At 47.1% G+C, this 125667-nt stretch overlaps 1 protein-coding gene, 1 long non-coding RNA gene and 1 pseudogene across 3 annotated transcripts; 1 reads left to right on the top strand and 2 right to left on the bottom strand.

The window, feature by feature from the left end:
* Positions 1–6130: 6130 nt before the first annotated feature.
* Positions 6131–67558, bottom strand: HK2 (hexokinase 2). 2 transcript variants are annotated; one of them, XM_045788376.2, is made up of 18 exons: positions 66803–67558; positions 48134–48296; positions 32720–32868; positions 27417–27536; positions 26679–26774; positions 25766–25865; positions 25265–25448; positions 22481–22636; positions 20916–21149; positions 19391–19695; positions 17726–17874; positions 17355–17474; positions 13837–13932; positions 13275–13374; positions 12995–13178; positions 11549–11704; positions 10153–10386; positions 6131–8381 (listed from the first exon to the last, which is right to left on the bottom strand). In XM_045788376.2, the coding sequence occupies exons 1-18, from the start codon at positions 66863–66865 to the stop codon at positions 8237–8239; spliced, it is 2754 nt and encodes a 917-aa protein (XP_045644332.1). In that variant the 5' UTR covers positions 66866–67558; the 3' UTR covers positions 6131–8236. The 2 variants fall into 2 exon arrangements, with proteins under 2 accessions (XP_045644332.1, XP_087719732.1); XM_087863606.1 differs by lacking the exon at positions 66803–67558 and adding an exon at positions 56424–56447.
* Positions 67559–76081: 8523 nt separating this feature from the next.
* LOC123786094 (uncharacterized) lies at positions 76082–89087 on the bottom strand. The gene is made up of 4 exons (XR_015725228.1): positions 87550–89087; positions 86396–86484; positions 77292–77376; positions 76082–76597 (listed from the first exon to the last, which is right to left on the bottom strand). It is a non-coding gene; the product is annotated as an uncharacterized LOC123786094 (long non-coding RNA).
* A 15435-nt stretch (positions 89088–104522) lies between these two features.
* On the top strand, positions 104523–104644 carry LOC123786181 (U2 spliceosomal RNA; annotated as a pseudogene).
* The last annotated feature ends 21023 nt before the right edge of the window (positions 104645–125667 follow it).

Here is a 125667-nt window from a genome sequence, read left to right as displayed (position 1 = left end):
AAGCTCAAAAACCAGGAAGGAAGAAGCATATAAGGGCAAACATTAACGAAGGGGAGAAGAAAAAAGAACAAAAATTAACAGAACTCATAAGCTAATTCTTTAAAAAGATTAATGAAATAAAATTCTGGCAAGACTGATCAAGAAAAGGGATGAGAAAGAGAAATTATACATTGAAATACACAAACATACCATGAAGGGGAGGACCAAGCACAGACACAACAAAAGTAAATAATGCAATAAGCTCTTTGAAGAAGTCTTGCTAAAATATCAAATGCACAGGGCGCCTAGGGGGCTCAGTCCGTTAAGCCCCTGACTCTTGATTTCAGCTCAGGTCATGATCTTAGGGTTGTGAGATCGTGCTCCGCGTCAGGCTCTGCACTCGGCATGGAGTCTACTCGAGATCCTTTCTCTCTCTCTCCCTCTGTCCTTTTCCCCTACTCAAGCTCTGTCTCTAAATAAATAAATGAAATCTTTTTTAAAAATATCAAATGTACATCTGATCAAGAGTTGAGATTACACAGGGGCACCTGGGTGGCTCAGTTGGTTAAGCGCCTGCCTTCAGCTCAGGTCATGATCCCAGGGTCCTGGGATCCAGTCCCACATCAGGCTCCCTGCTTCTCCCTGTGCCTCTGCCTGCTGCTCCCCCTGCTTGTGCGCACTCTCTCTCAAATAAGTAAATAAAATCTTAAAAAAAAAAAAAGAGTTGAGATTACACCACCAATTTACAGGAATTACGGAGAACAGAGAGTCAATCATGGGAAACTAGACAAATGACATGATTTCTTCAGAGGACAGGAAAACAGAGTGGAGGGAGCAGAAGGTTATGGAGACATGAGAAGATAGGTCAACTAAGCACAAGGCATAGACTTTGCTTTGATTCTGTTTTAAATTTTTAAAATGATATTTATTTATGAGACAACTGGAAATTTAAACGCTGATGGTTTCTTGATGTAGAGGAATTACTAGTTTCTGGGAGCAGGTGATGGCATTGAGGATAGGTTGAAAAAAAGAGAGTCTTTGTCTTTTGAAGACTCATATGGGAGCATCTGCGGTTGTGATGATACCGTGTCAGAGGTTTGCTTCCCATTAATGTGAGGGTATGAGCAGGGGCAGCAGGTGAAACCAGGTTGGCCAGGAGTTGATAACTATTGAAGAACAGGGAGCCAGTAATCCTGTCTACTTTTGGACGTGCTTGACATTTTCTAAAACAAAAGTTTTAAAGTATTACAGACAGGGGCACTTGTTGGGTGGCTCAGTCAGTTAAGCATTTGCCTTTGGCTCAGTTCATGATCCCAGGGTCCCAGGATGGAGCTCTTTATCGGGCTCCCTGCTCAGCAGGGAGTCTGCTTCTCCCTCTGCCCCTCCATCCACTTGTGCTCTCTCTCTCTCAAATAAATAAAATCTTCTTTAAAAAAATAAAGTGTTACGGACAAGTGTACCCTAAGCGATGTAACAATCTAGATGTTATTGGTGAATTTCTTGGGAAATATGAAGATATAGAATACTTGACTAGACCAATAAGCATAAAAGGAATTCAACTGGTAATCCCCAAAGCCCCAGCCAGCCCCAGATAGCTTCCCAGATGTGTTCCACCCGACTTTCCAGAGACAGATAATCTTTATCTCATCACAGATTGGTTCAGTAAATAAAAAAAGAGAGAAAACTGCCCAGACTTCTTTGTAAAATTAATGTAATCTTGATTCAAAACCAGATCAGGACAATACAAAGGGGAAAAAATGACAGGCCTATTTCACTTATGAATGAGAATGCAGAAAATAAGATAACTCAACTAATCCAACAATGATAAAAAAAGATACTCTATCCCAGCAATAAAAGATTTGCCAGCAAAGCATTGATATTATTCGTCACAGTAAAGACCAAAGGAGAAAAACCATGTATCTTTCTCAACAGATCCAGAAAAAGCATTTAACGTAGTACAACATCTATTTAAGGTTTTATAATTAAAAATCTTGGCAAAGTAGGAATAGGAAAAAAGTTCCTTAAATTGGTACCCAAAACCTACAGCAAACACTTTTCTTAATTGAGAAAATTTAGGCACATTCCTTTTAAGATTGGGAACGAGAAAAATAGGTACTATGACTGCTACTATGCAATGCTGGAGATCCTAACCCATGTGGTAAGAAAAGGAAAAGAAAGGTAGAGCAAATTAAAGGGAAAGATAAAACTTCAATTATTTATAAAATATATGATCATCTACATAGAAAAACCAACAGAATAAAGCCTGTCATCATTAATAATAAAATTGAGTAAGGTTATCAGAAACAAGATCAATTACACAAATTTCCAATGTGTCTTTACACCAGTGGTTCTCAACTAGGAGTGATGATTATACCTCCCAGGTAGGGTTGATAAATTTAACAAATAAAATTTAAAAGACCATCCGTTAAATCTGAATTTCAGATAAGCAATAAGTAATTATGTGGTCAAACATGTCCCATGCAGGGGCGCCTGGCTGGCTCAGTCATTAGCGTCTGCCTTAGGCTCAGGTCATGATCCCAGCGTTCTCGGATCGAGCCCCGCATCAGGCTCCCTGCTCGGCAGGAAGCCTGCTTCTTCCTCTCCCACTCCCCCTGCTTGTGTTCCCTCTCTTGCTGCCTCTCTTTCTGTCAAATAAATAAATAAAATCTTTAAAAGAAAAAAAAATGTCCCATGCAAAATTGCAGATAAACTACTAGATCAGTATTTATGTGACAAGCCCACCCCCAGAGGACATTTGGCAATGTCTGACGACATTCTGTCACAACTAGGGAAGGGCATGTTACTGGCGTCTTACGGGCATAAGCCAGGGATGCTGCTAACATCCTACCATGCATAGGACGGCCCTCACGATGAAGGATCATCCCGCCCCAAATGTCAATCGTGCCGAGGCTGAGACATTCTGGGATAACCAACCAGAAAATATTACAAATCAAGAACCATGCACAGCAAGTATAAACTGGGGATTAATTTAACAAAAGAATTCACAAAACCTCAATAGAGAAAACTTTGAAACTCTGAGAAAAGGCAGAAAAGATTACATGAATACACAGAGAGGTTCTAAATACAAAGATGTTCTGTGCTCTTATGAACACGCAAAATGTCAGTTTTACTCTGAAAATCGCTACGTTCGTTGTTACTTTAATCAAACTTCAAGCTGATTTTTCTTCAGAGATTTGGTAAACTTATTCTAAAATTTGCATGAAGGAATAATGGAGCACGACTAGTACAGTCGAGTCTGAAAAAGAAAAGAGGAGAGACTTGCTTTCCTAAATATTAAGGGACCCTAGGAAGTCGTAGTGTTAGAAAGTCAGTTACTGGCTCAAGGACAAACAAAAGAGATCAACGGGGCAGAAAGGAGCAGAGATGGACCCTTGCAAGCTTAACACACTTCAGAAACGCTACCACAAATCAGAGGGGAAGGGCAGACTAACCCACTCAAGGATGTGAAAAACCAAACCCAAACAAAACTGGACCCTACCTATTACACGGCAGTTGCACACCCACAGGGTTTTACATGAACCCTCTTAAGTAAAAAGTAAAACTCTACATAGCAGTAACAAAGCAATGCTAGCAGGCTGAGGATGAGAAAGGTCAGAAGTACAAGCTGTATGGGTGGGTTTGCTTACACCAAAAGAAAGGACTCCTAGTCAACAAAGGATGCTGTGGGCACAAATGACAGGCTGGGAGAAGACAGTCCTACCTAAGGCAACAACAGACCAATCTCAACATCAAACAGGGACTCTGGTAAATCAGCAAGGAAGAAGAACCCTGGTTAGCAAAGAATATGGACAGGCAGTGAACTGAAGACCTTAAAAGCCTAAGAAACATATACAGAGATGTTCACACTTCTTGTAGAGAAATGTAAATTGGAACAACCATACAATCCCACTTTAAGTTCGCACAGGAATAAAAATTAGGAAGCTGGATAATTCCAAGGGGTGCCAGAGACTCGCCGTTGGGGCTTTTGGGCATCCTTTCAGAAGAACCTGGCAATAGGGGGTCAGATTAAGCAAATGCGCAGTCTGTGATCCCGCTATCCTGCTTCTGCGCGCGAGCCCTGAGAGATCATCCAAAGATGATTAAGGGGACATGTGCAAAGACGCTCGCCGCAGCGATGTCCTCACGGCCAGAGCAGCGGAGCCATAAAGTCCGTGCATCACTGGGAGCCGGCTGGGAGCACGGTGCATGCGCACAGGGCGGGTTGTGCAGTATGGATTAGACGTACGCGCAGCGGCATCTATGGGTCTTTAAAAGCACCCTGCTTAATAGGAAAAAAAAAAAAAAGACTTTTAGCCAATAACATTTGTAAATTAAAAAGCATGCTGACCAAACAATATATGCTTCAGACACAGATAAGTTGTACGTCACATCAACACAATAACATGATCGCTGACCGTGAGTGGAGAATGGGAAGGAGAAATGAGCATAAAGGGGAAGAAGAAGATAAAAAGCAAGAAAGAGCCTTGCAAAGATCAGAAAATAAATACGCTGAACTGAGGAGTATGAGTACTTCAGCCTCTTGCACCTGGGGCCTAAAGAAAACAAAGTAACAAGGGGGAGAATGCGCAATGGACTTGACAGAAGGTGGAAAAGCTATTTTCCGGCTGCAAGTAACTTGGGTGCAGACTGTCCAACTGTTTGAAGGAAACGGTTTTCCTAGTGGTGAGGGACGCCTCCCACTCCAGAGGCGGCGTCCGGGGAGCTGGGCAGAGAGGCCTCGGGAGGGGAACCGGTGAGCAGCGGTGGGGGCTGCTGAGGGTTTCCCAGCGGCGGTGCCAGAATCCCAGAGGGGTGGGGGGGTCAGCTGAGGGGGTGCTGCGGCTGTTCCCACAGGTGGAGGCCTCATTTGTGCCCCCTGTCCAGCGAGGCGAAGGGGACATTCAGGGAAACACGGTAATCCTCGTATGTCGTATTTAATTTCTTAACAAAAACAGGATGATAGATATGTTGTGTAAGATTCTTTCAGCATGAAGCAGTGTGCTGTCAACACTTCCTAAGATGTTAAATGTTCTTCTAGAACACTCTCATGGGTTTACAGGGTCCGTGCAAGTTACTCATTGCTCAGGTCCAGGCCCCACCCTCCTCTGCTCTGTTCAGTCTCCCTCCCCAGCTGGTTCCCTGCCAGGTTCTGCGGAGGAGACACTGCAGAGAACTAGATGGGAGGGTTACTTCTAGCCACCCTTCCTCCCTTCTGTGCGGTTCCAGCTCCTGCACCCCTCCCCGGCTTTTGGACTCTGGTTCAGCCAGTGGGATGGAAAGGCTGGTTTTTGTTTCTGTTTGACATTGCTAATCTCTGGGTTGCTTCTCCACACTCTGGCTTCTCAGCTTTCACCACCCGTATAACCAAGCCCCTGTACTAAAATCTGAAATAACTGGCATGGATTGTCTTCCTGACTGGACTCCGATACAGGACGGGCAGACCCATTGGATGGTGCTCCTTTTTTTATTATAAATCATGGAACAGTTAATACCCTCAAAGGTGAATCTTGGGCTCAACTATGAGCGTTTCCTCTGCACAAATGTCTAGAAAACTACACAAAACGTGCTTTTGATGCATGTTGCCTGTCCCTCTCCCCCCCAAATGGTTGTACCAGCTTGTACTCCCAGAAGTGTAGGAGACACTTCCATAATCTCCTTGTCAAACAGGGCTGTGTCCACGGGGGTCAGTAGGATCTAGTGAGGAAGGGATTCCCGGGTTTGTATTTGGTTTATTGGAGAGAGGGGAAAGGTAAGGAGAGGACAGAGGTACATGCTTTTTAGATGTTCACGTAGGTAAGGGCTTTCCATCCTGAATGTGAGTCACATGCCTCCAGACACCAGCCAGAGCCCCTGAGGCCTCTGCTAACGGCTCAGCCAAACTCCCTCGACAGCAGCTCTTCTTCACTGATGCTTGAAAGCTAGGGGCTCAAAAATGGCCTAGGAAAGGTCATCTATCCTCCAGTTCCATTGGAACTGAGTTTCTGAGAAGAGAACTCTCTGGGGTCAAGACCAAGTCTTGGCCACATGCCTGTCCAGCAAGCCCATACAGTCAAAATCGAGATACTCATTCATTCTTCGGACCAGCCAGGAAGTACTAGTATGCCCCAAAGATGACGGCACTCTTAAAAATCCTCATGAAGCACACATTGGATATTTTGGAAAATGTTAAAATTTATTAATAGTTAACATCACATAGTTAATTCAACTAGCTCTTTATTATACATGACAACATCTTTACTAGACTGAGTGCTCGAAGATTTGAGATTCACTGTATTTACATCAGGCAAAGCAGCATCAGCAAGGAACTGTCACCTAACTGTGGGAACACAGACATTCAAAATGCATTTTCGTTTTTGGAAACCAACAACACACCTTGAATAGCCACACACACACACAGCTCTACTTAAAAAAAAAAAGGTGCAATTTCACAGACAGTGCCTAATTTTCAAGTTTAAAAGTTAAAATTCATCTCTACTTCTTGGGCATTCTTTAGTGATACGCACATCTAGGCGCTGTTCTCTCAGTACAAGGGTGACAAATGTGCAAAGCCGGGTGCTATAGAGTCCCTCTTTCCTTCCTTGTTGTGATCTTTGATTCCCACTCAAGAGTGTTCTAGGGCCATTCCCTCCTTACCGTGTAGTTGCCGTGTGTGGGTGTGCACATTTTAGGGAGGAAGTGGTGTTCGGATTCAGAACGAACTGCACTCCTGAAACGTAGAGCATGGAAGATTTTATGCCACCCCACTCCTACCACCCCCACTCACAGTTTGAAATAAATACTGTGTATATAAAAACAGCTCAGCCTAGAGAAGCCCTCGGACAACACTTCTTGGAAAAACATTTACAAAACAGACCAATTTTGCTAGGAGGGCACAAATCCGCCTTTAAAAGTGTTGTCCCTGAGGTTTCCTTCGTTTGATTGTTTCATTGTTTGGTTTTGGTTTGCTATTAACAGTGAGACAGAATTTTTTTAAGAAATGCTCTTGGTGGCTTCCTTTATCTCCTTAGAGAGCTTAAAGATACTACTGACTGCCCTAAGAACGACGATTCCCAAGCAATGCGTCTGTCTGAAAGGATTCCTGTTTGCTTTGGTTAAGAGCCCGTGTAATATTGCCCCAGGAAGGTCTAGACAGAGCAGCCAGTTGCTGTGGCTTCTGAGCCAAAGACCCAGCTTCACTCACTGTGCCCTCCTTCCACGTTTTCCAGTCTGCAGGCTAAAGAGGAGCCGGGAAGGAGCTACTTAGCCATTCACTCACCCTGAAGAGGCTTCCCTTCTCTCCCCGCAGGCGAATGAGGTATTTCTAGTAACCTGTCAGTATCTTCATCTTCCATCCTGTAACTACGTAGACTCATCTAGTACAAAGGCCAAGTCTGAAAAGACCCTGGGTATTTATTTACATAACACATTGACATATAAATACATTACATACAACCAATCATTACATACAGTGTCAAGATAAAGGAACAGATGTACTTCATGAACTAAATAAATTTCAAACATAAATTAAAATGAAAATAGAGTTGTTTCCACTTCTGGAGGAAAAATTTTAAAAACAGACCAAAAAGTCTCCTCTGCCCCAAAGGTCCACTGCTCACGGAGGACTCAGGAACCCACTCGGGGCCTTGGTGTTTCTTTCTCGGATTCAGGATGCTTTAATTCCAGGACAAGCATCCGCTGGAACCCACCAGGCTGTAAAGCAGGTTAAAGAGAGGCTGCCACGTGGCTATCCACGGATTTCCCCCCATTGCTGCCTCTCCTCCCACCCCTGCCCCTTCTGCCTGTGGGACAATCAGGCTGGAGTTAGTGGAGATCCCTCCAGATCTTAGGGGAGAAACAGTATCGGCCTCCGTGCTGGGGAGTGCTCTTCACCTAGAAATATCATGTTCAGGGTCCATGGTGAAGCCACCATTTATCTTTTCATTAGTGTCCCCATCCTGTAGGATTATTCAGGGACTTGGTATTTAGCCAGGGGGATTACTAAAGGTTAAAATTTGTCTTGAGTTTTAAAAAGAACCAGTAGGAATAGTTGTGACAAGCATGAACAAGTCCTTACTTCAAAACATATTTATCTCAGGAGGGCCAAGGCTCGGGCACTGAACTCAACAGTGAGTATCCGCAGAGACCACACCCAGTCCCACAGGCTCCTCTCTGCCAAGGAAAAGCCCAGGGGCCCATCTCTGACACAGGGGATGACATCTTATAATTTAAAGCAGGGAAGAGGGGGAGCCAGAGGAAGTCCCTTCCGATTCCAGGGACTCTATCGCTGGCCAGCCTCGCGGATGCGGCAGGCCACAGCAGTGATGAGAGCCGCCCCCTTCCCGCTGCCGTCCTCTGACTCCAGGAAGGACACGTCACATTTCGGAGCCAAGTCCTTCACCGTCTCATGCATGACTTTGGCAAAGCTGTGAACGTTGGGAGGAAGACACAGGAAAAAAAAACACCTTAGTCATGATTGATTTGTGTCCCCCAAGATAAGATCCTATGAAGTGATGCTGGAACCCCAGGAACTATTAAGACGAGCAAAAGGATGACAGCTACTGGGTACTAAACACTCACTGTGAATTGTGTATCAGAAAACCAAGGCTCCGAGCGGCTAGCAACATGCCCGGATTCTAGGTCACAGCAGGCAAGTGGGGAGCTGAGAGCCACCGGGAGGCAACTGTCTGAGATTCTCGAGGTTGTGCTCTTAAAACTCACCAGTGGAAGAGCGGTTCAAGGGTCATGGGCTCCACAGGTGTGACGTGCACAGCCTGTCCCTGAACTCTGGAAGGAAGACCAAGCCCCATGCACATGACACTTTATTTCCCAGGGGTACGGACTCTCCCAGACCCACATCTAATCCAAAACATCATTAAAGATGAAAGGAGCAGGCTCAGGGGGTTGCTGCTGGCACACTGTGATCGTAGAGCCTTTCAGTATGGGATTAGAGGAAGAGTCACCATGTCCCCCAACATAGCAGGGTCAGGATGCCCTGGTCATCTATGAAATAAGCCTCAGTGCTAGGGGCTTGTCTTCTGTCCCCCTCCCCACCCTCATCTGGGACCAAGACTCCCACTTATGAGGCACTGATCACCAAGAGAAGGGGCTTGGAACTACAAGTTCCTTTCCACTAACTGTGTGAACTCAGCTCCTCGAGAGAGTCATGGTGAGAGCGGGCAACATGTCAGTCGGGGGCTCTCTATGCTCACTCTGTCCCACCTCCTGCCCAGACCGGGGTAACAGCTCTGTTCTAACTTTGCTCCGAAGAGCTTCCAGGGAAAAAGGAGTGGGGCACTTCCTGAATTCAAAACGATTTACTCAAAACATATGCAAATGAGTGAAGAAGGGAGAGGAATAATGGTTGATGAGAGGAGAAGAAGAGAGATGGAGGGACAGGGAAAAGTGTAGAAAGAAAAGGGAATTCAGTGCTTCCACACTGGGGGAGTTCGAGGGACATGCTTTCTCTGAAGAGCCGGACGGCAGATGCGCTTTCAGCTTTGCAGGCCAACTACTCGCCATTGTAGAGTGAAAGCAGCCAGAGATGACACATCCATGAGTGCGCATGGCCACGTTCCAATAAAACTTTATTTACAAAAACAGTCGTGGCTCTAGTCCGCCAGCCCCCACGCCAGACTGTAGAAAATACCTCTCTGGAGTTCCAGCACACATTCCCAGAATGTTCACAGGAGCACTCTTTGTAACAGACAAAATCTAGAAATAAGCCAATACCCATTAGCAACACAATAAACTACAGTATACTCATTCAAAGGTATGCTCCACAGCCCTGAAAATTCGGGAACTCCAACTTCACACTTCAATGTGGATGCGTCTCAAAACTATACAAGCCAGTCCCGGAAGGAGAGATGCCGGAGGATTCCCCTGATGGCAGGTTCAAATGTAAGGAAAACGAAACAGTAGCAATGCAAACACAGATACACGGGGAGAGGCAGCTGGGGACTGAGTCCCCAGAGCACACCCCCTGGCAGGGGACCCCGAGTCCTCCAAGCTGGGTGGTCAAACACAGGCTTACTTCTGGTTATTAAACTTTAAAGTGTCTATGTTATATACACTCATTTGGAATGCCGGGTGGTTTGCTAGAAAATAAAAAGAGAGTGAGAGAGAGGGAGAGAAGGGAAAGCAAGGAAAGAAGAGATGGAGAGAGATAGGCAGGGAGAGGGGAGGTTAGGCACTCACTGGGGATGTAGCTTGTAGAGGGTCCCATCCACGCCCACGGTCACTTTGAGGGTGTCCAGCCCCCGGTTTTCTCGTATCTTGTCCACCACGGCGGCCATGCCCGCACCACAGAGCTGGGCCGCCCGCCGCGCCACCACGGTGCACACCTCTTTGACAATGATGCTGTCGTCACAGGTGCTCTCGAGCCCCAGGTGGCGCAGGATGGCGCGCACCTGCAGCAGGGCCAGGCAGTCACTGTGGGGGGGGGGGTACAGCGAGTGGTCAGTCACATACACGAGGGGCTGGTGGCCCACACGCCGGGTGGCTCCTGTTCTTGAACTCAGTCCAGGAACCCATGCTCATCCCACTGGACCCCACAGAGGCCCTCCTGAGTGTGACAGAAACGCTGAGAAACAGCTATTTCCACCTGGCCCAGGTGAGGCAGGGCACTGCTACCGACAACAGGTACTCAAGAAAACAGGACAGTCACTGTCTCGTTTTCCACTCATTTGGAAAGAAGAAAGGCACTGAGGATGCCCGTAGCTGGTATTTTTGGCTGCAAAGCTCTTTCCTACCCATCTCCTCCGTGTTGTTCACGGGTCAACAGGACAGGCAGCCCCTAGCTCCCAGCACAGATCCCTCTTCTATTTCTACGCCCCCTCCCAGGGTGGGCTGATGGCAACTCTTTATGAAACAAATGTGAATCGAATTGTAAGAAGAATATAAACCCTATTATACCAAGGGAACTCTCTTAGAACTCCAGAATCGGCTTCCTGCCCTCGAATGGACATGCAAACTCGAACAGACTCTCTTCACTGGTGCAGGTGCCCTGCCCCCCCCCCCGGGCCCCTCACCGCTTCCTGCTTTCCCACCCCCTGAGAGCAGTGCGCGGCAGTCATTGGTCAAGGGCTCTGCAAGTCCCCATTCTAATTTGGAGCCGACTTTGCTGCCATGATTGGACGGGAGGAGGGAGGTTTTGCTTTAACGAGCCACCGCGTAGCCTGATTTCTGCTTGCCTGGCATGACAGCCTCCCCTCGATCCTGCTTGTCCTGTCACCGCAGTTAAGACGCACACCCCCCCCCGCCAAGTGCTTTAATAGGCTTTAAGAGGCTACCTCCTCCATGTGTTTGATTTATATCTCGTGAACAGGTATCTTCCCACCTTTGGTAATGGGCCTATAACCCAACAATATTACTTTGCATGGACTCCCCACAGCTCAGCAGGATTTTTCATGCTTAAAATGCCAACTATCCATGTGTCACTTTAAATAAACAGTATAGGGATGAAGGTCTCTACAACCAAACTGACCTGTCTATAAGTCATACCCTGATCTTACCTGAGCTCCGGAAATCCTTCAGCTTGCTGCCCATGGGAGGGAGGACACGGTCCCACCCAACCCCGGGCCCAAATGCTCACCTCTCAATCTGAGACAGGAACTTGGTTTCAAAGATTCCTCTTGTCTTGAGCCGCTCTGAGATGCGGCCACGGAAGAGCAGCCCACGCTTGGTGAAATCGATGAGGATGTTACGGACAATCTCACCCAAGTACATGCCACTGATCATTTTCTCGAACCTGCAATGCAGATAATGTTCCCGGAGGTTACGTAGGAAGGTGAGATGCCCGGAACATTAGCAGGCAGAGGGCTTGCAGATCCCCCTGGGTGGGAAAGGAAGTGCTACTCCATTCACTTGGGCAGGATTCCTGGTGTCTGCACACAATGACCCTCAGCCTTTTGCAAACTGACCAGTGCCTGCCTGAGGCCCATGGGGATCCCTGGGATCATCCCAATTTCTGGGCTCATCACCTTCCAATGCTTACTCCCAACTCCTCAAGGAGGAAACCACACCCAAAGCCCACCTCCTAGAAAAGGGCAGGATGCTGAGTCTTAAGAATGAACTTCACCAGGCGTTCAGCAGGCTTTCTCTCCAAGCCGAGACATCATTAAACTCAAGTAACTAGTGCCAACTGGAGAACCCGTCTTGGCCACTAGAACTGAATGTGACTACTCAGAGGCTTGAGGGTCTTCTCGCCCTGCATAGTGCCTTTAAAGAAGTTGAGACCCCCAGTTTCAACCCAGACCCCCAGCGCCACTCCATCTTGTCTCACCCTTTGTTTCATTAATGACACCTGTCTGGCCCCTAGAAGCATTTCAGTCTGTGACCTCTACTCTGGACAAAAGTGTGTTCTGCAGAACTATGGCCCCTGACCATACCCAGTTAGGAAACGCTACACATCGTCCCAGTGGGAAGTGTGCTGGATCTTAACTACCATCCCGCAGCTCAGAGCCCCTCCCCGCCATCCTGGGGGCTTTGTGAGGCTGGGGCTGGCCATTGTCCAGTCCTGACAACTGAGGGTGCTACATACTGGATGGAGGAAGAGAAGCCTTCCTGTCTGCTTCCTGCTCCTCTCTGCCACGCCAGCTTCTTCACCCTACTATCAGCAGATGTCTACTGTTCCCCACTGTCCCAGACCTAGGTTTTAGCAGCCTCTCTCTCTCTCTCTCTCTCTCCTGTTCTCACAGGCGGGGGGGAAGGGAGGCTACTTCTAGCATTTCCTAGCTCTGTGTTCCTCGGTGTCCCCTTTTCATCCCTCTAAAACCAATGTGACTGATTCCTTATAGGAAATGCTCCTCAAAACACAACTATTTTGACTTGTTTTCCCAAATGAACTTTGAAGGCGTCACAGTCCAGCAGGGAGAACTTTCCAGATGCATCTGACAAGGAACCCTTTCCAAGAAAACTTCCCCTCTTCACATGTCAAAAATGAGTGTCCTGGGATTTGCTGTTGTCAAGGATCTGCTCACTCATCACCGTGTAGTTTTGGGGTACACGTACCAGGACCCACACGAACTGGGGTACCTACCTCTGTCTGCCAGGGTTGAGGGAAAGCTCATCCACAGCCACATCAAATTCCGTGCGGAAGTCATCGAGGCATCCGTTGTCCCCGAAGGCCCCCCACTCCATGTTGACACACATCCGGCCCTCTTCCCCCTCCACCAGCTCCACGTTCCGCATCTCCTCCATGTAGCAGGCGTTGCTGCCTGTGCCTGCCAACCGCAAACACGTCAGAGCCTCACCCTGCACCACCCTCCCTCCACCTGCACCTGTGGGTCACGACCCAGGAACGACAGCCGGGTCCTTACCAACGATGAGGCCAACTTCACAGTGAGGGTCTTCATAGCCACAGGTCATCATAGTCCCGACCGTGTCATTCACCACGGCAACCACGTCCAGGTCAAACTCCTGAGAGGGCAAAAGCAGAATCCCAGTCCACCAATGAGCCCCAACATTTTCCTGACACTTGCAAGGGAGATTTGTATGTATATAAAGTGTATTTTATACAGCATAGCTCATTCTGTCTTTTCATTCAGGTCCCCACTCAAACGTCACCTCCTCAGAGACGTTCCTGGTTGTGCAATTTAAGAGTGCCCTTCTCTAGCCCACTCACCCTGTCCTCACCTGACTTCCTTTTTCTTCCCAGCACGACAGCACCTGACATTAGCTCATGGGTTTGTTTATAGCACAGGGTGTGCTGTGGTCATTCTGGAATCCCCAGTGCCAGGAGCAGGGCTTGACACACAGGGGACACTCAATCATCACGGAAGGATCACGCTAATCTCCCCTTAGCCCATGCACCCGCACCCAACATTTGCCCACTTTGCGAACACTGGGCATTCCAGGCTTCATGCCGCGCGGCTGTCCCACCTCTCGCCGGTGGATGGCCTCCTTCAGCAGCGTGACCACGTCCTCTCCCTCGCAGCCCGATGCCTTGAAGCCTTTGGTCCACTTGAGGAGGATGCTCTAAAAACATCACACAGGAGCACAGAGGAGGACATCAGCGGAGGGCTCCCGCGTCACCCCGGCGGCCCGGCTGCGCCTCCAGTTCCCAACCTCACCACCAAGTCGTACGGTCCCCGTAATAACCACCCGTCTCTCCCACACGTGATGGAGCACCTACGAGGCACGCGTCCCGTCATTTAACCCCCACAGCAAACTGCTGACATCTTTACCATTATGATGCCCCTTTTCTAGGTAACTGCGGTGCTGGCGTGACCTGCCCAAGGCCTGAAGCTTGGAGGAGAGGGGCAGGACTCACCCCCAGGCCCGCCGATTCCACGGGCCCCTAAGTACCACAGCAGTGCCCCCGCCTGGGAGAAAAGTTCTATACACGGGTTTCTTTCACCAGGAAAAGCAGTTTGCTCTGTTCTGTCCTATATTTACATCAGAAGTCAGAGTATGTCTCTTAATTGTCAAACTCCAGTTGGGCATAACAAGTGCCCTGACGGTAGGTGGGTGACAGCTAGGCCTCACACCAGCCCAGGGAGGGAAGCGCTCTCATGTCCTCAGGGATGCCATAAGCCACTGTCTTTCGGCCCCCAGGGGAAGAGAGAGATACGTGGTGGTTTTACACGCGGGAGAATTGTTTCGTGTACTGTCCCCTGGTCCCCCGTTGCTGCTGCAGCCCAGCAGGAAACAAGCACCAAGGGCTCCTGGGCCCCTTCCTGAGAGGCCAGAATCCATAAGTGCTCACTATCCACCCACAGCCAGGTTTCTCCAGGCCTGGCCTGGCCTCGCCACGAGCTGGGCATTTTATGGCCCAGGTGGGTCTGGAATGACAAGTCAACCTGCATGTGTCACACTGTGCTCGGGTCCCAGGAGTTCTGGAAAAACAAGATATAATCCCAGCACTGTCCGGCTTTACACCCTAACAACGGTGAGCTCACCTCCGCCTAACGGTCTTGCTACAAATTAGCTTCACATCTCTAATGAAACTTTGTACTTTGGCACTTTCAAGTTTACAGAATGATCAGATGACATTATTTCAGGTGATCCTTACTAATAACACATGCAGAGGCCCCTGCCGCTGGGGAGACGTGCCCCGGGCCACCAGGTGGTAGAGGCAGCTTGAGGACTCTGGGCCTCGGCACCTCCTGATTTTCCACTCAATAGGATGATCTTAGCAGAGCAGAACCCGGCTTACAGACAGGCTGAATGACAGAGAGAACCCAGCTCCTGCTTTATCTGCTCCGAATTTTTACAATGCTAGACTATATACGTGGTCCCTACGGAGACTTAGAACATACAGAATGAAATCTAATATAATGACCTGGAATCTTACCATTCAGGTAAAAACAGTGAAGTGTTCTTGGGCCGCCTGATAAATACTTCAAGACAGATACATGTTGACATGAAAAGTAAGGTGTGTCTACTTAAAAATATTTCAGGAGGTAAAGCCTGGAAGTAAGTATACTGGAGTGCTATGTTCTCATCTTCTTATGAACTGAGGTTTTTACGGGTTTCTATATTGTAGAGACTATCTTTTTCTTAAAAAATTTGTGAGTCTTCCCATTGGTTTTTTTTCCCCCATCATTGAAATTTCTTCCAAAAAATACTAGCTGCTGATACGAGGCAGTGGAGGGCTCAGAATTTATTAACTATTTCCCAAGTGTTGAGCAATTGGCTTTGTTCATAATGTTTGCATTATGATAAGCAATGTTTCATTAAGTATCACATAAATATGTATCTGCATGTTCCCTTTGGTAAACTGACGCAAACGGAGAAGGCTTTGCAAGCCCAGTGCACGGACGCTGAGAAACATTATGTGTCGAGACAAAGGAATGAGAAAGGCTGGGAGAGGGAATCGGAGGAAGGTGGTCAAAGGTACCAGCTGCCAGTGATAAGGGAAGTGCGTGCTGTGGACGGAATGAAAACAGCGAACACTGCTGTGCAGTATATTTGAAAATTGTGAAAGAGTAGATCCTCAGAGTTCTCATTACAAGGAAAAGAAAACCACTTTTTTCTTCTTTTTCTTGTTTTGTCTCTACAGGAGATGACAGATGCTAACTAAACTTATGGCGAGCAGTTCACAGTATATGTAAGTCACATCACTGTGCTGGGCTCCTGCAACTTCTCCAGCGTGCATGCTCCCAGCTCGATAAAACTGGGAAACAACAGAGAAGCGAAAAGCAGCACTGCCCTAGGGACAGCAACACATTGGGAAATACTGCATCAGGCCAGGTTCTTCATTGCAGGACACACCAAAACCTCCACTGAACTGGTGCACGGGATGAATTCAGCTCGGAGGGAAGAAGAGGAAACACAAAACTCAGCTGAGCAACATGAAGGCCGCTGTTCCGGGACCCTGTGGCCAAGACCGAGCTCCCTGTACCTGGGACGTTTCCCACCTCCATGCTCTCCTGCACACAGCCAGGCCTGCCTGCCCTCCTTCCCCATCCACTCCCTCTTTGGACTTGGAAGGTGATCCAAGTCTCCTTCACGCTCTCCGGGCGTGTGCTCAGGTGACATCACACTGCGCATCCTCGGGCCTCCGGTACCCCATCGGTGCCCCGTTCCCACCGGCAGCTCATGCCTTCCTGCGCCTGCTTCCTCACCACCAGCACAGTTCGTGTGTGAGTCCCTAAAGCAGGAGCCGTGCCCTGTGTGCCCTGGCCACTCTGGCCACCGCACACGGTGCATTTGTGAGCACGTGTACGCTTCTAGAGGACTGACGGAGACAGAGGAACAACTGCTCAGACAACAGCATCCGAACATCTCGTGGGCCGACTGTCAACCTAGGACAAGCCCAGGCATGGTACTCAGCTCCCTCCATTCTCAACACACCACGTGCGGAGTATCTGAGCACACCAGCTCTTCACCACCTGCTCGCTCACGCAAGGCAAGAAGAAAAGGAACGAAAAGCAAAGCACGGGGCATCTAAACAACAGGAGATGAATGAAAATGTCCTGCAGAGCTGGTGAGCATCCCTGAGAACATGGGCTCAGATATCAGGAACTCGGGATTCAAATCTGGGCTTGGCCGCTCCCAAACCCTCTCATCTGGTGTGAGATACTTGCATCTCTGTACATTTTGTTTTCCTTTCTGCAAAATGGGTATACAAACACCTACCTACCTTATATGGTTGCTGTGAGGGTTAAATGAGGTAATACACATAGGAAGCCTGGCACAGAGCCTGGCATAAAGTGCTGTAAAAACGCTCACTGTTAATATTTTGATAAGCACCATCATCATCTTCCCAAAGATTGTGACCTACTTAACCTCCACCAGCTCCAACTGAATCACGCCCACCAACAGACCCCTCGTCACAACTGCTTATGAATGCCCTATCTTTTCCTTTTCTAAATTCAACTTTCTCCCTGCTCCAAACTCTGGCTGGGGCAGGGTCAGTAATGCCCACAGGCAAGCCCCGCAGGAGGCTCGGTTACCTCATCCAGGCTGTTCTGCTGGCAGGGGAAGGAGAAGGTGAAACCCAGGGGCAGGGACACGCCCTTCATGCCCATGTACTCAAGGAAGTCAGCGATGCACTGGACGATGTGGTCAAAGAGCTGTGGGGAGAAGTCAAGCTCTGAGGGAGGGGCCCAAGGCCAGGGCAGGCCGCCCCACGAGCAGGGCCTGGCTACGAGCTCGGGGGCTCCCCTCAGGAGAAACACACGCTCAGGCACAAACCCAGGGGAAGACCAGCCAGCCGGCCCACCCAGCCTCCCCTGGGACCACGGCTGAGCAGAGAAAGCACTGTCCTCCAGGGCGAGACGTGGGTATCTATGGGGTCCCCTCCCAGAGGGCCACCTTGCCTCACCTCATCCCCTGTGCCGTGCATGACCTCCTGCGGGATAGAGTAGATCTTGTTGTGCATCTCCACTCCACGCCGCTTTCCGTTCCTCACGCGCACCAGCAGGACCCGGAAGTTGGTACCCCCAAGGTCCAAGGCCAGGAAGTCACCCTTCTCTGAAAAATAAACAAGCCCGGGAAGGTGATGTGCTGGAGTGTCACCACGTCAGCACTGCAGAGAGTGACGGTCTAAAACCCTTTCCCCTAACGGAGGCCTCTCCTGGCAGCCCCTCAACACCCTCAGGGGAGAGGGACTGTGTGCTCCACCGAACAGGAAAGAAAGTAAGCCCTGCTGCTGCTGCTCAGTGGTCCTCCGATGAGTTCAGGGGGGCCCCGAAGTCACAATGAGCTCCCGGACACCAGAAATTGTGATACGTGATACTAAAAAATATCTACGGGTGCCTGGGTGGCTCAGTCGGTTAAGCGGCTGCCTTCGGCCCAGGTCATGACGCTGGGGTCCTGAGATCGAGTCCCGCAGTGTCAGGCTCCCTGCTCAGTGGGGAGCCTGCTTCTCCCTCTCCCTCTGCCCCTCCTCCCTGCCTGTGCTCTCTCTCACGTGCACGCAGTCAAATAAATAAAATCTTTAAAAAAAATCTAAACGTGTCGTTCATGCTAAATCAAAGGCCACCTTATCTTAGCTTCTAGAATACAGAAGAAACAGCAGAGTTCAACTCTTTAAAGGAAATCGAAGGGAAATCTTTTTACATGAGAAAACCCTCCTCTGTTGGGCAATCATAATGATGTGCTACGTGCCTCAAACACACTCCTCGTGCAGCCCTCAGGCAGCCAAGAAGAGAAGGCACTGCCTTTCCCTCCGATGGAGGAGGGAGACCCGGCTGAGCCAGGCTGAGTCACTCCCTCAGGCCCACGGGTCAGGAGGGGGCAGAGCAGGCACCGTGGCCCGGTCTCTGCCTGGGCACCTGCACCAACTTCACGACCCTGGGCTGCTCAATGTTAGTTCTCTGCATTGGGAAGAGACCATCATTTCTTAATGTGCAAGACCCAGACCATGGGTCAGCAATCTCTCCCTGTAAAGGGTTGGGTGGTAAACTTTTTAGGTCTCGTGAGCCACAGTCCCTGCTGTAACCACACCGCTTTGTCATGGTAGCGCAAAGCGGCCATAACAATGCGTAGACAAATGGGCATGGCTGTGTGTTCACCAAACTTTATTTAAAGAAATAGGCAGTGGGCCAGATTTAGCTCGTATGCCTTAGCATGCAACCCCTGACCTAGGCTTACAAGAACTGGCCCTGGAACCAAAATCCCTGGGTTTGAATTCCAGCTCTGCTGTGTTCCAACCATGGGAACTTGGGCAGGTTTCTTCATTTCTCTGTGCCTCAGTTTTATGACAAACACATTAGTTTGTTAACAAAATTAATTACTAATCTGTTAACAGCTAAAGATTAAATGAATTCAATATGTGTAAAATGCCCACGGAAGCGTTTGACCCATAGCAGGCGTTCAGCTAAGTGTTTATCATTATGACTATTCAATTTGTAGCAGAGGAATGCCTTGGTCGAACTTCTTGAACACTAGAATTTCCTAGTACTGTAGTTGGAGAAACACGTGCTGGTCCCAAAACGCAATGCTAAGGCGAAGGGAGTCCTCCCGGGGCACCACGGCGGTCGCCTACCTGTGCCGTCAGGCGTGGCGCACACGTAGGTGGGCAGCATCTTGACGGGGGCAATGGCGTGAGTCTCCTTGCTCAGACCTCGCTCCATTTCCACGTTCATCCTCCTCTTGACCTCCAGCAGCTGCTCGCGGCTCAGCTTCAGAGACTCCAGGGTGTTCTGGCGGGCCCGGTGTTGGTCGGCCAGCCGGTAGGCCACCGCCGTCACCATGGCCGCCCCCTTGCCGCTGCCATCCTCAGAACGCAGGAAGCGGACGTCGCAGTCGGGCACCAGGCGCCGGACGGCCTTGTGAAGACGCTTGGCAAAGCTGCAGTTGCCGTGAGAGGGGAAGAGACGGGTGTCCACAGTGAGGGTCAAGGGTGCGAAGGGCTCACCGCCTCAGCCCAAAGCCGGGAGGCGCCCGCAGGAGCAGGTGCTGCCCTGAGCAGCCTCTCCCCCTCCCCCAAGTTAGCGGCCAACACTGTGCAAGCTCGGTCGTCCGTGACCACCCCGGCTGGGGAAGGGAAAGGGCCACCGTAGGAAAGCACTACCCACTGCACACAGTCATCCCCTTCCCACAGGCCACGGCTGCTCCACCCAATACATCAGCCCCGGAATCGGGGCATTCTGACACCGCTACGACCTGTGCTTCAGTGCTCACTTCATGAGATGCTGCCTGCGAACAACCCAAAACAGAAAAAGGAGAAGCCTTCTTCTGGACTTTGGTCTCTTTGGCCAATTTCTGCCAACAATCCAAAGGTGTCTGAACAGCTCAAGACAACAGGTATGTTCAGCAAGAAACTCTCAGGTGGTGGCTGCGCTGAGCCCCAGTCTCCGGGGCCTCACTGCTCCAAGTGTGGTCTGTGGGCAGCAGCTCCCCGGCGGCCCCCGATACAGGGTCTCGGGCTGGACCCTCCTGAATCAGGATCTGCCTCTTAACAAGAACCCCAGGTGATTCACGCGCATGTTCGAAAACCTTCGGCATCAACCGATTCAGGTACTGAAGGCACATGGAACTGGTGCTCACATCCAGCGACAATGAGGTAAGTGGGCACGAAAGAGAGATCAGCCAGGTGCCAAGTGAAATTTGAATATTTTGGCACTTAGGACCCAAGGGATCAAACATGGAGGGAAGTGCAGGATCGATTCAATTCCCAGGTCAGCCAGAGAGGCTGAGCCAGCTAGGATGTCCTCTGGCAGAGGACACAGCACTTGAACGGACCACCCAAACACATGAGAGTCAAGGAAGCAAGTACAGAGGAACCCTAACTCCTCAACAAGAGGGTGGCGGAGCCCTGTGGCCAGGAGAGCCTGGCTAGAGCTCCAGGCATCGGGAGCCCGCAGAACTCACCTCCACCCCCGCCAAGGACGCCACCCTCCCAACCCCCACATGCCCAGCTGGGAGCTCATCCTACAAAGCCCCTCAACGCCACGGTCCATCTCCACCGCCCCAGAATGCAACACGGAGTTGCCGTGGAGTCACTAGGGTCTCTCGCAGGCCTGTCAGGGGTCCCCGCGTGCTCTGGGGGTCCGGGCAGGCTGACTCACTGTGGGTGCTTCTTGTAGACAGAGCCATCCACCCCAATGGTGGAGCGCAGCCGCTCCTCGCCCTTGTTCTCCTTGATGCGCCGCAGCACGGCCGCCAGGGTGGCCGCGCACAGGCTGGCTGAGCGCGTAGACACGATCTGGCAGATCCGGTGAGTGGCCACGCAGTCCTCCTGTGTCGGGTCCATGCCCAGCCGCACCAGCACCTCACGCGCCTTCCGGGTGCCGTCCTTCTCCCTGGGAAAGAAAAGGACAGTGTGTGGGCACGTGTCCAACCCACTGCGGCCAGTGGGAGGGAGTGACAAAGAAACCACTCAGCTCCAGCAAACACCATCTCCCAGGGAGGACAGACACCCCCTCGTGGCTCTGCCCATCGATAGGAAGACAGAACAAGGGGAAAACACAACAGAGCCAACAGGAGGCTCCTCTCCCAGACACACACACACACACACACACACACACACACACACACACACACACACACACACTGCTCAGGTGCTTCCTTTTCCCAATGCGAAAAGCAGTATTTTTTATGCACATACTATGTAAGGACAAGGCGCTGTTCTTATGGCTTCACACACCAAGGGGGGGTGTGCGTGTGTGTGTGTATGAGAGAGAGAGAGAGAGAGAATGAGCTAGAGAGAGAGAGAGAGAGAGCGAGCTATGTTTGCTTATCTAAGGGTAGAAGGAACAGTGTCCCTGCCACCAACCACCCAGCTGCGGAGCCCACCCCATTTTTTATGAAGCTGTCAGCTCATTGCCTTTCACGGGGGGCTGGCACTGCCTTAACCTACACTAGAGACCGTGCTAGTGTCCGCTGCCATGAACTGAGCAGTCTTCTTAGGGGAGCAAAGTGCCTCACAAGTATGCACCCTTCCATCCCCTCGGGGTTTAACAAGCAGGCACAATTCCCTCAAGCGTTTCCACTTGAGGTCACTGGAACAGTTTCACAGCTCCCTTTAGCACCCAATTCCCCTCCTCTCCGCCATCTGGTCTCTGAAACAACAGGGCCTCCTCAAGCAACAAGTGGAACTCTCAAAAACAGGAAACTGGTCCTAACTCTTTGGATACTGTTAATTGAAAAACAAAAGTCAGGCCATCTCACTCCCACCCATGCCACTCTCTGAAATGCAGGCCTCAGCTATACCTACTGGGACTAAATGGGTAAATCGTAGGGCCATCCAAAGACCTATTCTTCTGTTAGAGAAGCAGGGGTGAGGACAGAGCCCGTTTGGAGAATCACCAACAGAGAAGGAAATGTCAGAGCTTCAGGAGAAGGGAAAGAAGTAGATGGATGAGTCACCCAGGGGCCCACTGGAAGCCTCCGGCATTAAGCCAAGCCCCACTCCCACCCATGCAGCACCAGGAGCCACTTGGGTAGTGGACAAGGGTAGACACCATCTGAAAAGTTGAAGTCAAGCCAGAGGCCTGCCATGGCCCACGTCGTGCAAGACCCTCTTGCTGGCCAAATCTGAAGGGTCAAGGGCCAGTTCCCCTCCTCATTCCCCAACGGCCGGTCCACTCTTCCGGGGGAGACCCAGTGAACAGAGAGGGGCCTGGAAGCTTACCCTTCAATGTCTGAAACGTCTTTGGTCTCAAACTGGCCAGTGGTAAGGAGCCCTGGGCTGACCTTCCCCCCAAAGAGCAGCTCTTCCTTGGCCATCTTCACCAGGATAAGCCTCACCAGTTCTCCCATGTACATCCCACTGATCATCTTCTCAAATCTGCAGGGATACAGACCAAACAATGAAGAACAGTCCCTGCTATGCACAAACTCACAACTCGCCCGTGGAGGCAACATGCACGCACGGGAAGCTGGTGCACACTGCGGGGCTGACTTGTGTGGCATTGCTGAGACTAAGATGTGCAGAGACCTGACAGCTCGGGGGAGGCTACAGGGTCGGCGGCGTCTGCTCCATCTCTGCAGGCCGGTGGGCCTTCAACTATGGAGGGGACGGGCCTTTAGCAGCCAAACTAAACATCCAAGGGATGCGGAACATTGTGGAACAGCCTGAATTCTAGGGAAAGTAAGTTACATATAGGGTAGTGACTTCTAAATTTGTTTTTTCTGTAGCAAGGAAATCCTTTTTTAAAATGAAACCGTATGAGGAACCTCAATATTTATACACAAGAGAAAGAGCCCAATATGCTCCAATTAGCAGCAGGGGCCCAGCAACATCTCACACTGCCCTCCCCTTGCAAGGTCATTTGTGGATTCCTAGAAGACAGGGTGAAAACAACCTGGGGGCGGGGGGGGGGGAGATGGGATGAGAAGGGCAGGTTGGGACAGAGGAGAAGACGCTCTAAATGTCAGATGGTCGTGGGAATCTTGGAGTAGGACACGTTGGAAGTTTCTGAGCAGGCAGGTGACAAGATAAAGGCATGTTCTAGAAAGGGAGAGGGCTGCCCCCCAGAGAGCAATCAGCTAATTTATTTTTTCAACACTAGGTGATGCTGTTTTCTTTAGAAGCCAGTGTTTCTGGCTCAACCGGTGTGATAGGCGAAACCTCCCCCATTCTTTGTGGCAAAGAAGGCCCTTTCTTGGTATCAAAGGACCTGGGGCCTAGAAAGGAGGCCCCCCTAGGGCCAGCGGACACTACCTAGGCTGGGCTTCAGCGAAGAAACCCAGAGTGGGGGTGCTGAAGGGATTATGACGTCACCTGGTACAATCTATGAGAGAGGAAGCCAGGCCCTCAGGAAGTGACTCGCTGGAGACCCAGGGCTAGGTATGGCCAAACTAGAGCTAAGTGCAGAGCTGGCAAAACTGCTTGAGCAGAGGGTGCATTTAAAAGGTTCAAGCACCAGCACAGGCACGCTGTGTGGGGGGCAGCCTGGCTCTAACAGTAAGGGACTCGTGTGTCTGCCTCTAAACCTTCTCCAAAACAGCTAGTTTGATGGCAGATGGAGACGGGTCCCGTGGGGCTCCGAATCATGGGTGACTTACAAAAGCTTTTATTCCCGTTGTTTTTTTTTTTAATTAAACCTTTGTTTCAGTCAACAGTTAAAAAATATTTATTTAGAAATACATCAAGAGTGGGGAAAAAGTTCCTCCTGGAGCCCAATAATGACTTCAGGGCCACCACGGCTAACACTGTATAGTCTGTGTCCTCCCAGCCTTCGATTTGTCTAAGGCTGAGCCAGTGGTGTGTTGCCAGGGCCGGGCTGGCCATTCTGTCTTCAGATACTTTTAAGGGCATACAGCTCCTCTGAATGGCTTGGGTGTGCCTCATTCGTGGAGGCAGACCCTGAGCGAATGACTTTTCAGCCCCTAAGTTTTCAGAAGCCATGGCAGACACAGCTACAGTTTCCTATGAAAGTTACAAGTGGACTCGTGCTTCAATGTGTGGGAGAAGCTCGTGACTTAGATAAACCGTGCCTTGAGGAAGCAAGGATGCTCCCTGTAAAGAAAAAGACAGCCCACTGCTGAGCTGGCTTACAGAGCTGCGTTTTCCTCTCTGAGCAGAGATCTATGCCAGAAGCTTTCCTGCAACAGTCACAGCACCAAGAAGACAGAGGGGGCCTGAATTGCTCAAAACATGTTGCAACTGCCTTCGGAGCTTACAGCAATCCCTGTTTCAAGATCTTTAATATGGACATTGGGCCAATGTTGGTGTAATAATGACAGCGAAATAATGTTTTGTAACAGTCAAAAGTACCTAAAAGTCAAGTCTAGCTAGGCTGGAGAGTCTAACACTCAGGGCACAAAATGCGGGAGGCCCTCCTGGTCCAGTCCACCCAGGAACCCCGGCTGGGCCACAGGTCCGGGGAAGCGGCCAAGGAGGCTCCTAAACCAGCTCTTCCAGAGGCCGTGGGTCTGCCTCCAGCTGGGGCCAGCTCAGCTCACAGGCAGCTCTGCTAGAGGTCAGAGTCAGAGCCTCAGCCAGTATGGAGGAGGCAAGTGTCACAGCCTCATCCTCTGAGCAGTGGCAGGGGTGCGAGCTACGAAGACAGCTTTCAGGGACCCTTAAGCTTGGCCATCCCAAGACGACTTTTCTTCTGTGTCTCACAAGCTGTTTCTACGAACAGCATACACATTGAAGGTGGAAGAAAGAGCAGAACCAACACTCAGGAAATGACCTTCTAAAATGATGGCTCTGAAGGACAGAGCCAAATTGTTACCTATAACCTGGTCTGTCCGCTTGTTTATTCGTGTTTAGAGCCCTCTCGGCAATTTACAGTCAAGAGCATGTGAGGAGCATACCGCTCCCACACCCGGGGGGGCCTGGGCAAACTTCCGGGGAACGTGAGACTATACAGCAGAAGTGAGAACCACCCCCCAGCCCCGGTCAGCCCCCGGCCCAGCTCCTGAGCCCACCCCCATGAGCCCGCCGCACACAGGGGTTGCTGCTCACAGTTGCTTCCCGGGGTTCAGGGAGCCCATGTCGATCTCCTGATCAAACTCGGTGCGGAAGTCATCGAGCGTGCCGTCGTCCCCGAAGGCCCCCCACTCCATGTTGATACACATCCGCCCCTCGTCTCCCTCCACCATGTCAATGTGGCGCATCTCTTCCATGTAGCAGGCATTGCTGCCCGTGCCTGGCCAAAACAGGGGACTGCTCAGCACCCGCCTGCTCCAGCCTCTCCCCAGCCCCCGTCTGCCTCTCGCTCCAGCATCCTGAGACTGCCTAGAGAGGCCGGGATGCCTCAGTGCAGGCTCCTGGAGTGTCCCAGCATGATCCAATCCACAACCACCCCCAACCCGCAAGTTCTGGCTCAGCCCTCCAAAGGGACTGCACCATCATCTAATATGAAGTACAAAGAATTATCCAGGCCATGGAGCCCTCCTCCCTTTCCAGCCCACACCCCCATCCATTAGCCAGCACCGGCCCCCCACACCCAGTGTGTTCACTCACCTACAATGAGACCAATCTCGCAATTCTGGTCATCATAACCACAGGTCATCATGGTCCCAACTGTGTCATTCACCACGGCCACAATATCAATATCAAAGTCCTGCAGGGATAAAAGGGAGGTTCTGATCTTCACCATCACAGAAAGGTTACGGTTGTGAAGATGGAGAGAAAGAGCAGCAAGACACAGAGCTCAGGTGCATCGGGCTGCCCCCTTACTAACCCTACTTGGAGCCGAAGAAGGTTGGAGCTGGGAATTGGGTCCAGACCCAGTCCGACAGCAGTGACTCACTCCCCACCCTGCCTGTCTCCATGGAGGCCACCAGCCCTGCAGTCTAATTTATAATCACTGCATTCACAAGAGCCCATCTTGTCACTGCTATCCCCTTCTCCTTCTCTTTCTTCTCTTCTTTCTCTCCTTCCCTATAACTCCTATGACCAGAACTTAATCTTGTTCTCTCTCTGCCCCATTCCATCCTGATGCCAACACCATCCCAACCTTCTTAGTTGAAAATGATAATCAGGTCTTCTTCAGGTTAAAGACTGAAGGGTTTTTCTTTTACCAAGGCAAGATTACTTATTCTTCATGCTTATCTGAAGACCCCAGAGACATCTACTTATATGTAAGATCATCAGTGTGGCAATCATTTCACAGTATACGGATACTAAGTCATTATGAGGTATGCCTTAAACTTAGCCATATGTCAACTATATCTCAATAAAATTGGAAAAAAATTTAATATTATTGGGTAAACCTAGCAGGGAAGGAAAAGAAAATTTCTCCTTAAGAACTACAAAAAGGTTCTCATGCTGATTTGAGGACAGACTGGGAAAGATTTCAGAGTAGACCCAAAGGAATGTAAAGGACCTACAGACCCCACACCCCTACCTCCCCATCCCTACCTCCCCTACTCACCCCTCTCCTCTGGATGGCCTTTCGGATCAGAGTAACCACGTCTTTGCCTTCCACACCACTGGACTTGAACCCCTTGGTCCAGGAGACCAGGAAACTCTGAAAAAAGGACAAAGGAAATGAACACTGATTCCTCACAAAACTCAGACCACACTATTCAAACAACCATTAGTAAGTGGAGACCTCTGTCACAGAGCTAAGCTAAACTATAACCGTGCTTAAATATTCATACTGCTTCCTGACTAGCCTAGGAAAGAGAAACTGGGGCCCCATCAAAGCCCCAGGAAGAAGATTAAATGAATGGTTCCTTCATGAGCTACTGCCCCCAAGAAGTGGAAAGAACAGGCTTTAGAAATGCCAAAATAAGAGACACATCATTAACTCCCCAGACATCTTTCTTCCAAGGAACTTCATCAGGATACTCTGTATCAAGGGAGTTCCTAAATTCCCATTCCTGGCTCCCTACAAGGGATGAGGATAATGTACAACATATGGGGGATTGCACATTGTCCTTTGAGGGACGGGGGATAGAGACTCTCCCCCCACTTCTCATACTTCTTCGCCATCCCCCCACACCTACACACACTCACTCACAAGGACAGAACTCTCAATACTCAACCTCGTCCATACAACCATCAGAGCCGCCTCTAAAACCACAGAAGCAGCTGGCTCAAAGTTCATCCCAGACCTCCCAGCCCAAAGATGAAGCAACAAAAAAAGTGTCTAAAGAACTCATCTTACCTCATCTAGTTTCGTTTGGACGCAGGGGAATGAGAAAGTAAAACCCAAGGGGAGCTTCTTGTCTTTGATTTGTAGCTTATCCATGAAGTTAGCCAGGCATTCCGCAATGTGGTCAAACAGCTAAGAGCACACAACACAGGAAATTAGTGAGGAGGGAGAATAGCATGGAAATTAAGAGCATACCTAGACTTTGAGCTCAAGAAAGGAACTAGTTGAACGTGTGCAAGATATGTATCCCCTATGAAGTCTTAATTTTCTCATCTGTAAAATGGGGGTGATAACTATACCTGACCTCAGCGTTACCAAAAGGATTAAATGTGTCAATAAAATATAAGGGCTTAACAGTAGTTAGTACTTATTAAATACTGTCTTCCACTCAAACTATTTATCCAAACCACTGTCAAAATAACCCTGTGAGAGGCAGGAGAAATCATAGGAAAAGCTGATCAGAAAGTCATCACATACCCTGGGAACAGAACATCCCTTGGTGGCTCTGTCAGAACCCCCCCCTTGACATGGGTGCACAGCTGACTGTGGGCAGCCCATCTCACTGCCAAGAAGTATTCTAGCATCCCTGTCTCTTGTGATTGGGGAGGGAGTGGAACATTCTCTGTTGGCATTCTCTGAATGAACTTAACAAAAATAAGTAACTCTTATATTTTTCCTCCATTCTGGAAAAGTAATTTCCCAGGAACACTTCAAAGAAGTTATTTTTGTTTTCTAGCTTCAAAATGAAACACCAAGTGAGTCTATGAAGAGCACTGAAGAATAGGGTTTTGTGGATGGGCAGCCTTACAATGTGACCATGCCAAGCAGGACCCACAGCTCCTAAGAAAAAGCTGTATTTACAACTATCCAGGCTTTCAATCAGTCCCAAGGCCCACAGTCCCATGGCTTCCTTCTTGCCCATTCAGCATTCTCAAAGAGAGGCAATGCTCCCCTCCAGATGCTTACAGGCTGAGGCCAGGGGCATTCTGTACAAAAAGTAAGCAGAGGCCAAAGAGACCAAGTAGATGCCAAGAGGCAGGTTGACCAGATGGCAAAATCTAAAAGCCAAGGGGAGTGGATGAGAATATATCTTTTCTTCTCCAGACAGAAGAAAAGGAAGATTCCACTAAACCAGGGGTTCCCGGGGGTTGTGGGTCCTGGACCAGCAACACCACCACCATCATGTTATAAATGTAAATTCTAGGGCCCAAATCCAAACCTGCTGAATCAGAAACTGTATGGGAGGGGCCCTCCAGCTGATCCTGAAGCAGTACTTTAAGAACCACTGCACTAACCACAAAAAGTATTTTCATTTACAAAGTAACTGAGAGGTTGGAGGTGGGCAGAGTAGACTGAGAGGCCCACTGGCTCCCCAGATATCTAAGGTATGCTTCCTGGGAGCAATCCAGGAAGACAAGGCCACCCCCATCTAGAAGGTGGCCAGCTCTAACAACTTCCTGCATTGATCTTATCCCTGTCTGGTCACATGCAAAATTAACCTCAGATGATGCTGAAACTCTCAAATCTCTGAACGAAAACATTCTCAAGAACAAAGACCGAGGAACAACAAGGCTCTCTCACAAAGAGGATCATCAATGCATAAGTGCCAGCTACCCTGGGTGGAAGCCAAGTATTTTAACACGTACATAAGGTTTCTAGATAGATACTCAGTAAGTTCTATTCTTCTGTTGGGAAGTTGACCCGAGACAAAATTTACAGTATAATCAAATTCCTAGCACCCTCTTCCTGGTAGTCTAGTCAAAATGATCTTTAGTAAAAATAGTGTTTATCCAAAAACAGGAAGTGGCAGAAGCTGTGCGAAGAGAGAAGGCCAATCATCAGGGATGAAGGGAGGGGGTGCTTAAGAAGGGGGAAAAGCAAAATGGTTGCCATCCTCCAGCCCCGATCCGCTGCTCCCTTTCCAACTGTACTCCCACAAGGAGAGACAGTGAAGAGATACTAACTTACATACAGTAGCCACTAGCTGTAGTTATCTTAATCACTCAGAATCTTAAAAAATGTAATCGTCACTTCCTCAATCACACTAGCTGTATTTCAAGTGCTCGTTGCCACCGGTAGCTAGCTAGTGGCTAACGTATCTGCAACGGGCAGATACACCGCGAAGAGTTCTACTGGACAGTGCTCGGTTAGAAGAGCCTACATCTCTTTAAAAGCAGGGAAGAGGTGACCATCTGCTCCCTTAACTGGAAGACTATCTCTTTTTCTATTAGCTGAAGATCTAAGGATAAGATACTGGGAGAAAGAGCTAACACCTTCCTGCCATAAAAAGGCTCAAAGGGCACCATTTTATGAGGTTGGAAAAGGTTTCCCTTTCCTTATTGGTCTGAGAATGCTCACTCCCCTTCCCACAAGATACACTTAAACATCTAATGTGGCCACTATTACAATCTGTAATTCACTGCTCTCAAGTGGAAGTTCGTGTGCTAAAAGACAGATTTTATCCAGGGACCCACACTGTCCAAGTTCACAGATCTTCAGAAATCTTTGCCAGTTTAGGGCTTGGTGATTTGGTCTTGGTCTTAACTAAAATTTATGTTTAAAATCCATTTGTTTTCCTCCAATTAAAAGATTGATACCTATGATCCAAAAGAAAAGGAAAATAAAGGGAAAAAAGCACCAGTAATTCCACCACTAAAATAGCCACTATAGAGGCGCCTGGGTGGCTCAGTAGGTTGGGCATCTGCCTTCGGCTCAGGTCATGATCTCCAAGTCCTGGGATCAAGCCCTGCATTGGGCTCCCTGCTCAGCACAGCGTCTGCTTCTCCTTCTCCCTCTGCCCCTCCACCCTGCTCATGCTCTCTCTCTCAAATAAATAAAATCTTTAAAAAAAATTTTTTTTAATGGCCACTATAAATTTCTTCCAGTCTTTTGACCAACTGTTTTCTGCTTTTAAGCAGAGTATTCTTTCCCTTCCTTAGGGTGGAATAAACACCTGTATTTTCTTCTCGTTTTCTATCGTTCATTTTTATATAGCACTTTTGCATTTATTCAAAACTTTTAAAACATCACAATAACTTTATCGTTTCTTCCAGGTGGGTCTCATTTTTTGTTTTTTTTTTAATTTGGACTAAAACATTGTTTATGGATACTGGAGCTAGGTGACCACCCCAGAGAGCTAAAATCCCACAGTCTCAGGGATTTCACCTCCCTTGTTCAACCCCAGCATGAAAACAAGGAAAGCAGGTGTACCCTCAGCACTGTCCCCAGGGACAAATAAAGAGTCTAACAGCAGTCTCTCCCCCACACGTTCTCCTCGGGGTCTGAAATTCCCTTCTGGAGAGGGGGCCCAGTATGGTGGGAAGAACAGTACACCAGGAGTAAGAAGGCTCCACCCCTTCCAAACCCTAAGGCCTAAGAGGTGACCACACTGGGCATCTTACTGGATTTCGCGTCCTCTACTCGCTCTTTTACTGAATACATGCTGGAGAGAAAATCAGTGGGACTAGCCAGCACGCAAGCAGACAGTCATCCCCACAGCAGTGCCATCATCCGGGAATGTCCTCAGGGACCCCTACCCATGGACTGAGAAGCAGCTGAAGAAGGAGCTGGAAGAACATCCCAAGGAAAGTTTTTGCAGAGCAGCTGAAAGGGGAGACCTGTTTCCCTGGATACCCAAGAGCAGAGAACATGCTGGACCGGTGGCAATCACCCACCAACCGGCCAGATACTTCTGGTGTGGTTGCAGGAAGAGTCCCCTCTGTAGGAGGGCTCTCCTGGGGGAACTCTTGAGAGGGAGAGCCCCCAAAAGGCCTGCCCCACAGGACTTCACGTGTGCCAGAGCACCAGCCCCTTCCCAGAGTGCCTACCACTCTGGAAGCAAGGGCAGGTAGTTGGGATCCAGGACCACCGTGTTGCCTAATGCCAGGAAGTACCACTCACAGGGACCACACCACACAGCCTACCAAGTGGACGGAGACTCCGAGAATTGTGCAAACACATCAATCTGGCTTTGTGCTGTGACTCTGGCCCTTCCCACCCCTATGATCTAAGGCCAAGTCATTCACTCAGCCTTTCAAAACCCAATTCGACATCTATAAAGTGAGATTAACAGAAGCACTCAGCCTCACAGGGCCAGTGTGAGGATAAGAAGAAGAAATGCATACAATATCCTTTGCTCAGCCTGTCACACAAATCATCATGTGTCAGCTCCTCTTGATGGTCCCTCATCCACTTCAACACAAGTATTACTTTCTGGGAGGGGTGGGCTGTGTGTCCGGGTGGTCCAGCTGTGCTGTAAGCCCAGGAGGGGCAAGGCCGGGACTTTGATTCCCATCAAGAACCATTGTCGCACGCACAGGAGAAGTTCAATACATGTCTGGAGATTATCACAGTGCAATTCCATCCTCTCCCCTTTTTTCTTGCCTATTACTGAGAAGATTCTTCCTTGGATTTCACATTTCTTCTCTATCCACTCCTTTTACCATATGGACGCTCTAGAAGCCACAGAGATATGGGGTGACTAAGCATGATTTGGGGCAATTAGGAAGCACACGGTGCCTGCTGCCATACCAGGTGGGACAGACACCCCAAAAATGAATTTTGATGTTTTCTCAATAGGCTTCCACCCCTGTGCACAAAACCTCTTCTGTTTTAGACAGGCAAGAAGAGAAAGAGCAAATAACCACAAAGATAAAGGGCCGAATTCCTTCTCCCTACGATGCTATGGTAACAAGTGTGAGACAAGGAAGGCTGTCGAATGATCACAGTGGTAGGCGGAAGTGTCAAACCACAATCATGTGTTCCGACTTGCTATTCAATGGCATTGCTCACAACCACAGGTGTCCAGTGGGGTGGATCCGGCAGGCTTTCATCAATGACCAGCCCGTGCAAGCAGACCTCAAAAGACAGGGCCAATCAAAACACCACCCACTGCGGCCCATCCAGACCCTGGGGTCTCACACACATGCTCCCCGCTCTCTGGTCCGTGTGCACCTCTCCTGATGGAGGTGCCTCACTCAAACTCCAGGCATAGAAAGGGATCACCAGGGGCGCCTGAGTAGCGCAGTCGTTAAGCGTCTGCCTTCGGCTCAGGGCATGATCCCGGCATTCCGGGATAGAGTCCCACATTGGGCTCCTCCGCTAGAAGCCTGCTTCTTCCTCTCCCACTCCCCTGCTTGTATTCCCTCTCTCGCTGGCTGTCTCTCTGTCATATAAATAAATAAAATCACCAGGCAGGGAGAGGACAGAAAATCTGAGCCTCAGTCAGGGTCTCCTCCCTCCAGACCAGAGAAAGAGCAGCATCTGTGCCTGTGGGGCCCAGAGCCCCAGTGGCCACTCTGACAGGAGGGTCATACCTGGGTGCCGCTGCCCCGCATGAGGTCCTCAGGGATGGCATAGATCTGGTTCTCCATCTCCACCTTCTGGAGCCCATTGTCCGTTACTCTTACCCGAAGTACACGGAAGTTTGTCCCTCCGAGGTCCAGAGCCAGAAACTCTCCGTGTTCTGCAAAGAGACGAGACACCGCTATGAGTTCAGGAAAGGTAAGATCCTCACAGAGGCCAAGACTTAAAACCCATGAGTCCCTCCATAAACACTGGTCATCTCCCAGTGATGGGGTGGCCAGTGGGTCTTACTTTTTATCACACACATTTATGTATGGTCTGATTCTTTTTCTTCCGGCTAAGCACTTTTTATATTACTTTTAGAATTCACACAAACAATGACACAGTCTTACATCCAATTATGGGGTGCCCACCCCCTCACAAGAGCTAACAACTACTTCAGGGGTTTTTAGCCAAGTCCCCATCAAGCGCAAGGGCCCCACCAGGCCCTATCCCAGGAGTCCACGCCTCAGTTTTGTTCTTCATGCTCCCAGGACACCCAGCACACGGCTACAGGTCTGTGGGCCTCTGGGCTTTCCACCAAATTGTGGTCCCCATACTAAATTTACTTTTTAATGTCTGCATGCAATGATGGCAATGTCCTACGGCAGGATAAGAGGGTCATGTGATGAAGTGAATGGGGTCCAAATAGCTATAAATTAAGAGGCCTAGCAAACCAGCCAATCAGGTGCCCCCCAAAAAGATCCCAGGCTTATTAGAATGTGAGAGAATGCTGACCCAAAGGTATGCAAGACAAGAGTCAGGCCACTCAGCTGTTGCACTCAGACAGGCCAGAGCTGGGGTGGAGGGGGGACAGGGAGACTCCACCAGCACAAGTGGGTCAAGATCTTCAGGTGTCACCAGGAAGGCACAGTCCCTTCTCCTCAGGAAATAAGCAGTGTAGACAGGAAACATCCAGATTCTAGACAATAAAAGAGCTGGCTGCAGGGACATGCTCCATTGTATGGCACAGAATAAAAGTGCTGAAAAGGCGGAGAGGCCAGGCCAGGGCTGGGGGCTGGCGGGGCCGGCAAGGGCTGGGGGAGGTGGGCTCACCCCTCCACAGCCTCTCCCTACCAGCAATAGCTCCTCCAGTCTTCCACGGAACTGCCACACACCTTCTCAAAGGACACGGTGTTATTTCCTGGGGAATTCACTTATTGGCTGGGCGAGCGGCCACTGAGGTAAGGCAGCGTGGACCGGCGGGGCAGGGAAGCGCTTTGACCAAATGCGCCAACAAGGGTCCGCTCTGTGCCCAGCCACTGAGCAGCAGTAACTGTCCGGCCCTGAGGAAGAACACTTCCGCCCGGCTCCCTGAGGGCACCACCCCCAGCCTCTACAGTCAAAGGGGAAACTTGGGGAGGGGGCATCATCCAACCAAAGTTCTGCGGAACCCGCTGCCACACAACGGCGGTCTGGTAGTGGCAACACACAGCCTGGCTCTGGAGCCCACGCTCCCTTTGTCAGGTATCTGGCCACGTTTTGGCCGTGGCAAGTTCCTGAGGCTCGGCAGCCTCACCTCTGAAATGGGAACGTCATAACACAGGTGGTTGTTGTGAGGGGGAAAACGAGATAATGTGCTTCAACCACCCAACACGGGGCCAAGAACTTAGGACACACCCCATAAGTACTAGAAACGTTCCATCCAGCCATCCACACACGGCCCAGTCCCCACACTGGCGTCCTCTGGGCTCACTGTTGGGGCCACCTCTCAGACTGAAAAGCACAATCACTCTCACCAGCGGGGACTGAAGGAACCTGTCCAAGAAAAGCCACTGGCATCTACCCCAGTGACTTCAGGGTTCCTCCTCAGGGGCGCTGATTTCCCGTCCCCTCCCTGGCATCCGGACAGCCTCCCGACCCCACCAGCTACAGGTGTTCGACCGCTGGGGCAACCTCAGCCCCACCGGGGGTGGCTCTGCCCTTCTCGGGGCCATGGGCGACTTTTCCAGGCACTCCAGCTCTGAGCCTCCCCTGGTAGTGGGAACCCAGCCAGACTGCAGGAAAAGCTATGTGGTGGTTGTCATGGGGGATGAAAAGGAAAATCAACGACGAACTGCCTGCATCAGCACTCTGCAGCCCGGGACGCACGCAATGCGCTGAATCGGCGCCCACGGGGGTCATGATTCAAGGCCAGCCCGGCCTCCGTTCCCAGGAAGGAATGTCATCCCTTGCTTTCTTTTCAGACTCCGCAGGAACAGACATTCCTCTCGGCATCCCTCCTCCCCGGCACCCCCTTCTGCAAACACACAGGATCCCAGTTACCACAGCCTAGGGCTGGATTCCTTCCAGGGTCTCGTATCTCTGAGGCAGACCCAGCAACATGACTCCTAGAGCTAAATCCGAAGGTGAGCCCCCCTTGGGACAGTGGACAGACCGTTCTCCTGGTGCCCAACCCCCCACTGTGCATGAGAGGCCTCTGCAGAGCAGGGCTAAAGAGTTGGGCCTTCAGTGATGGGCATACAGGCTTTGATTTGAACTCTAACTCAGAGTCTTCACTACCTATGTGGCCTCTGAGCCTGTCACCTCCCCTGTAGAACACGGCCCATCATACTGACTTCTCACAGAGGTCATGAGGCTGACACGGAACACAGAACATATTATGTGTGAATACGTAGGCTCACAGTAAGTCGTCAATAAACGGCTACTGTCATCACCCTTCCTATTCCCCTTTGTTTGATCATGTAGTTCCTCCAATCCCCACCTACACCTACTAGTGGTGCAAGTCCTACCTCTACTGTGAACCTTCCAGGACATTCCAGAAGGCCAGGGCAGACAGCGTGGGAGTATGTGATGGGGTGTGAAGGAGCATGACATCTACCGCCCAGGACTCTCAAACTGGACAGGTGCGAGCAAGGCTCTGGGGCAGGAAAACGTGCTTACATTGGGTTTCTCAAGAAAGTGCACAGCCATGTGACAAGAGGACCCAGTAAGTTCCAGAGAGCTCATTCTGCTGGATTATGGCTGCTGAGGCAACATATTAAGAAAACATCTCCTATTGCATTTGCTCATTGATGGTTCATTTGTTAAACAAAATGTCTGAGTACCAACCGATTTATAATACGAGACCTTCAGGTCAGAGGTAAGGTCTCTTTCATTGTTGAGCATGCTGCTACGCCTGGAAAGCAATTTAACTTTCTAACAGTAGTTAAAATACAAACATCTGATTTCTTAAAAAGCTCAGACAATACAAAAGTGGGAAAAATTAAAAGCAAACATCTCTCTTTTCTTCTCCACAGCCCAAAAGTAATCATTATTAATGTTTCTTGGGTGTCCTTAGGCACATTTATTTTGTAAAGACAGCAGAGGCTGTTAACAGACACGTTCAGAGAAAGGGGTTGGAATCACTGGTTCTAAGAATGTATGCTTATAATTTGGAAGACACTGCCTAAAAGTTCATGCCTAAAAGTTCTCAACAATATCCACACAAACCATCAGCTGAGTGGTTCTCACCAAGGTCTCATGTTATGTGGCAATTAATCTTTGCCAACCTCCTTGGTCAAAGTGGCACCTCGTTTTTTAAACTGGGTTTCCTTCTATTGTGTAAGGTTACACATTTTGAATTGTTGACTGGTATTTTGAATTCCTCGTTCTGTGAACTTCCTAGTCACATCTTTTGCCTTCTTAAAAAATACATTCAGGGACGCCTGGGTGGCTCAGTCTGCTGCTCCCTCTGCCTGCTGCTCCCTGCTTGCGCTCTCTCTCTCTGACAAATAAAACCTTAGAAAAAAAAAATACATTCATTATTTTCTTAATAACCTAAAAGAGCTCTTTGCATATTAAAGAAAATAGTCTTATTGGTTGTATATTTACAATTATTTTTTCCAGTCAAATGTCTGTCTTTTCACTTTATTTGTGGTATTTTTGCCCTGCAGAAACATTTAATTTTTATGTTGTCAAAATATTTATGGTTTCTGGGTTTTATGTTATGTCTGTACAAATTCTAAAGATTATATGAGATTGCCACCTTTCCTAACTCTCCCCAATTCCTCCTGAATGTGGCCAGCACCACGCTAAAATGAAGGAAACGAAGTTTCAAATTCATCTTCTATTTTCTTTTTTGTTGTTTTTGTTTAAGCCCCCCCACCCCACCTCTTCCTCGAGGTAGGCACCCCACTAGGGGCACCCAGCTGCCTGCTTGCTGCACAGCAGCCATTTTGGGGTAAGTTGGCCCAGATGGGCAGGCCCCTCCCTTCATAAAATTCAGCCATGGAGAATACAGGCTATCCATCCGGCTACCTCTCACATGCTAGGCAGGAGCTCTACCATTTGAGCTAATTCCCCAGCTCCCATTTTCTAGTTTTTTTAACAGGACGTTTTTTGGAAAACGAAGCCCAGAATGCTGTCTTCATCTCTCTTGTCCCTGGGACAGAGTTCAGACTTCATCACAGGCATCTGGATTACTGTGGTAATAAAACAAGGAAAGACAAAGGCAGGTGTGGGGGAGGTTTAGTTGATTGTGGGTCCAACACGTAGGTGTTTTTAATGGAAGAAAAACTAACATTTGTTAAGTGATGGTCACTTTGTTTATAAGCATTATCTCATCAATCTTCAGCAACCCAATGGGGCATCATAATACCAATTTTCCAGATGGGAAAAAAAAAAAAAAAGACTCAGGTCCAGTAATCGAAACCAAGATTCAAATTCAGGTCTGGTTCTCCAGCAAAGTTTTCTACTGCCATGAGCAAGGAGGCTCCTCATGGGAAAGTTGTAAATCCTCAAATAAGAAATTCTTCATTAACAATGCCAAGAGCATAAAGCCCAGAGTCACCAGCAGCCTCCAAGCTGGCCTGGGTGGCAGAGGAAGTGACACTGTGGTTTAGAAGTTCAGTCATTTGGTTTAAGGTCATACAGGGGTAAATGACTGCTGGGTTTGAACACAAGTCCATCTGACTCCAAAGCAGGTGCCTGTCCCACTGCACCACACCCATGTGTCTTGTTCCTGGAAGCTGAGGAGGGCCTGGCACAGAATCCAGAATGAGGCAAATAAGCCATAAAGTGGTGAAAAAGAAAGGAAAGACTCCCTTATCTTTATCAGTAACTGCAGTCCGTCCCTCCCTCCCCCAGGCCTACTTGATGGCCAAGTGCTCTCAGACATGAGTGGGTGGTGACAGACACCCATCCACTGGATGGAGGCGACATGCCCTTCTTCCCCAGGAGCCCAGGACCTTCTAAAGCTTGTTGATACAGTCTTTTTGGTAGCCACAAATCATTGCCATCTCACACAATCACACAGGACCTCTTTTCCCACCAAGCCCTCTCTGCCAAAGGTCCTCCTCATTAAAAGCATTCCCCCAAAAACCGGACAAGAGAAGGGGTACCAACCCTCTTCTACAAGAAAGCAAGGACTCAAATGCAGCACTGCTGGCCCACGGTTAAGAGAACTGGCAACAGGAGCATTAGGTCGTGCCACCCTCCATCAAATTGCCCAACAGTTAAGATCCAAGTTGTTCCGTCTGGCAGAGTGTGTTTGCTGACTCATTTCCCATCCTAGACTACCATTCTGCCCACTTTCAGTGAGGCTCTTATCAAATACATAAGGTCAGCAAGATAAAAGGGTTTCATTTTCTCCTGGGAACTCACCTGTCTCGGGGACAGGCTGAGGAGGACTAAAATGGCATTAGACTAGCCGCCTGAACATGACAGTCACCATCAGGTTAGTTGATGAGACATCAGTGATGGGTCTGAGCAGGCCGTAACTTCAGCATAGCTAATAAAGCAAGAATAAGTGGCCTGCACTTGGCAATGTCCAGGCAATTTTTGAGGTAGGAGAGGCAAGGGCCAGTTGGAGTTTCCAACAGGATTTATTTTCAATCATTAGGTACTTGCCATTAATTAAAATAGCTCACCACCTGTTCCTCCCATCAGGCACTTGGAGCACTGTGTCTACCAGTGCTCGGAGACTGACTGACCTGCAAACAGGTTGGGTTTGGGTTTGTATTTTGAAGCAGCAGAGCCCTTCGTCAAAGGCAACTATGTTCAGAAGGGGCAGCACCCGGCCTGTTCAAGGTTGGAGCAGAGCCCGGCCCCCTCACCCCCAGGCTTTTTCAGGACAAGCTCTAGAAGCATCTTTTTGAACAAGAGGTTTTTACTCAGTGTTCCCGGAGTTCTGGGGACCCGTGCAGGTGGCAAGGCCTGATCTTCACGGGTTAAGGAAGGCCAATTAAGGCACAACCTCACCTCCCACCTCCTCACTTCCAATTTTAATCTTTCCCCTACCGTTACTGTCTTAGATAATGGGGTTCCACATAAGATTTCATTTTGTTTAAAGTTGGGAATAGGGTCTACTACTTAAAAAAAGTTTTCAAAAATCACTATTTTAAGAGTCACAGAATCTATTCTAGGACCGCCAATGAAATACTTCTCATTCTGCAATCATCTATTTCCACACTGAGCACTGAACCTAGCACTAAAAGCTTCTCGGCTATGTGGTGCTGTATGCAAACCCAGTCCCTGACCAGACTGGTGAGAAAGGAAGCAGTTCAATGCACAGAGGCGAGTCCATGATAGAAGGAATGAATGACTGGTTTTGCTCGGACAAGGAAGGCTTCTAGCCAGATCTGAATGATGGTATAAAGTTGCCAGACAGGGAAAAGAACATATGTAAGGGTGTGGAAGTTCATGGCCTGTTCAGGGAATGGCACATCAGGAGTGACCGCAGCGTAGAACTCCTACAACACGGCTACATGCATGTAGCAAATGCTAATGCCAAGGACTTGGATTTGAAGCACAGAGTCAGCTTTGTTTTCAACAGGGCTTTAGTAGCACTGTGGACGACAGGTCTAGCGCCAGGGACGCTGGTGAGGAGGACGCTGCAAGATAGTCAGGCCAAGCAGTGATGAAGCCCTGGGTTCCAGGGCCATGTATGGTGGTAAACCACCCCAGTTTGCCCAAGACCGACATGGGACTTTCAGTGCTAAAACTGAGAGACTCCCAGGCACACCACACCAGGATGGTTGGTCACCCCAGGGCCATGTTAGATCCAACCGTAAGGACATCACCTCTTATCACCTAATGCCAGAGGCATGCAGCCTTGAACTTTGAGGTAGGTCAAAGACACACATCCGTACTGTCACAATCAGTTTCTAAGTGGTCCTTTAATAATTCAATGCCCCCAAGGGGACTAGCTCCTGCCTGCCCTGCCACAGCAGGAACATTTCCAGGGGCCCCAGATGACTGCACTGAACATTCCAATCTTCCTCCCTGGAGTAGCTCTGGGTTGGAGACCTTGTTTATCTTTTAGTTTTCAAGTGCCTGCTAGCTAGCACACTGCAAGAGCACATGAGACTGCTCTAAGATTATATGGGATGGACTCCAATTAAGAGGAATAAAAGGAGAGATCTCCAGGTCCTGGACAGGTAATCTAGCAAAACTACCTTTAGCAGACACAGGTTTTGAGGCACATATTCTCCATGTACCTGGAACCACCACGGCCACTACCACATCTGGTGGCCTTTTTTTAATATCCAACATCCCAGCTACTTCATTAGAATACAATGCTGGTCTCCACTCAGTAGCTCAGAAATAAAGTAACTCCATGTCATTAAAGGTATCAAATCACAGTTAATGCTGGTGTCTAGTACAGTCAAGGAACAGGGTAATCGGATCTTCCACGACGTTGGTCTTCTAATCATTTTAAGCAATAGGATGCCAGATGCCAAAACGTAAAACTAGAGAAAAACAGAGCTACTGGAAAGAAGGCGGCTGGAGCACAATTAACACGTTGTTAAGTGCCCCCAAAGCTCCCAGAGCACCATCGGAAAGCACCATCCTGGTGTTTTACTATTCAAGAACTGTTTCTTAAACTCAAAATATGTGCCAGTCACAGAAGTGTTACATTTGCTCCACAGATGTGAAACCACTCTTCAAAGGATTAAAACATGTTTCAATCTGTTGGGTGTGTTCAGATTTTCAGGCAGATAGATCAGCAGCTCAAATCCTGCTTTACTATGTATTAGCCGTACAATTTCAGGTAAATTACTTGGAATGTCGGGTTTCATCATCTGTTAAAAGGGGACAGTAATGACCTCTCTAGCCAGCACCGGCCCTCCACTCCCCACGGCACAGAGACACAAACACACAACATGTGTACACGCGCGTGCACACACACACACAATGTTTGGCCAAGATTCAATGCAATGAATGTGTAAGGGGTTTGGCACAAAGCCTGGTACACATAAATGTTTAATAAGCTCTAGCTACTACTATATGGAAACCACTTATCAATACAATCTCTGGTTTATATTGTCGGCGCCATATAAATCCACTAACTTGCTTGTGTGGTGGCTATTAATCTGTCTCCACTGCACGCGTGTTGATATAATGCTGAGCAACCAAGATAAGGGCTCCTTTCAGGTTTTACTAGCCTCTGTGCAACCTACCAGCAGCCTAGTCTCTCTTTATCATACTGTGTGCGTACGTTATATGACTGGGTACCATTCTGTAATCATTTGATCTGTGTGAGCCTTATCTCCCCAAGGACAATTTTCACTCTTTGAAGGTGGGGCACAAGGCAGTTTTAGCATAGGCTGCCCCACAGAGGACCAGCCTCGGTGGGGACTCTATGGAACCAAACTAGCCAAAGAATGAATGCATTGTGCTAGCAGGGGGCAGAGGGAGGGAGCAGGGGCAGAGAAGCATACGATGCACCTCTAGCGGTGCGGCTAAGCACACAGGCATTGACCCTCAGCAGGCGGGCTTAAAATCAAGCCCTTCCATCTGCTCACCATGGGACTTGGGGCAAGTTGCCTATCAAACGAATCTAGTTTTCTATAAAATGGAGTTCATAGTGCCTACCACTGGGTCACTGTCAGAATAAATGAGACTGCTCAAAGACAGTGCTAAGCACGGCAGTTGGCATTTAGTAAGTCTACAGTTTGTCACTCTCACCGTCATCATCATCATCATCGTCATCACCATCCCCTGCTCTCTCGGCACTTCAGTCTGGCTAGACAGGAGATATACTCACCTGTGAAAATAATTCACAATTCAGGGAAGTGGGAAAGTATCCAATGATCAATACAGCAAAGCCTTCAACCCACTGGGCCTTACAAGGCATCTTTATATCTGAACAATCTTGTTGAGACAAGAGGGTGATAAAGACACCACAAAGAAAGTTTATTTCTAAAATGGAACTTGCATCTGGAATATTAGCAGATTCTCAATTGGGTTGTACTTGAGCTTCTTATTTTAATGGTACCAAGCCAACCCCTATCTCTGATGTATTTAAAAAGGTGATAATCCAATTTGTTCCAGAAACTTTCGTTCAGCAACATGAGTGGATGTAAATTATGAATGTTTTGGCCATGGACTCAGGACTCCCTCTGCTTAAATCCTTAAACTCTTCAACTCTTCACCTCTGCCATTCACTGGCCATGTGCGACCTTGGCAATCACCCACCTCCTTTGGCCTCAGTTGCCTTATTTTTAAATTGGAATGTCTCTCTTAGAGAGTTTGCATGGGGAATAAAACAGATTATTTAAGTAAATCACCCAGCACAGACATCACTCATTAAATGGTGTCAATTATTCTTGTGTTTACTCCTCGGACGGAACTGTTCTGTCCTCTGAAAGCCAGATGGGTCCCTGTGATGTACGTGGTATGCCCGCTGACAGGACTGTGGCTGGGGCAGACACCACCATCACTTTAGGGCAGGGCTGCCTACGGAGAGGTCAGAGATGGCAGGGTTCCTGACAGATACAAACAAATGCTTTACTCAACTCTGCACTGCAAAAAAAAAAAAAAAAAAAAAAAATCAAAAGAAGGTAGGGGAAGGGTACAGGCAACAAATATCGGTGAGGATAAAGAACAAAGGGCACTCTTGCACTGTTGGTGGGAGTGTAAAGTATAAAATGGAATGGTTCAATCCCTTTGGAAAAAGCCTGGCAGTTTCTTGTAATAAAATACACGCCAAACCTCATGACCCAGAAATTCCACTCCTAGTTGTTTACCCAAGAAAATGAAGGCATGAGTCCACAAAGAGGCTTGTGCAAAATTGTCTGTAGCAGCTTTAGTTCTAATAGGCAAAGACTGGAAACAGCCCAGGTGTCCATCAATAGGCACCTCATATAGGCTTCCAAACACACCATGAAATCAGCAACCGAAAGGAACGAACTACTGGTATACCCAACCTGGCTAAAGCCCACAGTATAATGGATAGATGAAGACCTGCATAAAGAGTAAATACTGTATAACTAGATTTATGGAAAGTTGTTCAACAGGCAAAACTCAAACACATGGAAAATTTAAAAGTGATTGCCGCTGGTGGTCAGGGACAGGGAACACCTAGGAAGGGGCACAAGGAAACTTTTCCGGGCTGGTGGTAATGTCCTCTCTCTTAATGGGGGTTATATTAAATATATACACTATACTAAATCTGTATGTATTTGTCAACTCATCCGATGATACTTATAATCTGTCATCTCACTGTCTGTAAATTTTATATTAGAAAGAAAACAAATACTGAAATCTATTTAGTAATGTGCATACTGAAATTTGGGGGTTGAAATAAACTGATTTCTATACTTTACTTTGCAAATGCATCATTAAACAAAATGGACTGATGGGTAGGAGGAGGGAGGAGTGCGGTAAAGCAAATCTAGTAAAATATCAATGTAGAAGAATCTGGATAGTCTCTATGCAGATGTCCATTATACAATTCTTTCAACTTTTTAAAACTGGAGGGTGGGGGAGGTAGAGGAAGGGGGAGGATTTTTTTTTACATACCCAGACTGACAGCCATCTGAATAAGATATTCTTGGTCCATCTACATATATTTCATTTTTATCTATGCCAACTACATTTCTGTACAAAGATGGTCCACACAATCTATTAAGTGCGGATATTTTAGAATCAGCCCCTATGGGCTCAGTGTCCACTGACATTCCCTTCCTTCTCATACACACCCCAAACCATGACATGGAAGCTCCTTTTCCTTCAGTGTAATGGAGGCCTCCATCATAAATGGACAGCCTGAAGCTTCCTGGAGTCTCTCCCACACTTTCTACCAGGATTTTCACTACCATTAGACAGCTGGGACCCATATACACAAGAGCTGGAACCTAGTCCTCGTTCCAAAATGCAGGGCCTCTGGTGACGGGGATGAACCTTCACAGCCACTCCCTCCAAAAGCAAGGACCCAGAAGGGTTATTCGCCCTCTCTCAGTGACTTGGTGCTGGCCTTGGCTCTTGCAGAGGTGAGTTGTGGCTGCACGGACTGCGTTTACAGAACATGAGAAGGTCACATATTTGCTTTTCCCTTAATTCTTGGGCCTCCAACCCCCTAATGGTTCCTCTCTTTACAAATGAGGAAACTGAGGATAAGGGCATACATGAACTGCTTGAAAGCACACAGCTTGAATTCAACCCCAGTGAACCTACTAGAATTCTGATCCTCACCCCTCCCGACACCGCCCTGAAACCACCTCCCACCCCACCAAGAAGAAGCCAATTTTACAAATGCCCATCTGGGACAACACTGGATGAGGAGCTTTTAAGGCAGCAGCACTCAAACAGCACGCTGGAAAAAACTCGGTGGCTCCTGACCAGCAGCTTTTTTAAATGAACAGACAGCAATGTATCTGACCGCACCACGTGTAAGAACAGACACTGGTCCCTAAAACTTGTTTCAGCTATATACAAATACTGACACACGTGTATTTCTTGGTGTAAGCATGCAGTCCAGAAAAGTTAGAAAGCCACTGATTTAAAGATTACATCCCTCTAGATCAGAAGTTTAGATCCGAGATTTAATTTCCCAGATATAAAAAGGAATGGGCTGAGGAAGGTACTGAGTAAGGCCATCGTGGCAAAGGCATCACTTGAGTGCAGACCGCTGCCTTCTGTGGGACAGACACATAACCCCCAGTAGCAACAACCCCAGGCTGTGGCCGGGGCCGGGAAGCTGATGGCGCACCACAGGCTGTCTAGGGGAGAGGCAGAGATCCCCACACACGACTGACCCACAGTCTCTCTTCTCAGCACTTTACTGGGGTGCCAATAAAGCCGAATTCCATTTCTGATAGGTTTTATCTACTGAAGAGTCAGATCTTTATTACCGCAGTCCGTAACTTTGAGCCACAACTAACAAAATATAAAATTGAAAGCCTTGACGATGACCATTTTAAATTACATCCCCACTTCTTCCCCTCCCCAAGTTCAGTTTCCTTTCTTGACTTTACAAGAGCAATTCCTATCATTCATCTTAGATCTATATTCCAGTTTAGATCCTAATAAATGCACATCATTGTTGGAGGGATTTTGAAGTTACATCCAGCTACTAGGAGGTGCCCCTCCTTCCTCAATGTTTCACACATTGTTTTTTAGATGTATCCATATTAATATACACACATTTATGTTGCATAGTATCCCTCCACAGGGATAGTCCATAAACTGTTTCCAATATGCTGTCATTATAAGCAACAATGTTATGAACAGTCTTGAACATGCCTCTTTGGTTCCTATGGGAATCTGTTCAAGTCACACTATAGCTGGAGGTGGTATTACTGAGTTGCCATATACAGTGCGTCCTGGAAACTTTATATACCTGTACACACACATATATACATGACTTTACAGAGTATGAATATAGGTAAATCTCTCTCCTACTTTATAATGGGTTGCAGAGGACCGTTTTCTGCATGAATTGACTGGTGCCCAACTGCTGGACATTAAGTGGTTTGTCCCAATCACAGTATTTCAAAGAATTTTTTTAGTGCGTAAATAAACAGCCCGCTGGTTCTAGTACATGCACAGAACAGCTGGACTGCCAGACCCACCTCTTCATCGTACAAAGGAGAAAAAGCTGAGTCCCAGAGAGCTGGGGTGAGCAGCTGGCCCAAGGACCCCAGCAAGGGAGAGATGAAGGGGCTGAGGGCAGGGGCTCCTACAGTCTGGTCTCCACTACTCCAGGGGGCACTCGCTCTGCTTAAGGAAATAAAGCATTCCGGAACACATTATTCCTTTTACACACCATCGTCATCTATCCTGTAGAATCTGACATTATAAAGAGGTACTCTGTGTACCACCAAAGTCATGTAAAAATCTCCCTGCGTCTGTGTGCAAAGGAGGTCAAGCAGGAAGCCTTGCCCCAGACCCTACTGCCCCAGAAGACTGCAGGAGTCAGCCTCTGGCTCCCACCTCAGTCCAGGCAACTCCCATTCACGAGGCTAACTGCTACTTGCGGCTCCACCCTGAGATGCAGACAGGATCCCAAGACTCCAGCCTGAGGTCAGGGAAGAAGACTCAATGACCACATCACACAGTAATCGGCACAAACTCTAAGAGGCAAAGGCAAGTGTCCAGGTCTCCGATCTCAGGAAAGTGGTGAGAATGTTAAAAGCCGGTCCCATACCTAGTTCTCCTCAACAACTGTCTTCACCTACCGAAGCCAGACATCCGGCCCCACATTTCAAACACGTTCAGCTGCGCTTGGGCCATGCACTGTAGTGCTGAGCACACAAGCTCACGCGTGCACGCACACACATAATGGATTGGGTGCAGTCTTGATGCCTGACCTTTGGCATGTATGAGTTTGAATCCTGACTCAGCCTCTCATTAGCTGTGTGACCTTAGGCAAGTATTTGACCATCCAAGCTTCAAATTCCTCCTCTTAAAAAAAATTTTAAAAAGTAGATAAAATGTGTACCTCCCTTATAGGGTTTTATGAAAAGTAAATGAGTTACGTAGGTGCTCAGAAAAGCTCTTAGCCCATAAAAATGTAGTAGATACTTGGGGAGCTTGCCTAGTGGTGGTGCCTGAAATAAGACAATGTCCCTGGCCTTAAGGAGCTAGTAAATTTATCCGAATGTCAAATAAAAACAATAGAAGCGGGTGTGGCCGCCAGTCAGAGGGAGTGGTAGGTACGGTAAACAGTGGCAGTCTGGAGGGCACCTGAGGGATACCCGGGTATCGCAGGCGGCCGCACACTCAGGGGACTCATTGCGGGGCTGAGACACACACACTCGGAGCAATCCTAAACCAGGCCACACCCTCAGTGCTGGGTCCAAGCTGAGTCCCAGGGCAAACATGCTTATTTTCCAAACTGTAGGAAGGTCCAAAGTCTTGTTAGACAAACCAGGTCCCCAGAGGCTCTCAGGCGGGTCAGCCTCAAGGAGCCAGACGGGATGGAACTTCTGAAGGCACATGGCGCATGAATGAGCCCTGGCCCCGTGCTCTTCCCCAGCTCCCGTCCTCGGCACTGCTCTGCAGGGGCCCCGCCAGCAACCAGCCGGCTTCTTGGTGCTCCCCGCCTGGGGGGCTCGGAGTCTGTGCTTGCTGGCTCCTCCCCTGCCAGCGGCTGCCCCTCGGGCTCTCTCCCTCCCTCCCTCCGGTCCACACGAGGGTGGCTGTCTCACACTGCTTGCCCCCCTCCGTGGCCCCCACAGGTACCTCATGTCCACCAGTGAACGGCTGCTGCCACAACTGCGTTCTGTCCCTTCTCGGAGGATGCGGCCACCCCTTGACAGCAGAGCTCCACATCCCGTCCGACTCCCGTCTCTGCCCAGCACATCCCACCGGGCCTCGCCCCATCTCCACCGGCCGCCCCGTCCCTCCGTGCCCCATGGCAGACGCTGCCGCTGCTGGGCATTACCCAGACCATTCTGCCCGCACCCCCTGAAAACTGTTACTCCCCTGGGCTGACTGAAGAAAGACCCACTGGGTTAGGTGTGCGTGCGAGGCTCGCTAGCCCAGCCTACCTTCCCACTTCCACTCCACCACCCCCTTGTACTCTGGTTTGATTAAATCACCTGCTGGGTGGTGCATGTGAAATACAGGGTCTGTATCCAAATAAGGGGACGAAACGAAGTGTGATAGGTTGTGTGCACACCCTCAGAGCCTAACTACCTAGAGATGCACTGTGGCTCTTCACGTCCTTCCACGCATATGTGGACTTCCAGCACTCTTCATGGAGTTCAAGAAACACATCGAGGACAATCTGTACCACACTGTTTCTCCAGCAAGGCTGTGGAATGTGCCACGTAGAGTGACAGCCCTGGCCTCGGCTATGACCCTCCCAGACACGTCTGTTCTTCATCACCATGACTGTATGCAATCTCAGTGGGACTGTGAGCTCCCCAACTGAGCCCATGAGCCTGTCTCAGCACAGCAACGGGAAACAAATGGCTGGCAGCAATGCCTTGGTAGGGGTGACAAAAACTTACCTCTATCTTGATTGCCACGGCTGCCTGCTTTCCAGTTTTCCTGTCTACCCCTCCCCGTCGACTTCATTAAACTTCCTGTATGCTTAAACTAGCCAGGGCTGATTTCTGAGGCATGAAACAAAACAACCTTCACTGATATATCGTCCTTACAGTCCCTGAACAAAAAGCCACCCAAATCTCCCCAGGGCAACAGAGCACCCAGAGCGATCCCCCCGCGTGCAGCACCTGTCCCATCTGGAGTAGACCTCACAAAGGTGGGCAGCATTTTCACTGAAGCAGTGGGGTGGGTGGTGGCTCCAAGCCCTTTCTCCATCTCCTTGCGGAACCGCTTAGAGATCTCCAGAAGGTTCTCATCAGAAAGACGCATGTGGTAGAGATACTGGTCGACCTGCAAAGGGGGGGAAACAAGAGTTAGAGACCAGGAGGTTCAATCAGTATGGTACACATCTACGTCACAGAACATCACTCAGCCCTTCAAAAGAATAAAACCTGTTATGTACAGAAAGTTATTATTAAAGACCATGTAATTGGAATCTATTTGACAAGATATCTTTACAAATAAAAGAAGAAGAACTAAACTGAAAAGATAAAATGAGAAAAATAGGTTTAACTTTATCTCTGCAGAGTGGTGAGGATGAGGGGAAAGACACATTAAGGAAGAGGAAGAGTTCTTTCCAGAAAGGTTGAGTTAAAGGGTCTCTGGGAACTGGGCTTCATTACTGACCCTCCTTGTTCCCCACACACCTCAAGGCCAGTCCTGACAATCCTATTATCCCCCACCCTGGGGCAAGCAGCCAGCTTCTCTTGCCTCACTTATACAGCCCCCACTTCTGCCTTTACCTCTTCCATCTATTTTCTATCCCCAGCCAGAGTCTAACCATTCCCCTCCTTAAAAAAACCTTTCAGTGGCTTCCCTTTAGAACCAAACCTGAAATCCTTCCAAGGCCCCACATGATCTGGCCTCTCCAACAACCTAAGCTCACTGCATGCCGCTGGACTCCTTGTGCAAACCCTACCCTTGGTTCAGTCCTTCCATGCCTGGGAATGTGTACATGGGCCCTACAGCCTTTATTCCATTGGCCCATCTCTTCAGCCCTCTCCAGACCTTTCTCCATGGAGGCCTCTCATCCTTCTAATGAAACAGTCAGGCCTCCCATTATTCCAAGAACTCAAGACTTTTCCCTTCACAACACTATCCACAATATGTATTTCTTAGCGTCCAGATCCCAGGCACGGAGGGCAAGAAGAGCCATGTGTACTGGTTCGCCCCTGCATCCCTGGCACGTGCTGACACAGAACGGAGCCTCTGCATGAACAGCAATGCAAGCTCTCCCCCCATCAGAGGCAGAGCCAGCTCTCCCTAGTTAGTTCACTGATCTTGTTTCCAACATAAATTTACACGAACTTTCCCCAGATTTACCACCAGTCAAAGAAGCAGCAGGAGTCCCTCTCACACAGTTTCCTTCTTGGAAGCTCCCCTCTGCCTTGGCCGTGGATATTCCCAGTTTTCTCCTATCAGGAAGAAGTCTCATAGAAATCCATCCCAGGAGGCGCCCAAGTTTCCTAACACCCATTCTCAGCAGCGGTGTCCAGGACAGGTGACACTGCCTGCCACGGAAGGGTAGGGGTAGATAGAATCAGGAACCTTGGGCCAGGCCCCAGCTAGCCCCTCAACGGGTGAGGGGCACCGTCCTCCCAGCTTCATCAGCAAGCTGCAGGACTTCAAGCAACCCTGCTCTTCCCAGCTCTGAAACGGTGGGGTCCCCAGGGGCAAAGCTTAGTTGAAGACCACTGCCCTGTTATTCCTGTGGGAACAAGGAAGTACCCGCCTGCTCCCTGCCCCCTGCCCTTGCTCAACTTTGACAAAGCAGCACACGTTTTTTATAATTAGAGTTCCCAGACAAATGCACTCATTAGTTTTACAGCCTGTTATATTTTCCAGCCTTTTTTGTCAGGCCTTCTTGAATTGTTTTTTCGTTTTTTTGTTTTTTAACCAAGCTTACAGCCTAAGATTTCTAGAGGAAGGGCACAAGGTGCTTAATTTTTTAAGAAAAGAACAAACTCCGTTTGTTCAACAGATAGTCCCCTTACTCACGTCTTCCCTATTCCAGGCTGTATCCTAACTTCCTATGGGATCTAGGGCACATCCTCGTCTTTGGGCCTCCTTCTGCCCCTGCAGAATAAGGACACTGGCTGGCCCTCCTTGGGTCATTTCAAATATCCTGCTCAGGACTCATCTTTGATCATTCTTCTAAAATCCCAAAAGGTCAAAGATCAGAGTCTGGAGTAAGATGCTGAAAACAGCTGCAAGCGAGGCAAAGGAGGGTCTGTGGTGAATGAGCCCACCCCTCTCCACAACTGCCATGTGGTTAAAATACAACATTGACACACAACCCTCGCAGCACAGGGTGGTAAAGAACAGAGTAGGCGTGGAGAATGGTGAAGGCCTTCGGCCACTTCTGCTGTCCCTCCCCAGCCAAGAAAGGGACGAGGCTTGTCATGCTGGGTTTCAAATCTGCAGAAATGAGGATTTCCCAGGACTCGTCTGTTGCCAGCATTTACTAAAAACCACAGACTACCCAAGTCTATCACTCTAAGTCAGGAGGAACCCAATCGTCCATTCTGTTTCCTGACCTCAGGCCTCCAGCGGCTCACTTGCCTTGAGCTGCACTGTCTGCCCTGGCTTCTCAGGCCTGTGTGGACACCAGCCCCCACCCGAGCTGGGTCACTGAGCTGGGTCTCTGATGATACTGGAGAGCTACAGTGCTCCTGAGAAGGCCTGGCCTCCCTCACAATGAGGTTTGAGGCTCCCCAGGAGGTAAAAGGGTACAGCTTCAGCCCAACACCAGACAAGGCCCCTTCCTACTGGGGGGGAGGCCAAACTGGCGACCCCAGGCACGGGGCAACTTTAAACACCCCAAAAGTCTCTTTGTTCCCAATACAGTGACACCTAGGCTGGCTCAGGAACACTGCCTCATGGCTTATGATGCTAACATACAAAATCCAGGGCCCCCAGACCAGAGCCCAAGGCCAGGCCATATCCAAGAACAGCCTGAGACGCCCTGGTGGGCAACAGTAGTACCAGTAAACCCTTACATGGCACAGACACTGTTCCCAAGGTCTTAGATCCATCAATTCATTGAATCCTCACAACAACCCCGTGAGGCAGGTAGTGTTATCTCCATTCTACTGAGAGAGGGAAGGCGACATGCCCAGTCAGAGATGCAAAGGGCCACCCTGGGACTGGACTGGATTGGACTGGGCGACCCGGCTCGTCCACTCCACTAGATGTCTGTCCCTCTTCTGCTGGACAACAGTGGGGTCTCTACAGGCCAAACGGCCCCACAGTGCATTCCAGCTGGCAATGCCCACTGGAAAGCCGTCTTCTATTCCAGTCATCCCCTGATGTCGACACAAAGGGCCAGCAAGAGAGGGTGGCAGGGGCAGCAGACATGTCTCTGAACACTGTCATGAGTTTCACACATGATCAAGTTGGAGCTCCCATATTACTACTTTCCTAAAGAGAGAAGTCGAGTGCCAGAAGCCTCTCGGCCACCCACTCCCCACCCCACCCCCACCCCCCACCACAGAGGGCTCTGGGTGTTACGAAGGAAGCCAGGAGAACAGCGCCTGTACTGCTTATTAAGAGGACTCCTGGCCACTTCTTGGACTGTGAGGTCATGTCCACCAAGGAGCAAAGGTGGACTGGCCACAGTCCTATAAAGCAGCCATTCCTAGTTCAACTCTGATGCTTAAACTACAACAGGCTGGTTCAAATTCCAGTCGATACTTCTCATCCTTAACCCGCAAAGACTCTAACAAGTAAACAGCCTTATTTCAAGTCATGTTGCCTTTTACCCAATAAAGCACAATCATCTTTTAGTGTTCAGTGATAGATGAAAACAATGATGATGATTGTTATAGCAGCTTAGTATTTCTTACCTGCCAGACACCATCCTATGAGTTTACTGACTTCACCTCCATTGTCCTTTTGTAAAACTTCTCTATCCCCACTTTACAAGCCATTTAATGCGGAGGGGCAGAGCCAGGATTCAAACTGGGCGCTTGGGATCACCACCTTCCCTTCACCTGTCCCGTGGGCCCTCCTGGTGTGGGTGGGCACTTTCTGCCCCATGGTTTCTTGGATGACCCCAGGGCCTTGATTTCCTCTCTAACACATGAGAAAGGATATGGGACAGCTTTAAAAAATGCAACCAGAGCACCTTGGCCCAAACTTCCCTTCTTTCACAGCATGATGATGTGGCCAGCCTGAGGTTATTAGGGAAGGACTGTTTAATCACCTAATGTCACAGCTTCCTAAACACACCGTGGGGCCCACCCAGACTTGGCTGGCACTGCTACATTGGGTGAAGGGTGGCCAAGGGAAGCAGAAGCAGAAACAAGAAGCATCCTCCGTACAAAGACAATTTTCCTAGACTGGGAAGGAAGTGAATGCACTTCGCAGAATCCTGCCAACTTTCACCCACGGTGCAGCCAGACCCAAAGTTATGGGACAAAGTCATTTAAGAGATTTCAAATGTAGGCAGGGCAGTACGACAGCAACTAATCAATACTCACCCTTAAAAATGCCCTTGGAGCATCACGATCAAAAACCCCGCTGCAGATAGCATTCGAGTGTGTCTAGTTTGCCTCTCTCACCCCAACGGTCCATCAGGCCTAGGTCTGAATGCTTCTAAGCAAGACACACTCAGTACTCTTCGGCTGGTTAGCTACTACTTACTATTGGTGAGCTCTAGTTGTTAGAAAATTTGTCCTCAATCTGAGATTAATCTACTTTCTGGTAACTTCTGACTAGTCTCCATTCTGCCATTTGGGATAAGAGTTCCTCAACTGGGCTGTACATCAGCATGAATGACATGAGGAGCTTCTTAAAAACATGAAGAATCCCAAAGATCCACTCCAGACTGACCACCTTGATACCCTTCACCCTGCGTGCTCAGACATCTTCCCCTCTCCCAGAGTCCCTATCCCCCATGCCAATCACGTGATCATGGTGAGCCAGGCTCTGGTCAACATTGCCTAAGGTCGTTTTTACCACTTTTCTACCTGGAGACTTTGAAAGTCAGCAGTAAAGACATTAGGCTAAGTGTGAAACAATCCTGTATTGATCCTTGGGGGCTGGGAATTGGAAAGATTAAACCTTGTCCTTGTTGGAAACATTTAGGTCATTGGAAACTATCAAAGCAGAATCATTCAGGCCAACCCTCATTTCACAGCTAGTGACAGTCAAGTGCAGGCTGTGGCATCAGGAAAATCAGTGTCCGAATCCTGGCTGTAACACCTGTACAGGTGTGTGACACTGCATGAGTCACTCTGAGATACAGTCTCCTCCCTATAAAACGGGAAGAATAGCCCCACACAGCTGTCACTGGCATAAACGGGGAACACAGAGCTCTCTCTACCCCTTCTCTTTTTTTCCTAGACTCCCCACTGGCCAGTGGCACCCTCAGAGGGTCAAGGGCATTTCTTAACCCTACCTTAGTTACATCGAGGATTAACAAAACAAAGGCTATTTCCCCAAATTGTTCCTTCTCTTTCTGTGGTGGGTGTGTGACTTATCACACTGGGGTGTTTATCTCTAAAACCTTATCGAGGAGAAAAGATGGAAAGGGAAGGGCTTTCCAAGCTGGGGAAACAGAGTCACGCTGGAAGCAAAGCTGGACTGAGGTATTAGAAGGCCGCCTGCCTGCCTGGAGGCAAGCATGTGTATTAAAGAGAAAGAGATAGCAGTTTTAAATGACATCTCTTTAGCAATCTTGAGATTAGAACTTCCTCATTGGGCAATTTTGGTCAGTTTCTCTCTTCCCATAACACACTACCCCAACACGTCTGTTTCCTCTAGAGAACTGTGAGTGGAGGAGGGGGAAGTACGAAAGAGAAATTAACCCCACCCTCTTTAAGAAATAAAATAGCACCCGAAATGAGAAATCCGTGTCCACATTTAAGTGTCCACATTTCCCTTAGACTAGCACTAGAAGGAGGGGAAATTACGCAAAGAATGGAGAGAGCAGGTCACCCTCACAGAGGTGCTACCTCAAAGTGTGCAGTGGCTTGGGTGGGGCAGACACAGCCCGGCCAGGTATGGGGAAGCCCTGAAAGAAAAGCCTGGGAGTAGCCGGAAAGGGACCTCAGAAAAACTGAGGCCAGGGGGCAGCCTTGACCAAGGTCACACAATTGAGGCTACAATCTGGATCCCCCAGACACCTTCCTGTATTGTCAAAAACAAGAAAGGACAGTCCTCCTGCTGGGTCACAAGGACCCATGTCATCTTCCAGGCCTATCCCAAATGAATGGCTGGTGGCCACCCCCTAGATCCTAAGGCCACCCTGTCCAGTCCCAGAGGAAAAATGGTCCTGATCAAACTATTCAGATCCAGAAGAGAACAATATTCCAATTCTGACAGCTGGTTATATAAAGTACTACAAATCCTACCTTGGCTACCTTAAGAGGTTTCAAAGAAAAGTGTGGAAGAAACCTCAAATTTCAATAGCTGTTAAGATCTGTAGCATTCAACCCCAGAATCTCTGGCCATTGCTGCAACCCCAGCTTCTCCTGTTATAGAGCCTTCATTGAAAACCAATTATATGCAAAGCACTACAGTGTACAGGAGCATGATTTTAAAAGAAATCAAGTCTGAGGCTCCTGGGTGGCTCAGTCAGTTAAGCACCTGACTCTTGATTTCGGCTCAGGTCATGATCTCAGGGTAGTGAGATCGAGCCCCTCATCGGGCTCCGCACTGAGCATGGAGCCTCCTTAAGAGTCTCTCTCTCCCTCTGCCCCTCCCCCCTCCCTGTTCGTGCTTTGCATTTGCTCTTGCTCTCTTTTGCTCTCAAATAAATTAATAAACAAATCACTTCTAGAAATGGATAATAATGATCATTGTACAACAATGTAAATGTACTTAATGCCATTGAATTATACATTATACACACACACAGAGAAATAATTTTTTTAAGAACTCAAGATTCCTGTTCTCTAGGACTTTACAAGATGGCACAGAACTCAACTCATATTACAGGCCCAGTCAATGTCTCTGAATTGAATGGCGGGATGGATCTCCGTGGATAACAAAGGCGAACCAATGTGAGGTGGCCCATGAGGTGTTACAGGTGCACGTGGCCCATGAGACTGGCAGGCAGGGGAGACCGTGCTCTGGGCTAAGAACATATATATCCAACATACATGTCAGTGGATACACAGTGACCTTGAGAGTAGGGGTATTGTGTGAAAGGGCTCAGAAGATGTGGGCTGAGATCTTGGAAGGACATTATGAATTCCAGGACCAGAATTCAGAAGACTGCAAAGGCTTCAGATTAGTCTGATTTCAGCCGACCACTTTCATCACGGGATCATGGGAAGGCAGGATCATCAAGACCACCTCACTATGTAAAGTCACTGTGCTGTTTACTGACCGGTTAATTCCCTGTAGGGTTTGGCGCCAGGAGAGAGTCTGGCTGCCCAGAGTCACTATTTCCTGCTGTGGGCCAATGAAATTCAAACCCCTGACTCTAGGACAACTGTCCTTCTTGCCTGGACTGTCAGGGAGCTCAGAGCTTGGCTCTCAGCTCCAGTGAACTACCCCTAGTCTAAGTGTGTTGGTAGTCACCCCAGCCTGTCCCTTTCACTGAAAGCTGAGCTCTGTCACCTAATCCGTTTAGTAAGGTGACAAAAGAACTAATACAGGATCAAGCAAACGCTCACCAGTCAGCCCTACAGGACACATCCTCCTGAACAGAAGATGGAATTCAAGCAAACAAATCGGTAAGAAAGCAACTCCACTAGCATGGAAGCGTCAGGGCCAAGGACACAGGGACACCCTGAAAGGCTGCTGGACTGTCTTTCCCCAGGCTTTGTGTATTTCTCATTGAATACGTAGAACCTTCTCTCCAGACGGCGCTGGATGCACAGTAGCTAATTTCTACCTTTTAGCTTCTTCTTGACCCCAAAAAGACCAACTGACTGAATTTCAGCTTTCCTAGCACTCGGGTCCTTGTCCCAAAGATATAATCAGGTCATATATGCAGACTTCAGGCAAAGGCTCCAGGGCTCCAACCTAACTTCCTCAGAAGAAATTTAGGAAAAACCACACCTTCTTGAAGGGCTATGACTGGTCTCCTGTGCTTTAATTTGGCCAGTCAAAACAGGGTTGGGGGTGCAGGGGCAGTGATACTATACAGCAATTAAGAAGACACCGCCTAGGGACGCCTGGGTGGCTCAGTCAGTTAAGCATCCACCTTCAGTTCAGGTCATGATTCTGGGGTCCTGGGATGCGAGTCCTGCACTGGGCTCCTTGCTCAGCGGGGAGCCCGCTTCTCCCTCCCCCTCTGCCTGCTGTTCCCCGCGTGTTCTCTCTCTCTCTCACACACACATACAAATAAAATCTTTAAAAAAAAAAAAAGGAAGGCACCACCTACCACCACATACAGCCACACACACAGATGAATCTCACAATACGAAGTTGGGGAAAAGAAGCCACACACAAAAGGGGACATACCTTTTGAGTCCATTCATATGAAGCGCAGAAACAGATCTCTGCTGACAGAAGGTGGGATAGTGATTACACTCTGGGCTGCTAATGATCTGTTACTGGATCTGGGTAGTGGTTACCTGGTGTTTTCAGTTTCCTGTGTATATTACACTGCCATTTTAAAACATAGCAAGAAAAAAGGGCAAGGCGCTAACTAGGCCCTGGTCTACCCACTACACATGGTCAGAGGGCCGAGGAAGCTCCAAGAAGTCTGTAAGAGGTCAAACCAGAAGGAAGAGCCATCATCTAAATGTACCACACAGCCTTCCAGTGACTCTATATGCTGACACAGGCTTACAACTTAGTTTCAAAAGAATTTATTTTTCCATTATTCCTTTGCCAGTGTCACCTCAAATCTTTGAGGTAACCAAGCCTTGGAGAAGCTTCCCTAAGCCACGGGCTGAGTCCCTGGCAGGACCCACTACATCCGGTGGTCAGCTGAGTGCCCTAACCTGGGGCACAGGTGTGCCCGTCCTGGGAAAGCCAGGTAAATACTGTCAGTGACCTCATTAATAATAATGCCTTCACAGACTTCTCCTGGGAGGACCAAGGCTGTGCAAAGAGCAGCAAGTTTATCCTGTAATGGTGCCAAGCCAAGGCCGGATGTTTCTGATTAAAAAAAAGAAGAAGAAAAGAAAAAAAGATAAACTGAGGAGGAAAGGACACAGCAGATCCTCGATTCTTTAAGGCTCCTTCCTCTGAAACGCAGCTACGCAAAAGTAACAGATCTGCCACAACACTTTCTTCAGATGGGACCAGGCAGAACCTGGCTGGGGCCACCAGGCGACCTCAGGGAGATTCCAGCTGACGCACCAGGCGCTCACAAGCCCAGGGCGCCAGACTAAGTGTGGAGCTGACCTAGGTGGCTTACAGGACACGCCCCCAGGATCCTGTTGCACTTTGGTGAGTCACAGGCTTTCCAGTTCTTCCAGTTCTTGCCTCAGCTGCCTGGAGTTACAGCCAGACCGACCTCACACAGCAGCACCCATCAGGAGTCCAGGAGATGGGCTTTTGGGGCATGGGTCTGGGGAACCTCCTGTCCTCAGACATTCTGGGCCGGCTGGGGGACAGCTGTGCAATGATATGTCCCAGATGGACATGACCCTGACAGTTCATTTACACACACTGACTGCGTGCTAAATGGAGTGAGCCCAGGCCAGGCGCTGAGGGCACCAGGGGAAAGGACAGCCCAGTCTTTGCCTGCAAGGGGCACAGTCTATTGGTGGGAGGCAAACATAGCAACAAGTAATTACAAACTGAGGGGAAGGGCAGAGAGTAGGCGGTCTCTTTCAGTGTAATAAAATACAGATTTATAATCACTTAAATCATACATGCATCAATACATTCTAAGGAGTGTCTCAGAAAGGTTAGAAATGTGTATATGTTAACCCCACACCTAGAATGTTCTCCTCCTCTGGCCTAACAAACTCCCACTTTGCCCTTCAGGGCCCAACACAAATGGCCTCTCCCCAGATTCCCAGCTGCCAACACACTTTTGACACCCTGTGACTCCCGCCCTCACTGGTCCCAGAGGACTAAGGGCACACACGACAGGCTCCCAACTTCACATCTGTGATGTCAGCCGCTATCTCAATACTGAAACAGAGGAGGTGCTCAAGTCATAGATCAGGGTCATGTACAAGGGGCCCTGGGTGTGCCGAAGGGGTGGGAGAGTAACCTGGGTGAAGGGGAGAGCTGGCCAATCCAGAATGCCCAGGAGCTCAGAGCCTGACCCTGCTCTTCAGGCCTGAGCCCTCACGGCACGTGACCCTGGGAGTAGCATGGTTTCCTCTCCAGCAGCCTGGCTGCCCCGTTCAGAGGCCCAGCTTCCCTAAGGGTCCGACTCTGCCTCCCCTGGACAGCCCCATGCCAGGGGACCGGAGTCTACCCCTGAGTCTCTTGCCTCACAGGGCCATCTGAACTCACCACTCCTGCCTGCTGCCAAATGTCCACCTGCTGCACCAAACCCCTGTGGATGTGTCCCTCTGCACCGCATCGAGCCCCAGACCTTCCCAGTCAGCCCCACACACCCATGATCACCCCCACCAAAGGCAGGGCAACCCATACACCCCAGTTTGCCCAGGACAATCTCAGTTTACGCTGAGGTAGCAGCCTGAGTATTAACAGTGTCCCCTTTTATTCTCAAAAGTGGCCCAGTTTGGACAAATTATAGGGTTACTCTAGGTACAGGCCACAAAGCAAATCCTGCCTTTGTTCTTGGGGAGCCCACACCTGACTGATGAGAAGAGCTCATTCTGCACAATCGTTGCCAAAAGGGAAATAGGGACCAAGAAACTGGGTCCCTGCTCTGGGGCTTGTCCTATATAAACTTGGGCTGGTCACTTAGTACACAGCACCTGGTTTCCTCATCTATAAAATGAAGGACTGGAACTAGATGATCCAAAGGTCCCTTCCCAACTGACACGTGACTCATAGCCCCATGAAAATGAAACACAAGTGGCCTGTCTCCAGTTGTCCCAGGCAGCCCCATGCTGGGGTTAGGGGCCTGGGTTCTGGCGTCAGACTGAATTCAGGCTTGCCCTTGAGCAAGGTACTGTCCCTTTCTGTGCCTTGGTGTCTTCATCTGAATAATAGCTAGTAATAGTATCTACTGGGGAGGGCTGCTTAAGGATGGCCTGAGTTAGAGTGAATAGACAGAGCCCAGCCCTTAGTAGTGCTTGTTATTTTAAGAGCTTTAGAAATTGGGGGGGGTGGGGTATGGAACTGATGAGACATGGCTAGAAGGCTTCATTGCAAGGGGTTGAGACAGAAAAATGTGGAAGGAAGCAGGAAGCAGAAGAAGGAAGTCTCTCAAATGGGAAAAAGGAAAAGTGGCAGCTTTGCATGCCCTCATTTAACCCTGATGGCTTATCTGGCTTCATTCCTTTATCAGACAATATGGAGATGCCAGAAGGAAGAGTCCAGGAATAAGGCCTTTCAAGAACACGGACCGCACCTCCAGGGTAGAACCACTGAGCTAAGCGGGAGGAGAGGCAGGAAGGAAGGCTGGCTGGGTGGGCACCAAAGGCCAGGTTCTCAGCTCTGACCCACGCTCTTAGGTAACTCCAAGATAAGTTTTAACCAAGGTCCCTCCAAGTAAGGAACATCAGGGAAATGCTTAGAGACCCATAGACGAAAGTGCAAAAAGCATGGCCACTCCTAACAGAGGACAGCGTTTCAGGCAAACAAGGCCAAGACTCCCAACTGGGTTTGAACAAGACAAAGCCTGTACAGGGATGGGGGGAGGAGAATGTGGGTTCCACACATAGGGTTGCCTTGGGTTTTGTCAAGAGCCCTGGGCACCCAAGTGTCAGGAGGGGCCACGCTGGACAGCCCAGAGTCTGTATGAGGGGCAAAGGACTCTCTGCTGACACCCAAGACAGTGAGGGACCCTCTTCCTGATCTGCCAAAAGACTGTAGGAATGACAGTTCCCTTCAGTGAAACTCCAGGGGTCAGTGGGACCAACACCTACCATGACCTGACCCTATGACTCAACAGCCCAGGGTATCCCCCACTCAAGCAGTCTCCCCAGTGGAAAGCCAGAATCTGGGGCAGATGTGAGGAAGGCTAAGCATCTCACTGGCCAACTGCAGCGCAAGTGGCCTCAGCAAGTGCCCTGGGAGCCTCTGCCCTTTGGGGGAGGGACTAAAGTGGAGGGGGGACTAGGTTTCTACAAGGAGAAGGGGGGAACTAATGCTGTGATCAGTCATGCCTTCCACTGAGGATGCTTCCATCTGTCCAATGATCATGGCATCCCAGAGACACCCCCCACCCCGCCCCCAGTGGGGAGGCCACTTCCCAGGGGACCCGAAGGAAAGCAAGTTAGAGAAAGAACTCAAGGATGGTTCTCCTGTGCCTAGGAAAGAGACAGCTGCAGAAGGCAGTGAGGATGCTTCCTCATTCTTCAACTTAGGAACCTTCCATCCTTCTGCCCACCCTGTCTTCTCCTCTAATGCGACAAACAACAGCAATGTTCCAGAACCCATTATGTCCTACAAGCCCTTGGGAAAAAAGAAGCAGGCCCTCCTTTGCTCCTGCCCAGGCGGACAGCACAGTAGGGTATCTAAGAGTGTAGTACTATACACACATAGCTCTCTAGGTCCTAATATTCAACACATGAAGAGTTGACCATGTATCAGGCACAGCTCTAAGAGCTTCACACATATTAACTCTCTTTAATCCCTGCAGTAACCCTATTAAGGTGTTATCCACAAACTCTCCCAGGCCTAGAAAGGTTACATTAACTGACCCAAGTTCACACAGCTGGTTACATAAGCCAGGATTCAATCCTGGGAGACTGGCTCTATCACTCACCCTACAGCCTCTCCCGATATGACTGTAGGACTGGCCCTCAGTGGGTATCACTAGCCCCTCTCCTCTGTGGCCAGCTACAGCAGCTGCTGGGCTCATGTTCTGCCAGCTCACCTGCCCGCTTTGCTCAGAAGTCTGATGGAGGCCTGGCCTCCATGGAAATCCCAGCAACAACCAGGGGAAGACTCTCCTGGGGACAAGTGAGCAGACTTCTCTCCCACTCGCTTCCTGCTGTGCTGACACTACAGGCATTTTTCTGATTGAAGACAGAAAAAACAGTAACCCAGGTAACCCACCCTTCAGCCGGGGGGCTCGGACATCTGCTGACTGCCGTGGTCTGCAGACTCCACCTCGAATTCATCTTTTGTAAAGGACCGCCTGCCACCATGACTGTCCCAGGACCTGGCATGCTGCGAGCTGAGAGCCAAGGTCCTAGTTACAGCTACTATTAACTAGCTGTATGATCGCGAACAATGCGCTGTAAAACTGAAGGACGGGATCAACTATGTTCTTTCTTCTAACACGGTTTCTCAACCCACAGATACCTGGGGCCAAAAAAGTCTTTGTTGCCACGGGGCTGTCCTGGGCACTGTAAGATTGTGGATCTCCTTTGCCTCTACCTCCTAGATGCAGCAACACATCCTCACCCACCTAACTGGTGACAGACAAAAAATGTCTCCAGACATCACCAAAGCCCACTGGAGGGCAAAACTGCTAGCCCCTGAAAACTATGGCTCAAAAGACGTAGTAACAAAAACAAAACAAAACAAAGAGAATACAGGCTTTGCCCCTACAAACTTGGGTAGGGTGGGAATTCTTGCTCTTTATTATAGGTTGGGATACAGACAGCCCCTCACAAGACTGTGTGGCCCAAAATGCCAACAGCGCTGAGGTGGAAAGACCTGCTTTAGGAGGAAGCAGAAACAGCCACTCGGCAGCAAGGAAGCATGGCCTGTGATCCATGGTGTGTGGTATTAAGACTCGGGCAATGAACTCTGGAATCTGAGGTTCCCCCCACCTTACCCCCCACCCCCCGCTGCTTTGGAAAGGGAAAGACAGACAACACAGTGTTGGAAAACAAACCAAACCTGCTGACTTCAAAATTCAACAATGATAATGAGGAACCCATTATCAAGAGTTGTCTTTTAAAGAAGTATCTGAACAAAGGAAGTCAGTTTTCTGGGGTTCCTGAGGCCTTCTAGTACATCAGATCTCCTTACTCTGGCTGCAGGTTTTGAGAAAACTGTTGCGGTTTGTGTTGTTTTGATTTCCCCTGGAAAAGGGCCCCTAACTGCCCTCAAACTCCTCAGGGTGCTGGAAACGTTCATCTTTGAAAAGTGATGTTTAAAAAAAAAAAAGTTGGCTTTGTCCGAGGAGCCTCAGAGGGAATTTTATTTAATTCAATGATAAAGAAAAGTGCTTCCTAGCACCCTCTGAAATAAAACTTTGGTGATACAAAAAAATGGATGATTGCAAAAGCTACAAAATATTCCTACTACCATCCACTGCTTCTGAGCAGGGAAGGGGCAGTATTAGGATGCTAAGTTTCATGTACGTATTGAATAAATGAGAAACTGTACCTGGCAATGTCAGTTAAGGCAGTCAAAAATCATCTTAGTAAGGTTGTGATCAGTAGTTGACTCCTGGTACTTTAACCCCTTATCAGAAGATTAATGGCATCCCAGTCAAGGTCTCTAACTCCTCACCCCATGGTAAGGCACCCTCTCTTGACTGCTGCCTTAGCTCACCAGACAACTGAAAGGTGTCTTAGTTTCAGTTTCCCATGTCATAGCCAGAGGTCCTGGTACCCACAATAAGTTCTCAAAAAACATTAAAACTCTTGCCTTTCTTGACTCTTGGGAGCTATGTTGAATTTTCTGCTTCCAAGATACTCCCTCCTGTCATAAGTCCAGAGTTGAAAGCCACCCCTCACTCACTCAGAAAAGAGTCCAAGCGAGCTATCTATATTCCATAACCGGAGTGACAATAAGTCACCAGTCAATGCATGTTAAAAAAAAATCTAGCTAATGGCTAAAGGAAGGCATGCATACCTCATTTCACTTCTATGGTTAAAACTGATTCTCCTCCTTGAGGGGCAAAAATCCTGTATCTCGAATGTTAACTATACCTCAATTAATAAAAAGAATCCACTATCTCTCCACCCAGAGGACACAGAGCCTTGATTGCTGGAAGACAGGAAACACCCACACCCTCCCACCCTCTCTATCTTCCCTCCCCGTGTCCCTGACCCCCCTGCCCGCCCTTTCTCCTCAGAATCAGCCTCAGGACTTGATGAAAGAAGAACCCACCACAGCCTTTCTTCATGTCCCCTACCCACCCATCCCCTCCAGCTCCCTACTAGCCACCCCCGAATCTGCCTTTCACCCTCCTCCCCTTCCTGCAGCCCTTGCTCAGCTTCTGGTTCCAGGAAGGACTCCTCCCTCATCCTCACACTCACTGAGTACCTCGCCAGTGGCCAGAAACTGGCAACAAAGGTGAGCAGCCAGGACTCTCCCTGCCCCAAGGATGGAACCGGAACTGAAAACTACCAAGTCCGATGCATGGCGGGATGATAAAAATGCCATGATAGGGGCGCCTGGGTGGCTCAGTCAGTTAAGCATCTGCTTTTGGTTCAGGTCATGGTCCCAGGGTCCTGGGATCAAGCCCCGTGTGGGGTTCCCTGCCCATCGGGGAGTCTGCTTCTCCGTCTCTCTCTCTCTGCCCCTCCCCCCACTCGTGCTCTGTCTCTCTCAAATAAAATCTTAAAAAAAAAAAAACTTGGTCATGAGAACTCCCATTAAAAAAAGAATGCCATGATAGGGCAAAGGTGCCTAGTGTGAAGAACGTGGCATTCAAAGGAATGGTGATGCCAAGTCCTCAAAGAGTGAAGGTAGAGAACATGGAGGGGTCAAGGGGCATTCCGTATGCAGTGTTAAAAGGCTTCTGAAATGTTCCAGTCTCACTGCAGAAAGAGACTGGAAACAGAGAAACACTAGGAGGCCTCTGAATTCTGCCAAAGACTGACTGACAGATGTGTAGCAATCAGAAAGGAAAGTCAATGAAATAAGTCCAGAGCTCCCAGCCAGAATAGCCAGAGGGTACTGGTGCCATTAATTTAACCAGGAGAAGAGCTAGTTGCATTTCTGGGCATGCTGGGTGACGGTGCTGCCAGTGTCCCAAAGTGAATGCAGACGGGGACCAGGATGGAGTCCACTACTGTTACCAGAAGCAGGAGAGCATGGTCAAGAGCATGGGGCTCTGGAGCCCAACTGCGTGGCTTGAGTTCCCAGCTCTTAGTTACTGTGCCTTTGTTCCTTCCCAGTAAAACAGAGATGCGGATCATAACTGCATCTGCTTTGTGAGGTTGTTGCAAACATTCATGAGCTAACATACATGAAGAGCTTAAATCAGTAGATGCCATATGTGTTTGCTCCCGAGTTTCAAAGTGTCGATCAGCAAATGTGAGCAAATAACCCTTACTCTCCTCCTAATGGTACAAAACACTGGACTTGTCCACCAGGAGACAAGTGGGAGGGGGAGGGGCTAGTTCTGGGTAGGTGGATCTAAGTTTTCCAAGCCTCCGACTACAACCCAGAATATGTAAGATAATGGGGATTTCAGAAGAGTCTAAACCAAGACCTTTTCAAAAGACTCTAAAATTAAACTCAAACTTCATCTTTTTCTCCTAATTCATCCTTGTAGCAGCAACTGGAAAAGAGGCTTCCAGGGACACCTGGGTGGCTCACTTGGTTAACTGTCCTGATCTCAAGGTCATGAGTTCAAGCCCCCACATTGGGCTCCACTATGGATGTACAGTAGAGTCTACTTTAAAAAAAAAGAAAGAAAAGATGCTTCCAAAATATTCTCTGGTTCTCTTCCTACTTCCTATCGGATGGCAGCTGGAATCAAAGAGCTTTGCTCATCTAAGCCTGGAGGCCAAGTCCCAGGTTCTGACACCTGGTAAATTAAAGGCCTGACTCTATTCTGCCCCCGTTGGTAATTTAGAGGAAATACACCCAGGGTCCGCCCAGACACTTCACAGGCTAAAAGGAAGCTGTGAGTGTAGGTAAGAGTAGCCTACAAAAAAGACATGTCTACATTACCGTGTTTGGTCATCACAACTCCCTACAGTGGACAAGGCTGCTGCTCTCACTCCTGTTTTACAACAAGAAACCAACCGTCCAAAGAGGCAAAGTGACTTGCTCAGGGTCCTGTGGTTAATAAATCACAAACTGAGATTAGAATTTATTTCCAGATACCCCGGCTTATTCTCTTTCCACTCTGGGACCAAAGAGATGACTCCCAATCCATACCAAGACAGTCTGAGTCTTAGCCTCCTTCCTCTGGATTACAGAGAGTAAACTGGTATAAGAATTAAAACGTCCTGGAGTGATAGTCACACAACTGAGAAGACCTCCCTTGATTAATAATCCTCCAGTTTCCTACTTTAGGATTTGCCAAGGGATGAGTCTTCCCCAAGGGTTAACTCACTTCTTGGGCAGAGAAGCCCAAAGAAGTTGCCAAGATCCTGCCGGCTCACAGACACATTCTTTAACAAACTGAATCCAAGTGCAGAGCAGAGCCACATCCCAGGAAGAAGAGCAACGGTCGTATTTATAAGCAGAGTACAACTCAACTCAACCAGCCGCCGTCTCCTCTCTACTCCAGTCTGAAATTAAGTATTGCCATATTTTATTTGGGGATTCATCTGCCACGGCTCTGAAAGCACCATGAGGGTAACCCACCATCCTCTCCTTTGCTCTCAGAATCCCCAGAATGGGAGTACAATACGAGCAGGTCGTGGCACTGAACAATTACGTCAAGACACTCTCCCAGATGTGTTCCCTCTAAGACACAGAAATTTCAAGTATGTAATTAAGCAACGCTGTCACTGCCTCACAGCTCTGGACACCCCCACCCCCGCTTCAGCCCATCCCCTCTTCCCAAGTCTTAGCGAGGTCCAGGGTCAGGTGCCAATCCTGAAATCCCGAGTATTTCAGAAACTCAAAGCTCTCCAGAGTGATAGCGCCTCGGGCCCAGCTCCACCCCCACCCCATACCCGGAGGCACCTAGAGCTTGGCTCCCCGCGGGGCCAGAAGCTCTTTCTTATGTAAATGACCTAGCCCGAGAGCTCCGGCTGGGGGGGCTGCGGACCGCGAGGTGGGCAGATCTGTCGGAGTCTCCCGCAGGAAAAAAAAAGCTCGTTTACCTAACGAAAACTTTTCAAAGAAGACAGGAACACGGGGAAGGGGGGGGGGGAACCCTTCGTGTAACTTTTAGTATCACTGTAAGTATCCACCAAAGTTCGCCCCCTACTTGGAGGAGGGCGCCGGGGACTCAAGGCCCGGCCGTCCCGAGGCACATCTGTGGGGGAATGTACGCCCCTCGCGGGGCCTCAGTTCCGGGCGCCTCAGTTCCGGGCAGGGGGCGCGGCGGGCGGCTTTTCTCGGCCGCTGTTCCAGCTCCTTCCCGGATCCTCCTCTCCCCAAACGCACCTCCGCGAGGCCCTGAGGAACGCCGAGGAGAGCCGCACGTCCCCAAAAAGCGATCCTTTGGCCCAGGAGCCCCCCGGCAGTCCCACGTGGCAGCAGAGCCTCCCCCCCAACACCGGCCACGATTTTCCCCCCACGTGCTCTCGCCGGAACTCCGGCTGCGAAAGAGGGGCTCCTCCCACGTGGGCCCCGCAGTCTCAGACTACGTGCCGGGTGACCCGCCCCTCCAGAGGAAAAAAAAAAAAAAAAAAAGCGCGAGCGTGCGCAGGGTGGCAGGAAGGCAGGGAGCCGCGCGGTGCGCGAGCCCAGGCTCCTCGCACGCGCGCACACGCCGGCCCGTGCCTAGCGGACGTGGCTCCTCGCGCCCAGGAGTTTCCCGGCAGCCCTGACTTTTTCCGCGTCCTCGACCCAGAATGGGGAGGAAGTGGTTCCCCGCAGAGTCAAGGAGGAGAGTCCCGGCCGGCCGGGACCCCAAAGTGAGGGCCGGGGACCACACAACTTTGTCAAAGGCGAACAAGCCGCCCCTGTACGCGCTTACTTACCTTCTGCACTTGGTCATGGTTGAGCTCCGTGAAGAAGTAGGCGAGCAGATGCGAGGCGATCATCCTGCCGCGGCCCGACGGCGCCGAGTTGGGAAACCGAGGTTGGAGCGCGTGCGGGGGAGGACAGCGCGGTCCGATCGCTTTGTATCCCGGCTTGGCGGCCCGGCCGGGAGCAATGAATTCGAACGGCACAAAAAGAAGGCGATGGCACGCTCACCTAGAGAGTCTAGGGTCTCCGGAAACAGGTTTTGGGAGTGCCGATTGCTAGAAGGTGCCCAAAAATCACTGCTGGCGACGTGTCGGGTTGCCCCACCACCAAGGCGCTAACTTCACCACAGGATCACTAAAGGCTCAACTTGGGAAGAATCTCGGTCCGGTCTCACTTGGGCGAGCGGACCTCTACGGCTCACACGCGCACTGCTCTTGCCCACGGATCTTCTCCGCTTGATGACACGGCGGCGCTAGCAGCGGCCCGGGACTCCTGCTCTGGAGTTTCGTGCAACAATGTGGCTTATTGAGGGGCTGCCGGCTCGCGGGCCTCCCGGTCAGTGACGCGCGCACGCCCATTGGCTGCACGGGGAGGGTGTGTGCGCCCACGGGCCGCCCGCCGCCGCGGCGCAGCCAATCCGTGCGCACGGCCCGCGGGCGCGGCCCCTCAGACACCCGAGCCGGGAAACTGGAGGGGCGCGCCCGGGGCAGGGGGCGGGGCCGGGCGGCAAGGATGGGACGTGTGGTCCGTGGCTAGAGGCTGGGGCGGAAAGGCGCATGAGCCACCGCCGCGTCAGTCTCAGCTATGGGTGGGGGGCGCGTGATCACAGACCCAGCGTGTGGGACGACTGGAAAGACGGTCACCCGAGCAGCACGTGCCTTGTGCGGGGAGAGGGACACCGTCTAGTATCTCGGGGTCATGTGAGGGGCCCCCACTGCTGGGTCACATTTCCGAAACATCTTAGTCCTCACCTGTTGTGGCTCAACAGGGCGCAACGCTGAAGCAAAATGAGGCGCTGCTGTAGCTGCTGCTTGCTGTATGCCAGCCATCGCAAAACGGATAGGGTGTGGGTTTTACCAACCTCGTTTTACAGATGAGGAACTTGAAGCACGGGCCGTTAAGAGACTTGCCCAGAGTCACACAGCTATGTGGCAGGTGGAGGAAGGAACCCACGCCCGTCTGACTTTGAGGCCCAATTCTTTTCCCTATTTCCCTATCCTACCGCTCTAAGAGCCCCAGGAAGGAAACGGCAGGAAAAGAGCTTTATCTGCAGCTGTGGGACGAACGCGTGGGTGAAACTGGGTGGGTGAAAAGTGTGTTCCCAAAGGATCCTGGACGTGTGTGGGGTGGGGTGGGGTGGGGTGGATTACGGGTGCTGAGAGGAGTGGGAGGCTCAGCCGCAGCTAATGCCAGGCACCAGACTCTTGAGTTTATACATGGCAGTGGCAGCTGGCAAGAATGAAATACAGACTGATGCAGACAAGGGATTGGTGCTTGTGGAGAAGAGCGAGCCTGGGGTTGGAGAGTCGCAGGGGAGGGAAGATGGAGGGCTGCTGTGTTCTACTGAGGCGTTTCTCCTCTCATAAACAGTTGGGTGTTATCTGCAATGTATACATCATTACGGTATTATGTAAGTAATAAATGTTCATGGTTGGAATATACAGAAGAAAAAAAAACATACAGGAGAAAAAAACACCATCCATGATCCAAACTCTCAGCAAAACTTCTTGAAAGCTATGTACCCTTGCCAACTATACGTTCACACCTCTCATTCCCCGTACTCCAGTCAGGCCTGGATCCCAAACTGCTTTTGTCACAGTCACCATAACGACGTACCTGTTGCCAAATCCTGTGTTCTTACCCCTTTTCCACCCTCGTCTTACTCCACTTCTTGTGATACCCAAGCACAGTTGACCGCATCCTGCATCTGGACACACCTTCCTCTGTAGGAGCTGGGGAAGCTCCACCCTTCTGGTGTCCCTCAGGCTCCTCAGACCCCATTTTCTATACTGGTGAATGCTGGAATATTCCAGGGCTGTCCTCCACCCTCTGGTCTGGTTATGCTCTCTCCCTGGGTGATCCCTTCCAGCCTCAGGACTGTTGTATCATCAACTGCTGGTAACTCACAGACGTAAATCTACACCAAGGACTTCTCTAGGAGCTCCAGACTTATTTCTCCATCAACCATTTGTCATCTCCACTGAGTAACTAGCACCTCACACTCAACATGTCTAAAGCCAAATGCAACTTTTCTTCACTAATCTATTCCTTTCCCATTTGCCTCAGCAAATGACATCACCATCCACCCTAAGTGATCCCTAATTCCTTCCTGCCACTCACCCTCATATCCAGTCACCAAGCAGTCTATTTGACCCATAAAATAAATCCTGTAATTGACCACTTCTCTCCATGTCCTTAGACACCTTGGACATAAGCCAACAACTCAGCCAGAGTCAATAACACATCAGCCTACCTTGTCCTGCTTGCATTCATGCCTGCCTCCATCCTGACCCCTGCACAATTCTTCTCCCTCAGGGACCACAGTGACCTGTTGAAAAGATAAGCCATTCTATGTTTCTCTCTCCCTCCATCCAAGCCACCTATCTAATGCTTTCTAATCCTAGAATAAAACTCAAAATCCTGACAATGATACGCTATAGCCCCTGGCTCGCTTTCACCCCATCCCATACTACTTTCCCCAGTACACTGCTTGGCATTTACGTGGGCATGTTGTCCTCAAAAATGCCAAACTGTTTCCCACCCGAGGGCCTTTACTCTTTGTTTTTCTTCTGTCTGGAATATCCTTCTCCAGATCTGTATCCAGCTGACTCTTGTTCCTCATTGAGGCTCAGCTTAAATACCACCTCTTCTTCAGAGGACTTCGTTCTGAATAGTTTATCTGTTCAGTGGTTTCCCCAGTCACTCTCAGGTGGCCTACTGATTTTCCTATTGTTCTTTCTCTCCTTGCTAGACTGTGAGCTGTAAGAAGGCAGGATCTGTATCTGTATTGTTCCCTCATATTTGCAGTGCTTACAATGGTGCCCAGCACACGGTGGGCACACAATAAATATTTGTTGAATATCTAAATGAGTAGAAGAAATTTTAGAAATAACTGTTGTTCGGGACGCCTGGGTGACTCAGTTGGTTACGTGTCTGCCTTCAGCTCAGGGCACGGTCCCAGGGTCCTGCGATCGAGCCCTGCATCAGGCTCTTTGCTCAGCAGGGAGTCTGCTTCTCCCTCTGCCTGCTGCTCCCCCTGCTTGTGCTCTCTCCGTCTCTGACAAGTAAATAAATAAAATCTAAAAAAAAAAAAAGAAGAAGAAGAAAGAAGTTGTTCACGTTTTATATAACAATACACATACACATACAGAGAGAATTTATAGTTTTATATATTATTTTTCTAATCTTTGCCACCTCTAGATCTTTCCTAATTCTCACACCCAGCATCTCTCACATGACTGAAACAGCCCCATAACTGGGCTTCCCTCTTTAGATAAACACCATAGATATATAGGTTTAGATATCCAGCAGAGCTTCTTAGAGAAGGGATGTGATCAGATTTGTTTTTTTAGGTCAATAGCTGCCCTCCGGGGGCAGGGGAGGGGGGCGGATTAGAGACCAGAGGCAGAGAGAGGCCTAAGCTGTAAGGTAGGACCAAGGCCTGAACCAAGGTGGAGGTGAGACAAGGTGTCAGGCTACAGGTTTAGATGTTTTAAAGTAGAATTTTAAAGTAGAATTGACACCTTGGGCTAGGAGTGGGAGATAAAGAAGAGGATGTCTGCTACCTGGAAATACTTGGAAGTCCAGTGTTATAAAACCTGTTGGCCTCATGGCTGTCAGTTAAGCATCTGCCTTCGGCTCAGGTCATGATCCCGGGGTCCTGGGATCGAGCCCCACATTGGGCTCCTTGCTCAGAGAGGAGCCTGCTTCTCCCTCTACCTGACCCTCCCCCTGCTTGTGTGTGCTCTCTCCCTCTCTCTCTCTCTGACAAAAAAATAAATAAAATCTTAAAAATAAAACAAAAAAAACTGTTGGCCCCAGACAGGTGGGACCAAACCCCACGGGTCATGTCGGCTATGATCCCTTCTCTATACACTGACTTTGGAGCTTCTTCTAATAATCACAAGGTGCCTTACGTATACATAATCTCTTCTGAAGGCCCCAGTCCCAGGAAGTAGTTAGAGTAGGTATTGTTATAAGCCCCAATTTACACATGACAAGCTAAGGGTAGGTTACTCACAAGGCTGAGACTTGTGTCTTGTGCCTTCGACTTTTCCAGCTCTGAATTTCATGCCTGGAGTGTATGATTTATTGTCTCTCAAATCTCTCTCTCTCTCACACACACACACACACACATGTTTAAGAATAATGTAGTAATTTACACTTCACAGCCCCAAGAGAGAAATTAATCAGTAAATATTTATTAAGCAAACCCTTATAATGTTCAGGACAGTCTGTTCAGTGCTGTAAAAATTATAAAAGAAACACAAGATGTGGTTCTTGCCCCCTTGAGGGATTAATTGTTTAATCAGAGCTACAAAGCCAACACATAAATTAATTATTGCAGAATGGAAAAGTCGATCACTGAGAGCCAAACGTGTGTGTGTGTGTTTCTGTGTGATGGAGTTTCAGAGAGGAAGAGACAAAGCCGCAGGCCAGAGTCAGCCAAGGGTGGTCTGATGGATACAAATGTCAGCTTTTACACAGGCTGGCTGGCTCCAGCCTTACATAGGACTGACCAGAGCCTGGCCATCATCAGCTTTCAGGGAACTGTCCTGGGAGAAGACCACTTGACCAAAAGACATTCATCTCCCAAATATTCCTTTCTCTGATTAGGATTTATCAAGTTTGAAGCAAGTTATAAGTGATGGCATCATGTAGATTTTAAGACTGAGGGTGGGTGGGCCTTCTCTGAATGTAAATACTTAAGACTTCTTGCACTGTGTTATCTTTAACACTGGGCCCTAATGATCTCATTGATCTCTTGGGTTTCACAGTTCAATTATAATGTATGAATTTGGGAGATTGCAGGGCGGGGGGGGGGGGTCCTGGGGAAGGTATTGAAAGTAGTTAAAATAGAAGAATGGAAGCCACAAGACACACAACAACCTCAGTTTATCTGTCAGATTGGCAAAAAGAACCTATTCAAGCTAGTTTAAGCAGAAAAAGAGGTAATGGAGGAATATTTAGTCTCTTTCAAGATCTTCAGGAGGGCCAGAAAATCAGGCTTACAGGCTTGCCCATCAAGAGTGATGCCAAGTTACACCATCAGACTCCAACAGTGGAAATGCTATTGCTTTGGCCACTGGGCTCAGGTAACTCCGCCCACATGCCTGATGCTGGACACAAGATTAGCCAGGACAGACCACAGCCATCTTTGACAATTATGTATCTGTCCCTCAGCATCCTTGCTAGAAGGAATTCTGCACAGCACCTCCTTTATGGTGTTTGCATCCGAACTGACATCTTGCATTCGGTTGCCGGAGCTTAAGCCACATGCCCGTGCCCTAGCTGCAAGGGAAGCTGGGAAAGCAGACCCAGGAATCAGGAATCATCACTTGGAGAAAGGGGCTAGATGAGCCCAAAGCTTGATAAACATCAACCACACCTAGGAGTCACTGAATATACTACATCATAAAGCTTAATGGGCCCTTAGACAAATAGCCATCCTAAAAATCCAAAATATATTAAAACCATTAAAAAGAGCATCTTGGCACACTGAGGTTCACATGGGAATGCCATGTGGTCTTGGGCCTCCATGAGCTCAGTTTCCTCACCTGCAAAGTAGAAATCACCGGATGGAATATGCAAAGACTCTAGTGCAGAGCCTGGCACATAGTAGATCCCGAATACCAGTCTCCTAAACACATCACTCGTAATATCAGGTCTTCTATGCAAGATTTGATGATTTAAAAATAATTCCAGATGTCAGGAATTGTGAATGCAGAGTCTCAGGGACGAGGGATAGATTGGTTTGTACCAAATGACATTCAGTGCTCTGGTCTAGAGAGCCAGTGTCAGTGGGGAATGGCAGGAGGAAGGTTGGGCAGGTAGGCAAAAGGGTTCAACAAAAAGGGAAGTATTAGCGTCCCATCAGCACCTGGGCTAGAAGCAACGGGGAGGACAGACTGGGAGGCGGGGAGTGAGACCAGAGTCCTGGGGAAAGATGCTGAAGGCTTCTATGAGGTTTATAGCAAAAGGTCAGAGAAGTGAAAGAAGTGAGAGGAGTAAGAGTTGCTCAAACAGAACATGATAGATGATTAAATGTGAGGAGTGGGGGGACAGGAAAGATTCTAAGATGTTGATTCTCACCCTTGGCAGCTCTTTGGAAGAGTGGTGTAGAGGCGGTTGGAGGCGGTTGGCCCTGGGTATAGACAACAAGGGGTCTACCTTCCCATAGAGAATGTATAAATAATAGTTAAACCTTTAGTCAGTCTGGGTTTTATTATCACTGTAGGCTGGCAATTCTAAACCATATCGGTGACAAAGTATTCTTTCCTGGATTACAGCTAAGAGCCCTCCCCGCAGCCCCGCGTCCTGCCCTGCTATAGCCACCCTATTAGAATCATCTGGAGAAGGCGCCTGGGTGGCTCAGTTGGTTAAGCATCTGCCTTCAGCTCAGGTCACGATCCTGGGGTCCTGGGATTGAGCCTGATAACAGGCTCCCTGCTCAGTGAGGAGTCTGCTGCTCCCCCTGCTTGGGCTCCCTATCTTTCTCTCTCTGTCAAATAAATAAATAAAATCTTAAAAATAAAAGAAAGAAAGAAAGAAAGAAAGAAAGAAAGAAAGAAAGAAAGAAAGAAAGAAAGAAAGAAAGGAAAGAAAGAAAGAAAGAAAGAAAGAAAGAAAGAAAGAAAGAAAGAAAGAAAGAAAGAAAGAAAGAAAGATAGATCATCTGGAGAGTTTTTACAAATCCTGAGGCCATATAAACAATCAACAGATGTTAATGGCATCTTTTCTTCCATTGTAATAGTGAACAAAAAGACAAAATGTCTAGAATTTAAATAAGTGTACAAGGAACTCAGGTTGCCAACTAGCACAAGTAGGGAGGTTTACCACTGCTTCACTGAACTTCATTTCCTCTTATGTAAACTTGTAAACTTTAAATGTGATCCAACTGAAAATAATGGATTTTTAAAAATAAACAGGCTGATTGTAACAAGACTTTCCTCGCAAATTCTGGAAACCACAGGAAGAAGCTTGTTCATTTGCTTTTTTTCAAGTCAGAGTGGTAAGTCTTTTCTGAGAGAGACTAAAAATCTAAATGGCCTAAGAGAAAAGACCCATAATCCTTGCTCAGGGGGAGTCTGCTCCTCCCTTTGCCCTTCCTCTAGCGTGCACTCTCTCTCTCTAATAAATAAATAAAATCTTTTAAAAAGAGAGACAGAGAGAGAGCGAAAAGACCTTTAAAAGAGTATCTATTATGTAAAATCAAAAGACAACCTAGACAAAAATACAGATCAGATACAAAAGGCTCATTTTTCCACTATATAAAGAGCTTCTTCAAATTAATAAGAAAAGGAAATAAAAAAACCCTTGGGTAAAGAACACAGAGAGTTCACAGGAAGGGAACAAATGGCTATCTGATATATGAAAAAATTATTAACATCACTCAAAATGGTGAAAATGCACCTTTAAAATGTACTGATTGACCACTTCTCACACATCAGGTTGGCACAAATCAAATAATGATAATACACCTTACCATGAGGAAAGAGGTGCTCTTTCTCCCAGCACATTGTTTTTTTTAAACATTTTATTTATTTACTTGAGAGAGAGTGAGAGAACAAGCACAGGGGGAAAGGGAGAAGGAAACTCCCCACTGAGCAGGGAGCCCTATGGGGGGCTTGATCCTAGGACCCTGGGATCATGACCTGAGCCGAAGGCAGACACTTAACCGACTGAGCCACCCAGGTGCCCTCTCCTACCACATTATTGATGAGAAAACACAGCCTCCATAAGGTCTGCATTACACTTTCCATCAATTACAAATATACCTGCCCATTGACCCTGCGAGCCCGTCTTTCTTACAGGTGTACCTACACGTGCTGTGTGAGGTTATTCACTGGGGCATCAGTTTGCCAAAGCCAGGCAGGGACCAACTTAAATCCTATCATTTGGGGACAGGTTAGGTAGAGTAAAGCACATCCATACAATGGAATAACTTGGCTGCATATAAAAAAAAGAATTTCTCAAAGTATTAACAAGGAATAATCTGTAAGGTACAGTTAAGTCAAAAATGGACGCTGTAGAAAAGTATGCATACAAAGTCCTGTCAAATAAAAAGGAACTGAAAATAAAATAAACATATACCTGCACCGAGTTAGAAACTATCGTGTAGGTAGAGGATCGGAGCGACTGCAGCACAGGCGTGGGAGAAGACGTTACTGCGTGTGTTCTGTACCAGGTACGAATGTTATCTATTCACAAAAAACGGGGTGAAATTAAGAAAAGAATCTACTGGTGCAAAGGTAGGGGAGGCAGGGAAACTAAAGGGACCCCGTGGAAAAACTGCTTTTCTGTTCCTTTTCCTGCTTGTGTTCTTGCTAGGGCCTCCACACACACCCCAGCCCTGCCTTACACACACCTTAGGAAACACGTGATGCAGGTCCTCCTTGGAAAAGTGAAAGAGTTAATGGTTTCTTTGGAGTCTTCTAGCACCAGACATAGCATCTAAGGGGTGACCAGGCAGGGTCATCAGGAACATTTTCCAAGACCACTGACTCACCAAGACCCCTGGTTCTGGGGTATAAGTCACTCATGGAGGACACCTCAACACTCATCTGTGTTCCTGGAAGCCTGGGAAGGCACATACATGGGACCACAATCCTCAATAAAAACCCCAGACCCCAAGCAAAGACTGGACACGCTTTCCCTTCCTTTCTGAGTGTCCCGGATGCTCTGTCTGTATCTGCCCCCTGGGTCTTCAGTAAACTCCGCTCTCACTTCCTCTTGGCTCCAGTTTGATTTCTATCCTGCATGAAGCCAAGGACAGACCCTCTTGGCTGGTGCTGCAGCTCCCCACCCCGACTCTGGATCCTCGGACCTAGCCAGCCTACATCAAAGGCAGCACAATAGAGTAAAAAGGACATGGGGTGAGACACCTGAATCCACCAAAACATTTAAAATTTTAAGTTAAAAGAAAAGAATGCCCAGGCCACACCCCAGTCCAATTATATCACGATGTGTGTGGGTGGGACACAGGCATGAGTATTTTTGAAGCTCCCCAGTGCTCCCCAGATTCCATTGTGAATCCAATGGTAAAAACCACGGCTGTAGCGTGACTCTGGGTACGTTAGTCTCGGCGCTTGGGGCAGCTCTTGAACCCCTGTCAGTTTTGCATCTAAATGTGACTCCTCCAACCACTATGCCCCGTCCCTTGGCACGCACTTCTCTGATCTTTGTATCTGTTCCTGGCCAGCGCTATCTAGTCCTTATCTTTGCAGCTGCCTCATTCTTCCCCTCTAGACAGTAGGTGCTCAGTTTTCTTCTGCTCAACTTGCCAAAAACACAAGTAAATTCCTAACCCGCTGTCACTTCGGTGATGGGAAATGTATTACTTTTAATTAAGAGGGTCCTTATCCCCGTAGGAATGGGCGAGGGCGCTGCCTCTCTCTCTGCGGGTTTGATGGTTTCAGGTGCAAGGAACAGAACATTCTGGCTCCAACAAGAAGATATTTGTTCTTTCAAATAAAAAGCCGCCCGATGGTGGGCTGAGCTTCCGGCTGGGTGCGCAAGGCTCTGGCCCTCCTTCTCTGGGGATCTTTTGGCTCTGCCTCGCTTCCTGAGTTGGCTTCACGTTCATGCTGGTAGTGAGACAGTGCAACATGTCCAGGTTTCAGCCACACACTACAAAATCCAGAAAAAGGAACTGCCTCCCCCTGGGTCTCTCTCTCTCTCTCTCTCTCACACCCCCCTTTTTTTTGTTAAGATTTATTTTATTTATTTAAGAGAGAGAGCTAGCACGAGCAGTGGGAGCAGCAGAGGGAGAAGCTGACTCGCTGAGCAGGGAGCCTGACAGCACCCTGGAATCATGACCCGAGGAGAAGGCAGTCGCTTAACCAACTGCCCCTGGGTCTCTTTTTTATAAGGAAGAAAACATTTCCTCAACCCCTCCAGCAGCTTTTGTTCCCCCTAATCTCATTAGCCAAATTGTCCCATACCCATTCTTATGCTAGCTATCTAGAAAGAAGAATAGGATTATCAGGTTGGCTCACACCCCTGGTTCTCAGCTGGGGGTGGTTTTTCCTCCCAGGAGACATTTGACAATGTCTGGAGACACTTTTGGTTGTTTCGGCTGTAGTTGGGGCGCTACTGGCAGAAACGCTGCTCGATATCCCTATCATACACACAACAGCACTGACAACAAAGAATTACCCAGGATCAATGTCAATAGTATCAAGACTGAGACACCCTGGCTGGGACTAATCAGGGCCCACCCTAGAGGTGAGGACAGGGTCACCTTCCCTTAGTCATGTGATGACCACACCAGGGTTTTACCTGGAGAAGAAATGATGCGGTAGGCAGCCACGAATCTTCCCTACATGACTCCTTCATAGGTGTTGGGGTCCTGTAGAGTAATTTCCTGGAGAGTAATCCAAACAGAGAATTTAAAAATCGGTGGTCTAATCATAATAGATTATATGGATCTACAGTTCTAGAACCCAATGAGGCTAATATTCTTTTTCTTAACTTTTTTTTATTGAGATATAATTGACATAAAACACTATATTAGTTTCAGGTGTACAACATAATGACTCAATATTTGTGTACATTGCAAAAAAAAAGAAAAAAGAAAAAGATCACCCCAGTAAGTCTAGTTAACATCCATCACCACACACAATTTTTCCTCTTGTGATGAGAACTTTTAATATCTACTCTCTTAGCAACCTTCAAATATCCAATATTATTAACTATACTTACCATGCTGTATATTACATCCCATGATTTATTTTATTACTGGAAGTTTGTACCTTTTGACTTCCTTTACCCATTTCATGCACTTCCATATCCCCTAACGTTCTTGATTTAATAAGCATATCTCTGCAAAACTAGAAGGCTAGGCACTCAAGATGACCACAGGACACTTGCTTATTGATCAGTCGAAGAACATTACAATCGTGCTTCTTTAAATCTTTTCAGAGAGGGAGGTATGACTTTACTATTGGTAGAATTTTAGCAATCAGGGAAAATGTGAGGTTGGCTGCTCCCACTTGCAACATTGTTTGGTATCTCAAGGAGACATGGGAGTTCAGGGAGTCAAGATTAAAGTATCAGCTAAAATACCCAGAAGAACAATATATCCCTGTTCTTTGTTTTTTGCTAAGACAGTTATTTATTCAATATCTGTTTGGCCTGAAAACAAAACCATTAATTACAAAGACCAACTTTTCAGAGCAAAGGGCATGGTTAACACACCATCCCAACAACTCTGTTCGTCCGTGTAGATTTCTGATTCCTACACCTCTGGAAATCTCTTTGAGAACTAACTCATGCTCATAGAATAGGTACAGATTTCTGGTGTTATCAGGACTCAGCCACCCTCCAGTGGATGGCAGCAGGCCTGCATGCCAACAGAACTGTCCCAGAGTTCTCTTCTGAAACTTAAAGTCAGGTTCATTCACTCACACCCCTATAAGTTAGTCACCAAATATTTCCAGTTCACCCTCAAGTTCGTAGTAGGATTACACATCCTGTCCCCTTAAATTTAGATGTGGTCATGTGAATCGCTTTGGTCAATGAAAACTCCGGCCAGTGCACACAAAATAATTGAGCTTGAGGGGCGCCTGGGTGGCTCAGTCGGTTAAGCGTCTGCCTTTGGCTCAGGTCGTGATCCCAAGGTCCTGGGATCGAGCCCTGCATTGGGCTCCCTGCTCAGTGGGGAGCCTGCTTCTCCCTCTCCCTCTGCCCCACCCCCCTGCTCGTGCACTCTCTGTTTCTCAAATAAATAAATAAATAAAATCTTTAAAAAAAAATTGAGCTTTGGCTATCATGGAAGCATAGAGACACAGTCTCCATCATCCTAGATCCCTCAGTGAGAACGACATGGAGCAGGGTCCACACCAACCTTAATGGACAAGTAATATAAGCAAGAAACCACCTTTTAAGCCACTTAGATTTGGGGTCATCTGTTGCAGTAGTAGAGCCTGTTGTGTCCTGACTGATACAGTTCCCAAAATGCTGACTCGCCTCTAGTCATTTGTGCCCTCCATCTCCTCCTTGTATTTCTCCAGTCTAGTTTTCTACTTCTCTTTTCACATCCCAACACAGTGTGTCTTCTGGAGCCCCAATTTTGCATCAAACAAATTCCCTTGGGGCACCTGGGTGGCGCAGGCGTTAAGCATCTGCCTTTGGCTCAGGGCGTGATCCTGGTGCTCTGGGATCGAGCCCCACATCAGGCTCCTCCACTAGAAGCCTGCTTCTTTCTCTCCCACTCCCCCTGCTTGTGTTCCCTTTCTCTCTGGCTGTCTCTCTGTCAAATAAATAAATAAAATCTTAAAAAAAAAAATTCCCTTGCATCCTTGGCTTCTCCATAGAGTGTGTCCTTCACCTCTCGGCCTTACCTGAACCCGGCTCTCCTCTACAGGCTTCTCCTCTCACACATCTCAGACCCGAGGGTTTGGAGGTGACATTGGTAGTCCCAATGCCAACGCAGCTTTTATCCTTGAGCAAAAGTTCTCCTTTAGGACTCAGGGCCTCCAGCTGGGTCACCCCAGGCCTTTTCACATTTGATGGACAGCCTGGTCACTCCTCTTCCACTGCCCTCTTGGGCACCTGGATCATAGTTCTCTTCTCTTTTCCAAGTCCTGCAGAATCCTGGAAGACTTCAGTGACCCTATGGACAACTACCAAACACCCTAGCCTCACAGCTTCCTGACTTTTCCAAGTCCAAAAGTCTCCACCCGCTTTGTGCTCTGGCCACCTTGTCATCACTCAGAATGGCTTCCCTCTGCAGTCAAAGCTGTGATGACCCCCCCCTCCCCCAACATGGAGGGACAACGAGATGGCTCAGTAGGCTGAGCTGCACTGGATCCTAAGCAACCTTGCACTTTCCAAACCATGCCCTAGAGCAGTGGTTCTCACATTTTCATGGTTTATTGTAATCACCTGGGGATCTTGTTAAAAGTCAGATTCTGATGAAGCAGATCTGGTGTGAGACCTGAGCGTCTGCATTTCTAACCAGCTTCCAGGTCATGGCCATGCCTCAGGACCTCACTTTGAGTCACAGGGAGTGAAGTGTGCATGAAATGGGACTGTCCCGTGCTTCCGACTCTTCCTTGAGAAGAGCCTGCCACTGCCTCTTGGAGCTGTCATCAGTCCCCATGGAACCCACACACAACTGGAGACCCGTCTCAAGGAGTCCACGAAACTGTGAGTTCTGCCTGGAGGCTTATATTTTGGCTTTTAATTTTTTAAAGGATCTCAGATGCAAATGGTTCACTGACCTTCACTGCATAGTGCACTCTCATCAGCCCATGAAATGCCCCTCTACTCGTGGTTTTTCTTTTCATTTTCATTTTTTGCAACCCTTCAACCCTGATACCCGTACCTCTTTCCTCCCCAGCCCTTGTCATAGGTCAGCACTCTAATATGTTTGATATAGGTCCTTAAATATGCCTGCATTCAACCTTGTGAAGTGAGTTTTATATGCTTATGTTTTTAAATTTAAATAATAAAAAATTAAAAATTAAATTAAATTTTAAATTATGTAAATCATGAGCAATTTAAAAAGAAAAAAACGTAAGAGAACTTCCTATGCGGTCTTGTATGGCTCCTCCTGACGAGGTGGTTGACCTCTATGTCCCCCTTACTTATATAGGAAGACAATGCACCCCTTAGTATCTGAACCAGCCCTGGTAAGTCTCTGTTTCTTGCAACCCAAATAACCTAAGGAACACCTACTTCATGGGGGTGGTTGTGAGGCTTAAGTGAGAGCGTGGTGTGGTGTCTGGACTTCCCAGGCCCACTGCTCCTATGTCAGAACCTCTTTTGTTGTAGGTGGCAATGGGCTGAATGAAGAGTGATTTAGGCCAGGATTAAGGATTCAGTCTCCATATGGCCCAGTTAGCTTTGCCAGATATCAACAGCACCCCTACCATTAGCCTAACATATTGTTGCAGCCCCTTAGACATAAAGATAGAAGTAAAAAGGTTTAAAACACGCAGCCAGACTTGATTAGACAGACCAGTGGGCAAAGTAAAAAGTCCAGAAACAGACCCAGAGACATATAAGGGTTTAGTACATGCTAAGGTGGTTTTTCAAATCAGCAAGGAGAAGATGGATTGACTAGTGAATGTTGGAACATCAGGGTGACCATCCGGGAAGACAAATTAACTTGGATTCTTATCTTTTTGCTTATAACAAATTAAATTCCAGATGAAGCAGAGAATTATATGTTAAAAAAATTAAACTATTAGAAAAAATCATGGGAGAGTTTTTGAAATAATCTCCAATTAAAACTTTTCTAAGCATCACACAAAAACCCAGATACCTCAAATAAAGATGAATTTATGTACATTAAAAAATTTTTAATTCCTGAAGACAAATCTACCGTAGACGAACCTCCTTAAAATATAAGTAACCTATACAAATCAATAAGAAAAAGCCCATTGTCTCATTTGAAGAAAAAAAAATTGGCAAGAATATGAAGAGTTCATAGAAAAATATATACAAATGCTCTAAGTATATGAAAAAATATTTGAGATCACTTGTAAAATGAAAAAGGCTAATTAAAATTACAATAACAATGCATTTTTCAGCTCACAGATTGACAACACTGAAAGATTTAGAAACCAGGTTGACAAAGATGTATGAAAATAGGCACTTCATAAATTTCTCCAGAGGATAATTTGACAATCTCTACCAAATTAAAAATGAGGGGCGCCTGGGTGGCCAAGTGGGTAAGTAAGTACCCCACTCTTGGTTTCAGCTCAGGTTGTGATCTCAGGGTTGTGAGATCCAGCCTCCCCTCCGGCTCCACACTCAACAGGGAGTCTGCTTGGGATTCTCGCTCTTCCCCTCCCTCGGCTCCCTCTCCCTGCCAGGCTGTGCACTCTCTCTCTTTGTCAAATAAATAAATAAATCTTTAAAAGAAATTAAAAATGAACATAGCCTTTGACTTTTAGGAATGTATTCACAAACATACTTGAATATGTGTGAAATTACATGCGTCATTTTATTACTGTAAATTCTGATTTGTCCAAGTAACGGAATACCATACAGCTATAAAAAGTTGTGAAGCTTCTGGATTACTGACGCAGAACATGTCATTTAGAGAAAAGAGCAAGATACAGAACAATGTCGAGTAGGGGGAGGAGGAGATGGAAACACATGCCCACTTGTAAGTGCATAGAAGAGCTTCAGAAGCTCTTTGAGGGGAAGTGGGAGTAGCACCAGCATGGCAGCGACACTTCACACTTCGTGTTTACCTTTCGTATGAACTGAATTTTATAGCACGTGCACCATTATGAACTGTAATAAAATTTTAAATAACAATAGTAAATATATCAAATGCTACCGGTTTTTTCCAGCAGAAACCTTGGTGCCCACTGAGTTATGGTTCCAATTTCTGTTGACTGTATATATACAAATAAAAAAGGAAGCTTAAAAAGGACGTAGAAAGAAACTGTAGAGAGAGGGTCTGTTTTTATTCTGAAGTTTGGTTTTTCTAGGCACTTGGTGATGGAGTAATGCCTGCTTTCTCAAACCACCGGAGCATGAGAAGTGGCTCCCACCCCCCCATCAAGAGACAGCTATGTGCAGCCTCAAGAGAGTGGGCGCCAGGTTGCAAACATGACGTACTGATCAGCAAGAGCTGGCACCAATCGGTGGGGGCAGGCAGCAGTAGGGGCTTTCTAGACCAAAGGGAAAGACAGGAGCCTATAGGCTGTAGATTCGGCAACAAGTCAAGGGCCAGAATGCCTGGGACCCCTCTGGAACACAGGTGACCGAAAAGGAAGGACAGCTTTCTGGGCATGGATAAGAGAGCACAAAAGAAATAAAGAGTTAAATAGTAGAGGCAGAACCCAGGGGCTTGAAAAGGCAAAGAATATCAGGGTTTGGAGTGGGGACATAAGGACTGGGGGCGCGGCAGGGGTTCAATGTGGCCGAGGGAGGGACTCCCGATCTTTCTTCATTTGCTGTGTCTGGTGATCACATCGGGAGATAAGGCCTTCCCCTGGCACTGCACGACTGGAGCTCACATTCAGGGTAATGATAGTGGGTTAATATTTAGCCCCACTTCAAAACCGATCAGCACACAGTTCTAAGAGCTTTCACAGATGGGACTCTGAAAGCAGCAGCCTACATATCATGCCCTCAAGCTGCAAGCTTCCTCAGGACTGGTACCGTGTTGCTGATTGGGTCATCTTTCCCCAGCCCTCTATCACCCTGCTTCTTTGCCCTATAGGCTTGCATTCATTCATTCATTCATTCATTCATTCAACAGGACCTACTACACCATGCATTGCATCAAGCCCAGAAACACAGTGGTTAACATAACAAACATGATCCCTACCTTCATGGAGCTTACAGCTTAGGTAGGAAATAGCTGAAAAGCAAAACCCAAATAAGTAGATACTACAAATTATGACACATGCTGGGTCTCCCATACATTGCGGACCACACCCCATAAAGTTTTTCGGGAGCAGCTGGGAACAAATCTTCACCTTCGTCTTTAGCAGTGCAGACAGTGAAACTAACTTCTCTCCTTACCAGCAGATGCTTGACCATCTTGGTGTTTGTGGTTTCCGGGGCTAGAGCATAATGCCTCACTTGCCAGCATCTCCGCTCATTCACATGTGGGACTCCTTCACTTATTCCCTACCTCTGATTCTGGGTCTAGTTACACAGTGATTAAAAGGCCTTTTGATTGTCTTAGGACGCAATAATGTTACAGTGCAAAATTTCAAGGGTGGATCAGAAACCGCGATGAGGACATAAGGGAATGTGAGGGCATGCAGAATCCGTTCACCCTTAACTATTTTTCCCAGGTTCCACTGTATCCTGGACTGGGATGACCAGCAGGCCTCAGGGAGAATTGAAACACCCATAGCTTTGCTTACTAAGGATGCCAGCAGCTCTCTGGATCTGACATTCATACTCCTCAGTAGAGAGAATTTGTTGGGGCTTGTTTGTCCCAACCAATATGGGTTCCCTGTACCGAGTTAAGTTTTTCTCCAGGCCACCTCCCATGGGTTGAGATCCATGATGTCCAATCTATACCTAGTTGCCTTTAGTATGGATGGTGATCCCCATTTCAGTCAGTCGCTGTGATGGAAACAAGTTTAGTTTCACTCACAGTACAGGCCTGGACCACTACACCAAATACAGCCTCCGTTTGAGCCCTCTGGTCTCTGAAGGGGCTGAGGATACAGGCCCTTTTAGAGCATTGGTAACTACAGTTCTTGGTCCCATCTTCATGGCTGTTGCTATAATTCATCCTCATCTGAAGGTGCCAAAGTGTGAATGTTCAGTCTGGCGAGGTTATAAAGTAACAATGATGAAGGATCATCGGAAGGCAGGCAGGCAGGGATAAGCCCTGCCACTCCCACCCCAAGAGGAAAACCTCCCTTAAAAGGATTTTACATCACCTGGGAAGGAGCCCTCCACCTTTTCCCATGTGATAGATAGGTGACAAAAACCTGATTGGATGACTGGCGCAGGGAGGGTTAATCAGATTACAAGTCCATAAAAACCCCTAGACTTAGAAACTCCAATGACAACCCCTTTGGGTCCCCTCCCTCCTTGGGAGCCTTGTATTATCACTTTGCTATCGTTCAATAAACCTTGCGTTGCTGCCCACCACTCGGTCTGGTCTACCTCTTCCTTCTTCGAAGCAGCGTGACCAAGAACCATGGGCACCGTGACAGAGAAAAAAATCCTGTGACAAGACTGGGGGTTTAGAAGGAACTTCAATGGCCTCATAAAATCTTTCTCTGGGGTATGTGATTGCTCTGTTTTACAACTCTTATCTGCCAAGTTCTACATGCATTTCATTTCTCTCGAATTTGAGAAAACTCTTTCAGAAAGTTTCTGAACATTCCTCATATACCTCTTAATTATGGGCTCAGTCTTTGGGTCCAAGTAAATAAGACTGATCCAGTTTCACAAAATTTCAAGCTAGTCAGGAACCGGAGAGCTTTGAGGTAAAACAATCAAAGTAGCTTAAAGACCTGCTTGGTGAAGGATCATTAAACTAACCACATACAGACAAGTTGAACTTCCCTTTAGGGTCAAACTTCAGTTACATGGTGGTCAGATCTTTGAGACATTTTCAAGAATGTCCGTGTAATAGAAGGTTCCACCTTTGAGGTCAACCAGAAAAGTCACCTACGTGTTGTGGGTCCACTGGAGGAAAGAGATAGGGAGTGAAGGGGTTTTGTCAACCCTCCAGGGCATCATTATCAAAGCCTTGTCATTTTAGGGGACAACTCTCTATAGTTTCCTGGCATTTCTGAATATCTTGGGGTCACAGGACCACCTGATTTTGAGACTATCTTCTCACGGATGTTGGTTTAGCAAGCAGCCTTGAAAGACAGAGATGGCTCCCTCCACAGCACTGGCAAGTTTGTTTACTATTTAATATAATAAAGATAGTGTCTCCCTTCCAAAGTTCAAGTAGGCTTAGTGTCCATTATAAAAGATTCAAGTTCCCCAACTTGGGGTTCCTCTCCTCTAATGTAGCCCCCTCCTTGTGCAAGCATTACCTGGCTCTTTCATGTATTATCCTGTGGAAATTGAGGTTTGAGGAATAAACATCAACATGATGTTACTTGAGTTACTGCTATTGCTGTAAGTAATAAGCTGTGCTTTATCTCTGACCCAGGAATCTTGTGTCTTCTGCCAGCATCCATGAAGCAGGCTTATTAGCTTGGAGGTAAGGTAAAATCTCCTTCTAACATAAATTCTCACCACCAGCAAGTTTGGTCTCTTCCTAGTATAGTGGAAACCAGGTTCCTATAAGCCTTCTTTGGATGTCTGTTTACATTATGACTACACCTTTTCTTTCTGCTCTCCTTCCCCTCCACCCTGGGCTCCCCATCCTCCAGCACTGCAAACACAAGACACATATAACTACAATGGACAAAGCCATCCCTGATCACTCCAGTCCATGGAGAACCCCAGTGTATGTGTGTGTCCCCAGCCTGTTAACTCTGCCATCAGGAACACCTCACTCCATCCCAGTGTCCTCTCTCCCCCAGACCTCATACACATGCTTAGTACCTGGCAAAACTCCCAGTAAATACATGTTGCTTCATTGAACTCAAGAATCTTTCCTTTTGCATTCCCCATCTTTCCACTTGAGTAACACAAATTCCTGATGCACAATATTACGATTTGTGCTGTATGGCACACTATCACCCCACAATCCAACCTGAAATGCCTTGTTCTTTTCTTCCTTCCTCACCTACTCAATTCCTACTTATTCTTTAAGATACTGTTCCGTTGTCACCTCTTCGTCCAATCCAAGTCCTGTGTCAACCTGTACAACTTCAACCATGAGGTTGATTTATTCCGAGGATTCAAAGTTCCTTGATCCTATGATTTATTTAATAGAACCAGGTCAAATCGTGTATCCCACAAGCAGATAACACACTGCTTACCTCTAATACCCTTTCCATTCTGGCACTCATCACCTTGTGTTATAAATATCTGCTTCTGTGTCCACCTCACTCCAAGAGATGATGAGCTCCTTGAGGGGAAAAAGATTGGGTCTTAGTCATCTTTATGTTTTCAACACATAGCACATTTCAACACATAGCTCAATAACTATATGCTAAATGAAAACGTGAGTTTTTCCAGCTACTCAGCTGTGATAGTTAATTTTATGTGTCAACTTGATTAGGCTATGATTTCCAGATGTTTGGTCAGATTCTTTTTTAGATATAATTACATTGAAATCAGTAGATTTTTAGTAAAGCAAATTACTCTCCCTAATGCAGAATAAACTTCAAGTAAAGCAGATTATGTTCCATAATCACCCAATTAATTGAAGTCCTTAGGAGAAAAAATAATGACATCCCCCAGAGGAAGAAGGAATTCTGCCTCTCTGAAGAACCCCGACTAATGTATCAGTCATGCGGGTATAAAAGGGAAGGCAGCAGCTGGCTAGGCTGATCCAGAGTTGGAAACTGGCAGGACAGCTGGAGCAAAAGGACAAAGAGAAGGAAGTAGGAAATTTGGGCAGGAGAGTGATTGAGATAATGGGATGTGGAAGCTTAAGCTGGGTAAGGACAGAGAAGTCATCCAGAAGAGGGCTGGTGGACGGTGAGGAAATGGAAGGATGACTGGACCAAATGAGACCGCAGAAACAGATTTAGACACAGGTGGAAGAGTCAGAGGGTGGCCTCTGAGGTCCCAAGTGGGGGTAAGATTTCAGAGGCGGCGCAGGTTCTGGTCATGGCACAGTCCAGATATGGTTATAGAAAGGGACAAGGGAAGAAAAGTATAGGAAGGACCTTGTATTAGACTCCAGAAAAGTAGAACCAATAGGGCCTGTATGCATAGAGAGAGGGATTTATTTTAAGAAACTGGCTCACACAATTGTGGGGGCTGGCAAGTCCACAATTTGCAGAGTGAGCCAGCAGGCTGGGGGCCCGGGGAAGAGCTGATGCTGCATTCCATCATATTCCACATGTATTGTTTCAAATTTTACTGTTGTAAGAAGTATTGGAATAAACACCCTTGTCTAAAATAGCATCAATTTTTTTAAGTATTTCATGTATATACAACTTTGTATCTTAAGACAATACACTACCTTTTTCAAAACATGTATTTCTGGACCGCAGATCAACCAAGTGAATGTTGAAATTGCAGAGCACGATGCCAGGTTTTAGGGTGGAGAGGAAGCCTGTGGCCATGAACATGAGTCTGTAAAACATTTTTTTCTTTCTTCCACATTCTTTCTCTTGTGATAGCGTTTTTCATTTGCCGTTTAATGTTGTTCTCAGTAGAGAAAAATTAAAATTTCAAATTATTAGCATGAATTTTACTGTTCATCTTTACATCATGCAATGTCAGTTTTAAATGCAAACACAAGAACACTTGACTCATATGCAGAATCACTGCAATTACAGAATTTCTATTTCATAGCTGGCACGTGCACGTGTGTTTCATTCTTACCAGAATAAACTTAACTCACCTGTTTTTATTTTGCTTCTTGATGTACATGCCAATCTACCAACACTCTACCTCGGGCTTACCGCTGAGTAAGGAAGGAACTGTGGGTCCCCCAATCTTTCCCTTTCCTTCTGTGTCATCATTTGCACAGTAAGTGGCTGGCTTATGATACAATAAAAAAGGATAGGATAGGGTTCCTTGATTGTTTTTGTTTCTTAAATTGCCTTCTTCCTGCATTTGAAGCAAGTTCTAGTTGAAACAGGAAGTGTGGCCTCTGGGGCTATAAAAAATCCCACTTATTCAGTCATAGAAATAACACACTTACCTAGTATTCATTTTAAGTCTCACTGAACTCCCACACATCATGTGTCCACCAGGATTCCTTTCTTGTGGGGCATCATGAATGCAATACACAGGGGGCAGCAAGGAATGGCAGACCCACATGTCGCACATATCTCCTCTGTTCACAAGCCTGCTCCATCGTCCTGTTGGACTTCACTTGCTAAACACAAGTTCAAACACAAAATTATTAAAAACTTCAGATGGGGCACCTTGCTGGCTCAGTTGGTAGAGCATGCAACTCTTGATCTCAGGGTCGTGAATTCAAGCCCCACACTGGGTGTAGAGTCTACTTAAAACAACAACAACAACAAAATCCCTTCAGATGGCAACAGGGAAACATTAAACCAAGTGTGAAACCCTTCTGAGTGTGGAGTCCTGTGACCGCCCCAGTCACACTGATGTCCGTGATGAGACGAAGTGGCAGAGTCAGATGGCATGGTCCTCAAAAGAGTTGGTTTCTGGAGCACCTGGCTGGCTCTGTCAGTAGAGTTTGCGACTCTTGACCTTGGGGTCGTGAATTCGAGTCCACATTAGGTGTAGAGATTTGTTAAAAAAACATTCCTTTAAATAAAAATAAATAAGTAGTTTCTGAAAAACAAAGGAGACAGTGAAGGAGTAATATGTTAGGAAAGAGTTTGGAGAAGAGTGATAACTTCTGCTTCCTGGTAAATATTCCAGTATACTGTATATCTTACAGTATATTCTCTGTAAGGTAGAAAATTTAACATAGGGGCGCCTGGGTGGCGCAGCGGTTAAACGTCTGCCTTCGGCTCAGGGCGTGATCCCGGCGTTATGGGATCGAGCCCCACATCAGGCTCCTCCGCTAGGAGCCTGCTTCTTCCTCTCCCACTCCCCCTGCTTGTGTTCCCTCTCTCACTGGCTGTCTCTCTCCTTCAAATAAATAAATAAATAATCTTTAAAAAAGAAAAAAAGAAAAAAAAAAGAAAATTTAACATAGATCAGTAAAATCAATCATAAGGCCAGGGAACTTAGAGTCCAGATATAGGGGATATCAACCGCATGGTTCAAGTTTTCCAGGATGACACAGAACTGGAGCTGGGTAAAAACACTGTGGGTCCCCAGGACCTCAAATACTAGGAAGAAGATCCACAAAGCACATTAACAAAATAGGCTGGTACTGCCTCAAAGGGCAGAGAGTTTTAGAAAGGTGGTGGGAAATGTTTGGGGAAGAGCAACAAAATGCTAGAATTCTGATAACCTGCCTCCACCCCCTAAATGGGAGAGCCCAAGCTCTCCAGAAAGAATTAAATATCAGGGAAGCAAGGGAAGGTTTTGATTGTTTGTTTGTTTGTTTGTTTGTTTGTTTTTAAAGAGATTCAGGCTATAAGGAGGTTTGTTTACCATAACCAAGGGTTCCACAGACATGTTGGAATGGGCCTTGAATTCTGAGTGTAGGAGGCGTCTGAGGGTTGGCTGGACTAGCTGGGCTCGAGTTCGGCCTTGCCTTGACCGGCGCAAGCAGAGACTCGGTGATGCTCTGTTGACTCTCATGGTTGTTTCCTCTCCTCTTATAAGTGCTTCCTAACCAGTCTCCCAGCCACCAGTTTCACTGTACACTCATCCACCAGCTACTTTGCTACCAGTTATTGTCTTCCTAAAACACAGTCCCCAGTACCTTTGCATGGCTCACAAGGCCCATCCCAATGCAGCAGCTCAAGCTCCATCCAGCCTCAGTGCCTACCACTGCCCAGTGAGCCCCTTCTGGGACAGTCAGCCCCTTCTGGCTGGCGTTCCCAAACACAGCAGTGCCTCCATACTTACCTGCCTTGTCTCTTATAATTCCTGCCTAGAATGTTCCTCTCTCTCCTCTGCCAGGTAAGAATCTACTGATGTGCTAGTAAATTGGCTCTCCTAAAAATAAATAAATAAGCCCAGATTTGTAGCCTTTGCTGATTTACTGTGGTATAAGTACTCCCACCATTGCTGATTGCAAGCTTCTGACATGAGGTTACTGAACAGGAAATTGAGATGAGATGGGCATAGTTTTTTCCTGGGAGCCAGGATGAACGGCTCCTACATACCATGTCCCTGAGCAGATCACCTTCCTTGCTTAAAAATTCCTTTCAGCAAACTCCACATACTAGATCAGCATTAAGTGAAACAAATATACAAGCTAAATCTATACATAGAATGCACTGGAAGGATATACCCTAAAGTATTCACCACTGGTAGCTCTAGGTAGCAGAAGCCTGGGTGAGTTTATTCTTTAGTGATTTGAATAATGCCCTGCCCCTCCTCATTCATGTCCACCCAGAACCTCAGGATGAGACCTTATTTGGAAAAAGGGTCTTTGCAGGTGTAAATAGTTAAGGATCTTGAGATTAAATCATCCTGGTTTTAGTGTAGGTCCGAAATCTAGTGACCTGTATTTTTATAAGAAGAGGTGGAGACAGAGGCACAAACTCGAAGGCCGGCCGTGTGAAGATGGAGGCAGAGATCATGGAGGGAAGCGAGCCAGGGAACACATGCCACAGCTTGCAGGCAGCTGGGGGGTTGGGAGAAGCTAGGGGAGGGACATCAGTCAATTCCTTCCTCAGAGACTCCAGGAAAAGCCAAACCTGCCAACACCTTGATTTTGGATTTCCGGCTTCCTGAACTATGAGAATAAATTTCTATTGCTTTAGGCTACCCAGTTTATGGTCATTTGTAACAGCAGCCCTAGGAAACTAACAAAGTCCTATGTTTCCAATTTTTCTGTATCAATTCTATATATCTTTTAACTTGAAAAATAAAAATTTGATGGCTCTCCTTTTGCCTACCTATTAAATATTATGTTATCTGCCTCTGTAGCCTCACCTCCTACCCCTCCTCACCTCAGAATTAACTCTTACTCTTTTCTTAGAGAGAGGGAAGCAAACCAGAAGAGACCCTTAATGATGGAGAACAAACTGAGGGTTGATGGAAGGAGGTGGGGGGGTGGGCTAAATGGGTGATGGGCCTTAAGGACACTTGTTGTGATGAACACTGGGTGTTGTATGTAAGTGATGAATCACTAAATTCTACTCCTGAAACCAATATTACACTATATGCTAACTAACTAGAATTTAAATGAAATTTTGAAAAAAGCAAAAACAAAAACTTTTTTCTTACAATGTGTCACTTTGCAGTTCCCCTAACATGCCATATCTTTACATATTCTAGCCCACAGGACTGTCTTCACGAGCACACGGCCAGGGCAGTCACACAGGTCTCCACACTCAGAGGGCCCTGTGCTTGGAGTATACTGCTCTGTAATGGCTGTCTTGAAATTCTAATTGTCTCTTTGAACTTCTAAGTGAAGTCCAATGGGGCAATTAAAGGTATGCCAGGCACTTAGAGCCTCTGCTCATATGTGGTCCCACCTCTTGGCCACCTGCTCCCTGCCCCTGGAGTCCAATATCCCCCTCCCATTCCATGACAGCTTCCGCCCTCTGCCTGGGTGACAACGGAGTCTTTCCTCCACTGCCCTCCAGCCTCAGCCAGGGCCCAGGTGCGTGAGTAGAGAGGGTCAGGTTTGGGCATAATCCCTGCAGGACATGGTCATAGCCATCCCTGCCCTGGGATGGCAGTGCCCTGGTGTTGGGTTTTGTCAGGTAACTCAGTGGGGACCTCTCCCCCACCCTTGATCCAGAATCCGAACACGTCTCTGTGTAGAGATTGCAATCTCTTGGGGGTCACCATCACACATGGGTTGGGACAGTGGGCTGATGGGAAGGGGAGACTGATTTCCCAGCTCCCTAGTCAGACTTCACATTCTCACTTTGCTCCAGGACCTGAAAATTTTGCAGGTGACCCCACCGTTGTCTCTACCTGGAGTGCCCTTCCCCTCTTCTCCACTTGTTTAATACACAATAACAACAACAATAATAATAGTAACTATTATTTACTGAATTCTTCACTATTTGCTAAGCACGTTAGACTACAAGGAAGACAAGACATACAGAGATGGTTGTAATACCAGGTCGTTTGGGAGTAGAGTAGGTAGAGATGAAGCAGAGATGGCTTCCAGGTGAGGCATCAGAGAGTCTGAAGTCTGGGGCTGTCTCTGAGGGATTCACAGCAATTCAGTGCACCCCTGACCAACTCGTTCTGTGGGAGGCCAGGTGGAGGCTCTGTCCTTGGATAATGGGAACAAGCAGGGAATAGCCACAAGGTCTAGAGAACCATCAGGGAACACATTGTAACACCTCAGAACTAGATGACCCAGTGCCTTCTGAGGACCTCTTTCGGGTTACATCTAGATCTTATTACCTCAAAGAAAGAAGCAACTCATTTGAGAAAGCACTGTGAAGTCTGTCCCTCCCAGATGCTTCTCTGCCAGTAAATAAAATGCCAACTAATCATTCAGAGGCAAGTCCTCATCTCACTGCTGTACAGCAAGGAAAAGGACTTCTCTACAGCTTGGAGAACCAACCCAAAGGACCTGCGCCAAGAGGCTAATAGATAACTGAGGCAACTGGTTCTTTTTTGTTAGCTCACTGGGGGCCGAGAGCCTTGTCCCAACTTGGGCATACTTTACACCAGTGGTTTTCAGGCTTCAACATGTGCCAAAATCACCTGGTGCCTTATTAAAACAGAGTTGGGCTCTATCCCCAGAGTTTGATGCAACATGTCTGGGATGGGGCCTGAGAATTTACATTTCTAGTAAGTTCCCAAGTGAGGCCAGTGCTACTGGTCTGGGAGCACACGTTGAGACTGACAGCTTTAAGCTGGGAGCAGAGCAGTATAGGGCCATTGAACAAAAGACTCCACAGACACAATCTCTCCTGTCCCATCTGCGACCTCCCCACACACCCCACCTTCCAGCCACAACTGGCCTCTTGTGGTTACCCAACCTCTCCTCACTCTTTCAAATGTCCATGCCTTTGCTTTTTTTTTTTAATGCAGAACCATATAAAAATAAAGTAAGAATCAACTCTAATTCTGTTATCCAGAGATAACTGCCAAGGATGTTTGGGTATTCCTGGTAAGAAAAAATTGAGTTGACATCAAGTTACTTTGGAGCAAACTTCGCAAATAAATCTCTCAAGTGCCTGCTTGTAAGCACTCAAGGATAAAGCAGCAGCACCATTGTCTCAGGAAAAGCGGCACAGACGTTCTCATGTCAGGTTTGACCTTCTAATGAAGGTTTGCCAATGTCTGCAGTAATATCTTGTTCTTGCGTGGCATTTTATTTTATTATTTATTTATTTATTTATTTATTTGGTCAGAGAGAGAGCACAAGCAGGGGGAGAGGGAGAAGCAGGCAGAGGGAGAATCAGTTTCCCCACTAAGCAAGGAGCCCAATATGGGGCTCCATCCCAGGACCCTGGGACCATGCCCTGAGCCAAACAGACACTTAACCGACTGAGCCACTCAGGCCCCCTGTGCTCAAGATTTTGTAAACAGTTAAGACTGAAATTCTGATCTTTTGGCTCTGGAATCTACTTTTCCCACATGGTGACATGGCCTCACAGTTGTGACCAAAGCATGGTTGGCCATTTCCTGAGGTGGTCACTTGACAATAACAGTCACACTGTCTGCCATTTCTAGCAGCTTTTTCTCTAGTAGAAGTGCACCCTGTCTGCCATTTCTGTCTGCCATTTCTAGCAGCTTTTTCTCTAGTAGAAGTGCACTTCTGCCTCACTCTGTCCCCACTGTCCCCTGCCAAATACTCTGGGACAGAAACTGCAGGGAGCTCAAAATCCTCACCTTCAAGACATTCCCTCCTTGTCACCTCTGTGCCCTGTTGCCAGTCCCCATCTCCTTCCCACCATTTTCCTCCGCACCCTGATAGGTGGTCACAACTAGACTACCAGATGGCAAGGGGTAGTAGGGAAGTATAGGGACCATCAGGCCCCGGGGGACCCTGGCGCTGGAGGCCCAGAAGTTGTCCCCCCACTCAGTGGGTGATCTGGGACAAGAAACCTGTTTCTTTATCTGTAAAATGTGGATGATAATAAGGGTGTGGCATTGAGGAAGTGTGCAATCGATTTAAGCAACTCTCATTAATATTTTAACAGCCCAAGGAGAAGGTATGAGCTTGTGATGGGGAAGAGCCTTTGGAGTCACAGGGGGAAAATGACGGTGAAGGTAGTCAGAGCCAAAGATATCTGATTATCAGCAAACCCTGAGCACTCCCCAGGCCATTTGGGCCCAGGTGTTCTGAGGGTGTCACAATCTCATAGGTTCTTCTCCCTATTCTACTTATAAGATGTCCCTGCCCCCTTCCCGCAGCCTCCTCCCCGCAGACAGACACCCAGCTAGCACCTCTTGCACACACACAGTACCTACTGAGTCCTTGCTGCCTGAAATGATCTTTCTCCAGGCATGCAGCGGGCTCCTCGCTCACTTCCTGCAGGACTTGATTCCACTGCTCCCTTGTGCTTCGGCCTTCTCTGGCCACTTTGTCTAAAACGACAAATGCTCTTGCTGCCCCCCGCCACCATCCACTGCCCCCTCCCCTGATCTTTATTTCTCCTTAGCACGGTTCACCTTTTATATACTACATAATTTATAGCTCTTCTTCATTACTAAGTTCCCCTCCAAGAATGGAAGCTCTATCAGGGCAAGAATTCTTGTCTCTTTTGTTCACAGTTACTTCCACGGTGCTCAAAGAACGCCCGACCCAATAACCATCTGTTAAATCAAGGAATAAATAATACAGCAATTTTTGTTCAGCTGCTCATTCATTCCCCGACTGGTCTTTCTGTATTTTGCTATCAGCAAGCATCAGTTAAGAATCAGGAGGTCGAGGAATGGCTCCACATCCCTCTACACCTCCCTTGCTGTTTAAGAAGCACTCAGACATGGCCCCATCAGAATCACTGCGGGGTGTGTTAGAACAGGTTCCCGAGCTCCACCCCAGAGTTTCTGATCCCACAGGTTTGAGCAGGGCCTGAGCTTCAGCACTGCTAACAGCCTCCCAGGTGCCAATCCCAAGACCACACCAGATCAGGAGCAAGCCGGGACCAAGTCCCACTGGGCAGCAGTGACTATGTGTTTGGTCTATTTCCAGCTCATGGCACCTTTCCTCATTCTCTCTGCAGCACGGGCTTCCCCCACCCCACCTTAGATTCCCACTTGAGCTTTCCTTGGCATCCCCAAGAAGGCCCCAGAGGCCATGGGGTGGCAATGACCTGCTTTAGCTCTGGCCGAGCTGGCTCTCAGACCCTCTGCCACTGTCCCCAGCCTCTTCCACAGCCTCAGCGACCCTCCTAATTCATCCTTTCCTCCCTTCTGCTATCCTTCCTTCTGTCCCCTCCCCATGACATTTCAGTTACCCAAGTCCTGCTTTCATCACTAACATGGGTTTGCCCATCAGGCTCTCCAGGTCCATGGCTAGCTCAAGCCCAGAAGCAAGTGCAAGGTTCAGTGGTCTCAGAGCAGCAGCGAGTTCCACCCCAGCTCCACTGAAGCAGAGGGAGGCTGGCAGGAGGCTGATGGGACAGCACCTTCCCAGTGCCCAGTGCAGGCAAAGGCTGAAGGTTCTGGGGTGGGAGAAGCAGGGGATGGATGAAGCAACCCACAAATAGAACTGGGGGAGAGTTTGTGATGGGGACCAGTTACACCAGGAGGTTACCGAAGAAACGGGGGGTCAAAGGGGGCAAAGGATTTTAATCCAAAAGAACACACATGAAGAGCTGACTATGTGTCAGGCAGAGTTCTAAGAGCCTCGCATTTATTAACTCTCTCTTTAATCCCTACAACAACCCTATCAAGGTGTTTTGACAACAGAAAAGTTCTACCTCAAGTGCTGACACCGCCACTCCCCGCCATGAGACTCCACTCCTCCTGCGGAGTGTCTGGCTCTGAGGGGGGCCTTGAGCTCACAGTCAGGAGACGAATGACCTGAGCGGAAACTGCGTTTTTCACTTTGCCCACTAGGCTCTGCCTTTCCAGCGCTTGTCCACTCTGCCCCCTCACTCAGCAAGTCCAGTCTTATCCCACGTTGCTACTAAATGCCAGCCTCCCCATCTGTGGACAGGAAGTCCTGGCTTCAAAGAGCACCTGCTTTTTACCTCTTTTGGCAACTGTCGGGCTTTGGAGTCAGGTGAGGTGTGAGCCAAGCACAACTCATGGTAACAACCTGCAAATTTGTTGGCCCCATCAGAACCAATGGGGGGGGACCTGAAAAAGTACCTGTTTCTGGACCCACCTCAGACCTCCTGAAGCCAAATCAACAGAGATGGGAGAACTTTTTTTTTTTTTAAGATTTTATTTATTTATTTGACAGAGACAGCCAGCGAGAGAGGGAACACAAGCAGGGGGAGTGGGAGAGGAAGAAGCAGGCTCCTAGCGGAGAAGCCTGATGTGGGGCTTGATCCCAGAATGCCGGGATCACGCCTTGAGCCGAAGGCAGACACTTAACGACTGAGCCACCCAGGTGCCCCGGGGAGAACTTTTAAAAGCCCAGGGGGTGGAGTTCTATGAGCCAGGGCAAGAGCTGGACAAGATGAGGGAGATATTCTACATGTCCAGCTTGCATAGCTTTCGGCAAAGCCACCCTGCAATTGCTCATTGTTATCATAATAATGACAGTAATAATGAGACAAAGATAACCAACCATTTTTGTTTGTTTCAGCTGTGAGGCTAAGTGGATTCTCCATCCTTCTGTAGAGCATGCACTTAGAAATGGGTTCAGCTTTCAGCCTTTATTAATCATATCTTGGCCTTTGAGATTGCAGCCAGGAAACAGTAAATGTTGAGGGCTCTGGGTATTATTTGTATATTTGGAACCTGTGACTTAAAGCCACCTCCAGGGTCAAAGTTGGTAGGAACAAATTGACAGATTGGAAAATAGTTTCAAGCAAGTTAATTCTGGCATATTTTAGCTCCAATCCTATACCCTATATTTTATTTACTTTAAATTATTGACCTGAAACCATTTTGGAATGTGTAGCGGAATGCCCTCCTGCTACTGGGAATTGAAGGGAACAGATTGAAGGCAGTTATTCTCGCCTATGCTGCTGATCGAGTTTCATCTTTCACCGAGAGGTCTCAACAGATCAGCCCAATTCCTAATTGTTGTCAGAAAGCATGACCCAAGACGGATCCTTCTAGGATCAACACTGTCATTTATGTTTGCTCCTACAACAATTAGTTGGCTCATTTTTAATAATTGTATTCAGTAAGTTCTTTCATTCAGTTACTCCGCGATTCTCATCCCAGGGCAGTTTTGCCCCCAGGAGACACTTGGCAATGTCCCGAGACATTTTTCATTGTCACAGCTGGGGAGAGGGGCAGAGGATGTTACTGGTATCCATTGTGTAGAGACCAGGAAAGCTACTAACATTCACAATGCCCAAGACACCCTCACAGCAGAGAATTATCTGGCCCAAAATGTAAAGAGTACCAAAGGTGAAAACCCTTGATTTACCTGGAAATACATTTTAAGATGATTATATTTTGGAAGGTTCAACAGGAGGTTATATTACTTAATATTATAAGTTCCCTGAGTTCTTCATTAATGGTTTTTTAAAGCTATGTTGGCCGGGCAATTGGTCGAAATTCTTTGAAGCTTTTCCAGATAAAATATGTTACAGTCATGCATTTGTGTGAAGAACACTGAGGCCTTCACCACCTACATGCGGAGCTTCTATTTGGCATCCACAGGGTACTTCTCGGAGGGAAATCTTGGCCCTCCCTCTGTGCCGGGCATATGGCCTAATTAGTAGCTTTAACTTTCATAGAAGAATGTCCTCTCTGTCTTCAGCTTGGTTCACGGAGTCACCCTTAATCAGCATCCCTATCCACATTCAAGTTCTTGCCCAAGAACATCTATTTGACAGGGACTGTTGAGAACCCAATGCAGACTGGCACTCTCTTCCACAACAAGCACCATGACCAGACATTAGCAGCTACCGTCTCTATCAGTGCTCCCCACACACCCCTGGATGTCTAAATGTGGTCCAGCTGTGTGTGCTGCTTCTGGGCTCCTGTGGTTGAGAAGCAAGCACACCACCGCCTCGTCTTCCCCCATCTGCTGACTGGGAGTAGAGCCACCAGGTGGATAGGGCTCAGGTGCCTGAGTCACCCTTTGGAGGAGAGCCACCCACTCATTGGGAACACCTGCTTGGACTGCATAGTAGCGGAAATACACTTAGGGTAAGCCAGTGAGACTTCAAGGTTTGTCTGTTACAGTGATGGTAGTAGTAATATAGCAGTTATAGCCAGTGGTCTCCAGACGAACTTCAAACACTTCACCTCCCACTTTCTTAATCGGTTATAAAAATTACTCTTTATGAAGGATCATCTGAAGCAGAAGTCAGCAAACCATGGCACGTGGGTCAATTCCAGCCTGCTGCCTGTTTCCATATAGCTGTAGCCCACAAGCTAAGAACAGTTTTTATACATTTGAATGACTGAAAGAAAAAGGAACTGTAAAGAATAGTATTTGGTGACGCATGTACTCAACTGTTCTGTCATCGCCTTGGCTGTGCTGGGAACTCTGTATCACAAAATCCCCTTGACTATCTATCTGGTCATGGGTCTCAGGGGTAGAAGCAGAAGCCATTGCCTCCTCTCTTAGAAGAGGGGAGAGTTGCACACAAAGGGACAGGCAGTCTTCCCACTCTGTGACTAGCTTCTCTTCCAGCTCTCCGTCCCTATCACCAGCCTCATGAACCAGTAACAATGCCAGCTCCCACCACCAGACACCTTGCTTCAAACTGGCTCAGCAATACCATGCCAAACCCTCCACCTTCCACAAACTTCGACGCCAGCCCCCACGGTGGGGAAACTCCAGCTGCAGGGTGTGCCCTGCCTCCAGATTTCCATGCAAGTTTCAGCTCATCTACCAGCACTAGGGCTGGTTAGTGACTGTTCTGAGATCCTTCAAATCTCCTTTTCAGGCCTGTGCTCTCCTAGTCTCTCCCGCAATTGTGAACGCTCTACTTCCTCCAAGCTCCTTGCTCCACAATCTTCCTCGAGTTCAACTTCCCTGATTGAGCTCAGACCAGTACAAATGATGGAACACGTTTCACTGCAAGTAGGATTAACAGTAAAGAACATTTCTTGACCCAGCCTCCTAACTTCTGATATTGGCTGCCTGCGATATTCTCATTAAGTGAAATTGTCCTCGTTTCTAGATTCCGACCTATGGAAGAAGCATTTCTAATCATGCAAGTTTCTGGTGCCATGAAAAGTTCTCAAGCTTTGGGCCAACAGGAAAATGCAGGCTGTGTTAGAGGTGGGTGGGCTCTGCGACACTTTGAGCCACCTACTTCTTCTTCCTTTATCAGAGAGGTGGTGTGGCCAGCCCTCATGGTTCTCCTCTCAGGAGACAGAAGTTAGTGATTTCAGATTGCTGCTTCAGACCAAAACCCACCCTGCTGTTGCAATATTCTTAAATCTCCTCTCAGTCCCAGCAAAATATAACCTGAATGGAGTCTTGGATAACATTGCCTTTCTTGTGTATTTTGAGAGATGTTGGAATTCAGTCATTGATTCATTCTTTGGGGCTATAGGCAATCATAAATACATCTGCTTTTAGAGTCTTTTAAAAATACAAATGCTTTTCAAGTGGCTGGGTGGCTCAGTCAGATAAGCATCTGCCTTTGGCTCAGGTCATGATCTCAGGGTCCTGCGATAAAGCTCCATTTGGGGTTCCCTGCTCAGTGGGGAGCCTGTACCTCCCTCTCCCTCTGTTACTCCCCCTGCTTGTGCGCTCTTGCTCTCTCTCTCTCTCTAAAATAAATAAAATCTTCTAAAAACTGCAAATGCTTCTCAAAGAGATAATAGCAAACCACCATCTAGTTCTCCCTATGTGCCAGAGAATGTTCTAGACACATCCCAGAGACTAAGTCACCTAAGCCTCACCACAACTATCTGAAGGAGTTAGTTTTATAATCATCCCCTCTTTTTCAGATAAAGAAACCAAGGCACAGAGTAGTTAAGCAGCTTGCCCAAGCTCCCGCAGCCAGTCAGGACTAGGACAAGAACCCCAGCAGTCTGGCTCTGAAGTCTGTATATTTAACCAGCATGTTGTATTGTATCTTTGCAGAGAGAAGTGGATTTGGCTTGATTTTATTTATTCATTGATTTAGTCAATAAATATTTATTGAGCACTTACTATATGCTAGGTAGTTTGCCAGGCCTTGTGGATAGGGCCGTGAAGGTACCCTCCCCTCCCCTCTCCCACCCTGCCACCATAGATGTGGTCCCTACTCTCCTAGACCAATTTGCATTCTCATATCCATTAGCATTTGCATTGTCTGGGATTTTCAGGTTGCAGAATGCTTCAAAAAATAATAATATGCAAATAGAATTAATAACTACCATTTATTAAGTGCATACATACTACATGCTAGATCTTGCATTTGTTTCTGCAAGGACCTGCCTAGTTCCCCACACAGTAACACCAACTACCCCACCCTGTCATGCTCCAGCCAGCCCTCCACAGTCCACCACTGGGGCATTTAACCGCCTTCCAGCCCAGGACCAGCTCAGACCCACCCTAATTTCTGTGCTGTCTTGTGCTTGGCGTGGAAGGAGAAGAGGGATTGGGGCAGGACCCATATGGGTCCTAGAACTTGGAAGCTGTCATTACACTGGCATTAAGTCGAGTGATCCTTTCCTTTAACCGAAAAAAGACTGGAATTTTTTAAAGAAGGATTTTTAAGTATTTACTGAGCACATTTTTGAGGAGACTTTTTAAAAATCTTGTTTCTGTTATCACTAGTTACCTGCGCAACATCAAAACACATTTACAGAACTCAGAGTAAAAGAAAAGTTTTTATCTCATATTCCCCCTTTGCCCCACTACCGCTCTTAGCCTTGCACTCACTCGCACCTGTTGTTGGTGGGCATTGGTACAGAATTAGGGAGCCCTGGATTTGACTTCTGATTCCTTCACTCTGAAAGCCATCAGAACTCAGGGAAGTGTCTCACCTCTTAAGGCTTCAGCGTCTCATCTGAAAATGGGAGTGGGAGCACTGTGAGGATCAAACAACCAGAGGGAAGCAGAGTGCTTTCTTCTGTGCCTGGTGAATTGGTAAAAATGATTATTCTCTTTCGTGGCCCTCAACGGGGCCGTCCAAGTTTCTTTCTAGAACTCTGAGGCCTGACTGTACCTTGTCAAGGTGTCCGCATTCCTCCTACTCTACCTCATCTGGAGGACCACTGTAAGACATCGCTATGGAAACGCAGGTGCCAGTGGAGGAAGACAGCAAGAGCTAATCCCCTCAGTTTACACCGAGAAAACTGAGTCCCAGAAACAAGCAGCTCTTTGCCTCAGGTCGCCCAGCGAGTTACATTGGAACTGGAATTGGAAGCCAAGTGTCCTGATTCTCTGCTGGTAAGTTTTGCTCTCAGTAGTTCTTCACTTAGGTCTCTTTGGGGCAGCATTCCTTAATCCGTGGGAAGAGCTTTGGAAAGACTAGAGCAAATCCACCAAGCATCCAGTGGCGCCATGCCCAAAGGCCCATACCCCAGTTGCACTTCACTCTTTACCCCCACCTTGAACTCTCTTCTGAATGCTAGACTTACAGAGTTCAATGACTATTGGACAGCACCTGATATCTCACAGGACTCTGTGAACACACAGTTCAGAACTGAGGTCAAAATCTTCTTCCCCAAACACATTGTTTCTCCTATATTCTCCATCTTGCTTAATGCACACTCCATTCAACAAAGCAGACCCCAGGGAGCATCCTCACCTTCTCCTCACCTTTGTCTACTCTTCTTCTCTCCACAGTTAATCCATGTTTTAGCCTATCCATTTGAGAGGGGTACACTAATCAGTGCCTGAGCCTGCCGTGTCCACATCCAGCTCTAGGCTAACCCCACTGGAGACCAGGTCCAAAAGCTGGGGCCAAGATTGTAAAAGGGAAAATGGTGCTTAAGGAACAAATGTTCCCTTCTGCCTTATCTCCATCCAATCTGGATCCTCGGAGAAACTTGTTCAAACACTTTGAGGAAGACAGGTGTACAATTCGGTGTTATCCAACATCTTAGCTAAATGTTTGGAAAGCCCAAATTAAAATTCTGGGTTGGGATGCATTTCTCTTCCAAACGGGAGAAAGCTAGGCTGCTCAACTAGTGTGTTCATCCTTCTCTCCTCAGAGTCAAGTCCTCTCCTGGATGGTCAATTCCCAGAGGGCTGAAACTGCTACAACCACCAGTGTCTGGGAAGACCAGAGGCAACTAAGGGCCTGACCTGGGATTGGAAGAGTGGAGGATGAGGAATAAGATTGTAATAAAGGCAGAAAATGTTTTCATTGTTAAGTAATTAAGTTTATTTCTCTTTAACCTCCTGTGATGTCTTCTGTTCTAACTACTCTCCAGAAACTATCCTTTGTCAAGTCACCACTGACCACCTGCTTGCTTATGATGCTCTTTCCTTGCCTCACCTCCAATTTGGGTTCCTGAGCTTTCACCACTTTCTAAGCTCCTTTATTCTTAAACTTCCCTTCTTTTTTTTTTTTTAAGATTTTATTTATTTATTTGAGAAAGAGAGACAAAGATAGCGACAGTGTTAGCAAGAGAGAGCATGAGCAGGGAGGAAAGGGAGAAGCAGGCTCCCCACTGAGCAGGGAGCCTGACACAGAGCTTGATCCCAGGACCCTGGGAACATGACCTGAGCCGAAGGCAGATTCTTAACTGACTGAGCCACCCATGCATCCCTAAACTTCCCTTCTTAACTGGTTCTCATGGAGATCCCCTTCCACTTCTCTCATCACTCCTCTGGATCTGTTGAAGATTCCACTCTCACTTCCATCCTCTAAATGCCAGTGTTTGCCACAGACCAGTCCCTGGATCTCCATTTGTCTCTCTCCACAACTTCTCCCTCAAAGAAACCACCACTCTGGGGCGCCTGGGTGGCACAGTCGTTAAGCGTCTGCCTGCGGCTCAGGGTGTGATCCTAGCGTTCCGGAATCGAGCCCCGCATCAGGCTCCTCCACTGGGAGCCTGCTTCTTCCTCTCCCACTCCCCCTGCTTGTGTTCCCTCTCTCACTGGCTGTCTCTCTTTCTGTCAAATAAATAAATAAAATCTCTGAAAGAAAGAAAGAAAGAAAGAAAGAAAGAAAGAAAGAAAGAAAGAAAGAAAGAAAGAAAGAAAGAATGAAAGAGAAAGAAAGAAAGAAAGAAAGAAAGAAAGAAAGAAAGAAAGAAAGAAAAAGAAAGAAAGAAAGAAAGAAAGAAAGAAAGAAAGAAAGAAAGAAAGAAAGAAAAAGAAAGAAACCACCACTCTACCTTAATTAACCCCAACAATGTCTCTTCCAGGTGAACTATTCACAGGTATTGTCTTCACCTCCACCTGTAACAACCCATACCAATTTCTTTGCCTTTCTTAAGAAAAGGGCCATTTCATCTTCCAAGTTCAACACTGAGGGGTTGTCTCTGCCTCTTCCCACTCCTTTGTCCTCCTTATTCAATCAGACCCCAAGTCTGTCCACTTGCCCAGCTAAACCTTTCTACTCTATTCTTGTTTCCATTGTCACCCCTGTAAAATGAATCTTCAGTGCATATCTACATAAAATCTCAGCCTCCTAACTGGTCTCCATCAGCTTAATTCTGAGTGCTGACTAGAGGCTCTATGAAAAGGTCATATTTGGCTTTTAAACTTCCCTTAGATCCAAATAAGTCATTTGAGTCATTCTTATCATTTCTTCTTTGGATTCACAACTTTATAAGTCAGATGCAGAGAATGAACTCACCTTCCAACAATCCCTATCCCAGTGATATGTTCAGATATTGGATTAATCCTCCTGTTGATAATTAAAAATCCTAGACCAAAAAAACAACAATTTTTTTAAAAAAAACAGCTGTTTGAAGGCACTGGAGATCAGTTTGGGACAGGCAGAAAGTGGAGGGGATTTGAGCTTTAAAAGAAGGAAAACACAGTAGGTTAGATTTGTATTTACCTAATCTTATCCTTAAGGATGGTGTGGTGTGGTGAATGGAAATAGAGCTCAAACAGAAAGCATCAGTCCTACTTACCTAAGTCAGAGGTCAGAGTCTGGGGCTATCAAAGCAGCTGGACATTTAAGGGGGAAATCTTGGAAAGGAGGGAGTCGCAGAGGAGGAATCCCAAAATCTGTGTAAAAATTCCCTTCAAACACTTGGACGACTCTGAGCTGGACATGTTCAGGGAAAGAATCCAAGAAACCCAGCAGGAAGCAACAACTTAAAGGCTGAAAGCCCATGCAGAGATTTCAACAGCTGTCTGATACTGAGGAGACAGAGTCTGAAGTTTAATACCACCAATTTAGAGAACGCTATTTTTCCAATGAAACCCTAGAAGGGCCATATCTTAGTAGTAAGAATTCTATCCCGAGACTAAGAGCTACTGCTTCTCGGCCTTTTGGCTAAGATCAAATGTAGTATCTGTTCTTATCAGCTTAATATCTACTACATCCTCTGTCTAAGACTAGGAGCTAAATCCTAGGATTAAGAGAAAAATAGCCTTGCTATAAGAGAGCCTGAATGAAGTCTCCATAGGAACAAAGTCATCCACCAGCAATTTAACTGCCATCTAGAACAAAATTCAACCCTCTTTGGAGTAAAATAACTAAACTCAGAGTCTCCACAATGTAACATCCACAATACTGAATATACAATAAAAAAAATTAGACTTATGAAAAAGCAGGAAATTATAGCCCATAATCAAGAGAAAATGAGAAAACAGTCACTAGAAACAGTCATATTAGCAATCCGTATGTTGTAATTAGCAGACAAGATTTTTGGATAATTATGACAAATATGTTACAGTATCTCTGGATGGATACAATGGATGAAAGGGTAGGAAGTTTCTGGAGAGATATAAAAATCCTAAAAAATAATCAAGTGGGTATTATAAAACTAAAAATGCTAATATTTGTTATCTTTTAAAAATGTATTGAATAAGATTAAGAGTAGATTAGACAGTGTAGAAGAAAAGATGGGTGACTCTAATAAGAGATCAATAACAATTGCCCAAACTGAATCACAAAGAGAAAAAACATTGAAAGAAATGAAAATAACCTTAATGATTTGTGAAATAGTAAGAAGTCTAACACACAGTCTGGAATCCCAGAAAGAGACAAGAGAGAGAATTGAGCAGAAATAATGTTCTTTAAAGAAATATGGACCAAAATTATTTCCAAATATTATTGAAAATATCAACTTATAGATCTAAGAAGTTCAGCAACACGTGAGTAGGACAAATACAAAGAAAACCACATTATCAGCTAAATTTAGAAAATCAAAGAAAGAGAAAATCTAAAAGCCATAAAAGGGGGAGAACCATTACATACAGAGGGCCAATGATAAGAACGACAACTAATTTCTCACAGAGACAATAGAGACCAGAAGACAATAGGGTGATATCTGTAAAGTATTGAAAGAATAACCCTGTTAAACTAGAAATCTGTATCCAGTGAAAATATTCTTTACAATTTAAAGTGAAATAAGGATATTTCAGGTAAACGAAAACTGCATTTATCATCGGTATATCCACATATGAGGAATGTTAAAGCAGGCCCTTCAAGCTGAAGGGGTATGATGCCATATGAAATTTCAAATCTATAGAAACTTACAAAGAGCATAAAAAATGGTAAATAAGTGGGGAAATATTTTTAATCTACTTTTCTATCATCTCTTAAACTTTTAAAAGACAATTGACTATTGAAAGCAAAAATAATAATCCGTTATTAGATGTATACCTTTGTGGAAGTAAAATGTATAATTACATCCAAGCTCCTCCTGTCTCCTTTCCCACCAGTTAGCAGTCCCTAGGGATGAAGAAGATCCTTTCAAATTGGCCACTTCAAGACCCTCAGATCAACTACACAGTCATCTTTAATATTCTCTGTAGTTAGGAAGGGGCTTCCTTCTCAGATTCTGTCCCCTTTGCAGGCATCCTCCTGTCTTCCAGGGCCTGGTCAATCTCTGCACGTATGTAAGGTTCCTGCGCTCTTGTTAATTCTCCACAGAGGGGAAGCTGTTGATTCTATTCAGGCAGTAGCATTGATTGCCTCTTTTCTGTAGGGCCTTTGCATTCTGCTTCTTCTTAAAATAATTTCCTCCTTTCTTTGTGTGCTTAATTCTTACTCATTCCTCAGATATCAACACAAGTATAATTTCTTTGGGGAATTTCTCATTGCCTTCCCCCTTCTCCTCCCCCTGCCATCATGCCCCTTGTCTTTGTCCATGCCTGGGTGCCCTGCCCAGTCTCCCACTTCCTCTGGACAAGGCACCTCCCTAGTTAAGCCCAGAACCCTAAGGGTAAGTCCACACAACCACTGCCAAATTCATGGAATACATACCTACCTGTTTAATTTTCACCTGCCTACCAGGATATTCATCTCGTCTGAGCTATTTAGATCTTCTTGATGCCAATTGATCGCTAGTCTGAACATCTCATCACTAACTGCAAGATTATTCCCGCCAAGGAAACTTTCTTTTCCTCAATCCATCCAGTCTGCTGGTCATAGCCAATCTTGTTTTGCTCCAACCTTTTGCCAATAAATGCCATTCTGTCTGTGTATAACTGAGATTTGGACATGCCCATACGTAGAAGCAGGAGAAGGGCAAGAAGATACATGGAGCCAGCCTTGGTTGAGAACCACCCCTAGGTACTCCTATAGCACCATCATAACACTCTTGACTCCATACTGTAATTGGCCTATAACCCTGTCCTTTGTTGTAGCCCCAGTGTGTAACAGAATCTGGCTGAGTATGTGCATTCAATCGATATTTGTTGAATAAATAAATGAAAAATTGAAGAGTCAGAAGAAACCAAGGAAATGGATTTACTAAAGTGAAGGAAGTTAAGTTCCAGGGGTCCTATTCTTTGCTCCCCCCCACCCTGCCACGTCTTGCAGCACTGGTGTGGCAATTGGTAGGTGACAGTCGCCGGAGAGAGGCTGTATGAATGCTTGTCCATTCCTGAAGCTAAAGGACACCTTTCAAGTTATGCTTAGGTAAGAGGGTTTCAGTGAAGGTCATTTTCCTTTTTGTACTAAAAGGCACTACGTACGTATGAGGTAAGTGGCATCACTGCCATAAAGGCCTGGGGCTAATCAAATAACACACTCTTAGGATATTCTCTGCAACATCTGAGTGTACTTGACATTTACATCTAATTCAGTGATGCGCAGTTCTGGTGTGACGGTTCTCAAGGTGCCTATAACTATCTCGAGTGCATCAACAGACTCTCCAAATGAAATGAATTTACGTTCACCTTAATACAGACTCCCAGGGCCCACCCCAGACATATTTAATAGGGATCCGTGGATTGGGCTTAGAAATCTGCATTTTAATTTTTTTTTTTTTAAGATTTTACCCATTTATTTGAGAGAGAGAGAGAGAGCATGAGCAAGGGAAGGGAGAGGAAGAAGCAGGCTCCCCACTGAGCAGGGAGCCAGATGTCGGTCTCCCTGGGAAGGTGACCTGAGCTGAAGGCAGACGCTTCAATGACTGAGCCACCCAGGTGCCCCAAAATCTTCATTTTTAAATAAAGATCACAGATAATTCTGATGTAGCACTTTGGAATCATTGCTTTATTCCAGTCTTCTCATTTTCCAGATGAGCAAACATGAGCCCGACGGGTAAAAATGACTTGCCTACAGTCATACTATGCCAGAATTAGGCCAGAATCCAGGCTTGCTGACTCCAATTCCAGTGCTCTTTCCATTATAGTGCACTGCCTCAGAGTCCCCAGACCACTGCTCCTGGCTTCAGGGAAACTGAGCAAGCCTTAATTACAGCAATCCTGCTATTCCTGGCCTTGTTCCTAAATGTCTTGCAGCCTATGGGGGCAGGGAGAGGGGTGGGCAGTGGGTGTGGTGTAATGCGATCAGTGGCAAGGGGCTTCGCCAGCCACCACTCTCAGTGGCAGAGCTGTGAACACCTGCATGAGCCACTGCCCCCCTGGTCTGTTGGGAGCCCCATCACCCACCAGCTATTTTCCTACCCAGACTCTGCCTAACCTGTCCCCACCCTATTTGCCAACAACCCCTCCTCAACTCTGTAGCTTCCTAGAGATAAGAAAAAAGAGGGAAAAGAGGAGAGACAGCTATGCGAGTTTCTCCTTGGAATGAATGGCACTAAAAAGGGAACCTAGAGGTTGTGAGTGGAAAGGCTGCCTGGGCAGTTTCCATAGCAACGCCTCCATCCCTGCCCTGAAAGCTACGTGCTATCTGGCATGTGCACTCTGCCAGGTTCCTGGAGGGCACGGCTGTCCCTTGCTCACTCAGGGTTCAAAAGTGAGTTTTTAATTCTGGTATTCAGATAATAATATACAACGCATTTATGAGCTCTGGAACCAGCGGGAGCTGAAGGCACGCGTCTGCAGACCATCTAGGGAGGGGTCCAGAACTTGGACACCTTTACATTCCTCCTCTTGCCACAGGTCTTGGCAGGCAGCAAGTGCTTAAACACTGTTGGCTAAATGGCTGAACCAATGAGAGTTTCTTCGAGGCTTTGGGAAGCTCTTCTGCTCATTTTTGAGAGTAGAGAAAAGCAGAGCAGGGCATGCGGCAGAGCACAGAGGGGAGGAAGGGTCGGCCCTCCCCAGGTATGGGGGACACACACTGGTCTCCAAACGGCTTCTAAGAATTTCCCCTCTTCACTCTTCACACACTGAGTGTCAGCTGCCCCCCACCCCAACCCGAGCTGCCAGCCACCAGTTCTAAGGAGATAGCAACCAAGTGTTACCCCTCCCAGGGGCCTGTGGCCCTCTCCTTCTGTAGAAACTTATTCCCATACCATCCCCCCCAAACACACACACACACACTTTGGGAGAGAGGTGTGTGGCAGTGGGTCACAAAGAGTGGAGTTTCAAGCACTAGTGATGAAAATGTTTTTAAGAAAGGGGAGTAAAGACTTGGGAGTCCTGCAAATAAACGATTTGCCATCATAATAATCGCCTGGAGCGTATTTAAAAACACCTATCTTAAAAATCTTCCTTTGAGAGTAGCTTTCGTATTTGACAACAGCAAACAAGTCTGGTAAACCAGGTAGGTAAATAAGCTGGGTAAGACCTTTTTGGGATAAAAGACGCCTTTCAGCTCTAAGAAAGTGATAAAGACTTGGGTTGGTTGGTTTGTTTTGCTTTCTGCAGTCAATGAATAATTGAGGAAATATTCCGTGGGTGTGTCTCCTGATTAGTGCCCCCCCCCCCAGGCCCAGGAGCAGCAGGCTTGGGCTGGGCTGGGCCTCCCGCCCAGGCGGGCCAAACGGGGTTCAGGTGACTGGGGAGACACATGGGCAGCCACAGGATCCAACTGCTCACCCTCTCACCACCTGGCCTCACACCTCATCCACTCTGACACCCCCAATCTGCCAGCACCTTCCCTCCTTCACTTGCTGCAGGCCCTGTGCTCAGGGTCCCGGGTTGCTGGAAACTGCTGGAGAAGACTCAGCCACGCACACCGCCATCACCAATGGTCTATGGGGCCCTCACAGTGGCCCACCCCACTACCTCCAGGGCCTGCTCAATGTTCACCTGCTTTCCCCACAATAGCTACCTTAAGTTTTAAGCACTGTCCTCCTGCCCCTGGGCCATCTGCTGCTCCCTCAGGAGCAGCAGATAACTTATCTCCTATTTTCCAGAGAATATAGAGGCCCTAAGGCTAGAGCTCTCTCACCTCACCTTACCCCTGGTTTCGTCTCTCCAGGACCAAGCCTCCCCTTATGTGTCAGTCCCGGGGAAGAAGGGGGGTTTGCTCCTGCCCAGAACTGGGGTCTCCCTCCTGATCCCGAGTTCACTCCTTTGATAACCAGTCCCAGCAGCCTTTGCTTTCTGCCACAGTTATCCCGGTCACAGGGACATGCCAAGCCCTTGCTCAGCTGTGTGAAAACACAGGGCAGACAACAAAGCCTTGACCCTCTGACCCTTCCTAATGCCATTTTACATCGCTCCTTCCCTCCCCAGGAAAAAGAAACTTTATGTAAAGAAGAAAGAATTCTTTCTGGAGAGGTTAAGTAGTCACAGGGGTTTTTTGTTTGTTTGTTTGTTTTTCTAAATCAATATTTAAAAAGCACACAGTGAAAAATGTCTTCTTTCTATGCCCATCCTCTTCCCAGAGGCCACCTTTCCTACCGGCCCCTTCTCTGCCCAGAACAAGGTCTGTTTTATACCCCTTCTCTTGTTTTACACTTGCTGTTTCCACTCGGTGTCAGTCATTGCATATTAGCATATATAGATTGGCCTTATTTTTTTTGAACACGCCACAGAGTACTCCCAAAGTACACGCAATGGACACATCAAAATGTGTTTGACAAGTCTATTGACAGATGTTTGGATCTATCTTTTGCTATTTCAAATAATATTACAGTTAATAATCTGGTACATACATCATTTTGCATATGAATATTTCTTTTTTTTAAAGATTGTATTTATTTATTTGGGAGAGAGACTGAGCATGAGCCGGGTGGAGAGGCAGAGGGAAAGGGAGTAGGGCTGAGCAGAGAGCCAGGCAGAGTCTGATCCCAAGACCCTGGGATCATGACCTGAACCAAAGGCATAGGCTTAACCGACTGAGCCATCCGGGCATCCCTGCATATGAATATCTATAGAATAAATTCCTAGGTGTGGAATTACTGGATAAATTGCATGGACTCTGGGAATTTCAACTGATAGCGCAGAACAGGCCCATCACCGTAAATATACCACTTTATATCTTATTCCCACCAGCAAGGATTAAGAGGGACTTTTTCCTAAGGCCCTGACCAACAACTGAGTTATTCAGCCTTTTTTTGTCTTTTATAGTCTAAGTGATAATTATATTTTCGTGTAGTTTTAATTTTATTTTCTCTTACAATTAGTGAAAATGGTCTTTTTTATGTGTTTAAGAACCATTTATATTTTCTTTCTTATAAACCGTTCATATCTTTTACCCATTTTTACAGTGGGTTGCTCTTTTTGTTATTGATTTGCAGAAGCTCTTTATATGTAAATCCCTTTATATGGTAGGTTACCTTATTTTTTTCAAACTAGTGTTTAAGTATACAGCTCAATGGCATTAAGTTCATTCACATTGCTGTGCAACCATCTATCTCCAGAACTTTGCATCTTCCCAAACTGAAATGCCATGCCCATTAAACAATAACTAACTCCCCACTATTGAATTTATCATTGTTTTCTTTTAGAACTTTGGAGTTTCTCTTTTCCCAGATTCTTTTTTTTTTTTTTTTAATCCCTACATTTTTCTTTTGGTCAGTGCTTCTCAGCCCTGGCTACATTCTAGCCACCATGGGAGCTTTTAAAAATACAGGTCTAGGGGTGTCTGGGTGGCTCAGTCAGTTAAGCGCCTGCCCTCCGCTCAGGTCATGATCCCGGGGTCCTGGGATCCAGCCCTGCCCTGGGCTCCCTGCTCAGCAGGAAGTCTGTTTCTCACTCTCCCTCTGCACTCCCCTGCTTGTGCGCTCTCTCTCTCCCTCTCTGTCTCTGTCAAATAAATAAAATATTTTAAAAAGTAAATAAAAATAAAATAAATTTTAAAAAATACAAGTGTCTAGGTCTTACCTCCAGAGATTCTGATTTAAGTTTGGAGTGAAGCCCAAACATTGATAATTCTAAATAAATACCTCAGGTGATTCTAAAGCTCAACCACCACTGAGAACCATTGTTTTTGCTTATTTACAATTTTATCTTTTATATTTAAGTCTTTGACTCACCTGGAATTTATACTAAGGTAAAGTGTGAAGTGAAAGTCAACCTCATTTTTTTTTTCTAGATTGGCTAGTCAATTATTCCAATACCATTTAGTAAGTGTAATCTAGCAAAACAGACTTTAGAAGAGAGAAATTCCTGCCCCCACCACTTAGTATTTGGGTGATTTGAGGCAACTTATTCAAACTCTCTATACCTCAGTTTCTTCATTGTAAAATACGGGTAATAATAACACCTCATAGAATTATTTCGAGGATTAAAAAGGCTTATAAATTTAAAGTCCTTAGAACAGTGCCTGGACCTTAGTAAAATAGTGTATTAATATCTGCTACTATTATTTGTTTCCATTCAGCAAATAAACACATGCAGAGCCAACACAGAGTTGATGGAATATATATATATATATATATATGTTTAGGTTAAATAAAAAGAGGATATAAAATTAACTCATCTAGATTAAATTTCTATATGCATTGAATAAGCACTGCAAAGAAATGCATGAACTTGTTAGCAGTGGTTATATTTAGGGAGATCAGGAGATCACGAAATACTCTTTCATTCTTCCTTAGCCTTTCTTGTATTTTTCAAATTGCCTACAGTGGGCAAGTATTGCTTATATCCAGGGATGGGGCGGTGGCAAAGGAGGTTTTAAAAACTGCTCAGTATGGTCTGCTGCGCTGGATTCCACCCCCAGCACGTATGTTGCCCTGCCTGGCATGGGTCAAAGAGCCTGTTTTCTATGTTGCATCCATGTCATGGAGAGCTTTCTGGGGAGTGATGGCCCAGATTAGAACTCTGCCTCCAGACTGGTATGAAGAGCATTTTCTGGGTTATTCTAACCAGCCGAAAGCCCTTGCCTCCCGTCTGCATTGTGCTAGCACTTTATCAACCAGGTCAGAAAGACCTTATCAAAAGCCTTGCAAAAGCCTCCGTTGGTTCAGTCAACAGATATGGATTAACTCCTTATTATGATCAGGACTATGTCTATTTCCTTAATAGATATTATATTATAGATATAGTATTAAAGAACAAAAAAAGTCAAGCTGACATAATTTGTTTTTAAAAATCTCAGGCTGCATTCCAGTGATTGTTGCTTTTCCAAAGTCTTCCAAACTTTACTATTCCTACTACTTATTTTAAATAATCTAGTCTAGAACTCTGCGTTGGGCTGAAGCCAAATTCGGCCAGCAGTATTTGAGCAAGCAGCATTCTTCCCCCTTGAACATCCAAATGACTTTTATTTAACCCTCTTCCTCCACAACTTCTGTCATTGCCCTAAAATGACTCAAAGAGCATCACCGGGGCTATTCCTCTATCCTGCAAACCTTCCAGGAACTGGAATATAATTCCTTTGCACCCAGAGTCTAAAACAAATGAGAGCAGGAAAATCCTAGAAACTCGTCCCTTATCCTGGCACTAGTATAGGAGAAGGTCAAGGGGACTCCAGACACTTTTAATGTGCTAGAAAAAATTTCTCCCACCTCACTCAAATTCTTTACAAGTATAAACTTCCAAATATCATTGAAAATACGTACTCTTTTTTTTTAAAGATTTTATTTATTAATTTGACATAGAGAGACAGCCAGCGAGAGAGGGAACACAAACAGGGGGAGTGGGAGAGGAAGAAGCAGGCTACCAGTGGAGGAGCCTGATGTGGGGCTCGATCCCAGAACGCCGGGATCACGCCCTGAGCCCAAGGCAGACGCCTAACGACTGCGCCACCCAGGTGCCCCCGTACTCTTTAAAAAAAAAAATCTGGGGGTGCCTGGGTGGCTCGGTCAGTTAAGTGTCTGCCTTCAACTCAGGTCATGATCCCAGGGTCCTGGGATCAAGCCCCACATCGGGCTCTTTGCTCAGCAGGGACTCTGCTTCTCCCTCTCCCTCTGTGTGCTTGCTCTCTCTCTCTCAAATAAGTAAATCTTTTTTAAAAATCTGAAAATAAAATCAGATCTATCCTTTCCTAATGCACAAAGGGCTGCTGTAAGCTAATAGATGACAAGTCAGTACTTCAGAGAGCTGAATGGAGCAGCACTCTGCACAAACTGGATATGGTAAGTGGCAACTAGAGGAAAGTACTTGCCATTTTAGAATTTAGAAGGGAATTAGGTATATGACCCAAAGTTCTTTTTACAGGTGGTCCAGAAACATTTAAAGTAATGCTATCTTTAATGCGGTGTCTCCTTGCCAGCCCCCTTCCCAGGCTTTCTGCTTCCGTAGGTCTGGGATGCAAAAAATCTGACGGCTAAGAAACAGAAAGAAAAGGGTGAGGGGCACTCTTGTGGGAGGGCTTGATGCTTGCATCTCTCACTATAGAAAAAGCAAAGGGGAAAAGCATGACAACAACATTGAACATTTGTGGATGGTTCCACTGTGCTGTCTTTCTATACGCATCGCTTCAATCCTCCATCAGGCCGAGGAGATGGGTGTCAGCATAGTCACATCACTATCATCACCATCTCCACCACCACAATCATCATCTGCTTCTAACAGACAAGGATGCTGATGCACACAGATAGTCATTTAAAAAGCCAAGATTTGGACCCAAGAGTTTTGATTCCTCCGTTAGCGTGCTTCACCCCAACTACAGACCTTCCTGAGAAACATCTGACCAGTTGGCCATCCCTCGCTAGAGCAGAGGTTGGATTGTCTTTCCCCCACAACCTCTCAGAAATGCATTACGGGCCATCATTCGCACCGGACCACTGATAGATGGGACCCCTCTGGCACCCACCACCTGCCCTGAGGCTAGAGGCCCCGACCCCAGGAGCACACGACAATCCAGAGGAAAACCCTCCCAGGCTGAGTGCCCTGTTTTGGCAGACTGGGGACAAAGCCACACAATCAACACCAGAAGCGTTTTACATGCATTATCTCTAATCCCCAACATCCTCCAGGGCAGATTTATCATTTTCCTTATTTTATAGATGAAGAACGTATTGCTCAGAAAGTGTTAAGTGCATTGAAAGCATTATCACACCTTGGGTGTCCCCCTCCTAGGCATTCAGCACCACCTGCCCCCAGGGAGCTATGCACCAGCACCACACTGACCCTCTGGGGCCACCTCCCTTCCCCCATCTGCCCCACCGGGTGATGGGCCGGCTATAAAGGAGCCACCCACCTCCACCCAGCCACACTGTGTTACCTCAGCCTCACGGTGTGGTGCAAATGAGTGTTTTTGAAGTTTGAGTCCTGGTTTTGCCATTTGCAGTGGGCAGGACCCTGGTACGTTCCATCACCTCTCTGAGCTCAGTTTCCTCATCTCTAGAATGGGGATTCGAAGTGGCAGTAATTTCTAGAGCTGTTGTGAGAACTAAACAAAGGAATGCACTGAAGTGAGCACTGAAGAAATGGGAAATTCATCTCATTATCCCCCCTCCCACAGACCCCTTTTGCTGCCTGTGGCCATGTTCCCACCAGTCGGTCAGGGCAGGACTTCAGAGGCCCCTAGCTTGGGGCAGTTTACAGTGGCTGCAGCCCTTTATTTTGGGTGCTCACTGTGCTTCCTAGGGTGGACTAAGGCCCAACACTCATCCGTGCTTCAAATCGGAGCTTCTAGGAGTCCCCGGGAATCTGCTGGGGGCAGGGTAGGGGAAAGGGGTGTGGTGAGCAAGGGAGGCAATGAGGAACAATTTCTTTTGAAGGGAGTCTCATGACTTTTTTGCTTGTTTTATTTTTAACTTGAAAACCACTAACTTGCAACATTGTTTCTGTGAAAGAGAATGTGCTTCAAGTTCCAGACCACACACTTAGGACACAACCTGTTCCTTCGGCAGGTAACAATACCATAATCAATGAGCCAGTGTCCAAATGCTGCAAGGGGCACTGACACAGAACCTGGCCTCTCAATCCAGACATCAAAAGCATTCCAAGTTCAAGAGTAGCTAATATTATGGCTTCTTTTTCCCTCTCTTAACTAAATGCATCTATTCATTGGACAATGATTCAACCAGCCCCTGCTATGAGCCAGCAGCAGAGGCCAGTGCTGGCGATCCTGAGATAAACAAGCCTGGGCCCAGCCTTCCAGGAGCAATTAGCTTCATGAGAGAGATGGATAGGGAAGCTAGGAGTTCTCTCAAATGGGGCAGGAACTCAAAGACACAGAGAGGGCCTCCAAGGAGAATGGCCAAATGTTGTGGGGAAAGGAATGCTGGACTGAGACTCAAAAGATGAGTAAGGGGTCCTGGGAATGGGGTAATTCTAAAGCATGGAGCACAGTATAACAACATGGGAAGGCCCAGATGCCACACAGGTCCACGGACACCTGCCACTCTAACTTCCTCTTCATGCTGCAAGTGCCATGCCCGCAAGCCCCTAAATTGGCCAACTGTGAAAGCTGGTCTTCAACAAGATCGGATAGGTATGCGCCTGACCCAAAAGGCTCAGGCTGGCTGGAGCGTCCTGTGAGGTACTCACTAGAGGTGATATTAATTAAATCAGCCAATTGCCCTGGCTCCCTCTACAGTTTAAAAAGGAAGAATAGCAAGTATCTGGCCAGTAAGTGAGGGGAACAGAGTCGAGTTCAGAAAAGCAAGACACCACATTAGACTAGACACTGCACGCTAAGGCTGTCCCTGCTCCTGCCCAAACTTTGAGTTCTATTTTAAGTCTGTTCTGCATAATAAATCACCCCCCCACCCTAGTGGCTTACTGTAATCATCATCATTTTATCTCACAATTTGCATGAGTCAGGAATCTGGGAAGGGCTCAGCTGAGTGGTTCTGGCTCCAAGGGTCTCCGGCAGTCATAGTCAGGTCAAGAAGAGGTAGAACACCAGGGAGCCGGAGAACCCAGGGACTGGCTGGGCACCTAGCTCTCTTTATATCACTGCAGAACATCTCCATGGTGTCTCTCCCCACGAGCTAGTTTGGGCTTCCCCACATCATGGCAGCTCCAGGGCAGCCAGCTTTTTACACGGCCACTGAAGGAGTCAAGAGGGAGATTTCAGGAAGCTGAATCACCTTTCATGACCTAGCCTCAGAAGTCCCCTAGTGTTACTCCCACATTCTCTCTTGATTGAATGTGTCATAGAAGCCCAACCCGTTTTCAAGCCCCCTACCTAATGGAAGGAATATAGAAAAAGGTTGTCAACATATGTGGGAATTTCCACACAGTCTCAGCTCAGCCTTACAGTGAAATTCCATTTTCCCAAGGATCTAGATTAAGGTTAACGTTGGCTCTCTGTTCCTTGCACATTAGACAGTTACAGTAAGCTCAGCAGGGCTGAAGCATAAAGCATGAGGGGAGCACAGGGAAGGATAAGTCTGGAGAAGCAGGCAAGGGTCTTTCATGTCAGATGAGGGACTGGACTTTTTCCTACAGGTGTCTACTCTTCCTTACAGGACAAATGAGGACAGATACGAGTGGCCTCTAGGGCAGAGATTAAAAACTGGTGGTCATGGCAGAAGACACCCTGTACAATATTCCTTAGATTGGGATATTTCTTACAAAAAGTCAGCATTTCTGGCTTCTCTTGAAAAATTAGAAAATCTAACCACAGGGGGTGCCTGGGTGGCTCAGTTGTTAAGCGTCTGCCTTCAGCTCAGGGCATGATCCTGGGGTCCTGGGATGGAGCCCCGCATCGGGCTCCTCTGCTGGGAGCCTGCTTCTTCCTCTCCCACTCCCCCTGTTTGTGTTCCCTCTCTCACTGACTGCCTCTCTCTCTGTCAAATAAATAAATAAAATCTTAAGAAAGAAAGAAAGAAAGAAAGAAAGAAAGAAAGAAAGAAAGAAAGAAAGAAAGAAAGAAAGAAAGAGAGAGAAAGAAAGAGAGAAAGAAAGAAAGAAAGAAAAAGAAAGTCTAACCACAGTGGGCTCTCCTTGCACAGACAGAGCAGGAAAGAAATAGCTTCTGTCCTCCAAATGGGGTGTGTGCTCTCCAGTTAGCCATACTCCCCCCATTTCCTATTGCATCATGGTTGTCTTTGTTTCATTATTTATGTTATCTTCCTTGAGTCTCTGACCTCTAATCTCAGGCTTCCCATAGGCAATAGCTTTTATGGATCCAGACTAATAAATCCCCCTCTTGTTTAACACTTGGCAATAAAATGCATACATAATCTCTCTTCATTTGAAATATAATGTATTTAAACTTTGTAAACACTATAGGCACACATGTGCTTTCAACCATTTTTAAGAGAAACTTTGTGCTTGGGATCATCTCCCTTGCTGAATTGGATTTGGTCGATTTGTTTAGAACAAAGAGGAACCATTATATCCCCTGTCAAGTGTAAATCAGGTACAAGGTGACTTCCCTGCAGGAGAAGTTACCTCAGCTGCCCTGGTGAGTCAGCATGCTGACCTGGTGGCGGGCCCATTAGCCCACAGGTGAGTACAGCCAATCAGAGCATGGAAATGCCCTGCTTAGGTGCAAATCACTCAGTGATGTGTGACCTCACCTCACACATCACAGGAAGTGGCTTTTCATACCCCTTCTGCACTCTAGAAATCCTGCCCTTTCCTCAAGCCCCAAATCCAGTCCCAGCTCCTTGTGAAAGCCATCCCAGATTCCTCTAGTTGTGCTGACAGGGTTTACTACCTGGGAGAGCCTCTGTGGCTCGTTTCGTGTCTGTGCTTCCAAGTTCTTTCACCTCAGCTCCTTCATCACAATGTCTCACCTGCCATCAGAGTCCCTTTTGGCACAGAACCTGCCTGGGTCATGGTTCCAAGTCTAGTTTGTCATTGTCTCTCTGGCTGAATCCATTCTCCCGAAGCCTGTTCCTCCCCACAGGCTAGTTCTAGAGCTAATACTGCACACTTTTCCCACCTGTCCCTCCAGCAATGCTATTTCTGTGTCTACCAGAGACATCAAAACCAATGAGAGGGTGAGAAAATGAAAAGACCAGGAAAACAGAATCTTGGGAGGCACAGAAATGGCCAGAGGACACTCCAGCCATGGGCTGGCTAATGTCGTCATTCAAAATTGAAAATGAACCACCGGAGACACATGAGCACATGAGTGGCCACTATTAATCCATACCTGTGTTTCTGTTCAGGTTGTGTCTTTAGATTTGAGAAGAAGAACTTTGCTGAAGGAAGAGTTCAACATGAGAAGGGGGACTCTCTGAGGAAGCAAGTAGGAGAAGCACCACAATTAGGAATAAAGAGAAGAGCAAGAGGACAAGGGCATTCTCAGAACTGTTCATGAAAGTGGGTCACAAGGGTGAGAGAGACTCGATGCTTTTTGCTGATTGGCAATGGTCAATAGGCACAATTGAATTAAGTAGCCAGACCCAAACATTTAAAAATCAAACACTATTGTAATTTAGAGTGTAAGGATCGGGCAGCAACAAGAGCTCACGCAATACAAAACTTCATGCTTGGATTAAAATAGTCAGATGGGGCGCCTGGGTGGCTCAGTTGGTTGGGCGTCTGCCTTCGGCTCAGGTCATGATCTCAGGGACCCGGAATCGAGCCACATGTCAGGCTCCCCGTTCAGCAGGGAGTCTGCTTCTCCCTCTCCCTCTACCCCTCCCCCTGCTGGTGCTCTCTTCCTCTCTCTCTCTCTAATGAATAAATGAAATCTTCAACATAAAATAAAATAAGTCAGATAAATGCTGCAAGAAATGACAAAGATTTAGTTCATGTGTCTAATACATAATAAACATTGAATACTATCACAGGCATGATTGAGATTATATAGACAATACGCCCAGTGAGATCAGATTAGATAACATCGTACATGATGGTTAAATGCTGCCCATCTATTGTTGTACATTAGATGACCCTGACACCTACTAAAGACCTGCTATGAGCCAGATGCCAGGGATGCAGGGATGAGCAAGAAAGACACAGTCCCTGACTTCATGCTAATTATGCTCTAGAATTAGTTATCTTCAACTGGAGGCAGTAACATCTATATCCTCAAAGGACATGTGGACATAGGGGGACACTCTTGGTTGCACACTGACCAAGGACTTCACTGGCTTTACCTGGAGGGGGCCAGAGATGCTAACCTGCTATACTATACATACTCCGACTAAAGGCCAACAGCACCCACATTGGGAAATACTGGTTGTACAAGATATGACACATCATTTTTAGAGGCAGATTTTTTTTCAAAATAACAAGACCAAGCACATAATGTTTATTTCAAAGTATACGTTTTTCAAATTCCTTCACAGTGTTCCTATTTAAATCTCACTGAATGCTTTTCTTCTAAAGACACACTTTACAAAACCCTAGAATACAGGGTAAGAGCGGACACCACTAGGTTTGAATCCCAACTCTAACCAGTTACTAGCTTAGATTGTGATAAAGCTAGTTAACGTCTCTGAGCTTCCTAACATGAAGTAAATAATAGCTAACTCATTGAGGTATTGTTGGGTTTTGGAGAGGATGAAACTCAGTGATGTCTACAAATTGCCTGGAAATCTGAATGTTAAAAAAAGGTGGCCAGTATAGACAATGTACCCCAAGCAGTTTGGGTGTGGAAAAGGATGATGTGATAGATGGAGAAGGAATTGGGGACAGGGGATGGCTTCTTGAAGAATAACGACCCCTCAAGTATGAAAGGGCACAGAGGACTGAGAAGGGCAGAGGAAGGCCCAGCAGGTGAGGCTGGAGGACAAGGGGGGAAATGATGCAGGTCAGAAGACACACCTGGTAGATGTTCTTCCCAGTCCATTGCACATCCAAGGAGTGACTCATCTCCCACACAGAATCCCCTGAGCAAATAGGTCCCTCTTGATACTCACTCTACTTCTATCCTTCATCTCCTTTGTGTATCCAGTGCCACTCCCAGAGGCGACATACAAACCATTCTCTTGGTCTCATGTGGTCCTGCCTCAGATGATTCACCCACAGAACAGCCCACTGGCGGATAAGGCAGTGTCTAGGCAAGATCTAACTAAGCCTTTGGCCTAGCCTCTCTTGGCAAGTCATCTCGGGGCCCCATCAGTGTTTTGTGAGGTCAGGAGCAGGGACAACAACAGGAAGTCTAAGCAAGGACTAGAAGGAGTTTGCTTCTACTCTCTATGGTTTTGGTTATTCATTTGTTTGCTTGACATGTTAACTATCTTGACAAGATTTCTGCAAAGTTCCTTTAGATCACTTCTATTGGGCAGAAGTCTGTCTCTTAGCCAAAGAGTTCCCCCAATGACCATGAGCGGTGTTCTCATGTTCTGGAGGCAACTCATGTGCCAGTTGCAAAATACAGAGTAGTGCTTTAGGTGTATGGTAGAGAAAGGAGGTAGAACCGTGGGAAGGACTCTCTGCTTCTTGGCATTTATCCCCAGTAGGCCACTGTAGACTTTCTAAATACTTGCTGGCTCTTCTTGCTTGTTGTAGGAAGCCCTCATTCTACAGTTCAAGGGTTGGTTTCATGCACACTTTAATAAAAGGAAACATCCCAGCTGCTGTCCCCTCCTCCTTTGTCTCCTTCCCTAAATATATTCAGAAACTGGTTAAGAGTTGTCCCATTCTTAATCTCATTCATGCTTTCTTTTCATTCTCTCTATTCTATCCAGACATTTTTCTGGAGCCAATTACTCTCCAAGAAGATGAGTTACAGCTGCCAGTCATGGCCAGTGGGGAATACCTCTGTCTTGTGCTTTTGGATGTCACCCGGCAGGTTATCCTGGTTTGGTTATGGCATCTGTCCTTAGCCAAATCCTGAGCTCTCCAATTGGTTCCCTTGATCAGGGTACGTGCAGTAATTAAATTGTGGTGCTGTTTGTTTTGTTTAGGAAGGAAAAAAGTTAAGGCATGCAACTATTCTTTCTTTTCCTTATTCACACTCTAGAGTTGATGGTGAGGCAACATTACGTATAGAAGGAATTTGACCTTTCATATGATGAGGTCTTCCCCCAAACCTGTCTTTCTATACAAAATCTCATCTTCCATTTGTATAAGGGATTCAATCATCCAAGAGGCAGTAAGGTACTACTGCCTTAGGAGTACGTACAGTAAGGTACCTACTCTCTGTAGGTAAAAGAGTTGTAATAGATTAGTAACGTCTGTCTTAAAAGCAGAATGAGAAGTGGCAACAGGTATGCCATGTGTTCGTCATCCTTGGTCTGTAACCAACTAGATTATGGAATTGCTTTTCCTATTATTTTTAGGGTCACAATTCAGTCCATTGTTCTGTTCCTGGAACCTATAATTACCTTTGAAAGAAATCTATTTTTACCTGGGTAATTATATCCCATATCTTCATGCCACTCAACTTCTTATATTCAGTCAAGAGATATTTACTGGGTCTCAGCTATGTGCCAAATACTATTCTAGGACCCTGACAATCTAGCAGTGAACAAGAAAGACAAGATCCCTGTCCTCATAGACATTATTTCCTAAAGCAGGGAGGCAAATAATGTATAAACAATTATATACATGAGAACATTTCAAGTAGCAAATGCTTTGAGAAATGGAATATACCAATGTGATAAAGAGTGACTGGAAAAGGATTTTACTATTGTTTGTTTTTAAGATGAGAGATACACTATGGCATGCTCATATGACATTGGGAGAATTGCTGCATGGAAAAAGAAACCGATTATTCAGGAGAGAGAGAAGGAATAATTACAGGAACTCCTTGGATGTCCCTTTCTTTTCTATACAACCTTCCTTCACCAGAGCAGATTAGTTTTTCTCTCTCCAGTTTATCCCTTTGTAGTCTGTGGTCATCAGCTTCTCTCTGCTTCCAGGGCTGTTATCCATCATATACACCATGTCCACCAGCTTCCCAAAGAAAGTCATGCACGAGAGCATTATTTGCCGATATATCAAGTATTTTCATATAGGTTTTGGTATTTTTCTACTGTCTAGACTCACTGGTGTGCTCTCAAAGTCAATTTAACGGTTAAATGTGTCATCAATAAGGATTGGCTTCCTTCTCTTATATTTCTTCAAGAGGATCCATTTTCTTGATCCTTTCTCTCAAATAATTCTCTCCATCTGTTTTTGGCAACAGCAAAGACAACTATCAGCAAACTATTATGGTCATATAGTGTAATTCTTCCCCAGCAGAAAGTGAAAGAGAGATTCCTATAACACCAAATCTCCAAGTTTATGATCAGCTGCTCATCTCTTCCATAAATTCCTGACAAAATAAGCAAACATATAGTTCACAAGAGAACTCTGGCCCTAAATTCCCACTTGGATTTCCTAAATTTTGTGAGCTCAGTCAGGCCATGCATGAATCTTTCAGGCACCTTACCCCAAAGCCCAGACTAACTCCAGACCCAAACTTAAGCCTGGCCCAAACTTAACCTTGACCTAAGTAGGGGTACTTTTCTCTAAATTCTAGAGCACAGCCAACCAAGGCTCACCCCAGGGCAGAGAGTTTTTCATTAATCCAGTTGTTCTAGAGGAAATGGGCCAACAGCCGGGAGGTCTCAAAAGAAAGAACCTAAAGAAATATCCACAGGAAAAAGGAACTAATGCGGAAAAACTTTTAATCCTTTATTGATTTTACCACTGTGGCCCAAATGTTTCCTTGGCTTTGACCCATATCAAAGTTTCTCTTTTCTTCTTCTTTTTCCTCTTCCTCCTGGTCTTCCCTTTCCTCCTCCAGTGTGTATGTGAAAAGGTTTGGCAGAGAGGTCCATTGGCTCTTCCTAGAGTTTGGAGGGTGCTATTAACATAAAGCTGACAGATTATAATTGAGGAGAGAGTTCCAACTGTCATTTCTTCAGCAGCTCCTCTCAAAAGCAGTTTTCATATAGTCTTACTCTTACATTCTAGGTCAGAGATTGTGACCTGGATCCCTGAGACCTGCACTTCACCTCGAGGCACCTGTTTGTGATTGTTCAGAGGAGGATTAGCTCTTCAGGCAGCCAAGGACAAAGATGAGCTCTGTCAAAAAATTTCCATTTGCTAGGGGTTGGAATCCTAATTGAAAATGTCTCTTTCTACAGTGTTTACATTCTCAGCCCAAAGCACAATTTCAGTTTCTTTGCTTTGCATCTTAACCCTGACCCCAACCCTAACCCATGTTAATTAATCTTGTCAGGTAAAATCTATTTTTGGTGATCTCTCTTGGTCAATTTTTAAAAAGGATTTTATGTATTTATTTGTCAGAGAGAGAGAGCATAAGCAGGGGGAGCAGCAGGCTCCCCACTGAGCAAGGAGCCCTGATGCGGTACTCAATCCCGGGACCCTGGGATCGTGACCTGAGTCGAAGGCAGACATTTAAACAACTAAGCCACCCAGGCACTACTGTTTTGGTCAATTTAATTCTACTATCGGGTCTCAGCTGAATAAAAGCAAGCTGCTATATTTGTTAGTGTATTAATTTCAAACGTTTAATACAATTCTCTGTGTTTAATACAATTCTATTGTTTCCAAGGTGTTAGAATGAATTGGAAGTCAATTATATTTTTTCTTTTATAAAATGCTTATGTCAGTTTTCTACTCAATTAGTGGAACTTTTTCTTACTGATTTATAAAAAGCTCTTTCTATATACAAATGTTTTTCCAATTTTTCATTTGCTATCTATGTTTGTTAATTTTTTTAATGTGGAAAAACTTTTTATTTCTTAAAGGATTAGATTATCAATGTTTTTCTTTGTTTTTTGGTTTTTGTTTCTGCCTTATGATAGTCTTCATCTCAAGATAAAGAAGTTATCCATTTAATTTTCTTCTAGTGTGTATGTGGTTTTCTTTACATTTGTATATGACATAGGTCAACAAACTACAGCCCTCAGGCTAAATCCAGGCAGCAGCCTATTTTTGTAAATAAAGTTTTATTGGGACACAGCCTCACTCATTATTTATGTATTGTCCATGCCTGCTTTCACACTGCAGCGGCAGTTAAGGAGTTGTGACAAAGATGATATAGCTCACAAAGGCTAAAATATTTATCATCTGGCCCTTTACAGGAAAAGTTTTGTCAACTTCAGGTATATGGCTGTAATACTTATTCTAGCTCTATTTTTAAATAGTCAAAGCTTTTCCCCACTGATTTAATTGTCACACTTATTAGATATAAAAAACATACACACACCATACGCAGGCTGTCTATTTTGTTCTACTAATCTGCTGCCTATTTCTACAACAGTACCATACTTTTTTTAAAAAAATGTAGCTTTAGGGGCGCCTGGGTGGCACAGCGGTTAGGCGTCTGCCTTCGGCTCAGGGCGTGATCCCGGCGTTACGGGATCGAGCCCCACGTCAGGCTCCTCCACTATGAGCCTGCTTCTTCCTCTCCCACTCTCCCTGCTTGTGTTCCCTCTCTCGCTGGCTGTCTCTATCTCTGTCAAATAAATAAATAAAAAATCTTTTTAAAAAAATGTAGTTTTAAAATATGTTTAAAGTGCTGAGAGTGAAAGTTCTTCCACTATCACTGTGAAAATCTTACTGACCATCTTTAAATCTATTCTTTTGAATGAAGTATAGAATCATTTGTAAAATTCCTTTATCTGTTATGAGCATTCATATACAAGTCCTTATGTGGACATATGTTTTCATTTATCTTCTTAAATTTAAATTCAATTAACTAACATATAATGTATTATTAGTTTCAGAGGTAGAGGTCAGTGATTCATCAGTCTTATGTAATACCCAGTGTTCATTACATCACGTGCCCTCCTTAATGTCCATCACCCAGTTACCCCATCCCCCCACCCCCTTCCCCTCCAGCAACCCTAGTTTGTTTCCTATGATTAAGAGTCTCTTAAGTTTTGTCTCCCTCTCTGGTTTCATCTTGTTTTATTTTTTCCTCTCTTCCCCTGTGATCCTCCATTTTGTTTCTTAAATTCCACATATGAGCGAGATCATATGATAATTATCTTTCTCTAATTGACTTATTTCACTTACGATAATACCCTCTAGTTCCATCCATGTCATTGCAAATGGCAAGATTTAATTTTTTGATGGCTGAGTAATATTCCAGTGTGTGTG

The sequence above is a fragment of the Ursus americanus genome, chromosome 7 (assembly GCF_024610735.1).
Source record: "Ursus americanus isolate L20-20 chromosome 7, mUrsAme1.1.p, whole genome shotgun sequence".
Lineage (NCBI taxonomy): Eukaryota > Metazoa > Chordata > Mammalia > Carnivora > Ursidae > Ursus > Ursus americanus.
Note: the sequence above shows the minus strand (reverse complement) of the source record. Positions and strands in the feature narration are given on the sequence as shown.

Excerpts from the sequence above, each read along its gene's own strand:
- HK2 (XM_045788376.2), bottom strand. The coding sequence starts at position 66,865 with ATGATCGCCTCGCATCTGCTCGCCTACTTCTTCACGGAGCTCAACCAT. Across the intron at positions 19,696-20,915 it reads GTCTACAAGAAGCACCCACA|CTTTGCCAAGCGTCTTCACA; the intron begins GTGAGTCAGCCT and ends CGGCAACTGCAG. Across the intron at positions 10,387-11,548 it reads TTCCTGTCTCAGATTGAGAG|TGACTGCCTGGCCCTGCTGC; the intron begins GTGAGCATTTGG and ends CCCCCCCCACAG.